This window comes from Panthera leo, chromosome F2, assembly GCF_018350215.1.
Source record: "Panthera leo isolate Ple1 chromosome F2, P.leo_Ple1_pat1.1, whole genome shotgun sequence".
In the NCBI taxonomy this organism is placed as follows: Eukaryota; Metazoa; Chordata; class Mammalia; order Carnivora; family Felidae; genus Panthera; species Panthera leo.
The window spans coordinates 81,967,143-82,086,403 of NC_056695.1; the positions used below are offsets into that span (position 1 = coordinate 81,967,143).

The following is a 119,261-nucleotide window of genomic DNA, read 5'->3' on the forward strand; positions in this document are numbered from 1 at the left end:
CCGGGGCGGTCGGGCGGAGGGGGCGTCTGGGCCGCTGGGCTGAGCGTGAAAGCCCACGCCCCCTCCCCGCCGCCCAGAAACTCGCCTCCTCGTAAATCCCATCCCCCCCCCCCCCCAAGAGAAAACTGCAGCCGTGGCCTCTGAGGCTCGGGTCTGAGTGCCCTAGAAATCCAGGTTCTCGGCCCGCCCAGGGGCCCCGGGAATGTGCATTTTAGCAGGATCCGGCAGCAGTGCACACGGGAGCAGGTGGAGGAGGGAGAGAAGCGGGGAGGAAGAGGAGGAAGCAAGGGGGATGTGGGTGAACAGGGAGCCGAGAGGGCGGAGGGGGCGGACCAGTGAGGTGCGGCCCGCGGGGCGGGAGGCCTGGCTGAGCCCGGGGACGCCGGGCGGGTCCGGGATTCCCAGGCCCGCCCCTTGCCCCGGCCCCGCCCCCGGTCCCCGTCGGCTCTCCGCCGCCGCAGGCTAATCGGCTGTGACAGCTGGAGCCCGCGGCAGCTGAGCGGTGTCACTGCGAATTAGGCAGGCGCTGAGCCCGCCAACGGCAAATTACTCGTCACTGCTCCGCTGGTGCAGGGGCCGCGAGCGCGCGCGTGTGCGTGTGCGCGCAGGATGGGCGTCCGTGCACAGCCCCCTCGTCCCGTCTTTCCGGACAGGTGTGAAAAGCTCCCAGCCTTTCGCACCTCCCTGCGGACCTCCGCCCTCGCCCGTCCCAGCAGAGGGGACACCGAGCCTCTCCCTGACCTCCACGTCCAGCCTCCCTCCTCTGGCCCTGCCCGCTCCCCAGCCCTCCGGAGCCGTCCCTCAGGGAAGTGTCCCGGGACCCTGGGGCCCAGGCCAGCACCCCTCCTGAGGGAGCGCCGGCTCTAAGCACCCTCTCTAAGCGGAGGGGAGGGGACGCGGCCCTGCTCCTCCACCAGCCAGGCTGCTCCCTACAGCTCACACGCCCCCCTGCCCCTTCCCTGCTCAGAGCCACCGCCGCCCCTCTGGGCCCCAGTCAGCGTCCAGCCCGTTCTTCTCTTCTTAACCACCCTCGCCAGGTCCCTCCACCTGTTCCTGCCGGGTCGGGGCTGGGTCTCTGCCACCGGCCCTTTCCTCAGCTGCCTCCCTGCAGCCTCCGCCCTGGGGCCCAGCTGGCTGCCGCCCTCCAGGATGGGCCGCATCGGAGGCTCCCGACCGACAAATTCCCAGTCTCTTCCTGCCTCCTGGAACAGGCACACCGTAGGCGCCTAATCAATAGTTTTGTGTGAATGAATGAGCCCTCCTCCCACTGTCATGGCCAACAGATTTCTCGAGGCCAGCGTTCCTGGGGCAGCGGGGTGCAGGTGTCCCCGTGGGCGCCGGCCTGGGCCGGGAGAGGAGAGGCTGGGCTCCGTGGCTCGGTAACTGCTGAGCGTGCAGCCAGGCCCAGGGAGGTGACAGAGCGGGTCCAGAGCAGCAGGCGGGGCTGGGGGCCTTTCCCTGTCCGCCCGCCGTCCGTCCCCTCAAGTGCTGGGGACAACCCAGCTTGTCCCACCTCCGCGGCTGGCTCAAAGCCTCCCGGAGCAGCTAGAGGGGAGGAACCCCAGGCTCCACTGGGCTCTGGGGACAGGCTAGCTTCCTTCTAATGCCCACAGCGCTCCCAAGTCCCCAGACCCTGGGCCAGAGGGTCCCACGCATGGCCACAGACTAGGGGTGGTTTGACCTTCCTTGAGACCCAGGAGGGGCCACCAGCCCCAGGCTCCAGGTCCTGGCCGGTAGGCAGGTCACACAGCCCTGGCCCCTGCCCATTCCCCATCTGCAGGCAGGCCTCTGAGCCCTTCCAGGCTGCCGCGTGGGCCCGGCCCAGGGCTGCACCCGGTACCCACTGAGTGGGTGAGCCCTGGACACACGGCCTCCAGTCAGCGCAACGGGTGATGGTCCCAACGGAGGCGGGGCTGGGCTGGGCTTTGTGGCACATCCATCCCCAGGGGTTGGGCGAGCCTAGGGAGGGCCTCTGCTCTTGGAGCCCGGCGGCGAGGAACAGGGCCTCTCTCCTGAAGGGTGTCTGGGCCCGCGCTGGTGGCTCTGAGGAGGCGGGCTGGGCCAGAGGCAGCAGAGCCCAGGGCAGGTGGGGAGGGCTGCGGGGTCCCGGGGTCAGGGGCAACCAAGCCGGTGGTGGCTGAGGGCGACTCCTCCCTGGGTGGCTGGAGTCAGAGCCCACGAGGCCACGTGGCCAGGATATGGGGTGAAGGGACCAGGACAGACAAAATCCACGGGGCCCGTGTGTGCAGGTCATGAGTGAGCACGTGTGTATTCCTGGGCACGTGTGGCCATGTGTGTGTGCGTGTGCATGCGCGTGTGTGTGTGGCGAGGGGAGGGGTGTCTAGGTCTGTGCATTTGCCTACACACATGGCCACGTCTGCACGCACATACGTGTCTGTTTCTGTCGCCCAGATCTCTGCACGCCTGCCTGTGTGTGCCCGTCCTCAAGGGGGAACACTGGGGAAGAGGCCACCCTTGGAGCCAGCTATAAATAGGAAACCAGACAGGGGCCCTCGGACGGCACCGGCTGCAACAGGCAGGACTCGTGTGGCCATGGAGAGAGGCTGCAGGGTGCGGACAGAAGTGGGGGGCCCCCAGTACAGAGCAGACCTGGGGCCCACCGAGGGCCAGCAGCTGGCATCTGGGGCCGGGGCTGGGCTCAGTCATCTCAGACCTAGAGATTTCCCCGGAGTCCTCAGCCAGCTGGAGGACCAGGGGCAAGTGCGCTGTGTGTGTGCGTTTGGGGTGTAGGTGCCCTGCAGACGTGCAGAGGATGAAACTCTGGGTGGGGGTGGGGGGCCTGGGATAACGCTGCCCCCAGAGGCTGCTGGGCAGGGGCACTGCCAGGGCGAGTGGGTGGTCTCAGCTCAGGCAGCTCCCTGGCTCCTGGCGGGGTGGCTGTGGCCCAGCATGGGGAGGGTGGTCCCCCCATGGGGGGTGGCACCAGGTTCCACTGGGTCCTGAGCACAGCTGCCCCAGGTAAGGGTGTGGCAGAGGGACCTCCGGTGGGGCAGCCGGGCAGGGGACCAGTTTACAAGTGGTGACCACACGTGGCACCGAGCCTATGCACGTGGAGTCCGTGTTCGTGACGGGGGCAAGCATGGACTCCCCCAGCCCTCCCCCCCCCACTCAGGTCTGCACCCGCGGTCCCTCTCGCACCTCCCTGTGGCCTGAGGGTTCGCTGGGAACGGAATCCTCCTGTCACCCTCTAGGTGGCCTGGATGTGCCCAGACGTCCCAGCCCATGGCTTTGATTGGCAGACCCACAGCCCCCCTCCTCCCTTTGGCAGGCGCTCCAGTCTGACCCACTCACGTGCCCAGGAGTCTCCCTCTGAAGCTCTGGGCCGGGCTGTCATCTGGGTCCCTGCCGTGGTCCCTGCAGGGCCTGGCCCAGAGAAGGGACTCTCGACAGAATGAAGTGACACAGGAGTAAATGAATGAGTGCCCCCTAAGCGGCGGGGGGGAAGGGGGTGGGGCGCGGGGGAGGAGGGCAGGGTGCCTGGAGGCCGCAAGGCCAAGATGTTCCCATTCCACCCGAGAGAGGGTTCCTGGGGCCTCCTCTGGGAGGGCAGAGGACGGACAGGGTGAGCTGAGTGGCTGAGGCCAGGGTGCCACTAGGGCCCCCTTCCACATCCACACAGAGGGTGCCGGTCACCCCTCTCGGGGGGGGGGCGCCGGGCCCTGGGTGCTGAGTGGAGGCTTGTCCCGGAGCCTGGGCACCGCTGTCACTCCTGCTCCTGGCCCAGGCCCCCTGGCTGCCCTGCTTCCTCTCACACCTCTGGCCCAGCGGCTCGAGCGACCACTGCCCCCCTCCCCTGTCGCCTGCAGGCTCCTCACAGATGCACCGTCACACCCAGGACCCCCCAAGGGGGGCAGAGTTGTGAGGCCTCTGATTCTCACCGTTCCGGACCCTCTCCGGTGCCCGCCAGGCCCCCAGTCCAGCCCCTCCCGAGAGGCCTGGCCTGCTGGGGCCCCAGCACCGGTCAGCCCTGCACTCCCGCCGAGTGGGCACAGGACAGCTCCGCGGCCAGAGGGCTTTCCCCAAATAGGCTGTTTGCCCAGGAAAGGATCTGTCTCTAAACACAAAAATAAGCACACCTCCTGCCTCCCGCAATGGTTTCCCTGTTCTCCAGCCGCGTTTTATCCTGGGGCAAAACCGGAAAGAAGGAAGGGGGGTCGCGTGGGGGAGGAAGGAATGAAAGAGAAATGGAGAGGATGGGGGGAGGAAGAAAAGAGAAGAAGAAAGAGAAACGAGGCCAGTGGCGCCGTGACCCAGGACGGCATGTGCGGACGGCCCTCTTCTCCCCGGGGCCCGGAGCCCGATCCAGGCTCTCAGGTGCTGGGATCCGGGAGGGAGGCCGGGGTGCCGCGGGGAGAGCGCGGAGCGCAGCTCCCTGCCTGCCACTACCTCCTGGAAAAGACAGTTCCTGAGCCAGGCTTCCCGTCTGGTCCTCGATCCTTTCTCTGCCGGAGGAAAACTCGCTCTTCTGGCAGCAACAGCGGAAACTAAGGTGTCCTCGGCGAGAACCGGCCAGCAGACCCGCCCGTGCGGGAAGGGACACCCCCGGCCACTGGCGGTCCTCTTGAGTCCTTGGGGTCCCCGTCCTGAAGCGGGCTGGGCCGTGGGGTGCTGGTGGCCCCCCCCCCCGCGTGCTGCGGCCTCCTCCGCGCCTGGTCCTTGAGTTCATTCCTGCGCCCCCACATTTCCACTCGTCTCCGCATCACTAGACATCGTGCTCCCCTCCTGAGGGCTCCAGATCTCAGCCGCGGGGTGGGGGGATTTTGCTCACACCCCCCACAGACACCCAACCTTCTTGCTACAAGTTTTATTCTAAGGCAGACGGGAGGAGACGGCACCTTCCGATGGAGACAAGAGGACCCTGCGCCCCGCACGGAACTGCAGCCGCCCCGACCCGGGAGGGCCTTCGCGGTCTCCAACAGGGGAGCCTCGCCGCGCACCCGGGGCGCCCTGCTGAGGGTGGCCGCCCGAGAGCTCGTCCTTCTAAACATGCGGACCACAGACGTTCACCTGCCTCGGTCCCATTGCAGAGGCTGGGGGTAGTCAACGAGGTCCGGCGGCTGCCCGGGACCCTTTAGGGTGACGTTTCCGGAGGTCCTGCTCCTCCCGGGTGCCCCCACGGTCCAGGCCTTGCTTGCCCTTTAGAAGACAGAGGCCAGGCCACCCCTCGGACGGGAGACTGGGGGCTCGGAAGAACTGGGGACGAACGAGCACTTGCCACCAGCATGCAATGGCGCCGCGCGTGGAGTCACCACCGAGGCCGGCCCCGGGCCCCGCTCCCTCAATCCCGCCTCAGTGGGAGCCTTGCTCCCTGCGGGGCAGCCCCAGAGGGTGAGGGGGCGGCCGCCTTCAGGGCCCAGCGGCTGACAGCAGCCTCGGCCACCACTCTGCTCGGCTTCTCCGCTCGGCCCAGGCGGGTGGCCCAGAGCTAAGGCAGGGCCCTGTCCAGGGACCCCCTTTTCTTTCCATTCAGGGAGAAATATGGCAAAAATGAAAGCCACAGAAAAACCAACCAGGCTCTAGTGACTTTTGGATCTAAACGGATTTATTTTGTGTGTTTTTTCCCCCCTTTCCTCAGCTTCGTAGCAAATGAAAAAAATGATCCAACAAAACCCAACAACACAAGAAAACTTTGAACGACTTACGGCGTCTCTGCTCAGAGCGCCGGGCGGGAGCAGGCCCCGGGGGGAGCGCAGGCCTCGCGGGTGCCCAGGGGCCTGGCGGTCTGCAGGGCTCACATCGCCAGTGGCCACGCTACCTCCTCTCCGCGGGCTAGTCCAAAAAGCCACTGGGGCTTTTCAAAAGATTCCACAAACAAAACGAAACACAATTTAAATTAAAATAAAAACACTTTCTTCACTCGCCCCCATGCCGGGAGGTTCAGGCTGAAACCTCCTCTTAAAAAAAAATTTTTTTTTTTTGCTAGAAATACTGTGCATTACTTTTTTTTTTTTTTCTTCTCTTTCACTTCTCTTGAAGATTAAAATAAGATATATTTCCCCAGGAGTCATAAATACGATCTGGTGCATAGAGAAATATCAGCAGGGGGTCCGGGCCAGCCCCCACCCGCAGAGCGCGGCGACCCCCCACCCCCCTCCCCCCCCCGTGAGTACTGTAGGGCAGCAGGACTGAACACGGCATAGGTAATACTCCTTGGCTTCAATCTCTAGGGGACGCCGGTGGCAGGGTGGGGGGCAGGCGGGCAGGAGGGCAGGCAGGGACCGGGCCCCTCCGAGCGAGCGACACATGCTGGGACACGCGGACGTCCGAGGGCGGACCCCGGCCGGGAACGAGGGGGCTTCCTCCGGGGTTTTCTTTCCTAATCACCGAGCAAAATAAATAGAGATACTTCGAAAATAAGATCGCTTTAAAAAGGAGTAGTAAAAAAGGGCAAGAAGGTGGGGCGGCAAAGACAGGCGGGGGGGGGGGGGGGAGGGGTCGCGCGGGGCGGCGTCCGGCGGGGAACCGCGCTCGGCGTATGTACAAACGGACGCCTGGAAGGAAGTTCGATCCGGCTCAACTTTCCTGGGAAGCCCCGCGCCCCGCGCGCACAGCGGCCGCGGCCACGTCCGGACGGCGAGCCGGGAAGGCAGGGGGCGCCGCGCGGCGAGACGGGGGGGTGGGGGTGGGGGCGGTGGGGGGGCTCCGGTCCGGCGCCTGCGGACGCGGCGGCGGGGCGCGCGGGGCCTGCCCGAGCGCGGAGTCCGAGCCTCTGGCCGGCGGCGGCGGCGGCGGCGGCGGCGCGGGCTCGGGCCCGGCGCTCACAGGAAGAAGTCGGGGGCGCCCTTGGCCGCGCCCGGCCCGGCCTGCGGCGGCGAGGACTCCCGCGGGAAGCCGGCCCCGCCCGCGCCCCCGGGGCCACCCCGGCCCGCCAGCTTCTCGTATTTCTCCTTGTACAGGTCCCGCTCCTTGGCCAGGCGCCCCACCTCCAGCTTCAGCTGCTCCACCTGGCTCTGGAGCTGGCACTTCTCGCTCTCCAGAATGTGCCGCTGCTGCACCCGCTTGAAGCGGCAGGACTGCGCGTAGCCGCGGTTTTTGAGCGTGCGCCGCTTCTGCTTCAGCCGGATGACCTCCTCCTTACTGAAGCCGCGCAGCTGCCGGTTCAGCTCGCGCACCGACATGGACACCAGCTGGTCGTCGGAGAAGCGCTCCTCCAGGCGCACGTGGTGGCCCGCGCCGCCGCCGCCGCCGCCGCCGCCGTGGCCCGCGCCGGAGTGGTGGCCCGCGCCGGCGTGGTGGTGGTGGTGGTGGTGGTGGTGGTGCGCGGCGTGGTGGTGGTGCGCGGCGTGATGCGCGCCGTGGTGGTGGCCGGCGCCCATGTCGTCCGCGCCGCCGCCGCCGCAGCCGCCGCCCGCGAAGCCCTGGCCCCGGAAAGCCTCGTAGGCCGCGGCGGCCGCCGGGTGGTGCGCGCCGTGGTGCCCGGCGTGGTGGCCGCTGCCGATGAGCGCCTCCACCGCGTCCTCGGGCGTCAGGTTGAGCGCCTCGGGGTTGAGGTGGTGCTGGTAGCCGCTCATCCAGTACAGATCCTCCAGCGCCGGCTTCCCCGAGGCGCCCCCGACGGCGCCCGGGCCCCCGCTCGTCGGCCCCGGGGCGGTCCCGGCCTGCGCCGCGCCGCCGCCGCCGCCGCCCCCCGCGCCGCCGCCGCCGCCGCCGCCGGTGCCCGGGCTGGGCGCGCAGAAGCTGGGCGAGGAGGGCACGGAGGAGCAAGGCGTGCTGAGCGGCGTCGAGGACAGCGAGCCGGGCGGCAGGCGGTGGCAGAAGCGCTCGGCCTCGGGCGGCTCCTTCTTCACCTCGAACTTCATCAGGTCGAAGTCGTTGACGTATTCGATGGCCAGCGGGCTGCTGGGCAGCTCGGCGCCCATCGCCAGCTCCGCGGCCATCGCCCGGGGCCCCGGCCCCGCCGCCGCCGCGCCCGGCTGCGCCCCGACGGGAGGCCGGGCGGCGGGGGGGGGGGGGGGGAGGGAGCCGAGGGCCTCTCCCCCCCCTTCACTCCCACGGGCGGCGGGTCTCGGCGGGGGTGGCGCCCAGGCGCGCGGGGGAAAAGTTTCGCGCGGCCAACTTAGGGGCGGCCGCTGGGGACGCCGCCGGGCAGGGTTCTCGGGCGGCCCCGGCCGCACCCCGGGGCGGGGTGGCGCCGGCCGGCCGCGCTCTTCGTGCCCGCGTTAGCGGCCGGGCGGGCGGCCGGGAGGGTGGCGGTGCGGCCGCCGCCTCGGGCTGCTCGGGCTCCCCGCGCTCCGCCCGCGTACAACCGGCCCCGCCTCCACGGCTGAGCGCCGCGCCGCGCGCTCCCCTTTATAGAGCAGGGCATTCGGTCCCGCCTCTCTGGGCGGGGCGCGAGCCCCCAGGCCAATCGGAGCCCCGGACCCGCCGCCCTCATTTGCCTATCCCCATGGCAACCCGGAGCCCAGCTGTCAATCTCCTGCGGGGAACAGCTGTGGGAAGGGGGTGCTGACTGGCCGCCGGCGAGAGGAGGGGGCAGGGCCCTCTGGTGGCCACCGGGGGGCACTGCACGCGCAGAGGGCGCGGGGCAGAGGGGTGCGGAGAACGCGGAGCGCGGGCGGCGCGGGGCCCGGTCTGCGGCCTCCAGGGCCTCGCACCCGCGACGGGGAGGCCGGAGAGTCTCGGGGAGCAGACGAGGCCCCTCGGTGCCTCGGTCTCCCCGCCGCCCCGCGGGCCGTGACCCCGCAGCCCCGATAGCGTGGCGGCGCCTGGACCTTCTGGCCTGCCGACACCGGTGCCACTGGGCGGCCGGGTCGGGCGCGGCGAGGGGAGTGCCGGCTATTTTTAGCCCCGCGGTTCGGGCGGGTTCAGGAATTTAGTCAACAAAGTTGCTGGCATCTCCGTTCGGCGGCTCCATCGCGGGACACCCGGCTCGGAGGGTGCGCGGCGCAGGTGGGGAAGAGGAGCGCGTGCCGGCGGGGGCGGGGCGCCGGGCCGAGGACCGGGGCCCGCGGCGCGGGTGCGTCCGGCTGCCCCAGGCTGTGGGGCTGTGCGCGCCCCCAAAGCGGAGAGCGGTCCTTGGCACACGCACCGTGCTGCGACGTGACCGAGAGCGCTCTGTCCCCTCCACCCCCCAACTGCTATACTGCTGTTATAGGACTTTTACAATTAACAAATTCAATCTTAAATATTAACATCTGTGCGTAGAAAGAAAATTCTGGAAGGACCTGGGCAGGAAGTCCCCAGGGCAGCTTGCTTTTTAGGTTGTTGCAGGCATAAATGCGTGTTAGTTTATAGTAACAAAAATTCGTACAATTGAGAGTGAAACCCCACTTCCTAAGATGTCATGGGGTGGCCCATCCCCACTGTGCCCCAAGGACACCACTCACCCCTTCCTCTTGCTCCCATCGTCCTCCAGGGAGGGCTCGCTGGGCTCTGCTGGGCAGGCAGGGCCACGCAGACCGTGAGGGTCCTCCCACCGCTGCAGGGATGGTTCAGCCAGTGGCTGGGAGCTTGGGCTCTGGGTTATACGGGTTGCCAGAGGCATTGCAGGGTTTGGGCCTCCCTTTAAAGTCCCCCGGTGTTCAGAGGGAGGCCCACACTCAGCCATCACCAAGTCCAGCTAAGCGGGGACAGTTTTCCCCACATCCAGCCCCCAAATGTGATATTCAAGGATGCTGGGCCCTTGAACACGGACCAGACCCCTTCACGAGGCGTGCGGCTCTCGGTCACTCCTGCCCCCACTCATTCACTCACTGCCCCGGGGGAGAGGCTCCTGGGGCCAAGCAGGGCACCTATGTCCCTGACTGGCTTAGGCACTGGGCAAGCTCCCCAGCCCTGGATTTGGCCTTGGGGTCAGACTAGCTTTCTAGAAGTCCTTTGGGCCAGCAGGCTTGCCCTCAGCTCTTGCCCGCTCCTGGGGCCCTTACCACCTTCTCGGTCTGCTCCCTGACCTCTGTGTGGCCTCAGCAGAGCCCTCTTCCCGCTGGTTAGTCACAGTCAGGCTGGGTGGGGAAGTGACCCAGAGTCCCTGCACACAGGCTTTGAAGGGCTCACGCCTGCAGGTGCCGCGCAGAATGGGCGTGATGGGCTCCTCAGCCCGGGGAAGGTGCTGGCCTTTGCTGCTCAGGTAGCAAGCAGCCTCCAAGCTTGCTGCTCCCCCCTCAGGACCGGGAGGGCACTCACAGCCGGGGCTGGGGGCCGAGTCCCTGAGGACCCAGGCCCGCCCTCCCACCTGTCACAGAGAAAGCGGACGGGCGTGCCTTCCTCTCGGCCCCTTCAACGGCCCGTCTGCAGCCGGCAGGGAGACACCGGTTCCGTGTGGCTCCTGAAAAGGCTCTTTCTCTGCCCGTGTGTCACCTCCGTGCCCTCTCAGGGCCTCACACCCACCCGACAATCAGTGCTTGAAGCAACGGACTTCCGTGGGGACCACCGCGTGGCTCATCGTGAAATGCACCCCAGGGGCGCCTGGGTGGCTCAGTCAGTTAAGTGACTTTTCACTTCAGCGTAGGTCACGATCTCGCGGTTTGTGGGATCGAGCCCTGCCTCAGGCTCTTAGGATTCTCTCTCTCCCTCTCTCTCTGCCCCTCCCATGTTCTCTCTTTCTCTCAAAATAAATAAATAAACTCAAACAAATAAATGCTACCCTACAACTCCTTGAGTACCTGCTGTATGGCCCCGGGGGCATCTTCCATCGGGAAGGTGGCCCAGAGATCTCTGGTTGAAAGCAAGCCCGCTGGAGCGTGACGACACAAGGCAGGTTCTCACCACATTCGTGGGCTGTGTTGCCTGGGTTTGTCCCAGGCGTGAGAGGGCTGGTCTCTGACCCCGGCGGCTGGGAGGACACGAAAGCAGGGGGTGAGGGGACAGCTGCTGGCCGGAGCCACCGGCAGCATCTTTGGGCTCACGCCTGGCAGGGCGGGGCGGCCTCGGCTGGCTCGGCTCCCGCGGGGTCGCCACACGGTCGCCCAGTGGGCTGGTTGGGCTTCCTCGAAGCGAGGAGGCTGGTTCCCCGAGGGCCCGAGAGAGCCGGGGGGATGTGCCGGGCGATTTTGTGAGTCCCTCACTGCACGGTTGGTGGAGGCGTGGCGGCGGCCTGTCCACATCCGAGGGGAGGGACAGACGCCACGACCGTCCGGCAGACCGTGTAGAGAACTCTACCGTCACAGTGTCCTCGCAGGCAGCGAGCAGAAAACTAGCCACACGGTAACACGCTAGGGAATTACAGCATGTCAGTGTTTCCTGCTGTTAGGAACAGTCACTCCACGTCTAGCCACTCAGCCCACGTGTCTTCTGTGTCTGTGCTCGGGTCCCGCAGAGCCCAGGTGGGGTCACGTGCAGTCCCTCCCTCCGTGGACGGACCCCTGCAGCTCAGTGGGTGGTCAGCAGGGCCATTTCCTGGAGTCTGAGGAACGGAGGCCCCGGCTTCTCGCTGCCCAGGGGGCTGGCGGACGCCCTCGGCTCCCCCGACCCCAAAGCTGCTCCCACTCGGCCAAAGGAGGAGAGCCCCGGGAGACTTACAGCATCAGGGGACAAGTCAGCTGGGTTCTGGGGTGGGAAGCATGTCCCCGTCTGCCCCTCAGGGGGAGGGGCCAGGCCAGGCGAGAGCAGGTTTGAGGTCAGCAGGGAGCCCAGCTGCGGTGGTGGTGGTGGTGGTGGTGTGGGGGGAGGGGGGGCGGGCCTGCCTGAAGCCCTGCCCCACGCACCTCATCTCCCGGCAGGAAGCCACCCTTCCACCCTTGCCTGTGCTGTGCCACGTGGAGCCACTGGGTCCTTGATGTCTGACCCCACAGAGAATGTCAGCTGGATGGGTCATTTCTGTCCTGCCCCTGCTGCTCAGCCCGGGACAGGGTCTCATCCACTCCCGTTTCTTCCAGGGCTCAGTGACAGCAGGGTCCAGGGTCATGCCCTGTCCACTTAGGGGGCTCATTTGTACTTTAAACGAGGAGCCTGCTGTGTGCCAGGCACACTGGGCGGGGGTGGGGGGGGGCACGCTCAGCAGGGTGGCAGGTGCCTCCTTGGGGTGGGGCTCCGGGCTGGGATGCCCATCCAACCAGGGGCGCTCCCCCAGTTCTCAGGTGAGGCCAGGCCCACCCTGCCCCAGTCCACGCCTCTTCGGCGGTGCTCCCACTTCAGGCACCTACCTCACCACACCCTGACACTGAAACCCCAGACAGACAGATGTCCAGAGACCCCCCCCACCCCCGCCAGCTCAGAGCTTAGACGTGGCCCATGGCTCTGACCTCCAAAGCCCACCTCTCTGGGGCCCAGCCCGACACCTCCAGCTCAGAGGGCCAGTGGAGTGTCTCCTCCCCGCCCTGCTCCACGGTCTGAGCTGGTCCACCGGCCCGTGCCACCGCTGGCCACAGGGCTCCAGGGCTCCCCCCAACAGCCATCTCTGCCCCGGCCACCAGCAAGCGGCAGGACAGCCAGAGCGAGGGGCACAGGGCCGGGGGGCAGGCGGCCCTCGTGGGGCGGATCTCCGAGAGGGAGGCCGAGTGCCCCGCTGCACCAGGGCAGTCCCTGGGAGGGCGTGGGCCCGGGGCAAGGATGATAAGGGTCCAGGAGAGAGGCGGCCCTTCCCAGGTGTGCAGGAGTCCGTGCTGTGCCCTCAGCTGGCATCTTACTTTGTCTGGCTTGGTGCGGGCAGTGACCGGCAGGCACTCAGGTCCAAGGAACTGCCCCCTCGCCCGGCGCAGGAGCAGGGACTCTGACCAGGCAGAGGCTGAGGCTGACCAGGTCCCCACATGGGTCACAGGGAGTGTGTGGGGAGGTGGCCTCGGCCCAGAAGAGGGCAGCCGCTGGCCCGGCATCTCCTGCTTCCTGGAGTGCCCAGCCCTTCCGGAGCCTTCCACACTGGCCCTCGTCAGACCAGCTGCACGGTGGGGCAGTGGGGCCTGGGTGGGAGCCACTGTCACACTGGCTTTACCAGCGGGCAGTGCTGGGGTGAGCGTGGGGCCGCCCGGTGGGCTGGGGGAGCCCCAGCCTGGGGGGCCTGTGTCGCCCTTGTTTACTGAGAAGGGAAGTGCAGGGAGGAGGCGAGGGTCTGAGGCGGCCACCGCTCAGATCGGGCTGGACCAACAACCCTGTGTCCATCTGTCTGGGAAAGGAGGCAGGATTACTCCCCAGGCCCCTCCCCTCACCAAAAGTTCAACCTTTGTGGGGAGGTCATGGTGGGTGCCAAGAGGGAGCCCCGAGGGGGAGGGGGCAGGAAGCCCCCTTCGCTGTGCTGTGCTCGTGCCGTGCTGGCCGAGAGCCCCCGGGACCGCCACGGTCCCAGGCCGGCGCCCCCGGTTCTGCGGTCTCCCCACTGTCGGTACCGAGCCCGGACTCTGGCCCCCACTGCGTCATCCGCCCCGCTCCTGCGAGGGCCCGGGCCGAGGCTGACACGGATGGACCCCAAGGGGTGGCTGGGGCGGAGGGCCGGCCCGCAGTGGGGACTCCGCCGTTTGCTGATGGGGAGTCGCTTGCTTTCCGGCCGGTGTGACCCCAGAGTCCACCATCCGGCTGCATGGGCCGCAGCAGGGCCCAGGAGCCCCAGGGACGCCCACGTGGGGTCCCAAGGACGTCAAACTCTTGTTCTGTCCGACCGACCAGGTGCCTTGCCCTGAACAGCCCTGGTCCTCCTCACCTCTGGGGCTGGCACACCTCACAGACGGGGACTGGCGGAGAGCAGGAGCCCCCCCACTCCGATCCTCACCGCCACCTCGTGGGTGCTCCAGGCCGAGGCCACTGGGGCAGCAGCGACTGAGGGAGGAGCGTGGCGGCCAGCCCCGGAGCGGCCGGGGAAACACCCTGAATGGCTCTGTGCCCCTCGATCCTTGTCAGACCAGACTCCATCCCAGGGCCTTGAGCTGAGGCTACGACCCCCCGCCAGGAGGCCCCGACTCCCTCCAGAAGCACAGACACTTCTGGCATGGGCGGGGTGAGCCTGGACAAGCTGCTTCATGGCTCAGGCCGCCCCGGCCTGCCCTCCAGCCCCTGCCTCGGCCCAGCCACTGTCCTGAGACACCCAGGGGAGGGGCCGGGGGGGGGCTGGGGGGCTTGGGGGACCCTGGCCCCAGCCTGTTGCATCCAACACGTCCCCAGGGCTCCCTCCAGGGCCTCTCCTCACCACAAATCACGCTGGCTTGGCCGCAGGGGAGAGGCTGTCCCCGACCCTGTGAGCCACTTCAGGGAGCCATTTCAGGGACTGGGGAGGAGGGCAGGCATTCCTGCCCACAGGCCCCGTAGCTGCCAGGAGTCTGTGGCCAGCCCCTCAAAATCCGGCCCCCAGGGCCCAATGCCGTCCATCTGCGCTGGTGCGCGGCAAGGCCGGGTGGCGGTGTGACACGTGACAGCAGCCAGAACAGGCAAGCAGACACAGGACGGGACCTTTATTGCTGAACACAAAACACCCACCGGGGAGTCCCGGGGGGAGGGCTAGGGCGTGTGCCGCGCGGCGGCTGCCGCACCCACAGCAGGCACAGGCCCCGCGGCGAGCCCTGCCCGGCACCCCTCTGGGCTGGGGGTCGGGGTCCAACCCGGGTGCAAGGCTGAGGGCCCAGGGGTGGGAAGGTGAGTGTGCGGAGGGGTGGCAGGACAGGGCCCCGCCCAGGGGAGAAGGTGAGCCCCTGGGCACACACTGGTCACAGAAGGCCGGGAGCCAGGCAGGCAGAGCGGCGACCCCGGGGCCCCAGGGTGGGGCTCGGTGGCAGGTGGCCCCTCCTCTGGGGCGGTGGCAGGCGGAGCCTCCTTCCTCTCCAGGAACGAGGGGCTGAGGTAGGCGCGGGCTGGCCCCCTGGGCCCTCACAGGCGGGGTTTGATGTGCAGAGTTTTCCCTGTTCCGAGAAGGGCAAAGGTCAGGTGCCAGGATCCCCCCACTCCCACCCCCCGCAGCCGGGGAGGAATGCCCCTCCCGCCAAAGCTTCTGGGTCAGGAGGGGGGTGACTCCATCAAGCCCCGGCCTGCACAGCAAGGAGGGCAAGCGGCTCCGGTCAGGCGGCCGTCCGGCCCCGCCCACCCTGGGGTCCGGCGGCCCCGCCCACCCTGGGGTCCGGCAGCCTCGCGGTGCGCAGGCCGGGTCCCAGGCAGGAGCCACAGCGATCTGCCGGCTGAGCTATAAATACCAGGTGCACGCGGCCTGCGCCAGACTCCGAGACCCACGGCTCCCCTCCCACCTGCAACACGGCTGCCAGACGCACACGTGGAGGCTGAGCTGTGCCTTCAACCTCAAAAGTCACACGTGTGAGCAGGGGGGAAGGGACCTGGGTCCCCGGTGCGGTGACAGGGCCTGGGGGCAGGAGGGCCAGGGAGGGAGAGGCCGCGGTCTGGTGGGCAGGGAGGTCTTCCCCCAGCACAGCAGGGGCCTGGGGGCAGACGGTCAGGTCACGTCCGCGGGGGTCCCTACCCTGTGTGCCCCGCGCTCCCTGGGAGTCAGTGCCCGCCCTCTGCTATGAGAGCTCCAGGCCCCGGCTCAGGCTGGCATCGCCCCCCCCCCACGGGCGCCTCCATGTGGCTGCCCACAGGCACCGCACTCTCTATGTGCCCCTGGGAGCCCGCCTCTCCTCCTGGGCCCCCACTCAGGGCTGAGGACTCCAGTCACCGGCTGGGCCGAGCCAGAGCCCAGAAGCCAGGCCCGCCCAGCCGGGGCTCCAGGCCTGCACACTGCACTGGCCTCTGCCCACAGGCCTCACCCCTACCGGGTGACTGCTTGAGTAGGTGCAGCCAGCCAGCCTGGGCCTGCCTCCGCCTGCCCCTCTAGCTCCGGCCCCGGCCAGGGTGGGGGAGGCCCGGGCAGGAAATGAAGGCTGATGGGGCCTCCGAGGCCAGCGGGAGCCTCTGTGGCCTCTCCCGGGCCAGCCTCCACTGGCACTGGGCTTGGCTGCCTCAGGGCCCCCATCCGCCCCCTCCCCACCCCAGGGAAGCCCACCCGGATGGAAGGTGCTGGTGCCCTGGTCCCAGACGGGCAGGTGGAGCGGCCCCGAGGCGGGGGCTGTACACAGGCACCGCGGGTCCCGGCCCCTCGGAGGCAGGCGTTTGAGCGTGCTCAGCGGGGCCGTTAGGGAAGGCTGCGGCAAGCATCTTCCATTAACGTTACGACCGTGAAATATGACAATAAAATGATGGCCGTATGGTCGCAAATTTGCAGCCCGCCGAGCTGCGTGGGGTTTATCGTCACTCAAACGCGCGGAGAGCTGTAAAATGTTTACAGAAAGGGTCGTTTGCAGCCATAAAATCCTCTTTTCTCTCCTAAACAAGGCTGAGTGGAGCCATTTACCAAGCCCCAAACGTTCATCGGGGGAGAGGGAACATCTGTTCTCTCCAGGAGTGTGCGGTGATCTTCCAGAACAAATTAACAGAAATGGGCGCTTTCTAATTAAATCAGCCCTCGGCTGGGGTGGCCTGTGCGGGCGGCCGCTGCTGCGCTCACACCTTGGCCAGCTCTGTCCCCGTGGGCCCGAGGCGCGCCCCTGCCAGCGTGGGAGTGGGGGGGGGGGGCCACGGACGCGGCACCATCAGCGCCCGGCCCATGCGGGGCGCTCACGAACCATCCGGGCCCCACCTGGGAGTCCTGACCCAGTGGGGCTGTGGGGAGCACTGAAAAAGAGCCCCCGGCCGTGCCACGCCGGGCTTCAAGGGGCCAAGCTGCCTACCTGAGTCCTTAGTTGGGGGGCTCCTGGGGGTCCGGGCCCTGGGCTGGCCTCCTGGGCTCGGCGAGGACTGCAGGGAGATGAAGGAAGGCAGCTTGGGGAGGCTGCTGGAGCTCGTCGCCGCAGAGGCAGCCTCCTCCCGGAGAGACAGCTCCTCTTGGTCCAAGGACAGGGAGGGGGAGGGAGGGGTGGGGGAGGAGGGGGAGAGGAGGGAGGAAGAGGAGGGGGTGGAGGAAGGGGAGGGGGAGGAGGGCGGCTTTGCTGACAGGGGAGAGCCCGAGGCTGCAGCTAACACCCTTGGGGAGGAGGGAGGGGAGGCTGAGCCAGCAGCCACAGAGGTGGGGGAGCTGGGCGTCTGTCTGGTGGGGCGCTGGGCAGCCGAGGACTTCCTGTGGGAAAGGAAGGGGAGCAGAAGTGTGAGGGTGGGTGGCCGCCCGGCAGGGCTGGAGTCCGGAGGGCACCAGCCGACCAGCTATGCGGCACCTGTCCCAGCAGCCACCGGGCATCGCCATTCAGGTCTGAGGCCAGCCCTCGGCCCCGGAGGACAGGCCGGTGACGACAAGGGGCCTCTGGCCTGAGGCAGCTGGGGTGAGCCTGGCCGGTGAGCCCCAGTTCCCACTGACCCTGCCCTCACCTGCCACAGTCCACTCACGGGACAGGTGAGCACGTGGGGCCCCAGCCACGAGTATCACCCAGAATCTTCCCTTTCCTGGGGAGTGGGAGTGGGTAGCTGAGAAGCCCCCACCTTCCTCCATGGGACAGGGACTGGGCATTCCCACATAGGCTGGTCCAGGCCACGGATGTCCTTGGCTCTGTCCAGCCTGGAGGTGTAGGGTGGGGCACCTCTGGAGGTCACTGGATCCTCAACTTTGAACTGAGGTTTTTTTTGGGTCTGAAGCTCTAAGAGCTGGGATGGGGTGTAGGGTCTCCCCGGGAGGATGGTCTCCCAGCGTGGGGAGGGACTGCTTCCGGAACCCCCCTCCCCGCCCCCCCCCCCCCCCCCCCCCACTGTCCCAAGCTTACACACATAGCACCCACTGGCCCCGTCACCTGGGTCCGTGGCTGGAGGCGGCCTTGCTCTTGGGTGACGCGCTGCTGGGCTCCGGGGCCGGGGCTGAGGCCGCCCGCCGGCCAGGGCGCTTCTGGTTACGGTGCAGCAGCTGGCACTGGGCGCCCCGGGGGCAGACGCCCCTGCGAGAGAAGTCGGGGCACAGCAGCGTGTGCTTCTTCTTGCACTGCGGGGGGGAAGAGGGCAGCCGGGTGAGCAGGTCAAGGCCTCTGCACCAGGCGGGGCGGCCCTGCCTGCTCAGTCCCCCGGGGCCTGAGGGCCAGAGACTTCCTGTTGGAAGGCTGAAAGCCCCAGGCCAGAGCAGCCTGCGCCCCCACCCGCCCGTGCCCCCTGGGTGATCAGAAGGGCCCTGGGCTGGACTGACGGCAGGGACCGGGCTGGCCCAGGGGTCTCCTAGGCTGGTATAGGAATTCTCAGGCCACTAATCCCCTCTCTGGACCGCAGCACCCCATCCTGGCTGAAGATGGAGACGTGGGGGGAGGCTCAATGCGTGGAGGGCCCTATGCATGGGGTTTAGGCTCCAAGCCCAGGGGTGCCCAGGTCGGCCGAGGCCAGCCGCACACCCGATCCACCCCACCTGTCACGGCGGCTAATTATACCCGGCTTGGGACGCGCCATCCAGCAGGTGCTCTGTGCAGCACGGGGCCTCAGCTCCACCCACCAGGCCCACAGGGAGCCAGGAAGCCCCTGCCCATGGCCAGTCTTAGGGGGCACAATGTGGGGGGGGTGTGTGTGTGGAATGTAGCAAGTGTCCCTCGTGTTGGACCAGCCACCGGGAGAGACACTGTCCTGACAGGACCCACTGCAGGGGCCCCGCCAATCCGTCCAGAGCCGAGTTTCAAGCAGCCAGGCCGCAGTGCTCACACCCAGTCCGGGAGGCTGTGTGCTGGCTGAACCACTTGGAAATATGTGGCAACAGCTCTGAAACCTGCCTCTTGGAAGCCCGTCCCCGGAGCCCTGGACCTGGGCCCTGCTCCCAGCACCCAGGACAAAGAGCCTGGCTGAGGACCCCGCGGAGTGCGTGCCCGTTCTCTGAGCACAATCTGGGCACTGGCCCCATTCAGGCCCCACACCTGCCCCTCGGCTGCCACCGATGGACTGGAAGCCCCTCACGCTCATGCCAGGGGGCCGGAGCTGGTGGGGCCATCTGGGCAGCAGGACCCCCAAACGCACACTTGCACCCCCCTCCCAGCTAGCCCCCCCTGCCCCCGAGAGAAGGCTGATGTGTGCTCGCTTGCTTTCAGGACACGGGGTCCTGAAACGCAGGGGCCCCGCCGCCGTGGGTTCCGCTCTAAGACCAGGAGAGTGCAGGGCACTGGTGTACCAGGGCAAGGGCGGGCGGCGGGCCCTTCTGCAGGGGAGTGGTGGGTGGAGACAGCCTGGCACCGGACAAGAGGTGACCCGGATGCCGAGTGCATATCGGGGGGCGGCCGGCGGGTGGCTGGGCCCACGCTGTCCCGTGTGGAGCCCACGAGCCACGCGGAGGCTCCGAGCCACGGCGGTGCCGCGGGCTCGGCAGACAAGGACGAACGTAAAAGGCCACACCGATGTTTCCTCCGTGACTGTGCGGTGGAAGGTGTGACGGGTCAGGTTAATACAATTCATTTCACCTGCTCTGCTTTACTCTTCTAAGGTGGCCACAAGAAAACTCAGAATCTCACGTGTGGCTCACATCTGGCCTACTGGATGGTGCTGGTCTGAGCTGGCCCCCTCCCTGGGACAGCCACACGTCGAGGGTCGAAGGTACAGAATGTTCCCAAACCATCCACAGGCCGTCAAGAAAGGAAAATGATGGACAAAAAGCGACTCAGAAATATACTGGACACAAACGGAGTCTCCAATTTCAAAGGCCGGACGTCTTCGTCCAGACCAAGCCCACAGATGCGGGAGCAAAGCCAAACAACCACGCAGGAGCCCCAGAAAACCCCCCAAAGGCCTGGAAATGAAGAAACACGCTACTGAATTCTCCACGGGTCAAACACGAAATCACGGAAATGAGGTAACGGTGAGAACTGGGCGCCAGTACTGAGCCACGCGTCAGGAGCAGCTCCCGCGCCGGGAGACAGGTCGCAGCCTGCAGGCTTCTGTCAGCAGAGAGGCTCCTGCTCGACACGCGGGGACAGCAGAATGGCCCAAACCCAGCAGAGGGAAGGAAACAGAAGGTAAAAACAGAAAGAAAAGAAATACCAAAAGGGGAGCAAACCCGAGAGAGCCGAGAGTTGGTTCTGAAGAAACGAATCGATTTGTCCAACAAGACGGACTGGGAGACGAAGAGGCCAGCACAGAACACGAGGAAGGACAAACGGGCCGTAGCTGGTGACCCTGCTGAACAACAAAACGCTACCGATACAACATCAAGAAGAAACTTTACACGAGTGAACTTGAAAACACAGATGAAACTGACAAATTCCAGAAAAACTGTCAAGAAAAAAATAAAACCTGGACAAATACTCCTATGGCCATAAAGGCATGTGAACCAGTAGTTAAAAAATAAAGCAAGTTCCAGCCCAGGGTTTTCCTGGAAGTTCTACCAATATTCAGTGTACTACCCAACCCTGCAGGAACTGGTCCACAGAACAGGGATGAGAGGACACTCCTCAACCCGGTGACAGGGCTGGGGCACTCCTAAAAATAAAACCTGACCGATGAGATCACAAACAGAGGCCATTTGCACTCATGCCTGAGGGTTCAAAGGTCACACACACATTATAAACAAATGGGAGTCCTGCCGTGTATCCCGACTAACAGACCAGGACTAAGACGAGTGCGCCTCAAGGATGCAAGTTAGTTTCACATTAGAAAATCAACAAGCAGAATTTCGCACATTAACAGACTCAACACATGGGATCATATGATCACCTCAACAGCTACAAAAAGTATTTAATAAATCCAGCATGAATTCAAAGTTTAACAGATTACTGATTGGATGGTACTTTCTTAGCTTAACATAAAGGGTTTCTGAGAAGAATGTTCCAAAAGCATCACTTGTCATGGGGAAAGGGTGGAAGCCCACTCCCATCACTGGTACACTGTGCTGGGGTCATAGCCAGAGTAGAGACAAGAAAAAGAAAGAAAAGACGTTTGAACTCAAAGGAGGGAAGAAATGGCCATTATTTGCCGAAGATACATTTCTTTAGGAAAACCCAAAAGAATCTATGGATAAATTATAACAATCACTAATACAGTTCAGCAAGGTTCCTGGAAACAAAATGAATATAACGAATTCCACGTCTAGATACCCATGAACGTTCAGAAAACAAGAATTTTTATTTTGTTATTTATAAAAATAATAAAAGTGACAAATAAATCTAACAAAGGTACAGAACTTCAGTAAAAGGCAGCACACGAGTGGCCTACATAAGAGCCAGATGCCCGGCTCACTCACGGGCGGGCAGACAAGGGCCAATTCTCACCAAACCGAGACAGAGATTCAGGACAATCTCCATAAAAATTCCAACTTTTTATTTTATTTTTTTAACTTACATTGGATCTACAATATATTTCTGGGAGGATAAAGGGCAAGGAGAGTGAAAACAGCTGTGGAGAAGGACAAGGTGAAAGAATCTATGACCAGGAATTACCGCGAAGTTCAAGTAATCCCAGAGCACCAGCCGGCTCAAGGGGACATAAGGAACAGGGCAGGGAGCCCGCCTCGCCGCGCTGCCTGCAGACCCCGGGGACAGGGACAGACGGCCCTGGGCCCGACCCTACAGCACAGCTGTCCCGGGCGGGACTAAAGGGGCCGGGCCCACATGTGAAAGGCCGGCCTAGGGGCTCGGGGAAGGAGGAGGATTTCTCCGGCAAGACACAGATGTGCAAACCTTCACCACCGATAAAGTCATTTCCATTATAATTAAGAACTTTTGTTCTTCAAAATAACACCACGAAAAAGGAAAAAAATTAATTACAAAGAAGATAACTGCCATTTATATGACTGACAAAAGATTAACGCCCAGAATGTTTCATATTTATGTATTTTTATGTTCATATTTAGATTTCATAAATTTCCTGTGAATCCACAAGAGGAAACCAACCCAGAGGAAAAATGTCCCCACCCTCACTTAAAAAAAAACCAGGAGGCGCCTGGGTGGCTCAGTCGGTTGAGCGTCTGACTTCGGCTCAGGTCATGATCTCGCAGTCTGTGAGTTCGAGCCCCACATCGGGCTCTGTGCTGACAGCTCGGAGCCCGGAGCCTGCTTCGGATTCTGTGTCTCCTTCTCTCTCTGCCCCTCCCCTGTTTGTGCTCTCCCTCTCTCTCTCAAAAAATAAAATAGACATTTAAAGAGAAATTAAAAATTTAAAAAAACCCAACAAAACCCCACCTAGTTTTCAGAAAGGGAGGCAAAAAGGTTCAAACATAGGGAAGGCATTTTGCCTCATCAAATCCAGTAAAGGCAAATTAAAAAATGCAATGAGGTAACCTTTTGTCCTTCAAACGGTCAAAAAGAAAAACAGAGGTTGAACGTCACCAAGTGCGGGCAAGAAAACTGGTCTACGAGTGTGAACGGGCAGAAGCCGCCGGGAAGCCATCTCAGTTGTCCACCACAGCAGACCAGTGTCCTCCAGACCCGGGCCGGGGCCTTGCCTGTGACGCGCTACAGCCCCGATCCCCGCGGCCCGGAGGCGGAGCCTGCGTCACGCCAGGCTGCCTTCGGTGAAGCACATTCCATTTCACAGGGGTGAGGCCGTGAGAGGCCAGGACCGAGACCGCACTGCCCACCTGTGCTTGCCCCCACAGTCACCGAGGGGCTCCCAGGGTCCCTGCTCCCTTCCCAGGCCCCGGCCCCACCGGCTGCCTGCTCCAGGCCGGACAGGACCGCAGAAGAGCTGGTGCGGGAGGGACAGGACTCGGGTGGGCTGTCTAGGCCCAAATCTGCCACCTAGCTCGTCCACGGCGGCCACCAGCCTTCCCACCCCTCCTGGGTCGTGCCAGCCCATCTCCATCCTCAGACTGCCACCCCCACTCTCCAGGGGGCCGGGTCCCACCTCCACCGCCAGCAACGCCAGAGAACCGGCTCATCAGTCCTGTCCCCAGTGACTCACCGGCTTCCCTCCCACCCTCCAGAACCAAAGCCACCCCTTCCCCACCTTGGAGACAGTCCCACACTCCCCTCCCTCTCCACCCCTCCTTCTCGCTGTACCCAACCATCTCCCTTCTGAACAGCTCTCGAAGGCATCTACCTCATCCATTCCCTGGCTATTTAGGTTAAGGTCTGCCTCATTCACTCAGTCATTCACCCCCAAATTGGTGACCAAATCCAATGTGATATCCTAGAACAGAAAATGGAAATTGTGGAAGACCGGGTAACGTGCGATCAGAGCCTGGACTCAAGCCGGGAGCAATACGCCCAGTGTTACTTCTCTAGTTTTGATGGTTGGGTGCTGGTTGTGGTGAAGGTTCAGAGCAGGGGGCCGGGGGAAGGGCGTGTGGGGATTCTGCACCATCTCTGCAGCTTTTGGGTACATCCACAATTATTACAAATGACAAGTTTATTAAACACGGTAAATGACTGTGCTGGGCTCTGACGTCTACACACGTGACAAGGACAGGAAGACTCTGAAGGTGGACAGAGGGCTGTTGGGGGCCCACGGACCCTCGGATCCAGGATTTCCTTCCTGCCTTGCTGGGGTGGGGCCAGAGTAGGCCCTGAAGAATCAGGGCTGCGGGGCCCTTTCCCCTCCCAGGGGAGGTCGAGCGGGGAACGTGGGTTTCCATCTGTACTTGGCGGGGGTGCGTCACCACCTCCACTCCCATCCCACCCCTGGTGTCGCAGGAAGCCAGCTGAAACAGAGGTTTGAACAAGATCCAGACCCCTGTAACAGCCAACATGTCCGGGTTTCAACAGAAAATGACTCAGCATACTGGAAAAAGGTGAGACCTCAGACTGAATGGGATTGCGATTGCAGACAATCAGCGCCTGTCGGCAGGAGACTGCAGAGGTGTTGGGCTTATCTGACGAAGAGTTTAAAGGAGCATGATAAATGTGTTTCTTTTCTTTTTTTTATTTTTAAGATTTTAAGTAATCCGTACATCCAACGTGGGGCTCGAACTCACGACCCCAAGATCGAGAGTCACACGCTCCACCGACTGACCCCGCCGGGCACCCTCATAAACGTGTTTCAACAAGCAATTAAAGACGTGCTGGAAACGATGACAATATAGAAAGCCTCAACTAAGAAAAAGAAGATGTAAGATAGGACCAAATGAAATTTTAGAACTGAAAAGCACAATAACCGAAATAAAAAAGACTCCTGTATGGGCTCAACAGCAGAAGGGAGACACAGAGGAAAGAGTCAGTGAATCAGAAGACAGAGCAACAGAAATTAACCAATCTGAGTGACACAGAGCAGACTTTAAAGCATGGATGGTGCCTCAAGGGCCTGTGGGAACACAACTCTCATGCATCCAGAGCTGTGGAAGGGAAGAAGAAAGAACTCAAGAGTAATGGCTGAAAACGTCCCAAACGTGGCAAAAACCGTAAGCCTACAGATTCAGAAAGCTGAGCGAACCCCAATCAGTAAAAAGCAAAGAAATCCACGAAACCCTGCATCATAGTCAAACTTGTAAAAGCTATAAAGAATCCTCCAAGCAGCCAGAGAGAAATGGCACTTCTTCACCTGCGCAGGAAAGTTCAAATGACAGTGGATTTCTCCTAAAGCACCATGGAGGCCAGAGGAGGTGGTATAACATTTGCAAGAGCTGAAGGGGCAGAACTATCAGCTCAGAAGCTCATATTCAGCAGAAATAGCCTTCAAGAATGTGGGGGAAATCCAGACATTCTCAGATGAAGGAAAACCCAGAGAATCTGTCACCAGCAGATCTGCCCTAAACATGACTATAGACGTTCTGTAAACAGAAAGGAGACGATAAAAGACAAGCCTTGGAGCGACGGGAAGGCAGGCCAAGATAACCAAACCACGGGTAAACATACCAGACTTTCCTCGAGTCTCCTGAATTGTGTTTGACTACGGAAGCAAAAATTACCAGTGTCTGTTGTGGTTCTAAATGTCTGTAGAGGGCATATGTAAGGTGGTTATAGACGGGAAGGGTAAAGGGACATACAGGAAGGTGAGGTTTCTACACCAGTAGACTGTGATAAGTTATGGATACTCAACACAATGCCTAGTGCAGCCACTAAAAAAGCTACAGAAAGATGTACACACTTGAAAGCACTACAGATAAATCAAAACAAAATTCTAAAATTGTTCCAGTAACCCACAAAAAGACAGAAATGACAAGTAGAACAAAAAACAGAAACCAACAGAAGTCAAATTGCAGACTGAAGCCCTACCACAGCAATAATCACATTAAGTGTAAATGGCCTAAATATACAAATTAAAAGACTGGCAGAGGAAATTTTAAAACATGACCCAATTATCTGCTGTCTATAAGAAAGTTACTTCAAATACAATACTATCGGTAAGCTTAAGGTAAAAGAATGGAAAAAGATATATCATGCAAACATGGATCAAAAGATAGCAGGAGTGGCCACATGAATACCACCTGAAGCAGACTTTAGAGTAAAGAAAATCAGAGAGAGACATGTTTTTATGCCATGTCCAATGTGGGGCTTGAACTCAATAACCCTGAGATCGAGAGTCGACCCTGAGATCAATGGTCGGCTCTGAGATCAAGAGTCACATGTTCTACCGACTGAGCCAGTCACCCCAGAGAGACACATTTTATACTGATAAAAGGATCAATCCAACAAGAAGACATAGCAATCCTAAATTTACACGCACCAAATAAAAGAGCTATAAGATACATTTTTTGTTGTTGTTAAAACCCTCAGAAAGTTTTACATTTTATTTTATTTATTTATTTATTTTTTTGAGAAAGCGAGACAGAGCACAAGTTGGAGAGGGGCAGTGAAAGACGGAGACAGAGAATCCAAGGCAGGCTCCAGACTCTGAGCTGTCAGCACAGAGCCCGACGTGGGGCTCGAACTCACAAACCGCGAGATCATGACCTGAGCTGAAGTCGGACGCTTAACCGACTGAGCCACCCCAGGCGCCCCTATAAAATACATTTAATAAAAACTGATAGATATGAAAGGAGAGACAAATCCAAAATGACAGATGGTGACTTCAACATCAGTCTTCCAACAATTAATGAAAGTCAGCAAGGACATAGAAGAACTCAAAAGTGCCTTTCACCAGCAAAATCTAATCGCCATTTATAAAACTCTCCACTTCACTCAACAAGACTGGAATACATATTCTTTTCAAGTGCTCACAGAATATATACTAAGATAAAGCATATCCTGGGCCATACAACAAGGCCCAAGAAACTTAAAAGAATTAAAATCATACACAGTGTATTCTTTACCACTACAGACTCAAATTAAAACTCAATGACAGAGGGGCACCTGGGTGGCTCAGTCAGTTAAGCAGCCAACTCTTGATTTGGGCTCAGGTCATGATGTCACGGTTCGTGAGTTCAAGCCCTGCTTTGGGCTCTGCACTGTGTCAATGCAGAGCCTCCTTGGAAGCTTCTCTCCCTCTCTCTCTCTCTGCCCCTACCCCACGTGCTTTCTCTCTCTCTCTGTCTCTTTCCCTCTCAAAATAGATAAATAAACTTAAAAAAAAACCAAAAAACAATGACAGAAAGATATTAGGAAAATCTCCAAACACTTGGAAATAAAACAATAATCTGTGGATCAAAAAGAAAGTCTCGAGGTGGCGGCGGCAGCGGTGGTGGGGTGCAGTGGACAAAAACGAAAAAAACAACAAACAAGAAACAACCAGAACTAAATGAAAATACATCTCAAAACTGGTAGGATTCAGCTAGCTAAATTCATATACAAGAGGAAAAATTCCAGGGGCACCTGGGCAGCTCAGTTGGTTAAGTATCTGACTTCAGCTCAGGTCATGATCTCATGGTTCGTGAGTTTGAGCCCGTGTTGGGCTCTGCGCTTTCAGTGCAGAGCCTGCTTCATATCCTCTGTCTCCCTCTCTCTCTGCCCCACCCCTGCTCTTTTCTCTCTCAAAAATCAACAAACATAAAAAAAAAGGAAAAATTTCAAATCAATAGTCTAACTCCCACCGTCAGACCCTAGGGGGGGAAAAAGAGCAAAATAGAACCAAAGCAACAGAAAGAAACAGTAATGATAAGAACAGAAGTCAATAAAACCAAAAAGAAAAAAAAAAAAAACAATAAGAGAAAAATCAATGAAACAAAGAGCTGGCTCTTTAAAAAGATCAATAATATTGACAAACCTCTGGCAAAGCAAAGAAAAAAGATAAAAGTCACAAATTTCCAATATCAGGAATTAACAGGGATCACTACAGACCCTGCAGACATCAGAAGGATAATTAGGGCATACTTCGAACAACCCTACACACGTAATTTTCACAACTTAGATGAGATGGACCAATTCCTAGAAATACACAATCACCAAAACTGACTCAAGAAGAAAAAGAAAATCTGACTAGCTCTATATATAGTAAGGAGATCGAATCAGTAATCAAAACCCTCCCAATAAAGAGAAGCCCAAGACCAGAGGGCTTCCCTGGTGAATTCTACTAAACATGTGAAGAAGAACCAACACTTACTTTTCTCAAATTCTTCCAAAAAACGGAAGAGTAAGGAATTCTTCCTAACAACAAACAGCCAAACAATCTGTGAAGCTAGCTTTACCCTGATACCACAACCAGACAAAAATACCACAAGAAAGAAAGCCACAGATCAATGCTCGTCACAAATACAGATACAAAAATCGTCAACAAAATACTAGAAAGCTGAATTCAGCAGTGGGATGCTCAACATACAAAAACCAGCCAATGTAACTATGATTAGAGGTGGTCGGTATGCCTGATTGGCCACTTTGGTAGAATTTAGGAAGAAGAAAACCGCATGATCATCTCAATTGATTCAAAAAATATCCAACAAGATTCAACACCTTTTATAATAAAAACATCAAATAAACTAGGACTAGAAAAGGAACCTCCTCAACAGGATAAGAATCGTACCCGAAAGCCCACAGCTACCATCGTACTAACTGCTGAAAGACTGAAAGCTTTTCCTTTAAGATGAAGAACAAGACAGGGATGCCCCCTTTTGCCATGTTTATCTAACACAGTGCTAGAAATTCTAGCCAGAGCAATTAGGCTAAATAAATTTTTTTTTAGTTTTTTTTTTTTAACATTTATTTATTTTTGAGACAGAGAGAGACAGAGCATGAACGGGGGAGGGTCAGAGAGAGGGAGACACAGAATCCGAAACAGGCTCCAGGCTCTGAGCTGTCAGCACAGAGCCCGACGCGGGGCTCGAACCCACAGACCGTGAGATCATGACCTGAGCCGAAGTCCGCCGCTTAACCGACTGAGCCACCCAGGCGCCCCGTAGGCTAAATAAATATTAAAAACATAGGGATGCCTGGGTGGTTCAGTCGGTTAAGCATCCAACTTTTGATTTTGGCTTGGATCATGCATGATCTCATGGTTCATGGGACTGAGCCCCGCACTGGGCTCTGTGCTGATGGCACAGAGCCTGCTTGGGATTCTCTCTCTCTTTCTCTCTCTGTTTCTCTCTCTCTGTTTCTCTCTGTCTCTTTTCTTGCTATCTCTCTCCCTCTCCTTTTCTCTCTGCCCCACCCCTCATGCACTCTTTCTCTCTCTCATGCACTCTCTCTGCTCATGCACTCTTTCTCTCTCTCTCTCAAAATAAATAAAAATTAAAGAAAACACACATACACGTGTATGTATATACATATCAAACCTAAATTTAAAAGGAAGAAAATTATCTCTGTTAGCAGATGACATGATCTTATGTATAGAAAACGCTAAACAATCCACAAAAAATTGTAAGAGCTAATATATGCATTCAACAAAACTCTGGAATATAAAATCAACACACACATAAAATCAACGTATCACTACCCACTTATAATGAACAATCTAAAAAAAGGAAATTAAAAAATCAATTTTCCATTTACAGTAACATCAAAAAATGTAAGATCCTTAGGAATAAATTTAACCAAGGAGGCAAGAGATACACTAAGAAAACACTGCTGAAAGAAATTAATGAAGGTCTAAGTTAAGGGAAAGACATCCCATGTTCATAGATTGGAAGACTTCCTACTGCCCAGATGACAACACCACCCAGAGTGATCTACAGATACAATGCAATCCCTACCAAACTCCCAAAGGCCTTTTATAAAATTTATTTATTTAATGTTTTATTTATTTCTGAGAGAGAGAGTGAGCAGGGGAGGGGCAGAGAAAGAGGGGGACAGAGGATCTGAAGTTGGGCTCTGCGCTGACATCAGTAAGCCCGACCTGGGGCTCAAACTCATGAACTGTGAGATTGTGATGTGAACCAAAGTTGGACGCTCGACTGACTGAGCCCTCCGAGCGTCCCCCAAAGGTCTTTAAAAAACAAATAGAAAAGTCCATCCTAAAATTCATATGGAATCTCAAATGACCCCAAAAGGTCAAAATAATCTTGGGAAAGAAGAACAAAATCGAGAAATTTACATTTCCTGGCTTCGAAAATCACTATAAAGCTACGGTAATCAAAATACTTGCTTCAGGACAGACACCGAGACCAATGGAACAGGACCCAGCACCCAGAAACGAGCCACCACGTATGTGATGAGCTGAATGTCAACAAGGGTGCCAGGACCACTCAAAGGGGAAGGTGCACGGCTGTCCACAAGCGGAAGACCGATGTTGGGCCCTCATCTCACACTACACACAAAAATGGACTCAAAATGGTCAAAGACCTGAATTTCAGGACTAAAACTATTAAACTCGTATTAAAAAACCACAACCACAACCACAACATGGGGAGAGGCTTCAGTGACATCAGGTTGACAAGTATTTGTCGGATATGACATCAAAAGCATAGGCAATAGGAAGAAAATAAAGTGTTCTCAATCAAGGAGAAACTTTTGTGCCTCACAGTATACTGTCAAGAGAATAAAAAGACAGAATGGGAGAAAACAGTCATAAATCCTCTCCTGGTAAGGGTTTGATTTCCAGAACATAAAAGAAGTCCACAGCAACAGCGAAATACCCCAAACAACCCCATTCACAAGTGGGCAAAGGAGCCGAACGGACATTTCTGCAAAGAAGATGTACCAACGGTCAGCAAGCTGACAAGACGCCCCCATCATCAGTTGCCAGGGGAAAGCAGACACTCACGAAGGTGGCTTTTAGGAAAAGGGGTGAGGCCAACAAAGCCTTGGTGAGGATGCGAAGAAACGAGAACCCTACACACTGCTGGCAGGACACAAAACAGCACAACCAGTATGGCGGTTCCTCAAGAGGCTAAACACACAACTGCCACGTAACCCTGCAGCTCCCCTCCTGGGTGTCCGCTCAACGGAAGCGAAAGCAGGCGTCTGAATGGACGTTACGTGACAACATTCGCGGCGGCGGCAGCGACGGTATCCAAAAGCCACAACCCAAGTGTCCATCCCAAGACGGATGGACAGAGGAGTGGCCCAGGCGTCCCGAGGATGTTACTCGGCCACGAAAAGGAGGGAAGCACCGACAGACCGCACTGTGCGTGAATGTTGACAACATTACGTGAAGTGAAAGAAACCAGACACAAAAGGACACACACCGTACGACTCCACTTACATCGGTATCTGAGAACAGGAGGATTCACGGAGACAAAACGTAAATTAGTCAGTGCCCAAGGCCCAGAGGGAGTAATGGGGGGGTCACCCCTGAACGTTTACAGTTTCTGTTTGGGGTGACGGAGAAGGTCTGGGAACAGACAGTGGTGAGGGCTGGACAATACTGTGAATGTGATTAATGCCACTGAATCATACAGACAGAAACGGCAAATTTTATGTTATCTTTATTTTACTGCAATCAAAAAAAATGAATGACGTAACATACTGAAACCCACTGCACTGTAACTTAAATAGGTGAATTGTATGCTCTGCGAATCAGATGTCAAAGCTGTTGGAGACCAGACGGAGGGGCGGCTGATGCGTCTAGCATCACGCGCCGTCAAGAAAACGCAAAATGCAACCACGGTGAGAAGCCACCTCCCGCCATCAGCAAAGCCGAAGCCGCAGGACAGGTAGGGACGGGTGGTGGCCAGGACGTGACAGAAGGAAGCCCTCATCCGCTCCTGGTCGGAACGTGGACTGCCGTGGCCACGTTCGCGGGAAGTCCAACCCGCAGTCGCCAGTCCACCCCCGGTGTCTACCCAAGAGACACCTGTGCACACCTTTCACAGCTGGACGGTTCCAAACGGCCCCCGGCTGGACACAACCCAAATGTCCACCCACTGACCGATGAAAGCCGCGGCGTGGTCCGAGCACAATGGAGCGGCTTTCAGCCACAAAAAGAACACAGGCCTGATCTAGCCCACAATGCGACAACCCTCAAAACCATGTTAAAAGAGGGGCGCCATGAGGGGCGCCGGGGTGGCTCGGGTGGTTGAGCGTCTGACTCTTGGTTTCGGCTCGGGTCATGATCCCAGGGTCGTGGGATAGAGCCCTGTGTCAGGCTCTGCGCTGACAGTGTGAAGTCTGCTTGGAATCCTCTCTTTCTCCCTCCCTCTCTGCCCCTTCTCCACTCACTCCCTTTCTCAAAATAAATAAACGTTAAAAGAAGTTTACAAAAAATTTTTTTTAATTAAACCTCCCCCCCCCCCCCCGCCCCACACACACAGAAAACAAAAATGTAAAAGAAGCCAGGGGCACCTGGGTGGCTCAGTTAAGCATCAGGTCATGATGCCAGGGTCGTGAGATCAAGCCCCGTGTTGGGCTCCGTGCTGAGTGTAGAGCCTGCTTGAGATTCTCTGTCCCTCTCTCTCTCCCCTTCTCCCCTGCTCTCTCTCTCTCTCAAAAAACAAACAAACAAACAAACAAACAAACAAACAAACAAAACAAAAAAGGAAAGAAAGAAGCTGGACAACAGAGTCTATGTGTTTGCAGATTTCAATATATGAAATGCCCAGGAACACACGAGTTTGCGGAGAAAGGAGGTAGGTTCCTCGTGCCTGGCAGGAGAGGGGCGCGGGTGGGACCGACTACGGACGGCAGAAGGGCTGCTGGGCGACGGACACGTGCGTCCTAAACCTGGATTCTGGCAAGCAGACTGTGTACTTGCAGCGGGTGAACCAGGTCATGTGTGCACTGGGCCTCAATAAAGCTGGGCTTCAATACGTTTTTCTTAACGTTTATTTAGTTTTGAAGGGGGCGGGGTGCAGAGAGAGAGGGAGACACGGAATGCGACGCAGGCTCCGGGCTCCGAGCCGTCAGCACAGAAAGCTGAGTGGAGACGGGTGGTTTCACGGGTGGTTTTGGGGGACAGGACCCCCCGTGTGGAAGAAAACTAAGTGACGTCCCACCTCACACCACAGCCAAGTCAGCGACACCTGCTCTTGCCCCAGGCCTACTCGGAAGGGGGCAGATGGGGCCTTAATCACCACAGTCCCCCAGACCCTCGAGACCCTCATTAGCCCAATCTTGCCGAACAGGAAACGGAGGCCCTGCAGGATGAAGAGGGGGGGGGGTGTGCGGGGAGGGGGGCCAGGGCCTGAGCCCCTGCCCCAGGGCCTCCCTCAGGCCTCCCACACTGTGGCCTCAAAGCTGCACCCAGGAGGAGGATGGAGAGGGTCCCAGTGGCCCTGGGAGGGGGCAGGTCCTGGAACAGGACGGCAGGGGGATGGTGGAAGGACTGTGACCCACACACACCGGACAGATTTCAGCCTAAGCAACGGTACCCCAGCAGAGTCAATCGCTGATGACAGCCATGCAAACTCAGCCTGTGACTCTGGAGCCAGAGGACACGAGAGCTTCTGTGAGGCAGGGCACATCAGGAGACAGGAGGGGCCGTGGTGGGAGTGTCCCCAGCAACTCGGCTGATTGCCAGGAGCCCCACAAGCAGGCCGGGCACCCCACGCAGGCCGGGCCCTGACACACAGGCTGGGCAATGACGCACAGGCCGAGCACTGACACACCGGCTGGGCACCCCATGCAGGCCGGGCACTCACTCACACACACACACACACACACACACACACACACACACACACGTTACCCAGAGAGGGGACAAGCAGGGCACCTTGGCTGATGCCAGGTCGAGCGGCCGTGGGGACCCACCACTGGGACCGTGGAGAGACAACCCACTGCGACCCCATGTCGTCTGGCTAGTGCGTCCTGAGCGAAGGCAAGGGGTCAGACCAAGGGCCCGGTGGGCGGGGCGGAGGCTGACCTCTGAGCTGTCCAGAGCGGCGGTGTGGCCCCCGAAAAGGGAAGGGAGCAGAGATTTACTCCCGGCCTAAATTATTCACAAGAAAAGGGAGCGCGCCTCTTTAACAAGCCGTGGCTTTATGAAGCAAGGTTAACAATTTCACTTGATTCAGTGGAATATTATAAACTCTCTGGGGCCCATTTGAGGACTTGTACTTCAGGCACAAGGCGACGACTCAGCACTTTTTATATTATTTAGAGAATAAAATTAACCCTCACCAGCCCAGGCTGCTGCCGCTCCTGCCGCTGGATCTGGCCTGCTCAGCGCTTTCCCCCATATATAATTACAAGCTGCTATCCATCATGTGGCAGCCACGGCACCGACACGCCGAAAGGGACACGGTAAGCACTTCCACCAGCGGCAGCAGAACTTAAATATCACTTTGATACTTTCATTTAAATGGGAATATCTTACAGTAATCGCGCACAGCCTCCGCGGGGGTCCTGCCACCGCACCCCAACCCGCCCTGGTCTGAGCCGCTCCCAGGCCCCGCCCCATGGGGCGGGGCCTCTCCGCCAGGGTCCTGGGCGTCCTTCAGGGTGACCCACCAGCTGCGGGTCGGGTCCCCAGGTTTGCCAAGCCCGGCCCGGCCTGGGCCCTGGCCTGGCGGCAGGAGGGAGAGGACGCAGGGAGGGAAGGGGCACGGGCGCCACGGTGTGAAACGCACTGACGCGCGCTCCCCTTGCCCAGGCCCAGTCCTGCTGCCCTGCCCACCGGCGGTCCCCAGGAAGTCCCAGCTCCGGTCCCCCCACAGTCCAGACTGCAGGTCTCAGCACTGGCGAGGAGGCTCCCTCTCGGGGCACCAGGGGCTAGAGAGGCCTGTCCTGGGGTTCCCAGCCCAGGGCACTGCTGCCCTGGCAGGCCCGGGCCACAGAGATGAGGAGGGGCCCCTTCTGGAGAGCAGGACGGAGCCGGGGTGCTCAGCTGCCGGGGAGCCCCAGCACAGCAGCCCCTCGCCGACAGGTGAGGGCAGCAGCAGTGATGGGCCCGAACACAGGGGGCAAAGCAGGCGCTAGCCTGCGGGTGGCCCTTGCGACCCAGTTCCCTAATCCCTTCACACTGGCCCCTTCTACCCTCGCCACCCTGGGGTTCCATGCGCTCCAAGGAAGGCTCGGAGGAGCGTGGCTGGTCCACCGCTGGGGGCTCGGGGCTGCCGGCCACCCACCCGCGCCCCTCACCTTTGCGCCCAGCGGGCAGTAGCCTTTGAGAAAGTCCGTGCAGACCTCCGCCTTCCGGGACACGTAGACGTGGCTGTACGGGCAGTTGCTGTTACTGCAGATCCCCTTCAGAAAGTACGAGCACACGGGCATCTGTGGGGGCAAGGGAGCAGGTGGTGAGGACCCGCAGCCCCCTGCAGCGCCCCTGGGCGCATGGGCCCCGTCTGCCCGGTACTACCACAGCCCCCGTCCAGCCCTCCATCAGGCACCTGCCCCCCCTTTACAGGTAAGGCAGCGGGTCCCCCCTGAAGGACCGACCGCCTGGGGCTGGAGACCCGCACCCCCAAGGGAGAAATGGACGCGCAGTGCTGGCCAGCACCTGAGGCCAGGCCAGGTGGGGGCTGCCAGCCCTAAAGGCAGACAGACCCCTGGCTTCCCCAGAAGGCAAGGCCGCCGGGGCAGGGCACAGGCGAGGATATCCAGGCGGGGCTGGCCCCAGGCCTGCAGGACGGCTCGGGCCCAGATGTGCTGTCACCTGAGCCTGTCACCTGCTCTGAGACGGCCCCAGTTTCCAGGCAGTGGGGCCGTGGTGGGATAGGCGCCTAAAAGCGCAGGGGCTGGAGGGTCAGGGGGAGACAGAGCACGGGGGCTCTAGGTAGAGCGGCGGCCGACAAGGCCCGGAAGGTCCAGCAGATTTCCCCACTGCTTGGGCACCTGGCAGCATCTGTGGGCCGGAGGCCTGACTCCACCCAGGGAAGCCTGTGGAGGGACTCTGGGGAGGCAGGCAGGTGCCCCGGAGCAGCCTGGGCTGCGCTGACCACAGGCTGACGCCGCGGAGGCCTGGCAAGGGGCCTGGCTCCAGTGCCCCGGAAACCAGCAGGTGAGCCCAGGGGGGCCCGGGGCGGGTACGGAGTGGGCAGCCTGGGCAGACCCGTGTGGCCCAGCACCCCCCGGCCCCTGGGACACAGAGAGGCGGCCCACTTTCTCCCCACAGGGGGAAACTGAAGCCTGAGGGCCAGCAAGGAGGGGTCTCTGATCTTGCCCACCCTGACCTCTGCAGTTGCCAGGCAACTCTTCTCTGGGGCCCCTCCCCGGGCCACCTCCTGGGCCGTCTGGTCACCTCCTAGGGGGTCTCCCCACCTTCGGCAGGCCTGTTGACCCTCTGGGGGGTCTCTCTGGGACCTCCCCTCCCCTCCCCTCCTCTCCCCTCCCCTCCCCTCCCCTCCCCTCTCCTGTCGGACCCGCCCCTCACGCACCCCACCGCAGCCCCCGGCCCCCAGTGGGTCTCCACCAGCTGGCACTCCGGGGTCTGGCGCCGGCCTGCCAGGGGCCCCACACAGGAGCCTCGGGGGGTGGGGGGCAGAGGGGAGGCCAGTGAGGGAATGAGGGAGAAAGCAAAGAAACAAAGGGTGATTTAACGTGCAAGAGTTTATTTTTAATTGTCTTTTAACTGCAGCGCACGGGGGAGAAGGGCCGGCCCGTTTGGGGCTGCTGGTGGTGCGGCTGCAGACAATTCCCTTAATGTGGCTTTTGATATAGAGCCCAAATTAGCTCTAATAAAAAGGGATAATAAAGCCAACTCTCACAGCCAACGGAGCCCCTCCTAGCTGTCAGCACGGCCGTTACCGAGAGGAAGCTGCATCCTCGTTTCAATTAACCTTGTTTGCACCCACCACGTCCACACAAATAACAATAACATTAATTCAGGGCGCTCGTGCGGGCGCCCACATCAGACAGCTCGGAATGTGCACCAGCTTCGGAGCCGGAGCTAATGAACCTGAAACTCGACGTGAATTTCCAAATTGCTCACAACAGAGTTTCGAAGCTCTATTAGGGAGAAAAATGCTGATTCTCTTCAAGTTCCTCAAGGGGAAAAGCTGTTGTAGCGGCAGCAGCCTCGGCCCGACCCCGCCTCCCCTAACCTTGCCGCGGCCCCAGAGCAGGGTGGGGGGCTGAGAGGGGTTCCCCGCGCTCACCGAGGCCGAGGGGAGGGGCCCGGGACGGAGGGGCCCAGTGGTGCACCTGCCTGTCCTCCTCTGCCCTTCCTTCCGGCACACCCTGCCTCAGCCCGCTGCCGGGCGCCCACCCCGGGGGGCAGCTGGAGGCCGCTGCTCCTGGGCACGTGGCAGCGGTGGCCACACAGCCGGCTCCCGAGCCGAGAACCGTGGGGCAGTGCCTGCGGGGGGCGCGGGGGGGGGGGGCGCTCACCTTCTCCTTGGACACGTGGTGGGAGAAGGGGCACGTCCCGTCTGTCTTCTTGCACGTGCCCCGGAGAAACCTGTGCAAATGAGAGGAACAGCGTCAGAGGGGCTGGCGTGGGCAGGGACCCCCGCGGCCCCCGCCCCAGAGGCTCACCTGGTGCACACGGCCACCTTGTCGGGGTCGTGGATGTAGGGACAGTGCTCGCCGTGGTTGCACCTGCCGAAGCGGTTGTAGTACATGCAGTATTCCTGCTGCTGCTTCCGCCGCCGCTGCCTCGCCTGCCGGACGATGGCCAGGCTGCGCTGCACGGCCCGGCTGTGGACAGGGCGGAGGTGCGTGAGCCCGGGGGACCCCTCCGCCCCCATCCCATGAGCCCCGAGCCCAACCCTGAGGGACGTACCTGGCCAGGGAGCGGCTGCAGCTGCTGGCAGGGTCCAACCGGCCTGTGGGGCAAGAGGCCGGGTCACGTCAGGCCCGCGGGCAGCTGGCTCTCCTGCTCCCCACCAACCTGCTGGGCACAGCTCCCCCCTGGGCCCCGCTCTCGGCTCAGGCACTGCTGCCCCCCAGGGGAGACTGCCTGCCCCTCCTGGGACACTGCCGGACCAACGCCCACCTGTGCGGCGGGGGGGGGGGGGGGGGGGGGGGGCGGGGCGGCCCGTACAGGGACCAGATCTGGCAGCACGGCTCCCGGCGACACTGGCTACTGAGCAGCGGCCTCACCTCAAGTCAGGTGGTCCCAGGAGAGCCTAGGTGCTGGGGGCCTCCCTACTACCTTCCTCTGCCGGGGGCAGGGCCTGGGGCTAGGAGACCTGAGTGACGATTCTTATGAATTTAAAGGGTTAAATGAAAATATAATAGTAAGTACGTGGCCACAAAGCTTGACGTCCTCACTCCCAGGCTCTACAGGGACGTACGTGCCGACCTGGGCCTACACAGGCCCCGGACAAGCACATCCGGCCCGGAGGCCTTCGTGGGCCATGGCGGGTGCCCACTCCCCCAAACCCTAAGTGCAAAGACCCGTCAAGTCCTCTCTGAGGTCACTGACTGTGGCCCAAAGGGGAGCTGTTCATGAAGTGAACGGTGGTGATGAGAAGGGAGCAGGTGACAGGATGCTCAAAGCCAGGGGACAAGGGGCAGGTGGGCAATGTCTGTCCTGTGCAGGCAGGGGGCAGGAGTGCAGACTGACGTACAGCCCCCTGCTTCCCTTTTGTGGATGAGGTCACTGCCCCCCAGGACCAGGGTGGGCCGGGCAGGGCCCAAGACTGCCCAGATGTTCCTCAAACACACATGTGAACCTTCCCAGACCAGATTCCATTTCCCACAGGCAGCTGCTGAAATGGATCCGGTGGCGAGAGGCAGAAGTGACATCACTCAGAAATTCTAGGGACCTGAGGCAATGACAAAGCATCCCAGGCTTAAAAAGGGATGTCCCCAAGCTGCCTGGCTCTGAGCCGCCCCCATCGGAGCCGCATGGGAGGCCTGGGCAGGTGGCCCTCCAGCCACCCAGAGGCCCCTCCCTCGGCCTCCCCAGGACGATCTGTGCCAGGACCCGCTCGGCTCAGTCCCGTCCAGAGTTCCAGACCCGGTCACGCAAGCATTCTGACACCGCATGTGGCCCGCGGGCTGGACCTTCAGGCACCCCCTTCCACGTCTAGCCTGCGCCAAGCCCTAACCACTCAGTGGACACTCCACACAAACACTCCATGTGCCCTCTCTGGGCCACCGTCCCCTGACCGGTGTCTGCCCCTCTCTGAGCCTCGGTCCCCTCAAGCTGAAGCGGGGTGGCTCCAGGGCTGCGTGGTGAGACCCCCACTGAGAAGGAACTGCTTGGCCCCGGGGCCCAGGCCCAGGGGCTGGCCGAGACGGGAACGGGGCCGGTTCCAGAGCGGGGAGCGGGCAGCAGGGCGGAGAGGAGCTGGGCGTCCCGGGCCACAGCGGAGTCCCGGCTCCCCGGCTGGGGATGCAGGTCCCGGGGTACCGGCTGGAGGCCGGTCCAGGTGGCACGGGGTGCTCACACACCTGCCCGCCCCGGGGATGACGGAGTGCAATCCGATCGCTGCTGGGAGCGCGGCTTCCCGGGCTGCCACCCAGGCTGCCGGTGCCTCTGTGGCGCCATCTGCTCCTGCCAGGGCCCACGGTCAACATGTGTCTGCCTGTCAGGCCTGGTGTCTGCGGGGGCGGGGCGGGGAAGGGACAGGTTTACTCCCCTTTCCGTGGTTTGCTCTTAAGAAGATACCAGTGTGGGGCTCGCAGCGGGAGGCACTGTTCAAACCCCGAGCGGTGCTAAAACACGCACATAAAGCAGCTGCCGGAAAAGAGGCCGCGAGGTGCTGCGGGCGCTGCAGGGTTCGGCCGAAAACCTTGGCAACCGCGGAGCAGGCGGTGCCCAGCCTTCCGAGAGCTGCGCTGCCCGGGGATCTTCCCAAAATAGACCCGGCGAGCTTGGCATCGCGGCCCCACCCCTGCCAGCCCCCACCGGGCAGCGCCTCACCCTTCACAGGCCAGCGAGCCCAGGCAGGGGCTCTGGGGTCAGAGGGAGCGGCCGGGCAGCACAGCCAGCTTCCGCAGCCCCGCGGCGCCCCGGCTGGCCCGGCCATTCCCAGGAAATCGCGGCCCTCGGCGGAGGGGGCCCCAGGAAGAGGCATCCGGAAGGGAGGCAGGCAGCGGGGTGGGGCCTTGGGTGCGTGGCTCCCAGCCCTCTCTTGTGCCCTCTCAGCACAGGGCGGGGTCAGCAGGTCACAGATGACTGGATAACCTGCCCAGGGGTGTGTGGTGGCCGACGAGCAGCAGGGAGCCTACTCCAGTCTGCCTCCCTCGGGGAGCTGGGGGCCGGCCCCGCAGCCTAGGCCGGGGGAGGTGGCTCTGGCAGACACACTTGGGGCCTCTGCTCCACGGCAGGGACCAGCGGGCTCTTGGGTCCGCGACGTACGCCAGGCCTGGTGGAGCACGAGCCGCAGCCCACGCCCGGGTGCACCCAGGTCGGGGGGCCAAACCACACAAGGAGAGGCCCCCGGGGCTGGGCCCTGCGGGTGGGCAGGCCTGAGAAGCGGGAGGGAAGTCCGTGGTCACTGGGCTCGGGGGGAGGAGGGTGCCCTCCACCTTCCCCGTGGCTCGGGGGACCCCAACCAGGGGCCAACACTGTCCCAGAGAGGCCCAGCGGCCGGGAGCCAGAGTCAGGACGGGGGCGGGCTACCTCCCTGCCGGGTCAGAGTTCTGCTGACAGAAAAGGAGAGATTTCTTTCTTTCATTATTATTCGTCCAAGCAGGCCGCTGGCCAGTGGGGGCTCCTGCAGCTGGGGGTGGCCTACCTTCTCCACAGCAAGCGGTCGGGGGTCCGGGTGGCCGGAGCTGGAGGCGGCGGGGGCGGGGGGGGGGGGTGGTCCTCGGTGGGTTCTGGCTCCAGCTCTGCCTCACACCCGGGACACGCCACCCAGCGGTCTGCGTTCCAAGTCCCACCTCCGGCCCCCGCCTGCCCTGAAGTTGGGTGGGGGTGGGGGCTGCCGGGACCCTGCCTGCACCCTGAGGCCTGCGTCCTCTCTTTATGGCCCGAGGCCAGGCGGCCGGGACACCGGGCGCGGTGAGGCCGTAGCTCTGTCCCGCTCTGTGTCCCGAGGAGACTGGAATGCTGTGCGGCTGTGCACCTGCGGGGGCGTGGGCTCGGCGAGGCGCCTTCCGCGGTGAGACGACGCAGGACAGCCGTCTGCTCAGGTGTGGTGCGGCCTATGCCGGGAAGGGAGGGGGAGCCCCACAGCCCCTTCTGCTCTCTGCTCTCCCACCCCAAGGCGGCGGGCGGCCCGGGGTCTCCCGGGAGCTCTGGCTCGCCTCTCTTGTTCCCTCCCTCAAGCGGCCGCCACGCGGCACAGACCCGCCTCTTCCTCTCTGCCTCCAGGTGCCCCTCCTCCCAGCATGGACTCGAGGGGCCGGGTGGTGGGTGCGGCCCCACCCCCAAAGGCCCAACCAGCCCGCCTGAGGTCAGGGCCCACGTGGAGCGGCCCACACGCAGCCTCAAACCACAACCCACTTCGGGTCCCTGCTGTAGACAGTGTGAATGCCAGGATGGCCAATGATGATGTCTGGCCGGGCCAGGGGGGAGTCCCTCACACCCGGTGTGAATAAGCAGCCCCCGGCATCACCAGGGCCGACAGGAGGTGAGGGTGCTGAGGAAATGTCAGCAGAACGGGCCTTATTGCTCGGGCCCAACCAGAATATCACTCCGCAGAAAGGCTGCCCAGCAGCCCTCTGTGGCTCCGTCCACCCCACACAGCAGCCCGGGTAGGGACAGCCCAGAGAAGGACCGGCGGCCACGTGTGGGGCCTCACAGACCATGAGCACGGATGCCATGGGCTGGCTGAGGGGGAGGGGGCTGTCCGCTCACCCATAGTGGCATGCCCTGGGGCCTGAGTCCCCAAAGGAGGCCCAGCCAAGGCTCTGTACCTGCTCCTCCACTGGGCAGCTAGCTGAGGCCAAGGTGGAAAGGCCCTCAGATCACACAGCCCAATCCCTTGAGAAAGGGATGGGGAAACTGAGGCAGAGAGACAGCACAGAGCCGTGGCCTTCGGGCCCCCCAGTGCCTCTCCTGGGCAGCCCAGTGCACCTCGCCGCCCACCCCCTAGACCCACGTACAGAGGCCCTGGGGACACAGCTGGGCAGGGCTTCCGGGAAGGGCCCCCAAGCTACAGATGGTCCCAACGCCCGCCTCGCCCCTGGTCCAGGCCTCTTTGGGGGGTGGGGGCCGGGAGCAGCTGGGTCTCTGCAGGCCCCACACTGCCTGCAACCTCACCCTTTTTTTCTTGACAGAAAAGGATGGGGGTAAAATTGGACTGAAACCAAAATATTTTCTAGTTAATTTGTATAATAAGCGAATCCAAAGCATTTCCTTCTCCTCGGCCTGTTTCCCCAGGCCGCGGGGGCATGCGTGGTGGCGGCGGCGGCTGCCTCCAGACACAGCGGGAGGCATTGCCAATGAGATTACGGGGCGCCGTGGCCCCAGGTGTTCGCCCGCCAGGACCGTGTTCACCATACCTGGCTCATCTCCTTTGTCCAGGAGCAAAACGTGGAAAATCAGGGCCCGCTCGGCCGAGCGAGAGGCAGCGCACGCGGGGGCTTCCCCAGGGGACGTGGGGGCTGAGAGGCCTCCCCATCCGTGCCCGGGCTGCTCCGGCTGCCCCGTCGGCTCCGACAGGGACGGCTATGGGGGCCCGGCAAGCACTGAAGGGGAAAATGAACTCCCGGCCTGGGCCGTGGCCCATTTGGGAAGCGCTCACGGGGATCGGCTCCCTGGGAGCGTGGGGTCACGGGCGAGCCGCAGCAGCCGCCCACGATGGACGACGCGCGGTGGGGGGTCAGGAGCCAGGCCCAAAGGCTTCCTGGTCCCCACCTCCGAGGAGCCTCACCTGTGCGCTGGAGGGGCCTGGTGGCGCCATCGCCGCCAGGCCGGCCGGAGGTCTTGGAGAGCTTGTTGGCCGACACCTTGTAAAGGACCCCTCCGATGCAGCGGTAGCCTTTGTTCCTCCACCGAGGGGGGCTGGCCTGTGCTTTCCCACCCCCGGCGGTGGGGCGCAGGCGATTCAGCACCAGAGACCTGCAGAGACAGAAAAATGCCCAGTCGGTCAGGCCCCAGCCGCCCGCAGTCCGTCACCCACTGTCCCCAACCCCACTCAGCCAGGCTGAAAGGGCACAGGTGGGGGACAAGTCTCCCCCTCCATCATGTACAGCGCTGCACGTGACTGTCCAGGCCCTGGCCTTCTGACAGTGTCTCTCGAGGGAGGTCCACTGCGGGGGGAAGGCTCCTGAGGTCCACACCAAGACTGGTGGCCGTCACCACTGCCTGGGAACATCTTCCCCCAGACGCTGCTCCAGCCCACGTCAGCCTGGCCTTTGGGACAGCAGGTGCTTTGGGGCCAGCAGGCCCCACGGCCAGTCCTGCCCCGCCCCTCTATCCACCACACGAGAGCCCAGCATCGAGACCCTCACAGACCCCCACGCAGGCAAGCCATGTGGGGGAAAGACTGGAGATGCTGGAAGGGGTGTGGGACGGCCTGCGGGACTCGCTGAGTGGATGACCCGGGCAGGGAAGGCAGACCAGGGCCTGGATGGCCCTGGCGGCCACCTGCCCACTCCTTCCCTCCAAACTCTCCTCCCACGGGGTCCTGGGCCCCGTCCTGCCAGAAACCGGCACCCCCCGGGGAAGCCAAGGGCGGAGTGGATCGGGAGGAGGCCCTGGATGCCCCCACTTAGAGAGACATTTCCCTGCAGACACCACAGCTGTGGTGGGCGGCGGCCGCAGGCCCCCAGGCTGTTCTGGCCCACCCGCTCCCCGCCCCCCCAGGGGTCACATGGGCAGGCTGCCACCCAAATGAGGGGACAAGGGCCTCCTACCCAGGGCGCCCGGCATGGAGACCAGCCAGCTTCATGACTCCAGAAGGGTGTGGGGCCTTTCCCCCTCAGGACACATTTCAGCAGCAATTTGTTTATGCAAATTGACCTTAATTCCATATTAGCTCAGACTCTGCTCATAATGTTATTACCACCGAGCGTCCACACTGCGCCCCACTGGCAAATCTGGGGCTGTGAGTGCCGGTGCCTGCCAGCAGCAGGAGGGCAGGGCGTGAGGAGGGTGGGCCTGGCCGCGGGCACCACCACCACCGGCAGCGGGGACCTGGTGAGCAGGCCCAGAGCAGCGCCATGGCGCCTTCCCTTCGGGTTCTCCAACGTCCTCACGCCGCCGCGCACCCCACAGCCCTGCAGCTCCCTTTCCGGGCGGGGCAGGGCGGGGCGGGGTGGGGCCTCCCGGCGGCACCCAGGCTGGTGGAGGGGTGGGGGCATCGTGGCTGGGGGGTTGACGCCACCCTCACCACGTGGCCCCCTGGGCCTTGGTCTCTTTGCAACTCGGGGGTGATTCTCGCCAGCCAAAGCCTCTGAGGACACGTTAGACGGATCCTGTGCGCAAGCGAGCCGAGCTCAGGAGACCCACAGCTTCAGTGTGAGGACAGGCCAGGCAGCGAGGGCCGAGGACACCGCAGCCCGACGGCACTTAACCCAGTTTCCCTTAATTAAAACTCAAGTTCACAGACACCAATCTTGGGGAAAAGTCCTGCCAAGGGACCGCGGCCGGCCTGGCTCGTGCCATGCGTGCCCTACAGGCCCCAGCTGTCCCTGCACAGGGTACATCTTGGCAGAAAGAGGGCAGGGTGGGGGGGTGTCCTCTGGGGGAGAAGACAGACCTCCAGGCTTTCCTCAGACCCTGGGGCCCCAGCTCTACCCACCCTGGTCTCGGGGTATCTATGTGTCCGGTGAGTACCTGCCTGTCCCCTTGGCCAGCTCAGAGGCCAGGCTGAGGTATGAGGAGGGTGGGGCCGGGCAGGCCCATCCCGTGTGCCCGCACCCGCTGCAGAACGCCGTGAGCTCAGAGGTGGCTCCGGACCCTCCGCGGGCGCCGGGGTCATTGTGCACAGGGCACAGCTTGGCCTGAGTCCTAACCCCACGACTGAGAGCTGAGCCCAGGGCGAGTGGCCACCACAGCTGGCTCAGCCACAGGCCAACGGGCCGCCAACAGCCCTGGCCCCCAGCCCCACGACGTCCAGAACCCTCAGCGGTGTCACCACTGGGAGGGGCAGCTGGGGAGCCTCTGCTCTGCAGCCCCGCGGCTCGAGCGCGCCGGCAGTAAGCCCAGCCCGCGCACACAGCACACTCAGCCCTCAGGGCCAGACCCCAGACGGCCCGGCAGGCTGCGCAGCGAGATGGCACAGATGTCGCTTACCGGAATAAGGCACCGCTCGCAGCTGCCTCTTGCCTCGGGGCACAGACCCTCCTCTCCTGGGCCGCCACCATACCTGCACCCCATCCACACCACAGGACGCCACAAATCATGAGGGACAGGTGGGCAGGCAGACACGTGCCCCACCCCCTTCCCTGGGCCCGGCACCTCAGGATCCGGCCCCCTGCCCGGATGCCCCAGAAACCCAGCCCTTCGAGGGGTGAGGGAGCTCACCCCCCGGCACGTGCCCCTGGCCGAGGCCGGACAGGGACAACCCACCACTCCTTGGGGCAGTCACACAGGTGAAGCCGCAGACAGGGACCAGGCCCAGGCAGGGACCTGAGGAGGTGGAGGCTTGGCAGGCTCTCAGTTTAGAAGGAGCTAGAAGCTTCAGGATAGACTGCGTTCCGGCCCCGAGGGTGGTCCCATCCAGGCCCATCCCACAGCTCTGTACACAGAAGAGCCTCAGTCTGGGGGTTAACGGCTCCCCCTGAGAGCGGGACCCAGGGACACGCTCCTGGCTCCTCGGCTAGGCACTGGACACACCCAACGCCCTGCTTGGAAGAAGTGCCCTCCGTGGTTTTTCTTGGCTACAAGGCATAGCTCACACATCGCTGATTATTCCCACACTTATTCTTATGGAGGACCAAGACTGAGAGATCGGTCTCCTCTCCCCCCAAAAAACTACGCCCCTGGGTCTGAATGGCAATTATGGGACGACCACGGGCCACCTGGCAGGGCTGCAGGCCTAGCAGCTCGGCTCTCACGCCCTGGCTCAGAGTGGATGGTCTACGCACAGGTGGGCACACGGCCCAGGGTGCGGGGCTACCCCCACGAACAGCCCCGGGGCGCACCGTCTCCAGGGGCCCACGCAGGAGCCCCATGGTGCCGCAGGACTGTTTGGAGGAGGTGGATGCAGCCACAGAACTCGGGGAGGGCTGGCCTGGGCTGGGGAAGGCCCACCCGCCCGCACACAGCCCAGCCTGCAGCTGCACAGGACCCCCTCCCTCACCCCGGCTGGTTCCACTCGCTGACTTGGGACCTGTGGCCAGGCAGGCGCCGGGCGGGCAGGGGCTGCCTTGTAGCTGTTCAGTGCCTGGGTGTCACGGCACTCCAGTAAATTGTTACCCTAATGGAGAGGACAGCCTTTGGAAACCAACTGTATTGAGAAGAGGGGATAAAATTAATGAGATAATAGCCGGGCCAAGGACCCGGAGAACGCGCCTGCCCTCGCGGCACGGGCCCTGTAATTCCTTTTCTACAACAGGAGCCTCAGATCTAAAGGCTTCTCCCATCCGTCCGGCAGGCCCATGCCGCCAGGAAATTTCATTAACGCTGGAAAATAGGAAAGGTATTAAGCGTGGATAATGAAGGCCAGGGAGGGAACCGTGCCTTAAGATAGTCCTCTTTCTCGCCTTTGTAATGGGAGGCATGAACTTTCCCTTCAAATCCATTTCTAATCCATTTGAAATACTACAGCAAATTATCTTTCCTTCAGCCCGAAAGCGGCCAGCCAATTTACTCCGAATAGAAGTGACAATGCCCCAGGATTTATCACCATAACCTTGACTACACCAGGGTGAGGGCTGGGCCCCTCGCCCCCCCCCCCGGGGGGGGGGCACGAGGAACGGGTGGGGGGAGATAACATTTTAAATGAAAAGCAGTGGTAATGGGGAGACAGACACACACACCACAGAAGTAGGTTTAAAAAGAAAACTGTCCACGTGTCTGCTGCCTGGGGAGCAGCTGGCAAGTTCCAGCCTGAGGCCACGGAGGCCACCCCCCGGGGGCGCCCGAGAGGAGGGACGGCAGGGTCTGGGCTAGACAGAGGGCCGCTCTCCCGAGAAGCCAGGGAGGACGGTGCTCGCCCATCTCCTGACCCTGGACGCCACACTCCCCACCCTCTGGGCATCTCCTGTGGCCACTGCCTACAGCGGGTCCACGCAGCCCCCAACACCGTATGCGGGCGCCCCTGCCCGCTGGGTCTGCGGAGACGGGCCCACTCACGGTGTCTTCCAGCGAGCGCGTGCACATGAGGGGCGGACAGGCACACAGGCTCCCAAACACGTGAGCACAAGGACCCTGCCCGCCCTCCTGAGGCCCCGGCGCACCCGGCTCCCCCGCCCCCAGACCCGGGGCTGAGGACACAGCCGGTGAGGCCACGGAGGCCAGGGGCAGGCTCAGGTGCAAGTGGATGAGGGGCAGGGCTGGGGTGGTCCCAACCTCCAAGAAGCCCGGGACAGCGCACGTCCCAAACTAGGAGCCTCCCCACCAGGCCCAAAGGCACCTTTCAACAAATACCATCTCAGGCTCCCGGCAGTCCTCAGGTTTCCCCAAGGAAACCACACGTCACGGCCCACGTGGGCCCACCAGACTGGGGGACAGGGCCGGGCCAGCGGGCCACACAAAGGCTGGGCACAGATCTGTGTGCAGGACCGGAGGCCACGCACCTGGATGGAAAGTCACTGGCGGGAACTGGTGGCCACCTGCCCCCAGTGAACGCTGTCAGGCCCGCGGAGGCATTTTTGCCGGTGGGTTCTTCCCGCCTCCCTCAGCGAGGGCTCCTGGAGTCGGGATGGCCCCACAGACTGCTCCCCACCTTCCACACAGACCCCTCCCCTCCCTGGGCACCCTCACCCGGCCAGTGACCGCAGTCACCGAGGGACCCGCCTCACCTGGGCTGGCCCGCTCTCTCACCCCCCAGATGCAGGCCGGGTCCCCACCCTGACTCAGAGCTCCCTGTTTGGGTCCCTGCACCCCCCTGTCCCGCCAGCTGGTTTGAAAACAGCATGTTTGACCAAGTCCTGCCCCCGCTCCCCTGACCCGCTGCAGCAGCCCCCGCTCTCCTCATGGGCAGCTCCGTCAGGAGACCCTGCCGGCTGGGCTCGCAGACCACCCCTCCCCCGCCCCCGGCCAGGACTCCAGACACACCGGACACTTCTGCTTCCTGGCAGGCACTGTGGCCCCTCCTTGCATGGGCCTCTAGGCCTGTTCTCCGGGCCATCCCTGAGACCGAGCTCAGAGGTCAGGACCTCAGGGAGCCCGTCCGATCCCCCGCGGCCTGCTGTCACGGGCCGCCAGCCCCATACAGCGCTCTATCACAGCTTGGCACACCGGGCCCTGCTCACCACGGTGCCCCTGACCTGGGCACAGGTACGCCAGGAGGGAGGGGCTGGGTGCCGCCTGGGGTCCCCCGCACCGTGGCCCTCTTGGGGTCGGTTCAGGTAAGAGTCGGGCAGGGAGAACGGGCAGCAGGGGCTCCCCGAGAACAAAGGGGCCCGAACGCACAGGCGGTGCTGCTGGGGGCGGGGGCGGGGCGGGAGCACACGGGAGCGCGGACCCTTGGAGAGACCATCAGGCGTGAGCACGGCGGGTGGGTGCAGTGCAGGAGGCTGTGGCCACTGTCCGGGGCCGGCTGGGCAGAGCTGGGGGAGGCAGAGGGCCGAGGTGACCACACACAGGAGTGTGGGCGCGGGTGCCAGCGGAGGGGCTCCGCCAGGCCCCTGGCCGGAACTCAACCTCCGACCCCCGCTGGCTGGGGCAGGGTCAGTGCGTGGCCGAGGACCCGGCGGCCTCTCTAGGTCAGGCCTTCCGAGCCAGTGGTGACCAAGCAGGAGGCGGGCAGGCGGACTGGGGAGCAGAGAAAACAACCGGGGAAGCATTTTTCAGGAAATGGAGCACGGTTCTGCGAAGCTTCGAGGCGAGCAGGGAGTGCGCCGTCAGCAGAAGCAGTGCCCGGGGGAGGCGGCTCTGCACAGCGAATCCCAAGTAGGTCAGGCTCAGCCGCCACCGTGACAGGCTGCAAAGTGCTTAAGTGGGCTTTCCACGGAAACGCTGACGGGCGCCACCTCAGCTCGGCTCGGGGGGCTTGAGTGCGCCCACACGGGCCTGCAAGGGGCCTGCCCCCCGCCCGGCCGCGGCCCACTCTGCCCCCAGAGCAGCACCCGGCGCCCCGCCCACACGTGTGCCCGGCCCGGAGCCAGGGCAGGGGGCGGGGGGGCCGCCAATGCTGGGCGGTCTATGGGGAGACTTCTGAGGGGGAGGGGGACAGTGTCTCAGGTGAGGGGCCCAGGCAGGACCGGCAGGGTGGGAGGTGAGAGGCTGGGCCCAAGTGCAGGCCAGAGGCAGGAGTCTCAGAAACAGGGCTCAGTGCCAGGGACCTGGCAGATGGCACAGGCCTCATGACCACTGTGGCAACCTTGGTCTCCTAAGATCCTCCTCCAGCCACACAATGGGCCCCCCCAGGGCGATGTGGCCCACGGCCCGCTCCAGGGACCCCCAATCCCGGTGAGTCAGGGCTGGGGCTCCGTGCCTAGCCGGGGGCTCTGCGCGCTGACCTCCTTACACGTCCTCGGGCCACTGTGGGGCGGAGGCAGGCCGACGGCTTGGCCTTCCGGGACACATCCCGCAGCAGACAAGGGGCCAGGGGCCTGGGTGGGAGCCGGGGGGGGGGGGGGGGGGGGGGGGGGGGGGAGGCGGCGCTATGTGACCTGGGGCGGGGGAGCGGCACCTTGTCCGGTGGGGAGGGGCTGGTCCGGGGTGGGGGCTGAGGCCTGGGTGGAATCGGAGGGTGGGTGGGGGTACGGGCAGGGGGCTGACCTGAGGGCTTCATCACTGAGGTGCTGCTGCTCTGAGGAACCCCCCGTCCGTGTCTCCCCAGTAACGGACGGCAGTGATTCAGGGCGCCCCTGGCCAGCGGCGTGCTGGTGGGCAGTGCTAATTGTGCTGCCTCCGTTACAAATGCCGCGGCTCCATTACGAGGGGCCGGGACTGTTTTATGCGCTCACATCTATTCAATTGGTATTTCGATCAATGGATGCATTACAAGCTTTCCCTTTAAGAGCCTAATAAACAACAAGATGGAAAGTAAAATTCTCCATAAAATGACACTTTTAAAAATCCATTTCAGCTGAAGCTATTGGCGTTTTGTACGTTAGCTACAAAAACCAGGTATTGGGCCTCAGTGGCCCTATTCTGGAGCAGAGTCCAGCTCCGGGGGCAGAGGGCGGGCGCCCAGGCTGGGGGCGGGGGCAGGGCCCTGGACCGGCGAGGTCGTCAGCCCAGGCCCGCCTTGGCCCGTGACAGCGGGTGAGGGGCAGGGCCGGCCCTTTCTCTGTTCCCTTGTCTACCCCCCGCACCTCTCCCTCCACCTGCCCCTTCACCGTCTCTCTCTTGCCCCCCTGCCCCCCGCCCTGTTCACTGGGCATGTGCAGTTCAGGCTGACCATTCCCCCAGCCCCCAGAACTGCATCGGGCAGACACCTCCATGCTAGGGGCAAGCCAACGGAGGGCGACTCGGGCAGCAGAACACCCACCGGACCTCCTGCCCAGGACTCTCTGAGAAGACGTCAGGAGGTCAAGACCCCACCTGGCTCACTGGCTCCTTGGCTGACAGCTCCTAAGGGAACCCGGCCTGAGCCGCCTGGCCCGTCTTGTCCACCACCCTCCTGACCGCGGTGCAGGACTGAGGACACCCACAGGGACAGTCACGTCCAGGCTGAACCCCTACCCGTGCTCCACATCCCCCCTGCAAGCTCCACCCCCAAGCCTGTGCCCCACCTGGAACAGCACTCCCTCCTCACCCCTGGTCTCACACATGAGCCACCCCCGCCCCTCGCGGGTGGCCCCCTAGGGCATTCACGCTGGCACGGGTCATCAAGGGGCCCTAGCATCTGGACACAGCTGGGCTCAGGGATGCCGGGGGCAGCCCACGCCAGAGGCACGTGACAAAGTGAAAACCTAGCGAGACCCACACAGAATGCCAGGAGCCCTGACCGTCGTGGAGCCCTCGTGTCCACCTGAGGGGACTCATGGACTGAGGGGGTGGAAGAGCCAGGTGCCTCCCCCCGACCCGCCCCAACCAGAGGGGATCACAGAGCAAGTGCAGCCTGGCTCCCCTGGAAAGGGGCCGGTGTCTTCAGCGGGCCACGCAGACACCACACAAACATCAGGAAAAGGCACACGAGCTCAACAGCCAACGCTCGACAGCCAGAAGGCGAATAGGGAGTTGCCTTCGGGGGGGACGGAGAGGCACAGCCTTCCAAGACCCCCGCAAGAGCAGGCTGGCGCATATGAAAGAAAGCAACACACTTAAACATGAGGGCAACCCCAGCAGGTGTGCCCAGCGGCGGTGCAGAAGCCCTAGAACGTGGCACCCGCAACACTTCGAACAGGTGGGATGAGCAAGCAGCCCAGCGGCCAGGGGTCCCCGCCAGTGGGCGGGGTTCCTGCACGGTGGGTGGGCTAGGAGAATGAAATGCAGGGCACCCTGCCGGCAGTGGGCAGCCCTTTTCGGATCCCCTCTATCCCTCTCTGTCTTGCCTCTCCCACGTGTGTGCTCACTCTGTCTCTCGCAAAAATAAATAAGCAAAAAAATGTCAAAAACGAGAAGTTTATTTATTTATTTTGGGTGGGGAGGAAGAGAGAATTAGGGGGAGAGAGAAAGAAATCTCAAGCAGGGTCCACACTGTGAGAGAAGAGCCCGATGTGGGGCTGGGACTCACAAACCGTGAGATCATGACCTGAGCCGAAGTCGGATGCTTGAGCAACTGAGCCACCCAGGTGCCCCAATAAATAAATAAACCTAGAAACAAATTAAATGCAACTCTGCTGCTTTGGAGGCTGATTGGCTGGGGAAGGCTGAGAAACTGAGCTTAGGTTTCTCAAGTTCATCTGGAGGAACAAACATTTAGCAGTGATGAAGGCTAGGAAGGTTAGTTGTTAGGACGCGGAGTCCAGAGACGGCACGGTCTCCGGTCCCCCGGACTCTGGCACAGCCGAGGGCTCATTTCAGTAAATACGTCTCTGTGGGGACACAAAGGAGCCGTGACCCCTACCTCAGATCACGAGTAGAAGTTACTTCAAGAATCACAGGTAAACTAGTCACACTTCTGGAAGAAAACATGGCGTTGGGTAGGCAAATATTTCTTACACAGAACACAAGACCACTGCTCATAAAAGAACAAGACTGATAAATCAGACACGGTTAAAACACAAGCCCCAGACCATGAGAAGATCTGAGAAACGATCCATAATGTGTAAAGAACTTCAGCAGATCAATAAAAAGGGGCACAAAGGGCTCCAAGGGACACTTCACAAAGGGGCACGACAGCGGACATTAAGGTGGGACGGACGCTCGACGCTGTAAGTCACCGGACACACGAATTAAGACTTCCGTGAGAGACAGGCACGGTCCACCAGCGTGGCCACAAAGGGGAGGACAGGGCCCAGGAGGTGCTGGTGAGGCTGGGGTGCTCCTGTGCCGACCAGGACAGCCCCTGCAGGGCAGCGGCCTTACTACGACCGCACAGCACCCCCACCCTCTGAGGCAGCAAGTCCGAGGAAATGAGGGTTCCGAGCTATTCGGCGACACGCCCAGCAAGGCTAGAACGACCCACTGAAAGCACAGTGACCGCACCGTGGTGCGTCCACACGCCTGGACGGAGAACAAGCTACTGCTACCCACGGGGACGCGGCTGGGCCCGGGAACGACGGGGTCTCAAGCCACAGACGGGGCGGCGTACGCCACAGAAATCGATTTCCTCTCAGTTCTTTTCTTACGGTCCAAGATCAAGGAGCCAGCGTGGTTGGCTGCTGACAGGCCACCTTGTCCCCAAGTCCTCTGTAAGTCTGCAGGGAGAGCCCGGTGGCTCTTCCTCTCCTGAGAAGGACGCCAATCCTGTCAAATGAGAGTCCCGCCCCATTGACTTCATTTAACCTCAATGACCTCTGTAAGGCCCCAGCTCCACACACAGCCACACGTGGGGTCACTCAGGCCATAACAAACATGAGCAAATGCGGCCGGACACCAAGCAGCATGTACTGTGTGACTCCGTTCCCCCGGGGCTCGAGAACTCGGAGGCAGGGCTAGCGTGGCCTGACAACGGCCGAGGGGGCGGGAGGGGGTACCGTGTGGGCCGGGGTGGGAGACCTGACCTGAGTGGTGGGTACACAGGACAGAAGTCCACAGAACTGACCACCGAACAAACAAACCACGAACGTTTTACAAGGGAAAATTAAAGACAGAGATCTGTGCAGAAAGCCAAGTTTAGGAACAAGCATTTCCACACAATAAAGGCGTCATTTTTAAATAACAGGAAAGTTTGATATTTAATGGTCCTGAGACAACCAGATAGCCATTAAACACAATTAAATTTGAACCTTAATCTTACAGCATATTCCCGAATAAATTCCAGGTAGGTTAAAGCTTTAAATGTAAAATCTGAAACCCTAGCACTAGAAGAAAATATAACTGAACTTGTATAATCTTAGGTGGGGAAGGCTGTTCTACACAAATCAACAGGCTAAGTCTTAAGAGACCGGCAGATTTAAGTACACGGAAAAGCAAAAAGATCTGTTAAAAATCCTCATGAACAAAACTGGAGGGCAGAATTCAAACTGAGAAACGACGGACCGTCTATGATAAAACAGGGGTGACAGCCTGAGCACTTAAAGAGTCTTGCAAACCTGTTAGAAACAGGCCAGAGGCAAATGAACGGTAAACATCTGAAATGTTGAACTTGACAAAGAATACAAATAAAACTGAAATTAACATCGGACAGCTTTCTCGTCCAGTACAGTCCAAAAGCCTCTGGCAGCGGGTGGGCGCTCGGGCAGAGAAGGGTGGGAGAAGGCCCGTGGGGGCGCTGCAGGGCCCCCCCCCCCCACCAGCCTAAGCCTGGCGGGCAGAAGAACAACGACAGCAGGAATTGCAGCTGCCAGGCCTGAAGGGTGCCCAGCTGGTGATCCAGGTGTGTCCACCTAGCCAGCAAGACAAACGTCCACTCCTCCAAGTAGCCTTCCAGTCTGCAGACCAGAGGGCAAAGGCCACGTGTCGCAGGGAGGACGTCGAGGCAGCGGGGGTCGTGAGTCAGGTGGGAGCTGAGTCTGGCACCAGCCCGAGTCGCGCCCACTCCCTGTGCTAGCACTGTGTGGATGACAGGCGCTAGCACCTGGCGGTACGGCCTTAGATAGAGGACGTTCCAGGTGGAAAGCACTTGGCCAGGCCCGAACCGAAGTAGGAGCTGGGGACAGGGGAGGGGGAGGGGTGTGCGTGTGTGCAAGGTGCGGAACGCTTCAGAGCACCCGCGGGGGGCGGGGGGGGGCAAAGGGGGCGCTAAGCCTTCGGGCCCGGCCCCGCCCACCGCAGTCGGGGTGGGGAGGGGGAGGCGGGGGGCGGGGCCGGCGGGGCGGGGCCGGGCGAGACCCACCGGCTCTCGGCCTGCCCCGCCCCCAGAAGAGAGAGGCCCGCCTAGGGGACAGAGCTGGGGCCATAATTTATGCTCCCCCGCCTATGCTTTATGGCTTTCTTAATTCGGCTCCTGCTACTATTAATGTAGTTAATGCTGAGATTATATCTATTTTCTGGCGTCAGGCGGTGATTTATTCAAGCCATTTTTCCGGTGGAGGCTCCCACGCTGTTAAATCAAGTGCCTTGCCAATTAAGTGCTGACTTGGGAAGTGGACGCAATCTTAACAGACATCTAACCGCAAATTAAACCGGGGCTCCTTACTCTGGGGAGTGGGCGGGGCAGCCAGGGAAACCTTGCTGACTTCGAGGAAAGTCAGAGGAAAATAAAACCACCCTGCACCTGCCCGCTGGCTCTCAGATAGGGGCACCAGAGGTGCGGGCCCTGAGCCAGGCTCAGCACAAGCTGGGGTCAGGGCTCCCCCTGGCCATGGTGGCCACCCTGCCGGGGGGGGGGGTGCGCAGCTGGAGAAAGGGCCCGCAGGGGTCACTGCGCCTGTCCCAGCACAAGGAGGTCTCTGCGGCTGCGGCCCCCATCCACCCAAACAGAACACCTCTCAGACATCCCCAGGACCCCTGAGCCGTTCCCAGTCTGCACGTGTGGTGGCAGAGAGACCCTCGGACAGCCTTAAGAGGGTGCCAGGTGGGAGGGGAGGAGGGGATGGGCGATGGATGGGCTGTATCTTGCCTCAGCAACGCAGACCCTGGTCCTAGCCCAGAAGGGCGAGGGAAGGCCCCCGAAGGAAGGGCAGTAGAGGAGGGGCTCACGGAGTCCCCTGCCTAAGGACAATGCCCCATGCCACTGGTGGGGGTGGGGGAGGGAAGTGGGGGAGGTAGGTGGGGAGCAGGGAGGCAGAGGTGAGGCTAACTGCCAGAGCCCTGGCACGGGTAAGACACCTGGCCCTGTCCTGCACCCCACAGGAGCCTCCCCCCAGAGAACCTGTGGGTGCCACAGTGCGGCCCTGGAATGCGGTGGCAGCCGGGCCGCCTAGGCCAGCACGTGCTTATAGGAGCTCTTTGGCCGTGGTCCTCAGTGGCTGTGAGCCCCGACACCTCGGCTGACACAGGAACCCGCTCTCCTGTGCCCCCCAGCCCCCGGAGCAGTGTCTCCCTCACCGTCTCCACAGGCCCTGGCCCAGCCCCGAGAGGGGAGCCATATTTTGGGGTAAGAGCAGGCTGAAGAGTTGATATATGCGAAGAGTTGAATAGGATATTGATTATGCGAGTGATGCTTTGCTACTACCTCTAAAACCAGGCTGAAAGTGGTATTTAAAACGGTGTTTGACTATGTAAGGCACCCAGGTACCACTGGATGACAAGAACGTTTTATTTCTTCCTGTCAGAGGCAGTATTTTCAGCTTCCTCTGCTCCTCATCTGCAGGGACATCAGGGGTCACCAGTGCTGTCACGTGAGGGCCCGAGGTGCTGGCAAGACGTGGCCGAGGGGCCCACGCACAACCTGAGGACAATCTTCCCCAGGTTCCATGGGGAGATACCTGCCAGGACCTTCTTAGGCTCCCCTCCCAACGGTCCTGCTGTTTTCAGAATGAAGCTTCCCTCCGGCAGACCAAGGGACGGTCTCATGTTGTCATGAAACACGCCTGGCCGACGCGGTTACTGCTGGCCCACGGGAGGCCACAGCATGGCCTGTGGGCTAGCCATGGCAGCAGCAGCTCTTAGAGGGTCCTGTCCTCCTCAGGGTTTGCTCCCAAGGGGGCGAGGCGCCTGCGGCCCAGCCCCTTTCCTGCCGTTTCCCCCAGAGCTGCTGGCAGGACTCGGCCACTCAAGCCAGTCTCCAGAGAGGAAAGCAGCCACGTGTGCGTCACACGGATCAAGACCCGGTGCGTGCGCTACAGCAGGCAACACGGGCCGACCCCGGCGAGGGGGAGTGAGCCTGCCAACAGGGCCACCCAGGGGCAGATGGCCCAGGGCCCATGCACGTCGGGGTGGGAGACAGCTGGAGAGAGTGCGGACCCGTCAGGGCTGGCGCGGCGATGGGGAGGCAGGAGGGCCACCAGAGGGGCTGGAACCCGCCTCACAGCCACGGCCAAGCCCCGTGCGCACGCAGGCCGGAAATCCCCGCACACCTACTCGTCCTGGCTTCCCTCCTTCACTGGGAAGCCCACCTTCCCTGTTTCTGGAACCCACGGCATGGCCAAGGTACCAGGATGCAGCTCCCCACGGTAAGAGTCTAAGAGTGCCAGGCAGTGGGAGCAAGACGGGGACAAATGCGCTGCGGAGAAGCAGGGACAGAGAGGAGGGATGGGAGGGACGCAGCCACGTGGAGGCGATGACAGGGGAAGGGCAGAGACCAAAGACAGAGTGGCCAAAGACCAGAGACACACTCACACACGTGAGACCAGCAGGACCGGGGGGGCCGGCGATGACAGAGGCCGTGCTGGTATGAGTGCCCCACTGCCCCGACCGTGGCCCCAGCTCCACCAGGGCTTCCTACCCAGCAGCATGGCCCTCTGGGACACAGATACCAGGGACCAGCTCACCACAGGCCCAGAGGAGGTGACCAGCCCTGCATGATGGGCAGGTCCCAGCCTGAGACAGAGCAGATGGGGGGAGGGGTGCGGGGGGCCATGGTGTCTGCCACCCTCCTATCCCACGAGGCCTCTGCATCAGGCCTGGTCTGGGGCCCCTCCCCGCCCACGCCATCCACAGACAGAGCCCGGGAGCCACCTCTGACGTGGTCTCACCACAAATACTTTTTACGATGTCTGTGACCCAGGCCGGACCCCAGCGATCCCCAAGGCTAGCGATGCCCCAAGTGGTGACACAAACACCGGAGGGGGCGGGGGGGAGACGGGGGGGGGGGGAACGGGAGATCGGTCATAGGGGCCACGTGACCACTAAGGAGACCGGGCAGAGGCTCAGACTGACAGGGATATGGCAGCTCAGCCCCACCCCGGCCCCACCCCACGTGAACATCCTCCAGCCGATGCCAATACCCCCCTAACCCCCGTGCCAACCCCCGACGGAGCCAAGGAGGAAGCAGCCCGGAATAGGGCCGGGGCGCCCCTGCCGGGGGGCACAGGGGCCACGGGGCACTGTGCTGGCCCAGCCGAGCGCAGCCTCTCCCGGGGGCTGCAGATCCGGACTCCTGACCCTCTCACTGTCCTCCAGCACCACATGGGGCCATCTTAGAGGCAGGGACAGGGACCAAACGTGTGAACAGATCCCAGACCCAGGGCGACCAGCTGGCCTGTGCTGGTGTCCTGAGGGCCTGATGCCACGGGGGCTCCGGGGAGGCTTCGACGTGCTGTCCGACACTGGGCGGGTATTCGACCGCGAGCACAGGCTGCAGGAAGGCACCCAGACGCCGTCTCCTCACCCCTCGGGGTCCTGCGTCCCAGGCCCAGCTCTGCAGCGAGGGGCTGGGCACCAGTGTCACTGGGAAAAGGTCCCCTCCTCTAGATGAGCTTCCAGAGGGAGATGAGGTGTCCCTTGACGGTGTCCCGGCCTCAGCGCCCATCCGGGCCAACCCCACATCCCCACCCCCGCCCCACCCCCCCACCCCCGCCCCCGGCCCCACACTGTGCCGAGGGGCACAGGCAGGTGTCCCGGCCTCCGGAGGACGCGCTCAGCCCTGCTGCCACGGGGCTGCTGACAGCTGAAAGGCCTGCGTGCTTCAAACAGACAGAGAAATAAATAAATAACCGAGGCGCGCTTTGAACCGACTTCCAAATTAAGAGTTGCATCCGCGCTGTCAGGCCCCCGCCAGCGGTTTCTGCAGCACCTCCCGAGCAGAAGCACACCTCAGCCCATTTATTAGAATGATGAAGGCAGAGGGACCTACAATTGCACTCCTTCCTTAATGAGCAGCCGAAGGGATCGGTAAGCATAATTTCAGAGGCCAGTAATATTTTATATAATCGCCGAGTGGTTTAAATTGAAAACCCCCAACTGAATCAATATTTACTGCATTGAAACGAAATGAATAGTAATAAGTCACTAAGCTCCCTGTCCTGTTTCATAAAATAAAAAATTATAAAAATGAGCACAGGCGCAGGGAGGCCATCACATTAACTTTTACGGTACTTGGGGAGCCGTAACCGCCTGTTCTCATAAAATAAAATTCTAAAAAACCTGCCGGAGGAGGCCTGCTTCAGCACGGCATGGGGAAGCGGGCGGGGCCCGGGGGTCACCCCCAAGGCTCCCTCCCAGAGCCCTGCCCTGGGGCCCACGGGAGGCCCTGCCCTGGTCTCTGGCCAGAGCCTCAGCGCCTGTCATCCCCAGGCCAAACTTCCCGCTCTCATTTCTTCGCCTGGCAGTGGGACAGGCGGTGGTGGACGGGTGTCCCCGTGCGTGGAAGAAAGGCTGTGCTCTGACCAGGCCGGGGCCCCGGGCTGGAGAGGGACGTGTGTGAGGGCCGAGGGTGCGGTCCAGCAAAGGTGCCCTGTGCGCTGGGGCGCCTGGGTGGCTCAGTCAGTTAAGCCTCCGGCTTCGGCTCGGGTCATGATCTCGCAGTCTGTGAGTTCCGGCCCCGCGTCGGGCTCTGTGCTGACAGCTCAGGGCCTGGAGCCTGCTTCGGATTCTGTGTCTCCTTCTCTCTCTGCCCCTCCGCCTCTCATGCTCGCTCTCTCTCTGTCTCTCTCTCTCTCAAAAATAAACAAACATTAAAAAATTAAAAAAACAAAAAGGTGCCCTGTGCGCCAGCACCGTGCGGGAGCCCACCCTCCCCTGTGTGGGGCCCTGAGAGGCCGGGCTTTCCCTGGGGAGCTCCAGGTCCCCCAGGGAGACCGCAGCCTCCAGGGTTCCTGGAAGCTCCTGGAATCGGGGCACAGCCATGCTGACAGAGACCAGGGCCGGGTGAGAGCCCCCGGGGGGAGGTGTCCCTAACTCTGCACACTGAACTCGGGGCTGAGACCGGCAGCACGGGAGCCACAGGGGCACAACCCCCAGAGGACCGAGGGCCCCCCTACCACCCACCACCAGACTCCAGGACAGGAGACAAGGCCACATTCAACCAGGGAAGCCTGAACTGGCAGGGAAGACACACAGCCGGAAACAAATGTGCTCCCGTAGCTCAAGAACAAAGGACAAACCAACTTAAAAATGGGCCAAGGAGCCCAAACGGCCGTAGGTAAGCCCACAAGTAAGTGCTCAACATCATGGGAAGTCAGGGAAATGTAAATTAAACCACAACCAGATGCTGCCACGGAAAATGTGAAAATCAGAAAGACCGTAACACCGCGTGCCGTAACGGGGACAGAAAGGACACCTCCCTCTGGGGAAGGCTTGGCGGTTTCACGTGGACTCAAACACACCCTCCCGTGTCCCCGCAGCCCCACTCCCAGGCGCGCACTGAGGGGAGACGGGAACACGGGTCTACGCAGAGCCGGGGGAGAAGAGTCGGCTGCCTTGGTTCCCGTCCCGAAGTGGGAATAACTCACTCATCCACCGGGAGGAGCACAGACGAGCAGGGGTGGGAGCAACGGGAGGGCCTGGGCCACAAGCTGTGTGGTGCTCATGCCAGGGTCGGAGGCCGGAGCGCTCCAGATCCAGCCTCGAGAGTCTGCAAATCCACGGTGCGGACAGGCGGGACGGGCTTCCTGGGTGTGGGTTGCCGACGGGGACAGCGCGGAAGCACTCTGGGCGACAGAACACCCCGACGTCGACGGAGGGCCGAGCCGCACAGGGGCGGCGTTTGCCAAAGCTCAGAGCCGGACACTTAGCCTCGTGCGCCACCCCGGGCGTCCATGTCAGCCGAGAAGAACTAGACACAAACGTCGAGCTCTACTGAGCAGGTGTCCCCCATGGGGGACAGTCACAGATATGCCCCAGGGGAAGGCAGAAGGAAGCGTGCTCAGCCGGAACTGGCAGTATGGCATGAATTCCGGGTGCTGGGTCCGCACACGCACTCAACGGGGCCGGGGGGCAAAGACATACACCCCGAGCCGGGACGGCCCTGCTATGTGCCCCTGTCACCCCAGGCCCACGAGACCCTTGGCTGTGGGGCACTGAGGGCAGCCAAGAGCCACTGCACCACGAGGAGCCAGGTTCTGTGACAGGCGGCTGGTTCCGAGCTGGCAGAGCGAAAGTCCCGTGGGGCGCCCCGTGTGGAAAGGACCCGGGCCACAGAAGGGGCCCCGAAGCCCAGGCTGGCACAGACTGAGGGCCGGACGAGTCATGACGGTGACAGGTTACAGCCTATCAGATACAGTACGAATCCGATGCCACACTAGCATGAACAGATGAACAAATACATAAAGCAACGGGGGATAAGGGACAGCGGTTCCTGGTAGGATGCCACGCAGCCAGGACAAAAGGACACAGGGTTAAAGTCACGAAGGGTCTAGGATGCATGGGTGAAGCCCAGCAGAGAACAGGGTGCTGTACGCAGGGCCAACGGCTCCCCCCGGACGCCTGAGGACCCACACGGGCCGCCAGCCAGGCAGTCAGGTCACCCAGCCCCCCCCCCCCCCCCCCTCCGGCACCAGGCAGCCAGACGCCAGGTCCTCCAGGCCACCCAGCACTTCCGTGACATTGCTGCTGAAATGGCAGATCTGAGTCTCCTCACAAGGAGGCGTCCGAGCCTGGGGACGCTGCACAAAGCACCTGGCCTCCGCTCCCCAAAACATCAGCATCAGGAAAGACGGAGCGAGGCTGAGGGCCGGGTCCAGCCTCAAGGATGCTGAAGAGATGCCACCCCCAACCGCCATGGGGCTGCACACCAGCTCTGCCTCCAGGCAGCCCTCCCGGATCTCAGGGACCACACTGCAGCGCCCGGTCAAGGGGCACCAGGTCTGCAAATTCCACCCAAATGGTCATATATGAACACAGAGGGGAAATATGATACAGCCGATGGGGCAAAGCATAAGCAGTCAGTGAACTGAGGCAAACAATACAAGGTCTGCAACTTCTCTGTACGTGCAAAAGTATATCAAAATGACATACCCCAAAATTTTTCACCCAAAGTGTTTACCCCCAAAAATTAGATGGCGAGAAACCTGTGAGGACGCTGTGACTATCCTCTCCCTACCTCCCTCTCCGACAGCCCCAGACCCACCCTGACCCTCCCCAACATAACGACCCCCACGGCGGCCCCTGGAATTCACCGTCTGGGCTTCAATGGGTGGTCAGTGGCAACAGGCGCCATCCAGGCAACGTACTGGGCATGACGTGGGAGGGGGGCAGTACACGGCCCACTCAGGCCACAAGCCACAGAGCACATCCGCAGGGCTGGGCAGAGGCAGATGCAGTCAGCAAGTCCAGACGCCCTGGAGCAGGAGCCCAGCACCGCCAAGTCTAGGCTGCCCAGTGGGCTCCAGAGTATGGCACCCACTATCCCAGGCTAGGCCCTGGGGCCTCGTCAAGCCTCTGCACTTGAACCTGTTCTGCCTGTTCAGGCTTCTCGGGGTCTCCTCCATGCTGTGCATGCCGCGGGAGACCCCTTCCGTGCCTGGCCACATCCCTCTCACCACAGCCAGGCCTGGCTGAGATGCACGGCTACAGACAGGCCCAGGAGAGCCCACCGCCCGGGCCTGCCGGACCTCCGGGCATGCTGGCCCAGGACACTTCTGCGACTTACCAGCTCAGGATCTGTCCTCTCCTGGGCCACAGCTTCCAGACAGGCAGGGTGACCCCATCCAGGGCAGCCGCCACAGACCTCGGACAGCGGGCGGACAAGGCAAAGGGCTGGGAGGGGCCGCTACAGCCACCTCCTGGGGGCCTCCGCCTGTTCTGCCAGGGCCCGACCCGAACCGCGACACCCAGGAGCCAAGGTACCGCCCAGCTGAGAGCCGCAACCCACCCCTCCCCAGCTCCAGCCTGGGCGGGGGGCTGTCTTCGGCAGCACGCAGCGCTCGGAAGCCCCCATCAGAGCCATCGGGAGCCCCGGGCTCGCGGTGTCACTACGTAGTCAGAGCTCCTGACCTGGATGTCAACACAGCCAACTGTGCGTCTCACGCCAGGTTGTGCGGCTCACCTCACTTTCCCTACTGCCCTTCGAGGGGACCGCCAACACAGAGGTGAGCGACAGGGACCAGGAGGGCTGGTGTGGCACCAGTCGCCCCGGCAGGACCAGCCCCGGGCCTGGGCCCAACGCCCCCCCGACCTTGGGCCCTCGCGGCAGCTCCCCACCTCACGCAGGTCTGGCCACCCCAGTCAGTACTGGGAACCCCAAGTGTGGACGGTGATGCCCCCGCCCCGTTCTCCCTGGCTGGAGAGGGTCAGGGGCCCGTGAGCAAGCTGCCGTGGGCTCTCCTGTCACCGTCGAGCGGAAGAGTGGACGGCAGCCGTTCCCCAGGGCCCACAGGACAGGCCATTCCCGGGGGTCACACACACGAAGCCCAAGCCGCCACACGCAGGCGCACACCCGCCGTTGAGTCCAGCAAGGAAAGCCCTGTGTGGGGCAGAGGGCAGTCCCCGCAGCGCACGCCGAGGCTCCTCCCCACCTGCTGTCTCCCGGCAGAAGAGGTGCCCTCCCTTCCCCGGGCACACCAGATGGGCGGAACCGCAGACGCTCGCAGGCCAGGCCCCCCCTGCATCTGACAGGAGACCAGGAGCGCCGACTGCCCGTCGCACAGAGCGGGCCGGGGCCCGGATAGGCATCCATGCGAAACCAGCCGGATATCTCTCTTCGCTCGAAGTAGACACTGTTGTTCGTACCAGAACCAACTCAAACTCCTGCTGCGTTGGCCACGGTCACTCAGCGCTTTCGTGGGCAGTGGGAGCCGTGCCTGGCCTGGCACCTTCTCAGGCTGTCGGTACAGGCTGTGCACAGACAGAGCCCACACGGCGCGGCTGGGGCACGGGGGAGACGGAATGTCAGAGAGCGGGTGGGGGTGCAGGCAGGCATGCCCGGGAGCATGGCAGCCAAGTCAAGAGAAGGTTGGCCGCGGCACACGCCCTGGGCCCGAACCCAGTGGTCACAGCCAGGAAGGGGTTCGGCAGGAGGAAGGGCCGCAGCCCCCCTGCCGTACCCCCACACCCCTGCCGGCCCAGGAGCAGGGACCCCTCCCCAGGCCCACGGGAAAGGCCCTGGCAACACGGCCCACACTGACCACGCCTGCCCCACCCCGAGACCGGCCTTCTCTGGGCTCCCTGAGCACCCGTCTGTCCCGGGTACACTGTCGGCGCTTCACCACAGTCACGACCCTGTGGGGGCTCCCGCCTCACTTCTCCGCTCGCCTCCTGATGGGAGGAGAGCGCCGTGAGCAGAGCGGGCACCCGGCCCAGGACAGGGCGCCCAGTTTTCTCTACTAGTCCCGTCACGGGTCCTGGCCTGGGCTGAGCGGGAGCGGCCTGTGTGCACACGGCCGAGCAGGGCCCTCACTAGACACGTGAGGGCCTGGGGCGTGGCCATGACACGGAGGAGGCACCCACCTCACGTGGGGGCTCCCTCACAGCAGATGCTCCCTGGATGGACCGAACGCTGTGCCCCCCAAATCCCTATGTTGAAACCCTCATCCCAATGGGCTGGCGCGCGGAGGTGGGCCTCTGGGAGGTGCTTAGGGTTGGACAAAGTCACGAGGGCAGGGCCCCCCGACAGGACTGGCGCCCTCAGAAAGCGGACTGTCCCGCCACACGAGGACACGCCGAGGAAGCAGCTGCCTGCAGCGTGGACAGGGCGCCGGCACCCTCACCTCAGACGGCCAGCCTCCAGAACGGAGAGAGAGAGGCAGAGCCTGCCGCGTCAGTGGCCTGAGGGCCGGGGCCGGGCCCCGCTGCCTCTAGAGAGATCCTGGGCTTCCGGGGAGGGTGGGGGGGGTGGCCGGGCATGAGGGAGAAGCACACGGGACCCCACAGCCCCCCCCCCCCGGGGGGGGTGCTGCCCAACCCATCCTCAGGCTGAATTCCTCTTTAATGAGACGTCACTTTGGAGACGCATTTCAGAGCCTTCAAAATCGCAGCCCGAGCCTCGTCAAACCAGCCAGAGATTACTTAAGATTTACCGCACGGGCGCTAAAATAAAATAAAATAAAGTAAGGCGGGCCTGCGCGCGGCAGCCCCTGTGACAGCACCATTTGTAGTCGGGACGGAGCGGCCTCCAGACTCATCTGCTTGAGCTCAGCGGCTTCTGTTTACCCCGCACTTTCACGTCAAATGAGTTTGGAAGGAGTGAAAAGTGACAGGCGGTTTAGGGATATAAGTCACGTTTCAGCCGCAGTTCAGATTAATGAACTTGCTGGAAGCCGCCGAGGGCACAGGCAAATCCACAAACCTGAGAACAAACACGTTAAACCCTCGCTTGGCGGGAGCCTCCACCGACCCCCAAGACACCCCACACCCCAGGGCCGGTCTGGGCAGCAGCGGCGTGCGGTCCTCGGGGCCCAGCCGTACATCCTGCGGGTCCCATAGCAATCCCACCCGCAGCCCCTGGGGCCACCAGCCACTGCCAGGAGGGGCCTGCACCCCATAGTCCCAGGCAGTCGGGAAGCGCGGCCCCATCTGCCTGGAGCAAGAGTGGCAGCGGCCCTGCTGCCCCCATGCTCGCTCTGACGCCAGGCCCCTTGTGGCACAGGACCGAGTGCGGCAACCCCTCGCCACAACGAGGGGTGTCATCCCTCCGGACGGGGAGGGCACGGACCTGCCACGACCACTGGCCATCTATCTAGCTGATAAGCCAGGTTCCGCCCCGGCCCTGCTCAGGACACCTGGCCACTCCGTGAGGCAGCCCCAGGGGCCTCTGGGAGCTCCGCCCCCCAGCCTTCCCGCTCGCTCAGGGTCACACGGCGTGTGTTCCCCAGCGGCGCTCCCCAGGCTCCCCCATGACGGCAGCATTTCCACACACACATATACACAGCTTTCTCTCCACGGCGGGTGTCTGCAGGAGGGTGGGATCCAGGGCCACCCATGCCAACACCGGCACTCTCGGCCACCGGGTCACCTGACTTACTTCCCGCCTGTGTCTCCCAGTCCCCAACACTGCCGACTGAGACTTCCAGGACTGTCGGGGCCTGCCTGCCACACCCCCCAGGGGTGTTCCCCTCTGAGGTGCGTCCGGATCAGGAGGGCCAAGGAGAGCTCACGGGCCTTGGGCTCAGGCTGGCCACCCGGCGGGAAGCCCTGCTTTCTCACCCCTGAGCCCTCAGACCACACTGGCCTGGGCCCAGCCACCGGCTCAACCCCTCCTCATGCCCAGGGAAAAGTTGAAGAGCCTGCAGATGCACAGGGTGGAGGTCAAGGCCACAGGCCAGGCCAGTCGGCCAGAGCCTCCCTGGACCCACTGACCTCACACAGGCAGCCCCCAGCTCTGACGGAGCTGAAAGTAGCAGGTGAGTGGGCACCAGACTGGCCACCGGCCCTGGAGACAGGCCCTTTCCGCTGCCTCAACAAGACAAGCCCAGGCGGGCGCAGCCGACAGGCCGGGAGGCTGGCGGGCGGCCACTCTGCTGAGAAGGAAGCCCACCCCCCACCAGGGTCCAGCTGACCTTGGGCAAAGGAAGCCCAGTCCGCTGGCAGCCACGTTTCCCAGGACCTGAGCCGCTCAGCCCTCGGCCTCCACCACACCCTACTCCGCAGGCCCGCGAAGCCCGGGGGCCTGGCCCCCAAGAACCTAGGACTCTGTGCTCAGGGTGTGTCCCGGAGCCCTGGCAATGGGTAACACAGACCTGGAGTAAAGCGGTCAGGTGGAGGGAGACCCCACTAAGCAAAGCCTCCACACGTGGCCTCAGATTACGTGTATCCGTCCTGGGGGAGTAGGGCCCAGCCACGCCTGCGCACACAGGGAGCGCTGGAAGCCTCGAGCACCCGCAAAGCTGACCTGAGCCCGCAGCCATCGCGCACGAGTCAGGGCCACAGGACCTGAGCCGTCTGACACCAGCACGGCCTGGCAGAGGGCGTCACAGAGCCAACCAGAGCGGCGTCCTCACCCATAGCCGGGCCCCTGTGCTGGGGCACCCACACGGCCATGGCCCTCCCTGCAAGGCAGCCGGCCCGGGGGGAGCCGTGGCCAAGCAGGGTGGGCAGCTGGGTCCGGGCCTGTCCGTTCTGAGCCGGGCCTACGGCGCCCACAGCACGAGGCCCGCCTCCCCTCACGGCCCATCCCACCCACCTGAGCCGGGAGGTCAGACCTCGCAGACCTGCCCACACGGCATATGGACAAGCGCCCTCTCCACCCCCACCTGCTCAACTCCCACACTGAGGCGCAGGCAAGTATTCTCTGTCCTGCTGCCGACTGGGCTGCTCCCCACCTAATGGACTTGACGTTCTGCCTGGTTATGAGGCGGCTACGGCCCAGGGGGGGTGCACCCAGCCACCCCCCCCAGTAGGCCTCGCCCCACTGGGCCTGGCAGCCCTTTCTGGTCAGTGACCCCCACAGGGCCGCCCCAGCCCCCAGCCACGCCCCCTGGGGGAGGCGGGACCGGAATTCGGACCGCGGGAGGGGAGGCGCGAGCAAGATCAATAAATCTGAACCTCATTCACGATGATCTGGGGCTCTTATTAAGTAAATTAATTTAAGTTAATTTAGCTCGATCATGACTCCCGATCACAGTGATTTAGTGAGGGGGAAATTGCATTAGGAAAGGCCATGCTCACTAGATAGGAGAACGGAAGAAAATTAGACCCACTTAGCACTGTGAATTAATATGGAAATAGCAGGTGTAAATTTAACCTTATCGAGAGAGTGAAAATTATCTTCATAAATTTGTAGAAATAGCCCCCAAGATACTTATAAATCTATTTAAAACAAAAATATTACAAAAAGTGCAGTAAAATTAATTTAAAATATACTTGCAGCTATTGCCTCCAGAAAAACCAGCAGCAGGGCCAAGTTCAGTGCGGCCTCGCGGTAACGGAGGAGGGAGTGGGTGCCGCGGCCTGGGTGGGCCGATCGCCCTGCCACAGGCCAGCGGGCCAGCACCTCCTCTCACAGCCCCAGAGCCAGGGAGCCACTGGCCAGCAGGTGGGGGGGCTCCTGGTGGGCTAGCAGGATGGCCCCTGCCCAAGATTCTGTGTAGTCCAGTCCCGTGGGGCACAACGGTCCCTTGTCCACAGCCCTCGGCCAGAGTGCCCACCGCACCCGGGTGGAGGCCGACGTTGGATGAGGGAGCTCCCACTCTGCTCCCCTAGGAAGAGGCTCCCAGAGGGCGCCCCGTTCCCACTCACCCACCAGAGCTGCCGCCCCACCCCCCACCTCAGCAAAGGAAGGGGCCATGCCCCCCACGACAGGCCTCCTGAGGCCCCAGGGCTCAGCAGGCTCACAACAGGGGTCCCCGACTTCTATCCCCTGAAGCTGCTGCCCCAACAGAGCCCTCCCACTTCTGGGCCAGGGCACCCAGAAAATAAGTGGAACCGTCCCCACTCTGTACGCCCTCAGCCAGGAGCGGCCCAGAGCAAGGCTGCAGCACTGGGGGGTGGGGTGCAGGCAGCACCCACTGGGGGGGACATGGAGAGGGCCGTAGCCCCGTGTGCCGAAGGAAAGATGGGCCACATCTCCCAGAGGGCAGCTCAGGCCCTACCTCTAACCAGAAGTTTCTCCATGAAGTGGAACAAAGCCCGGTGTGGCCTCAACTGTCCAGATGGTGGCTTCCCCCACGGACGTCCCCTGCCAGCTAACAGCCTACAGACAGCGGTGGAGGGCATGCGTGTCTGTGCACGCGTGTCCGTGAGTGCACGCGTGCGTCCGTGAGTGCACGCGGCATGCGCAGGCTGGCCGCAGGTCTGCTGCAGAAACTGCTACACAGAAAAATTAGCCTGTTCCACGGCCGGCAAACTGTAGACCAAGCGCTTCTGCGTGGCCAGCTCGGTCCCCTACAGGCCCCAGGCCCACGGCAGCCCAGATGAGGGCGTCCTACCTGGACAGCGAGAGCCGCCGTGACCGCCAAGAGGGCAGGGACAGAGGAGACTGGGGGGCGCTGAGAGGAGACACGGGCGTCTTCTTGACAATGCGGTAGCGGGTCTTGATCACTTTGCTGGTGGGAGGCGTCCGCAGGGTGTGCACGCTGGATGCTGCGGAGAAAACGCACACAGAGGGGGTCAGTGGAGGTCAGCAGGGGGCCTCTCGACTCACTCCAGCCCCGCCCCACACAGCCCCAGAGCACCCAGGGGCCCGAGGCTCCAGAGAGCTGGGCACAGGCCTGGAGTCCTGAGACACAGGGCACTGGGGATGCCGAGTGACACGTGGGCGGGGGGGGGCGGGGCGGCAGAAGCGCCCCGGGGCCAGCTGACTAGGGCGGCACCATGGGCTGGTGCCCCTCAGCAGGCAGCCCCCAGACTCAGGACCCCCACTCTGGCCCCAACTCCCCAGAGCCTCCAGGAGTAGCGCGGAGGGGGCCGCAGGAGGGCGCAGGAGGCCGGGGTGCAGACTGCTCGCCTCCCTCTCTGGGCACCCCCAGCACATGCTCACGCAGATTTATGTATTTAATCACCAATGTTTTCATAACATCTTGCGGGGGATGTATGTACACCACAGCTTCTCTTTTGCTGAATGGTTCATGCAATTAACAGGATCTGTTTTGCCCGAGTTCCCCTCCACTTGATAGCCGGCAATTTCTCCACAGCTTCGAGGAACGTACCTAATTGCCCGGCTCGCATAATATACAGCTCTAACTGCCCAGATAATTAAAGCGAACGCAGCGCGGGACGGGGGCGCCGAAGCCTCTCGTGACCCAGCCCACGGCCGGCAGCCTCTCCGGAAGCTCCCCTCTCGGACCGGCGCCGGGACCCAGGCTCCCTGTGGGCCCCTCCTCGTCCCATCCAGCCTGCCTGCACAGCACCCCAGCATGGGTAGCTTCCTGGGGCTCCCACTCACAGAGACGCTATGCCGGGTCAGGCCGTTGGGCAGTGGCGGGGGCGGGCGGGGGGGGGGGGGGGGGGAGGGGCGGCGTGCGTGCCAGGCGAGGCCCCCAGGAAAACGCACAGGGTCTCACTGCCGGAGCATCAGCACCAGAGCACACCCGTGACCCTTCAGCCAAAGGCTGCCAGGGCCCCAGGTGGCCCGGAGGGCGCAGTGCACGGGGCGGCACCAAACCCCCACGTCCCCTCGCTAGTCCCGCTCGGTGCCAGTCCTTTGGCTCCTCCGACAGCGCGGACCAACGCTCCATGACCCGGGCCTGCTCCGCTAGACCCTCCCAGAACCCACAGATCCCGAACCAGACTGGGAACCTCCCCGTTGCCGGCCTGCAAGGAGCTGTTACGAATCACAGACTGCGTCTAAAACCCATCTTTCAGAGCCCTAGACCCAACAGACTCCAGCCCACAGCCAGGCCCCCGAACCAGCTCCTGACTCCACACACCTCCTCTCCAGGCTTGCCCGGCCCGCCAGAACCCACTACACCCAGGGGGACACCTGGCCGGGAATAAGCAGGACAAGCCTGGTATCTGGCACTGTGCCCCTTGCCCGGATGTCGGAAGAGCCCCTACTCCAGGGGTCCCCTCACCCTCTGCCAGGGTACCCATCAACCCACACGGCAAGGCCAGGACACGGCATGGGTCAGAGCCCTCCCGAGTGCCCCGGACTAGAGGGTCCACGCCTGCTGCCAGACCAAGGAGACTGTGCAGGGCCCTTTCACCTGTCAGAGGTGGACGTGGGCTTCAAGGCCCAAAGAGTGCCAGGGGCAGGGCACAGCTCTGGTCACCAGACTGGCGCAGGGACGCACAGCAGCTGCCCACCAAAGGGAGCCACGACACATCCAGGTGAGGCCAGGACAGACACCCCGGCAACAGGGGAGACCCCCCCCTTCTCCCCTCACCCCTTCTGTCTGTCTCTGTCTCTCCTCGGTTCTCCCTCCCTCCAAGAGCAGCAGCTCCAGGGAGTTGGGGAGAAAACAGAAGGTCAGCAAAACCAAAGGGCGACATGGCATCACCAGGGACACCTGATCTTGCTGAGTGACCAAAGTGAGTAGATCCTTAGCTCTGAGCACCCCACACGCTCTTGGGACGCAGGGGAGAGCCTCGCACACAGTGGGCATCGATAGATAAATGTTTGCTGAATTGAATTTTCAAGGTCTTACAAGCAAGGATGGACCACAGAAAATCAATAACAGCTTGTTCCAACTAAGAGCCTTCCTCTAAGTCATCCGGGCCCCAAGCTACCCTCACAGCCGCCCTGCTCCCTCGGCCCTTGCATCCGGACAGCACGCCTGACCCCAGGCCTCCCAGGCAGCGGCCGCTGGCTGCTCTGGGATGGGAGGTGCCACACAGCCCTGGCACGGCTGGAGCCACACAGCCCTGGCTCTGCAGCTGGACTCCTGCCCGGGAGCCCTGCTGACTCACCAGCCCCACCCCCTTCGTCCTGAGCATAGGGAACCCAGGCCTGGCCCAGCCCCACTCCCCTCTTCCGGATGTGAGCACTGCCACCTCTAAGAAGCCCCCTCCTCCGCCCCCACGCCCAAAGGCCTGGACTCTGCATTCAAGTTAACAGGCAACTGTATTCAGGATGCACTCCTGCAAAGCGCAGGCCTGTTGTAAAATCAACTTTTTGCTTGATTTACTGCATTTTACTTATTAGTGCCCAATGACCACTTCTGGGAGACACAAAGTAACAAGGCAGATCTCCTCTTAAACAGGCAGCCTGGTGTCCTTTGCTTCACACGGTCATCTGTGAGGCCCCACCCCCCGTGGTCCTGAGCAACAAGGGGAGGGGAGGGCACAGCAAGGCACACCCTGCCCCACGGCGGGGCTGTGACCCCTACAGCCTGGCCTGCTGGTCACTCCTGGCCCCCATCTTTCCTCAATGGGCAGTTTAGGCACAGGCAGTGGAAGGGTTCACGGCACTGACCCCGGAGAGACCGCCTAGGGCGCCCATGCCAAGAACACACAGGTGGGTGTGTGCCCCCATGGCCAACAGGCGCAGGGATCCTAACACTGTGCCTGCACACGGGGACCAGGAAGCTGGGGTGGGAGGCGGCAAGGCCCGCCCCAGGGCGAAGGTGGCACACGCCCACCCTGCTCCCCGTGGCTCGGGAGCCCAGGCCTCGCCCCGACCCCGCGGCTGGGAAGGCAGCCCAGCAGCCGGCCATTCCCCCCGGCTGGCGGAGGGTTTGTGTAGATAATCATGTTATTTAGATAGGATGTGGGTTTAATTCCCTTCATTACAGACTCCCAGGGTTGTAATTTTTTTTCTCCGCATGATGTATTCCCTGTGGCACATTTCACTCAAATCAAACCCTTCGCGCCTTTATTGCCAACGAGGCCCGGGCGCCGCGTTATCAGGCCCACACACACAGCCCTCTCCGCCCTGCCGTGCAGAGGTCACTTCTAATGACTAATCGATCTCATTAGCTTTCCTAATTAAAAACTTTACTACCGCAATGGAAGACGAACTACAGAAAACTGCTGGCATCATATTTGAGTGGGATATGAGCCCATCTATCAGCGGAGCCCTCGCGCCTGCACAGTCGGCCCGGGGGCCGGCCTCCCCCGCGTGCCCGTGCTCGGGGGCCCCAGACGGAGTGGGGGGACTAGGCTGCACCCAGGAGCCCCCCTGAGCACCGAGCACGGGCACGCGGGGCAGGCGTGGTGGCAGGGAGGGAGGCCACTGAGGCCCAGGGAGGCGGGACACCCATCCAGCGGCGGAGCCGAGCCAGCCTGGCTCCTGCCCCCAGCACGTCCTGCCCTCCGTGATCCAGCTGTGGAAGCGGGGCACACACCAGCCCCTCCCAGGGCCCCAGAGCACTGGGCAGATGGCAGGAAAGGGAGGGCCCTGCCCCATCCCGGCTCCCCCAGTCCCCCTCCTGACCAGCCACCAGACGGGAGAGCCTATCAGACGGAGGTCACAGCTCTCTCTGTTTTAGTGCAGAGCAGGAGTTGAGACGGAGTTCAGATTTTTATGGAACTTCAAAGGGCAATAACTAGGTAGAAAATGAGCTGCTAATTTCACAACTGTTTAATGAATAAGGAGAAGACAAGACTGTGCAAAGGGCTGCCTGAGGCTGCTCCCCATACAGGCGGGCAGACTCAGGGCTGAGCGAGTGTCCCCAGCAGCACCCCACTGTCCGGCGCCCTAGGGAGAGGCCTGGGGGGGGGGGGGCGGGGCGGGGACCACGCGCCCCTGGCTCCGTGGCCTCCCATCCACCAGCCTCTGGCCTTCGCCCAGCAGCGGCCCATAGACAGGGGCACTGGGGCCTCCAGAGACAGGCCCCATGAAGATGACAGACCTGTCCACAGCTGGCTTCCCACCCCGTTCCAGAAGCCTCTTCCCTGAGCCTCTGGCCTCATGAAGAGGCAGCGGGGGTGTTGCTGGTGGAGGCACAGACTAAGGGCAGGGCTGTCTCCAGCGCTTCTTCCCTGCTGGGGGACAGGACAGCTGAGCAAAAGCGAGTGACTGGTACCTAAGCACAAACTTCACCTGTGCCAGTGGAACAGGACTGGACAGAGCCCGCAGACGGGATCCAGCCTGCCTGTCGTGCACCCTCCAAACCAAGCCATGCTCCTGGAAGACGGGCCCCAGACCCCTGGCCTCTCGGGACTGCGGCAGCATGGGGCGGGGGGGGGGGGGGGGGGGGAGACCCCTCTGGCTGAGGGTGGGGAGCCCGGCTGGTGGGGTGGCCATGGGGCCAAGGGCTTCTGCTGGCCCGGGCTCTCCAGTTCCCAGTCCAGGGAGATTCAACTCCCTCTGCCTGATCCGCTTTTCATCAACACCTACCCTGATGCGTCAGTATCTGCGAACAGGCTGCAGACAGCTCTAAAAGGCCGTGCTGCGGCTCAGCATTTCAGAAGTCACAGGGATTTCTGCTCTTCTGCCACAGAAGCCATTGTCCACTCTCAGCCGGCTCAGGTCCCAGCTGGTCACCCTGCTGTAGGCTGGTAGTGCCCCCACCCACCCGCACCTGCCTCCCGTCAGGCCACCCACAGCCCCCAACCGAAATGGGCACAGGGCCCCCACCTGACCAGGGCCCGTGGGAGCCAACTACCGGCAAGCTGTGTGCACCCAAACTCACTCCGAAAGGTCTTCCTTCCAGCCTTAACCGGAGTTTTTGATGAGGTGCCAACTCGACCCGGCCCCGGGCCTGGCACTGGGTGAGGGAGGCCTGGCCTAAGGCAGACAAGAGGGGCCAGAGCAGGGAGGGGGCCGCGCCACGGAAACCAGCCTGGCCCCCTCCTTGGCACAGATGTGGGACAGCACCTGGCAGTGGGGTCGCTGATGTGCCCGAGAGAGAGGGTGGGAGGCCCCTGTGAGCACCTGGGCACCTACATGCCCACAAACCCGTCCCCTGTGGGGCCTCTTCCCTGGGCAGTTCCTGAGAACCACGGCCTTTGGGGCAGGCCCCGGACACAATCCTGCTCTCCAGCAAGAGCAAGGCTCTCAGATCAGCGGCCAGCATATGGTTGTGACCGCAGCTGATGGTGGTCAGGGGTGCAAAGAGGTGCACACGGCAGGCAGGACCTGTCACGAGTGCCCCCAGCAGTGACACCGCTGGAAGGACCGGGAGGGGCCTGAGTGGGGTCCAAACAGAAGGGACAGCACAGCCACAGGCCCCAGGCAGTGAAAAGCAGGGAACAGCTCTAGGCAAGCAGGGTGCTGGCTTCTCCTGGAGGAAGCGGGGAGGTGCCCTGGGGGCTCCCGGGGGACGAAGGAGCAGCCGGCTAGCACGGGGCCCGGGCCTCCCCACACCGCCTCCAGGTTGGCAAAAGGCTCATACCTGCGGCCAAGGCCTCACCTCGCCCTCAGACTCTGTACCACCCCAGGGGCGGTGACAGGGGCAGAAGTGAGGGCCAAGCAAGCCAGGTGGGTCTGGAGAGTGCGCAGGCAACAAGGAGCCCACAGAGAGCCAACGGGAGGACTGGGCCCAGGCAGGCTCCCCGCACCCAGCTCGAGGTGCATCACCCAGCCCTCCAGGGCCTTACCCTACCTCCCTGACCCGAGACCAGCCGCTCGACAGACCGTGGGTGCAGGGGGCAGGGGCAGGTGAGGTGCAGGTCAGCCCAGAGGCGCCTGGTCTTCTCGGCAGCGGGAGGTGCCGCAGGGGCGGGCCACTTTCCCCGCTGGTGGCAGGTGGGCTGCACAGTGGCCACAAACGCACATGTCACAGCAACCCTGCAGGACCCCAGCAGAGCCCGGCTCCGTCCTAACGGCGGGTGTGCCGCACTCCTGGCAAAACGGCCACGGCAACGTACGCAGACCAGCAGGCGCACCGGCTGAGAAGCCTTCAACGTGCCACGGCGTCCTCACGTCTGAAACCCCGCGGGGCACCCGAGCTGCTTGCGGAGCCCTGGGCCTGGCAGGACGGGCAGTGCTCGAGAGGACCAGGGCGAACGGCAGCAACACGTCCTGTCTGCCTGGGGCAGGGCCGGGGGTTGGGGCCCGGAGAAGGGCTGTGGGGTGGGCCCCAAGCCCCACTCGGCCTCAGAAGGGACAGTGAGGTGTGCCCGCTCTCTCTAGACACCGCCCGTCCACCAGGGCATTTCTGAAGGTCAACGTCATCTGAGCTGACCCCTCAGTGACCCCCACGGTCCTGGAGACGGTGGAACCGGGGCCGCATTTGGGGGTGAAAAGGGCCCCACTCCTAGGAGGGGCGAGCCGACCCCAGAGGCCACCAGGAAAGGTCCGTGGATGCACACCATCTGCAGGAAGCAGCCAGAAGGAAGGCCTGTGGGGTCCGGGCTCTGGTCGTCGGGTGCCGCCGAAGGGGGTCCCAGGCCTGCTCTCCCCTCCCCTCCCCACTCAGCCTCAGGCCGGTTGCTCCCCAGTGTCCGCAGTAGCTGCCAAGGGAACGCTGGCCCGAACTCCGCCCTGGCGACTCTGTGCCCCCGGCTCTGACCGCAGTCCCGCCGCACGGCCCGGCCCACACGCCCGAGGCTCCGCACGGGGGCCGGCACAGATGTATGCACACCGTGTGCGGTCATTTCCTGAGCATGTGGCCCGCCTGCCAGCCCCTCTGAGACCCACCAGGGCTTTTGCAGCACAAGCCCAGACCCTTCAGTTACGCGCTTAACCAGGAAGGATGTGTCCAGACACAGGGCTGGTCCACACCCCCCCCCCCACCCCGTCTCAGATGGGCCCCCATCTCTGTGCTACTGGGAGATCAGCACCCGGAATGGGATCCAGCCCTGGGATCTGGGGCGAGGACACCGACGCCCCAGTTTCTACTGACGCCGGTGCCCCCTGGCTGGGGGCGAGCCTCAGGGTTCCTCCAGGACACCGAGGAACAACCTGGCCATCTCTCCACACTGGGCTGGACTGCCCTTCTCCCCCCCCCCCGCCCCCCCCCCCCAGGCCCACCACATGGGAAAGACTCAGCCAAGGGCCCCGGGCAACAGGGCGGGCCGCTCTACCCAGGAAGCCGCTGGGCCTGCTCCCAGCTGGAACCACGGGCAGAACCCACCAAGCCGGGTCCCATTCGGATGGCGGTGCTACCGCTGTGGGCAGCGTTGGCTTCAGCTCAGCCTTTCTAGTCTGATGATCTCTGCCTTCTAATTGAGTTCGCGGGTCAGCGCGTTTAGGGCAGTAAGCGGACACCTTGCCACACCTGTGTCGGAGCGCTCGGGGCTGCCGGGGGCGGGGGGCGTCTGGGCCTCCCAGGCCTGCAGACCGGGGGCCCCTCCGCCTGAGCGCCAGCGGGGCCCCGTGCCGGCTTCCCCCAGCCCCGTCTGCAGACTAGTCTCTGGTGAGCCTAGAAGCACGCGTCCTTTCTGGTCAACAGCCCCGACCTCCTCCCTGATCCCCCGCCCGTCCGTCTAGGCCCCTCAGCAGCCGAGCTCAGCTGCAGCGTCCGCCAGACCGCCCCACGAACGCACACCCCCTGCCCGGACGCCGGGATGCTCAGGGAACCTCCGGCGCCCCCTACCCGCCGCTGCCTCAGACACAGCGGCTTAGAAAGTGCCACCGGCTTCCCCCGCCAGGCCCCGCGCCAGGCTGTTCCCAGCTGCTCTGTCAGCGGCACCCCACCTGCGGCAGGAGGCGAGGGTCGGCAGCACGGCCCCTCGGGGCGGCGAGGGGCGCGGGAGATTAGCGCTGCTGGGCACCACTTCCCGCCGGCCAAGCGAGAAGCCAGCTCCCTGCGGGTGGCCACATGGAGCGGAGGTGGGCACCGGCAGGCTGCGAGCCAGGAGGCAGACGGAAGCGGTTCCCCCCGCCCCACCGGCCCCCAGGCCCCTCCACTGTGTGCAGGGGATTCCCGGGTTCCCCCACGAGGCTCCCAGCCTCTCTCCCTGCACCCCCCCACATGCTCCCAGGCCCCTAGGCCCCTCCACTGTGTGCAGGGGATTGAGTCCCAGGTTCCCCGACAAGGCTCCCAGCCTCTCTCCCCGCCCCCCCCCCCCCACCGGCCCCCAGGCCCCTTCACTGTGTGCGGGGCATTGATTCCCAGGCAGGGTTGGCTCTGGCCGGCTCTAGTGGAACATCTTCAGCAGAAGGGGGAGCCTCCGTTCCCTCCTGCCCTCCACATAGGACACACAAAGCCCGACGAACAGCACAGCTGACGGGGCACATTGGCCCCTCGGGGTACAGATGTAGGGAGGAGCCCCGCTGGGGCAGGTCGGCGCTAGGCCAAGGGGCCTCTGCCCAGGGCCCCTCAGGAAGGACAGGAGAGGAGCTCGATTCCACTGATGCCAGCCTGGAAAACAGCGGCCAGGAGGCAGACGTCATCCTGCCCCGTAAAGACCGCTATAAACATGCCCACAGACCTCCACCTGTACCGTCGCACAGGTGCCCTGCTGTCCACCCAGGCCCCGCAGGTACAGGAAGCACACAGGTGACGGGACCTGGCCGCCGTGTTCCCACCCGAGAGAGCACAGCCGTACCGTGACAGAGCCCCCACCCTGCGAACACTTATTCGTGTGCTTGCAGGGGCCCGTCCACTTCTCCAAATGAGGCGTGACAGCAGCCCAGGCAGAAGGCAGTGCGCGCCCCGCCCAGCGCTCACCCGCCAGGAGCTGCCAGGGACTGAGCTCTAACAAGCTTCAGTGGTGGGATGACTGGAATCACAAAGTATGAATTTTTATGAGTCTAATAAATCACTCCACTTTTCCTGTGTTTGATGGTTCCCAGCACTTCCAGTGCTGGAAGAGCCCCGCTGCCATCAGATGGTCTGGCCCTCGTCTCTGCCGGTGGCCGGGGACAAGGAGCCAGGGCAGCTGGAGACCCTCCCGGGCACCCTGGGGCCATCGGAGGCCAGCGCGTCCACAGACCCCCGCGGAAGTTCTCAGGCCGGCTCTGCTCCCTCTGCTCAGAGGCCAGCCCGTGGAAAGGGCGCCCTGGCCAAATCAGCACGGACCCGAGCACACACCCCTCTGTGACAGAGCCATAGGGACCCCAGGGCCCGGGAAGGGGGGTCTGAGGGGCAGCAGTCCATCCAGCCCCACTGATTTCCCACGTGCACCCCGCGGCCTGCAGGCGCTCGCCGCCAGCCTTCCGCCGCACCGTCATCCAAGCCGGGGACCGGCCGCTGACAAACGGTTAGCGATGATCAAATCACAGAGGCAGCCCGACAGGCCATACGTCACCGAGCAGCCATCGGCCCTGCAGCCTGAAGAGCGTGGGCGGCTCGGTGATGACAAACAAGGGCTGTCAGCTGCCTGTCCCCCAGCGGGCCGTGTTCGCTGTCGTCCCACACTACCTGGTGTTTAATGACGACACTGTCAGCCCAAGACGCAGCGCCAACGCCGCCACGGACTGTCAGGGCCCTATTAGAGGAAAGATTGAGACCCTACTCTTCTTAAACTCACTCAAGCAACACAAGCCGCTAGTTCCTATAATTATTGTGCGTGAGCCATCGATCGTGCCGACACCTGACCCGTCTGTATGAGATGGGAGTAGTTTGCTCCGTGACAGTCGCTATAGATTACGGGGGTGGGTCGTCCCTCCCCTCTTAACCACGGTGCTACCTACCAGAGCAAGGGGGAGACTGAGCACCTCTCACCGATCCCCCAGCCGCAGGCATGGGCACGGGGGGCAGGGAGGCCCAGCACCTCCTGGGAGGTCAGGAGGCACCCCCACACACTGGGAAGGCCACGGGGGCACCGTGGCGGGCAGCTAAGGAATCCAGGCAGGGAGAGGACATTCCAGGCAGGGCACGACTCTGGCTCAGCACGCCCTGCAGGACCCCGGCACCCCAGGACAGCACGCGGGGAGCACCAGCGCCTCAGGCAAGCACACATGCGTCAGGGAGTGGCCGGCGCCCCCGGAGGGCGCCGGAGTCTGTCCATGGTGCGTGGCGGGTCCGGGGGCTCAGCTCCAGCTTCAGGAAGGCAGAGCTCGTGGCCAGGGGGCCCACTCTGGTCCCTTCCTCCCCTGGCCCCAGGTCACAGGACAGGCCTGTGCCCTCCTGTGCTCAGAGCCCAGTTCTGGCCTTGGCAACCCTGGGGACCCCTCAGCCCTTCTGAGGCCAACCGGTGCTCGTGCTCGCGTGCAGGCCTCTGGATCCCAAGTCGCGGAGCCCCCAGAACACAAGGCCCGGCCCCCAGGCCCACGCTGACAGCCATGATACTCGGGGTCCGTCGTCCACAGCCAGGCACCGAGCTGGGCGAGCCCATCTCACAGCCCCAGGATTAGGTGGCCTGAGGTCCATCTACCACTTCCGTGGAATCACGCAGCCAAGGACAACAGGAAAGTTTAAGACGCGAACAGTGAAAACAGCGTTTGGAAAGCAACTGCAGAGCAGAGCAGAGGCCTGAGAAGGAAGCGGACTCCACGCGGGGCACGCTGCCACAGGGGTGCGACTCCGGCCCCAGCTCCTCGCACAGGCCAGGCTCTGATGGAAGGCAGCACCGACACCGCTGTGTCCCCTGCAGGAGGTTCTGGCAGGAACTGGCTCATTCGCTCTTTCAACGCATTTTTGGCAAGACCTGTCGTGCACTGGGAAGAAGCAGGGAGCTCAGCGAGCCCCTCAAGGTCCTCTCCTGGCAGGTGGGCACCCCCCAGCCTTCCCCCCCGCCCCCCGCCGAGCCCACCCCGCCCCCAGGAAAGGAGGGACCCTGCCCCCAGGGAACACGTCAGGGGAGGGGAGGCAGTGGCAGCACTTGCTGCCCCCCCAACCTGGAGCGCCGCGGGGTCCCTGCCAGGGCCCAGCCTGCGCGAGGCCTTCCCACCCGGAGCTGCAGGGACTCCGGGGCCCGCGCCACAGGAAATGCCTGAACTCCTCTCCAGGTAGCCCATCCTGTGCCTGACACAGAGCCTAGATGACCCTGCGGTCCTGCCGGCCTAATGCCAACTGCTCTCCCTCGACCCCAGCGCAGCCTCGCTGCCCGGCAGGGCCCGGTGCCGGCGGCCCGTCCTCCCTGCGACGACGCACAGAGTGGGGGCCGCCTGCTGGAGCCCCTGTGTTGGTAAACACGGAGCTGAGCCCAGCGCCGCTTCCCCCCCACTAACACCTGCCAGGGGACGGGACTTGAAGCCAGCCCAGCAGGAGAGGCCCGGGAGCGGGCCACAGTCTCCTGCCAAGGCGTCTCACCTATGCCACTGCTAGGGCTCACGTGCCCAGTGCAGCGGCCTGAGGCCACAGCCCCCACCACCCAGGCAGGACCGGTGCCCGCCAACACCTTCCCCCGCACCGGGCCTGCTAGCGTGCGGTCTCCGGCCTCACAAACGTCCGGTGCTCTGTCATCTCGAAGCCCCTTCCATCTGGGGGCCTGGCCAGACAGGGACGGGAAGGCCAGCCTACCAGGTACAAAGGCGTTCGCTTCCACAGCCAGGCTGAAACCCCAGAAGACCAGAGGCTCTGGGCAGCAATGTGGGGGCTCCCAAGTCCACCAGGGACAGGTGAAGGGCCACATCCACTCTTCACCAACAGCACCGGGGCCCACATTCAAGCAGGGCCAGTCCAGCCAAGGGGGCAGAGCCTGGCCCATGAAACGAAGGCCCATCTACCCCGCCTGGTAGCTGCTGCTGGGGGGGACTTCTGGGTGGGCAAGAAAGTGATGGGAAGGGCCCACCGCTCCCAGATGGACAGACACCCCACATTCTGAGCCATGAGAGACGGGGAAGAGCCCAGCTCCCTGTCCCGGGTGCAGGTCTGACACGCAATGATGCTGGTGTGGGGGAAGGCAAGGCTCAGAGCGCGCCCTGTCCTCCCTGTGGACGCTGACGGCAATCCCAACAGCAGAGCCAATGCAGCCATACCGCCCACGGGGGAGGAAGGGCACGCAGAGCCTGCCTCCTCCCTAGTGACCCCCTGTTCTCGCCCACAGGGATGGGAGCACCAGGAGGGGAGTCCCCCTAGCAGACACAGCAGCCCCAGCCCCCAGGGAACCGCAGCTTCATGAGGGCCACCCGCCCAGGCCCGGGGGCCCTTCCACCAGCCTGACCTCACAGGGGCCGCGGTCCCAGCTCCCCACAGAGCCCGGGCCTGGGGGCTCTTGCAAGGGCACAGCGTCCCGCTCACCACAGCTGCACCTTCTCTCAGGGTCCCTCCCCTGCTTCCTCTGTGTTGGGGCTAAAGAGAGATGCTTGCCAGGGAGGCTGCAAAGAACACCTCTAGAAAGAGCAGCTGTCACTCACAGAAAACCATGTGTCCCCCTCACAAAACCCAGACTGCCGGGACCCTCTCCTGACATTCCCTGGTTTCCCTATGGGCCACTGCCTTTCTGGTGGCCACAGTGACAGGGCTATGGTGCAAGGGCAGCGAGCGGGCCACAGAGGCGAGCACCCGGGCAGTGGGTGTGTCCCGGCCTCACGCACCCCGAGTCCTGCTTGGGGGTCCATCGTGGCTGCCACAGGGCCAGAGACAGCTCGCCACGGCAGCCAGAGACAGCAGTGTGGGAGCCACACGTCCAGGGGGCCCTAGCTCCATTACTGCACAGGGAGGCCTGTACAAACTGGCTCGTGCTTCGCACATGCAGAGAGAACTGCCCAGCAGAGCCACATGGGCCTGGCCGGGGAGGGGACCGCAGGGAGGAGCTGGGGACACGGCCGGCTTTAGCGGGACCTGCACTGCCCATACCAGCCCGGCAGGTGGCACCCCACCGTGCTCGGCCCACCTCTCTGCCCAGGGCCCTCCAGCCCCAGCACAGGGTGCAGCCACCAGGCCAGCAGCAGCACGGGCCTCAGTGATGGCCCCGTGGCCACATGGGCCACACACGTGGGAGGCTCCGCAGGAGGCAACGTAAGGCCAGAGGGCAGCTTTAGGGGGGCTCCCCCTACAGATACAGGCCTCGGGGCTCTGTGAGTGGGAAGGAGAGGAGCGCTGGGGAGGGCGTAAGGAGGAGAGAAGGGAGGGACAAGGGAGAGAGGGGCAGGCGGGGACACAGCACAGAGGCCCAGTGGCCCACAGGGGCTGCTCTCAGACCGCTCCGTCTCACAGGCGGCTGCGGGGACAGGCTGGCGGACGCACCACGGCACACCGGCCCCCAAACAGGCCCCTGACGGCTGCCGGACATCTGCACGGCCTTCTCGCAGGGACCAGGGCCTGCAGCCTCCCACGGGTGACGCCACCCCACTGAGACACGCACGCACATACCCGGAGGCCAGGCTGAGGAGAAGGCAGCCACGAGCAAGCAGTGAAGAGAACCAAGAGAAGGAACCAGGGGCGTCTCCTAGAGGGGCACGGGACACAGGCGGCCTCGCTCAGCGTCGCCTCCCCACTGCTCCGCGGCCAGAATGCTGGGGCAGAACAGGTCCCAAGAGCCACGGGGGCGCCCCAGCAGTCCGGCCTGCCCCCATGTCAGCATTCCAGAGCTGCACAAGCTGCAGACTCAGCAGCGACGGGAACACGTGGCATCGGTGACTTTCTGGACAGCCACAGGCTTCAGCAGGGCTCGCCCCAGCACGTGGGGGCTTGGTGGGGCCCAGGGCCTGTCCCGGCTTCCCCACACCTCCCAACACAAGCAACGCTCTGGCACAGAGCACGGTTCCCTTCCTCATCCTTCCCCAGATTCTGAGGTGGGGGCTGCGGCTGGGGAGCTCACGTTTTCCCACAAGGCCCCAAGCCTGTCTTTCCAGAAGCAGCGGGGTCAGCCCCACCCCCCAGACACACCAGGCTCCACCGGCCGACACTGTGCCCCCGGGGACCCCCCGGGGATGCGGATGGGGAGGCAGCAGGCCCCTGCCCAGCTGAATCTGGCGGGTCTTTGGCCTCCCGTGGGTGGGGATCCAGGGGCACAGGGCAGCTTTCCCAGCCCCCGTGGAGCCTGCTCGGCCCTCACCTCAGCCTCCCCGCCTTCATCCTCTGAGCTTGGATTCCCCTCCTGAGACACGAGGACGTGGCCCCACCCCCCAGCCAGAGAGAGGAGGCAGCTGGCCAGCCACCAGGTTCACTGCCCAGCTGTCCCCTACATGCGCACACAGGTCCCACGGGGCGCGAGCCCGGAGAGGGGAGCACAACAGGGGGGCGGCAGGCTCACCAGTGACAGCACAGGCACCGTGGTTCTGAGCTGTGGTCACAGGTCCCGGCTGGGGGGGGGGGGGAACTTCTAGGAAGGGGTCGGCCACGGGCCCCTAAGGTTCCTCCAGTGCTGACTGCGGGAGCTGCCCCCCCTCCCAGCCAGCCTTTGCTTAGAGCAGGGGAGGGAGAGGGACAGAAACAGCACTGGAAACCCTGAAATAAAGCCCAAGACCTCTGTCTCAGCAGAGCCCAATCTCCGCAAGTGTCTTGAGTGCTCAGGGCACGCGGCGCCTCGGGGGACCCACAGGGGCTTCTCTCTGACTAAAGGCCTGTTTCCTTCAGTTGGCTGAAAACTTGCCGGCCCTTGATCTCGGCAAGAGCCTGTCACTCAGCAGGGCCCCAACTAGCGTGTCTCTAGGGACAAGGCCACACCACAGCCTGCAGGCAGACTGCACTCGGGCAGGAACCCTGGTCCCTTCAGTTCCGGGCACCGTGGGGGGCAGGCCTGGCAGCGGGAGGGGGGTACTCTTCCCTCGGGTTTGTGCCCTGCTCACGGGCGACCTAGGACCAGGCCTCCCCAGAGCTGGCCGGCAGCAGGGCCCTGCAGGAGGCCCTCGAGAACGCCCGGCCAGGGGACCGGCAACCAGGCCACCCGGTGACCCCAGCATCTCCCCACACGGGCGGACGAAGCCAGAGGCCCGGCCCGCCATCCATCTAGCACATCTCCACCCGCCAGGACAGCGCGGGCCCGGCCAGCAGCTTCCCCGCACACCGGTCGCTGGCCGGCCGGGAAGCACCTCTGACACGGGCCGTCCCTCGTTCGGCGAGAGGTCTCGGCCCAAGAGGCACACGCTCTCCGGGGGGGCCCCGTCGGGAAGGTGGTTTCCGACCCGCACGGAGGAGGCTTCACTGGCCCCCCTCACCGCCCCGCCCCGCTGCCGCGGGCACCGCCCTCCCCGAAGCCGCCCCGTGGCCACCGGGCAGCCGGGGGCGGGGCTGCGGGGCAGTGGCCGCGGGCACGGCTTTCGCACCGCTGAGCGCGCTCTCTAAGGCTGCTGCACCCCGCCGCGCTCAGGCTCGCACCCCGCCACTTAATCGCTCCGCCGCTGATGCGGAAAGGGCAATTAGGAGAAAAGCTGCCAGAGCCCATCACAGATCCGTGCGGCTCGGAAGACACTGTGAAAGGAAACACAACAGCTCCAGAATTAATTTAGAAAGCGCAGAGCCCCGCAGAATGACAACAAACGGGCCACTGAGCGCTGGGGGGGCGGGGGGCGGGTCCACGGCGGCCAGGGTGTGGCCCCGCACACCTGCCCGGGAACGGGAGCCAGCCTCCGGGCTCCGGCCGTTCCAGACGGAGGCACCCAGGGCACCGGGCAGCCGAGGTGCGCGGCAGTCTCCCCATGCACAGACCAAATAACGGACGCTTAATGACGAGAGACTGGGATTTACGGTCAGTGTGTGCGTGCGGCTACAGATTTCCTTCGCAAATCCCACCAATTCTGTCCATTCAGACCAAATCTCATCATTGGAAGGCTGCGTGGATGAGCACGGAGAGCCCCAGGTCACAAGCGTGGCCCCGGGTGGCTCCAGAAAAGGCCCGGCAGTGGTGCTACCTCAGGCTCCTCCCGGCCAGGGCTCCACCCGCCACCACTCCCCAGGAGATCCTAGCTGCCCGTCTGGGAGCAAGGGTCCCTACCGGTAAACAGGTCATTGTCAAGAGGCCTTAGGGAGGCCACTACCACCTCCCATGGACCCAAGACGGGGGACAAGAAAGCAGGAGGGTCATAAGGAGCAGAGGACCCCCACGGACACAGGCACCATCTGGAAGCCCCGACAGCTGTAGAGGCACGGAGGGCCACGTGACCCTGCCCTTTCCAGGGCCACTGAGGGATCCCTCCCTTGGCAGAGCAGCACAAAGGGTTCCAGCTCGGATCCCAGGGGCGTGGGGAGGCCTGTCCCGGTACCCATCCCAAGAGGCTCCATCTGTCCCGGCGTGGTCCTGTGAGGACACGGCAGCAGGGTGGACTGCAGGGACACAGCCCGGGGGGCTGCAAGGACAGCACCGCCACCTGCCCGCCCGCCCACCCACCGGCTCCTGGCAAAGAGCCTTTTTCCCACCTTTGTGTCCCAGAGGCTCCCGCAAGGAGAAGTGGGGCCTCGGGTGCACAGAGGTGATGGGCCCAGGATCCCCAGACCCCGGTCTCCTAGCCGCCGGCAGCTCTGGCCCAGCACAGGTTATGAGAGCGGGGCCGAGTTCTCAGGAACCCCAAGACCCACCCTAGCCCCCATGTCCCTCAGGGGAGAAGCCCCCCACCCTCCTGGTCCTCTCATGCCAACAGAGCCGTCCCCTGCGCTCAGGGGGGCCCCACCCACCCAGGCCAAGGAGAGTGTCCCCAAAGGCAGTCAACTTTTGTCAGGACCTGGGTTAGAACCAGAGACCCTGCCCTGCTCCCTGAGGCAGGCTGGGCACTGGGGCCATTCCCCCAGGGGCCACCCTTGGAAGTCCAAGACTCTCCCTGGTTGTCCCCAGGGGGCCTGCCTGCATGGGCACCACCTTCCCAGTTGTCACTCAACCCCATTCAGCAGCTCAGTGCCCACCCCTGGGCAGCGTGCCCCCCCAGGCCCCTCACCCAGCCTCCACTGCCCCCACTTTACGCCAGGCCTGCCCAGCTCTGCCACTCAGGCTCCGCATCCTCACTGAGCATGGCTACTGGAGGTCCCTCTCAGGACCTGGAACTGGGGCAGGGAGACGCCTGCAGGCACAAGGCCACCGTCCAGGAGGCCCACAGGCTGCCCTGTCGACACTACACCCCAGAGACTTCTCAGAGGCCACAGGTGAGTGAGCCGCTCCTGTCCCCAACACACAGGTCACTGGATACTCTGAGCCACCCATCCTCCCCACCCAGCCACACACTGGGCGTGGGACGGGCACTCCAGCGCCCCCATCCTGCAGACAGGAAAGTGGGCCACCAGATGCAGGGATGGGCTGTGTGGTCTCCCGGTGCCCCACCTTTACCCCTCCTCCTGTACAGACCCTGCTCTGCCAGACCAGCCTGCTGGGGCATTGTACCCCTGGAGCACCCCCCACCCCACCAACACTGCCCTTAACTCTGCAGGCCTACCTCCCCGAGGGCCCCATATCCCGTCTGGGAGAAGAAACATCATCCATCCTTGAATTATCTCCATAACTCCGTCCACAATGCCCACCACTCAACACAAAATAACCAGACAGGGGCGCCTGGTGGGCTTGGTCTGCACAGCAGGTGGCTCTTGATCTCAGGGACATGAGTCTGAGCCCCATGGTTGGGTGTAGAGATTGCATAAATAAACTCCAAAACTAACAAGCAAAACCAAAACAGGGGCGCCTGGGTAGCTCAGTTAGTCGAGCGTCCGACTCCTGACTTCAACTCTTCACGGTTCGTGGGTTTGAGCCCTGTGTCAGGCTCTGTGCCGACCGCTCAGAGCTGGCTTCAGATGCTCCGCCCCCTTGCTCTCTGCACCCTGCTGCCCTGCTCGCGCGTGCTCTCTCTCAAAAATGAATAAACTTAAAAACAAAAAAGAAACAAAAAAATCCAAAAACAAAAACAAAATCACGGACACACGAGCAGATCACACATGACCCAGAACTAAGAATTTTAGGGGCGCCTGGGTAGCTCAGTCAGTTAAGCATCTGACTCTTGATTTTGGCTCAGGTCGTGATCTCAGGGTTTGTGGGTTCGAGCCCCACATTGGGCTCTGTGCTGACAGCATAGAGCCTACTTGGGGTTCTCTGTCTCCCTCTCTCTGCCCCTCCCCTGCTCATGCTCTCTCTCTTTCTCTCAGAAACAAATATTTAAAAAAACAATATTTAAAAAAATCTGTTCAGACAATGGACTGAACAGATGACTGACTGATCAAACATGGACTTTAGAGGGCTCCTGGCAGGCTCAGTCCGTGGAGCATGTGACTCCTGATCTCAAGGTCATGAGTTCAAGCCCAACATTGGGTGCAAAAATTACTTTATAAAAAAAAATTTTAATGGACTTTAAATACTACTGATGTATTCAAGGGCTTAAAGACAAGTTTGCAAATTTTGGCACAGACCTAGATACTATTTGAAAAGATAAATGGAAGTTTTGGAATTTAAAAATAACTGAAGCCCCCCAATCCTCCCCAGACGGTGCAACAGATTATACAGAGCTGGACAGACAACAAGCAACCGAGAAAATGAGTCAGAAGAAACTGTCCAGATTTAAGCATAGAAAAACAAATATGGCAGATACAGAAAAGAGCACAGGAAACACACAGAATGTGGTGAAAGGCTTTAATGTAAATGTAGCTGAGACCCCAAAAGCAAAAAAGAGTGGAGCGAAGGCCATACCAAAGGCAGGAGGGCTGAAAACTTTCACAAGTGAAAACTGTCAAGCTGCAGTGTCCGGAAATACCCCCGACCCCGGCAGAATAAGCAGAAGCACACTAACATCCCACAGCAGCTGCCGCAAGCCAGACGGAGGAGGCCTGTGGCACAGCCAGAGGGAAGAGCCCGGTTGCCGGTGAAAAAAAGCAGCCAGCTTCCCCCACGCCACCGCTGGCGTCAGAAGGCAACGGAAGACCCTTCCCCGGCGCCATAGAAAATGCCTGCCACCCTCACACGCTTCACATGGCAAAAACCCTTCGGAGACGGAGGCAGAAACAAACATTGTTCGCATAAACGTCTATCGAGAGGCACGGTCCTCAGCAGACCTGCAGGTGTTCAAGGAAACGTTAAGAGGTGTTCTTCAAACAGGAGAAAGAACAGAGAAAAGGTGAAAAATAAACACGCAGGTAAATCTGAATGCGTAGAATGTTTTGTGAAATCTAAAATACGAAGAGAATTAAAATCATGATAGCTCTAGAACAGAAGATGGGAGAGAGGGAAATAGAGTTTAAGGACTCCACGCTGCTTCTGCTGCCTGGGAAGCAATCACACGACACATCTCGAAGTATTGATATCACTAAGTAAAAAGTACACATTATAGGAAAGCCTGGGGAGCTCAGTCGGTTAAGCGTCCGACTCCTGATTTTGGCTCAGGTCATGATATGGTCATGAGATCAAGCCCTGCATTGGGCTCTGTGCTGACAGCACGAAGCCTACTTGGGATTCTCTCTCTCCCTCTGCCCCTCTCCCGTACTCACATTTCTCTCTCAAAAAATAAAAATAAATTAAAAAAAATACAATTTCAGGGGCGCCTGGGTGGCTCAATAGGTTAAGTGTCTGATTTCCGCTCAGGTCATGATCTCACGGTCTGTGAGTTCAAGCCCTGCGTCGGGCTCTGTGCTGACAGCTCGGAGCCTGGAACCTGCTTTGGATGCTGTGTCTCCCTCTCTCTCTGCCCCTCCTCCACTACTCTCACTCTCTCTCTCTCTCTCTCTCTCTCTCTCTCAACAATAAACATTTAAAAAAATTTTTAAAAAAGACAATCTCAGACTGAAGTTAAAACCCAGCTATTTGCTGGATACAAAAACTCTCTAATTGTGATACACAGGAAGCTGAACGTAAACACATGTATGCATGGCACACGTACGATATTTGTGCACGCACACGTGCACGTAGGCACGTGCATTTTACAATACCATCTAAAAGAAATCAGGCGCGGCTACACTTGCATCAGAGAACGCAGACTTTAAGGCAAGAAGTGTCACCGTAAACAAGAAAGAACATCTCGTAACCGTCCAAGATCCAGGGAGATACGGCGATTCCCAACTGGTTTGCGCTCAGTGAGATGGCCTCAAAACACTTCATGTAAAGCTGACAACTAGAGAAATGGGCAGATTCACAACCACAGGTGCCACAGGGGCTGGGCGGAGAAGGCGCCCGCCCCTCCCTGTGGCCTCATCGGTGAGCACGGAAGCCGCGAGCACGGTGGGTACGCGACGCCCCACAGCCCCACAGCCGGCGACCGGGGCTCCCTTCTCAAGAGCTTTACCAAAACTGACCGTAAGCTGGACCATAAAACAAGTCTCAGCAAACTCAAAAGAACTTGAACTCACACGCTGCACACAGGCGGGACTGAGCCAGAAGCGGTAACTACAAAGAACTTCAAAGCCCTCATAAGTTTGGAAATGAAGGAACACCCTTCCAAATAACCTATGGCTCAAAGAAAAATTAGAAAAACAATTTGGAGAAAACATGAATAATCAACTTGCAGGATACAGCTACGCTCAGGAGGAATTTATAACACGTGCCTATTTTAAAAAAGAGACCTAAGGCCACTGGCACCGTGTCCCGGCACTGCGTCCGAGCTCAGGCCCACCGTGGCCTGTGTGGGCAGTTGGCACCCGGAACAGGAGCCCCTGCCTCCAGCCTCTGCTCCCCAGCTCCCCACCCGCTGCCCCTCAGAGGCAAAGGCACAGGGCCCAGAGTCAAGGACGTACACAGCAGCCAGCTCCAGTGCCCAGGACGGCCTGAGACGCGGTGGGTCCACTCCCCCATCCTTCACAAGCCAAGGGGACAACGCCGTGCGGGGGAAGCGGCCCGAGCCAGGTCCAGACAACGAACCCCACACGGCACCTTGCCCCCTTTACAACACGAGGAGCGAGGAGAGCCAGGCTGCGGAGGGCTCCAGAGGAAAAACACGCTTCCACATTTCCTCCGTGGGGTGCCCACCTGCCCCTCCGAGCCCCACACCAAGCAGAGGAACCACAAAGGGCAGCTCGGGTCTGACTCGGGGCCACACCGCCTGCTCTCAAGAGTCCCACGGTATGCCGCTGCCGGGTGGACACAGGGCCGGCCGAGGTATGCCGGGGAGGGGACTCTCTGTGCGGGTTCCTCGGGAGCGATCGACGGCAGCCTCGCCCTGCTGCCCCCGATGGGGCCAGACACACAACCATCAGGAAGCTGAGCCCACAGAAGGGGACACACCACAGGACTGCTGTCCCCTACTAAATTCAGCTCCAATCCCTCTCCAGAGGCCTAGACCAGAAGGTCCAGCCTGGGGACACCGTGTCCCACCCCCCACGTGTCCTGTTCCGTCACCCAGCTGCCTTTAGCAGGAAAGAACCCCACCCCCAACACCAGGCCTCTGGGGCACGTCCTCCCAGGCAGCTCCCAGCGCCTGTCCCTGGGGGTGAGCGCCTGTCCCTGGGGCGAGCGTCCCTGAGCAAGAGCCTGGCTGTTGCTCTGCTCTGTATCTCAGGAGCCCAGGGGCGGGGGGCGGTGCTCCACTGGGAGAGCTCCTGGGGAGCTTCCAAATCACACACCTGCCCTTCCTCTGTGAGGCAAAACCTTTGGGCCAGGACGTGCCAAGGGGACAGCTGGGGCACACGCCCCCAGCCCACTGCCCTGGCTCCAGCCCCAAATGCCACAGGGGGCAACAGACAGCAGGCGGGGTCCACAGCCCCCAGCCCTCCCAGGGCCAAGGTATGAGCCTCCAGTCAAGACAGGTCTACCTCAGCCCTGGTACCCACGGGACAAAAGGGGCACTGAGAGGCCAACCTGCTGAGGCCGTTGCCAACTACCAACTGGATGCCCAGGCCTCTCGGGGCCACCCACAGTCCGGGGGCCACCCAGCCTGAGGATCTCTGCGTCCTCCGTCTGCCTGCGCCTACAAGGAGTTTGCCGGCTTCGCTCCCGGACGCTGCGCTAGGATCTGGCACTCAGGACGCATTCACGGCGGCCAGCCTGGCCATCAGCCCGCACCAGATTCCTACCACAGACCCAGGGCAGGGCTTGGGGACAAGAGCAGGGCTCTCCCGGCCCACCTCCTCGCCTGCTGGACTTCTCTGGTCACACAGCAGCCCCCGTGCCTGCCACCATACCCGGGGCCATTAGCTTCCCCCCAGCCCAGGGCCCACCCCCGTAGGGACACCCAGCACTCGCTCTGCAGCTGGCACGCAGCCCAGAGGGTTGGCACACTCCGAGGCGTGACTCCGCGGGCCACAGAAGTGGGCACAGGCCCACAGTCAGGTGCAGACTGCTGCCCACAGAGGGAAGGCCCAGCGCACCCCCACCCCCGGCCTCACTTTCTGCCTCCGGGAGCTGGGTCACCCCGAGCTCCGTCTGCACAGCAGTCGCTCAGTAAACTTAGCTCTCTCCTCTCCTCTGGCAGCCTCCCCGAGAGCCCAGCGCCAGGACGGCTCAGGAGACCGGCAGCCTGTCGGCAGAGGTGGAACAGGAAGACGTTCCCAGCACTCCGCTGATGAAGCAGCGGGAGGAACTGACGGAGTCCCCCTGGGGCCGGGAGAGGCAGGCGGCAGAGGACTGCAGGCCCCCTGCCGCTGTAGGCGTCCCGCGCCCTCTGTCCCCCTGTTCCAGGCAATCCCAGATGAAGAAAGCCGAGGCTGGGCTCTCTCTGCTCAGAGCGCCCCCATGGCGTCCTGGGCCCCTCTCCGCCCTCTGGCCCTTGGAAGCCCTGCCCAGCCAGGCACCCCCTCCCTGCCTCTCTGCCAGCTGGCCAGTCTCTCTCTCTGTCTTCTCTCTGCCACCAGGAGTCACATCTGGGCTGTCGGCCCCTCCTTTTCACCCCCTGCTGTTGGGGCCTTGCCAGGCCGCATGTCTAGCCCAGCTTAGGGCTCAGAGACACTCAGTGACGTTCGCTTCCTGGGGGCAGAGAGAGAGGAGAAAGTGGCAAGAAGACACAGGGCCCCACGGGCAGGGGCAGGAGGCGCTGGCTGAGCTGTCTCCTCTCCCAGAGACCTCCTCTTCCCCGGCCCCCTGCCCTTGCCATGACGGCCCAGCACCGTGCGGGGGCACCAAAGGAAACCGGCGCCTCCTTCCCGCCAGGACCTCACCCCGGCACGCCAGTGGACACCCAGCACGGGACACTGCTGGTCGGGGGGAACGCGGGGGCCCCCTGACGAGGACCCACATCCGTGTGGAGCTCTGGCCACCCGTGGCCCTGCCTGGCCCGAGCACACTGAGGACCTGGTGCTACCGCGGGTGTCCATGGCGAGGGTACCGTGGGGGGACAGAGGCATGGGGGGGGGGGGGTGCCCCAGGGCCCCAGGGGGAGGAACAAGACCCCAGGCCTGAGAGAGGGTGTGCCCAACAATATCCTGACAGCTGTGGAGAGGTGTCGACTTCCAGAGACCTGGAAGGTCATGCCCCACCTCCAGGAAGTGAACGAACCCCCACCCTTGCACCAGAAGGCCCCCGCTGAAGCTGGCCCCCTTTCCTAGGGGTGAGAGGGGTTGGACCCAGGAAAGGTGGCAGGACAGGGGGGTGGAAGAGCCTTCGCCCGCACCCCAGTGCCCGCTGACAGGTGGGCACCCGCGAGCCCACCAGGCTGGGAGCGCTGGGCGAGGAGGCCCGCAGCGTGTCCGACCACCAGACACAGAGCCCCAGGCCCACGGGAGGGGTGTCCCGCTCCCCAGGGACACAAGCTCCGCCGCCCTGAGGACGCCACTCCTCCTGCCCCAGCCAGACAGGCTTCATGGCATCACTCGGGAGCCCCCCAGCTCTGTGGTGGTCACGGCTTCCCTCGGCTTCCCTCGGGGCTCCGAAGCTGCCCAGGAGCCAGGCAAACGCGCGCGCGCGCGCGCGCACACACACACGCGCGCGCGCACGCGCGCACTCCCACGCCAGTCCTTGCGGAGCAATTCATTAGCACGGCCGCGACAAACTGAAATCCAGGCCTCCGATGCGCCTGATAATTTATGCAAGGCTCCAGGATCGCTGCCGCTGCTGCCTCTCGCAGCGCCTAATTCAGCACTTTCTCTTTTCCTTAGGAAAGCAGGACTCCGGATTTAACTGCTCTTTACGGCATCTACCCTGGTAAAACCGAACAAGACAACCACGCACCAGCGAGCGCCAGCCACGGCAGACCCCTCCGCGGCAGCCATCCCGGCCAGCCCCCACCAAGCCCCGCCCAGCCCCCTGACCTCCCGGCTCCTTCAACCAGCAGGGCAGCAACCCCCCACACGACCCTTGGCCCCATCCCAGGTGTGGAAGGCTCCCAACCCCTGGGCTGGCTTCCCAGCACCCTGCGACACAGGAGGGACACGCCTCCTTAAAGTCACCCAGCCCGGGCCCTCCCTGGCCCCCCTCCCTCCCCTGCCGCGACACAGGAAGCCCTCCCTCCTCCCCCTCGGCTGGGGGGGGGGGGGGTGGGGCAGGAGCCAGGGCCCTCCTGAGGCTGGGGCCAGAAGTGCCAAGTCCCTGACCACGGCACAGGGCCTGGGGCCCGAGAGAGGTGCCCCTGGTGTCGACGGCAAGATTCCCATGCCCCAAGGCTGGAACGGGCAGCCTCGGGCTAGCTCAGTAGAGGAGAGCTAGCCAACCACCACAAAAGGCCCATGTCACGTCCAGGAGGCTAGCCCTGGGCGGGCAGTGACGCCCCTGCCCCCAGCTTCTTTGCTCCTCAGGCACCGTGCCCTAGAGTCTGGGCACTACCCGACAGCCTCCCAGGGAGGCCACCCAGTTCGGAGGGCCCACCCCGCCGCCTGACCGCACCCCCTCTAAGCTGGCCAGACCCTCCGCTCCCCACCCTCCCAACGGCCATCGGCACCAGTGGTGAGAACAAGCCTCCTCCCCGTGGGGGCCCAGGGCGACATCCGGGACTTCCCTCTGCTCCCCCTGCCCACCGACCCGCCCGCAGCCGTAATGCCGGCACACGCTACACACGGGCCTGCCCGGCACCGAGCGGGCCTGGGGCTGCCTCCCAAGAGGGACGCTGCAGTGCTACTGCCTGCCCCACGGCACCCCGTCCCGGTCACTGGGTACCCTGGCCAGAGGGGGGCCCTGTCTGCCCAGCCCTGGCCTCTTCCATGCACAGGGAGCCACAGGCCTTCCGAGAAGGACGCAAAGGGAGAACTGCGTTAGAGAACTCCCCGGGCCACTGCTCAAGCGGCTGCTGGAGGAGCGGGCCGGCAACGGGTGGGCCCCCTGAAGGCACAGCCCGAGTGCCCCAAGTTGGCGCCCGCTCAACGGGAACCCCGCAGACGTCTCTGCACAAACTGGGCACACCCAGATAGTCTGAGAGGGCCTGCTCTGACCTCTCCAGGAACCACGGGACAGCCCTTCAAGCCCCAGGACAGCGGGCCAGGTGCACTTGCCTGAGGAGCCAGGAGAGGAAGGGCAACAGGCATGACAGCCTGCAGCGTCTCCAGCCAGGGGCGGGGGGGTAGGGAGGTCCACCACTGAGCATGCATCGGGTCCCTGCTCCGGGGCCAGGAGGAAGGTAGAACGGCCACCCAAGGGGCTTGCTGAGGCGCCCAGGTCCTGGGGGAAGGGTGGGTGCAGGGCCCGAGAGAGCTCTCGTGGGGAGACACGCCCTGAGCCCTTCCTCGGAGAAACCTGGACACGGAATAGGTGCCCCACCTCTGGCTGGGGTCACAGGGTGGTCCCCCCCAGCACCGGGCAGGCCCAGCCAGAGATCCCCCTTGCTGCATACCAGCTCCAGGGGACTGTCACGGGCTGCATGCTGAAGACCCGGCAAGACCCGCACAAGGGTCCGAGACCACAGCTGCCTTTTCTGCCAGTGACCTAAGGCGAGCGGACACCCCACTTTCATCTGCAACAGGGGACGGCAGTTTCTCCAGACCACGCGGCCCACACGGCGGACAGAGGTTTGGGGGCAAAGTGGCAGGGTGAGGCCTGGCTTCTGGGAAAGCCTTGGTCTGTCCCTGAGGCCGCCGTGAGAACTAGGCTCTTCCCGCCAGCTGCATCCCTGCCCCCGCAGCCCCGCGTGACCGCCAAACCCTCACCCTCACCCTCACCCACCACAGCAGCCCCTCCTCTGTGTGGTCCGGGGCGTCCTGCACAAGGCGCCAGGCTTGTGAAGCAGGGGAGGGAGAGGAGGGCAGAATACCGTCATCCTGAGCAGGGGAGGCACAGGGCCCTCCCACCCAAGCGGCTTCTGGGAGGTGACACCACCACCCACCCACCTGCCCACCCACCCATGGCTTTTCCTTGGCACACGACAGCAAACGTTTCCAAGTGGCTGGCAGGGACCCCATGCCCTGCGGCCACTTTGAAGCCCCCTGGCCCAGGGCACGGGTGCGAGTGGGCTGGGAAATACCCACTCTATACAAGCCACGCTCCAGGCGCACACCAAGCCTGCCGCCTCAGGGTGGCCCAAGTCACGGCCTTGGGCCCAGCGTGGACAGAGACCAGCCGAGCTGGCCCAGACACCCGGACCCTGCAACGGAGCGGGGGCCAACGTGAGCCATGTGCGCTGTGGACACCACAAGCTGGAACCACCAACTGCCACAATTACATGGGTGGTAAATCGGAACCCGTTCTTGAGGTCTATGAGAGGTTTTCTTGTCTCTGCTTTCTCCACTGTTTGGACGCCCTGAGACGGATCAAGCAGGGTCTCTGTGCAGCTAAAATGTGGCAGACCCCACCAATCCTCAGCAAATGGAGCTCCCCTGGGCCCCTCCTCAAGTGTCACCTCCTGATACCCCAGCTGCCAACAGACTCATCCCCAGAAGAAAAGTGGAGGAAGGAAGGCGAGAGGCAGAGAGGTGGGGAGCACAGGAAGGGGGGGGTCACACGGTGTCCCCAAGGGGCCACCTGGCCCACCCCCCCCACCAAAGTCTGACTCGGGGTGAACCGGGCAGGAGGGTCGGAGGGCAGGGGAGCCCGGGAGGGGAGGCCGAGGGAAAGGCAGAGGGGAGACAGCAGGAGGAGGAGTCGGGCAAGATCTTCATAATGCTCAGTCCCCAAGGCCCAAGGCACCAGCGGCCACACGGCTGCTGAACAATGCAGTTTTGAATTCAATTAAAGCGATTATCTGTTGTGCCAAATAAATTGTGTACAGCATATAGCCTGCGGCACTTACACCTCCGGGCTCATTATTCCCTAACTGTTTCCTCCTGTTTATGCGCTCTCAAATTAAATTGCTGATAATATGCGCCAAAATAAAAAATGAGCACACCTTGTCCCAGGAAAATTGATTCTCCCTTTTCCTGAACTGGCGATTGCCAGGTTTTATACACTCTGTTCCTGGTGATCATTAGTAATTCAATTTTCTTTTTATTAGCCCCCTTATCTGCTGAGCAATATAGTGGCAGAGCTGACCTCTTTCGCACGGGTAAATGTTTAAAATCTTTTCCCTGATTAATTTTGCCAGTTAAGAAAAAGAGGAGAAATGGCCCGGCTCTTAGCCATCACAATGAATAAAGCTTAATGTTGATTGTGATGGAATTTCTAATGCCAGGGAAATTGATTGAACGCGGCAATTACACTGCAATAGTAACTCAAGGGAGATGGGATCGCTTTCTCCTGGCCGTAGCCTTTTGGTTATTTAAAACAATCCAATTTGCAAGGATAATTATGTATTAGTGTTTTATCTGCCACTTGAAATGAACAGGGGAGTTTCGATACTGGCCTAGCATTAGCAGGTTATTGCTGCAAATTACTTGATATCTGCTTTCTTTCACATAAAGAGGAAATTAGGCAATCAATTACCAGAAAAAGGTGGACGGACGAATAAGAGGGGCAAGGACGCCCTCTGCTGGCCACCAGGCCGTTCGGCAGGGCTGAAGAAGGGACCTTGGTGGGGGCGGGCAGTTTCAGGAAGCCTGACCCTTGTCCTCACTCCGTTCCCGCACTCCCCCGCACCCCCCCCCCCCCCCGCACTCGGCAGGAGCCCACAGGGGCTCAGGTCCCTCCCCTACACTGCTCCAAGGAAGTCTGGACCTGAGCCAATGGTCTGTGTGGGGAAACGGGGAAGGGAACCCTCAAAGCGGCCTGTCCACCACAGGAAGGCATGGCCGGAGGGCTCCGAGCCCGAGCCCGAGCCCGAGCCCAGGGTCTGCACTCCAAATGCCCACGGCAGTAAACGGAAACTTGTGTGTGAGGCAGCTCGCAGTTGGCCTGGGGACAGGCAGGTGCAGCAGGGGAAGGAGGGACACAAGAGAGGGAAGCCTGTGGACCCTACAGAAGAAGGTGCTTGGGGGAGTCACCCACTGACTCCCTGGTAGTCCTCCAACCAGGGGAATGCTCGTCCCCACTCCTGGTCCCACCACAACCTCCTCGGCCAGTCTCCAGGTCGCAGGGTGGCATGTCTGGAGCCACGTGCCCAGCGTTTTAGGCCCGTGCACCAGCATCTTCCCTGAGCTTCCTGCCCACTTCTGAGAATGAGGACCCCACTCCTTGACGTGGCCACAGGCTCTTCCCGGCTCACTGACCCTCCAGGCCTGCCGGACACTCCCCCAACACAGCCACCTCGCATCCCCGAGCATCTTCATGCAGGTCCCATGGAGGTCCCATGTCACCGCCCCCTGCCTTACGGAGGCCTGCCCCACCCGCCCATCATCAGGTCCCGCCTTCCCTCTGGCCTCGGCCCCTCCCACCCTCACGGAAGCCGGCCACACAGGACCCCTCTCTGCTCCTGCAGCACGGCAGAGCTCATTCCCACCCGTGCCCGTCACCCGCGGACAGGCACAGCATTTACGCCTCTCTTCTCCTCACGCCGGTCTGTCTGGATGTCCCCTCCTCAGAGACGCCAACCGCTTGGCTAAAGCTGACCACCCACCCCTCCCAACGGCTCTCCACCACCTTATCCCACGTTTCCCTTTCCTCTGAGCGCTTGTACCACCTGAGAGGAGCTTTTCAGCTAGTTTACGACACCCAGTAGCTGTCCGTCTTCACGACAACGATGCGGCTCCGGCACGTCAGGGCCCACGGGAGCCAGCACGCTGCCCTGCACAGAGGCCCTCGATGCACGCTCGCCGGATGGTTGGGGTGATGGTGAGGCGTAAGCGGGGAGACGCAGGATGGTGGAGGACACGTGAATGGAGGATGGCGGCTGGAGGACGGACGGGGGGATAAGAGGGTGCGCGGATAAACGGATAAACAGGTTGAGGGAATAGCGGATGGAAGGTGGATGGATGGATAGGCGGATGGACGAATGGACGGACAGACAGTTGGATGGATGGGGAGAGGATGGAGGGAGGGGATGGATAAGTGGATGAGTGAGCGGAAGCTTCTCCAAGCCCCTCCCCCAACAGGCCTCTCCCCCCCACCCCCCACCCCCCACCCCGCCAACCCCTGCACTTTCCGGCCAGGGCAGTGGGGATGGAGGGTTCTCCTCTAACTACAAACTTATCCGTCCGCCCCCTAGTGGAGAGAAGTGTAAAGGCAGGGACTGTGTCAGCCCCCTCCCCCCAACCCCATCTTGCCCAAAGCCTTTCTCCTCCTCTCACATCCCAGGCCCCATAAGCAAGGTACGCAAGCATGTGGGCCTGAGCCTGCGGGCACCGCTCCAGGGTGACCCACAGACCCTCCCCGCCCATAAACCCGCAGACCCAGCACCCCCGTCAGCCCCTCACTCCTCCAGGCCATTGTCCACCCGGCAGCCACAGTTGAGTGTCCTAGAACATACTGGCCTGGGTCGCTCTGTGAGGGTGCCAGCTCCAGGCCATGGCCCCAGGACGCGGCCGACGTGGCCAGTGTCCTCTCCCCAGAGGCCCCTCAGCCAGCAGCTCCGGTAGCAGGCCCACTGCCCGCCGGTCCATCCAGTCCGCGCCCACGGCAGCCCCCGCCCCAGCCCCCAGCCGCACAGAGTCCTCCTGCTGGGAGCAGGGAAGGGCACACGGCACACCTGACCACCTGCCTGGCAGGAAGGCTCAGCTTTGTTTGGTGGCCCCAGAGTCGTCCGCCCCCTGCCCCGTCCGGAGAGGGGTCCGCGGCTGCAGGCCCTCAGTAACAAGACGGGAGAAGTATTCGTACGAATAGCGCTCCTTCCTCTGGGGTGCCTGCTATGGGGAATGGCAACGGTCTGGCTCAGGCCTGTCTGCCCCCACCCCAGGCTCCTTGGGGACACGGACAGCAGAGGCCTGGCCAGGCCACAGTCAAGGCCAGCCCCACCGGACTCCTGGGAGGGCGGCCAAGCTACACCAAGAGTACAGGCTGAAGAGGTCGAGTGTGCGCACCTGGGATGCCCTGCAAACCCCCTCGGCGCCCACCCCTCCATTAGGACACCCTGCACCTGGGACACAAGAAGGGTATGGAGGGGCCCAGGCCGCGGTCTGTGTAACCCTGCCCCACTCAACACCTGGCTCGGCAACTCCACGAACACTTGTTTCCAGGCCCAGCAAAGGGGGGGTGACGCCCGGCGGATGCTCACCGGCGTTCCGGGAACCCAGCTCTGCGGAGCACTCTGGCCCCCAAGAAGGCAGGGCAGGAAGCAGGGAGCTCCCAGGCCAGCCAGAGGCAGAAACCCCAGCTTGGGTGCCGGCGGGTCTGAGAGCAGCAGGCCAGGGCGGCCCTTCCGGAGGGGCGGATCTGGGGCCCGGATCACACTGTCTGCTCGCTCTCCGACCCGCTAAGGAAGGGGAGCTTGCACACGGAGGACCCAGAAAGCTGGGACCAGCTGGGCCCACTTGGGTCACAGTCAGCCACCAGGCACCAGAGCCACAGTCCCCGATTCCCCTCAGCCTCCGTTCAGAGCAAGAATCTGCAATAGCCGTGGCCACTCAACACACTGCCGCCTGTGACGGGAACATCCTTCCCCAAGGTGCCTCACGCGACACCCCTGGTACTCAAGTTTCACTGAAATATCACCATCTTGAGGCGCCTGGCCCAGCCACCCAATCTCCACTTGCCCCGACCCACCCTCCTTGGGGCAAGTCACTACGGAAACGTCTTGGTGCCCGTGGGCTAGGATGCAGGCGGCAGGAGAGTGGAAGGGACCGCCCCGCCCCATGCCTCCGAGACCCCCAGCACCCGGAGCAGGACGCGAAGGGGCCTGTGGACACGGCCAGCCCTGAGCAGCGTCCCGGTGTGACGGCTCATCTGTGGGGACAGACGTCCATCCGGACCGCCCCTCCACTCCGGCCCGAGCCACCCGCCGCCCCCCAGGCTGAGCGTCCTCGGGACGGGGAAGGTGGCTCGTAACAGGCGAGCGGAGCCGGCGCTGCAGGAGATGACCCCCTCCCCCCGGGCCTACCTTCCTTGGTGGGGGGGTGGGCCCGGCCAGGAGGCAGGCAGCACAGCCGGTGCCTGGTGACCTGCGCCAGGCCCTTGTTGGGGTTCTTCTTCAGCACGGGGCTGCTCTTCCCCCGGGGGCCCTGCCTCCGCCGCAGGCTCAGCTGGCTCTTGGCGGTGGTGGCAGGCGGGGCGCCATTCTTCTTGTCGCAGGGAAGGCTGCAGAGACAAAGAGCAGGCAGGTCCCAATGGGCTCCCCCAGCAGGGCGGCTCTCCCCATCTACCCCTGCCCATCCAGACCCCAGCACCGTGGAATCACCCCGGGAGGTCCCAGCCTGCCCGCCTTCTCAGCAGCGGCCCGTGCGCTCCTCCCCCACTTGAGAGCCCGGAGCCGGGGCAGAGGGAGAGCGGCTCCCGACCCTTGACCCCCACCCGGTGTATCTGCACCAGGTCCCCTCGGTGTCCCTAGGCCGGATGAACTCTCCAGTGGGGCTGGGGGCTGGGGGCAGCGCTAAGGAGCCACCGCAGGGGAGGGGCCGCCACCAGCTGCCCCCAGCCACCTCTGCAGGAGAGGCCACTGCTCACAGCTCCCCTGTCCACATCAGCCGAGACAGGACGGCTGTCCTGAAAAGGCAGGGGACTTTTTAACTGTCTGGGAGAGCAGGGCCAAGGACCAAGGTCAGACAGCAGGAAGGACCTCCAAAGGGGACTCTCAGTGAGAGTGACTCTGCCCTCGCAGTTACCAGCTGCCGTGATGAAGTCCGAACCCCAGACCAAACCTGAGCCACAACGCCATTTTTTAGCCTCTGCACGATCCTTGCAGGTGGAGGGCCAGGGAAACGACCCGTATTCAGTGAAACAGTGACTCCCCTGGTCACCTGGCTGCCAAGGAGGCAGACTTCCCGGTGCGCCCTGGGTTTGCGCACCTAGTGCGTAGCTGGGTATAAAGCATCATCCGCAAACCCAGTGGACCCGGAACAGAAGCTGCCCCAGCAGCCTCTGGTCTGTCACCAACAGGAGATGGGAGGGCTCCCCCTGTCGTCACTGGCTGAGCCCCGGTTACCCCAGTAACCCCAGCCTCATTTGCACTGGGTACAGTAACGCCGCCAGCCATGCTCGGCTGGACCCGTGGCCGGTGATGCTTCATCGCCTCCTCCCACGGCCCCGCAGGTGAGCCCTCCCACACGCTCCGCACGCCCAGCAGGGAGCTGCCAGGCCCAGGCCTGCCCCCCTGCCTGCCCAGACAGGACCCTGGGGTGCTGGCAGGGGCACCTACCTAGCGCCGCCCCGCCTCCGGATGATCTTGGTGCGGCTCTTCACTTTGTAAGCCGAGAGTGTGGTCTCACTGAAGAGGGGCTTCAAGCCGCTGGGTCCCACTGCCGGTCTGTCCCCTGGGGGGAACCTGGATGGGAGCTGGGAGGCATGGTCCTTGCTGCCAGCTTCCGACTGCCAACGAAAGGAGGAGGATGAGGAGGCCGAGGGGCTGGACGCCTTCCACTTGTATTTGCTGGGGGAGGCCCCGAGCGTGGAGGACGCGGACGACCTCCTGGGCTTGGCATCCGGATCAGCTCTGAGCTGTGGCTTCTCCCCCTGTGCCGCTGTGCCAAAGGGGGCCCTGCACACGGTCTCCGAGGCTGCTCTGGGACTGAGGGCCCTGCGAGTGGCCCGGGGGCTCTTGGCTGAAGCAGCCACCCACTTGTAGTTGTTCTTCCGGAACTTGCTGGTTCGACAGGACACGAGCAGTGAGGCCTCCCGGGCCTGCCTGGGTCCAGAAGCTGCTCTGGCTGGGCCTGCCACCGAGCCGGAGGAAGCCGGCTGATCCGGGTGGCCAGCATTCACTCTCCCATCTCCAAGGTGCTGGGCGACACAGCTGGCCACAGAGTGTGAGCCCACCTTCCGGCCCGGAGCCGCGCCACTGCGCTGGGGCAGGGTGGGGGACAGGAAGCGTGCCTTGGCCGCAACCGCACTCTCGCTGACAGTCCGCCGGGGCTCGGAGGGGCTGTCACTCACGCTGCTCACAGACTTTACCACCCGAGGCTTGCCAGGCTCCTTCTGGCAGACCAGAAGGGGGTCCTCTGTACCGCAGCTCCCCTTGGCTCTTCCCGGCCTCGAGGGTTGCTGCTGCCCACCAGGGGGCTCGCCCTCGCCCTCCTGAGGCCTGTGGTGGCTCCAGGAGGGGTCCTCACATCCTTCCAAGGAACCCCGAGAGACCCCTGCAGCGCTAGCTGAGCCCGGTTTTGATGGTGGCTTGATTTTGATAACCATGTTCTGATCTGGACTCAGCTGGACCTGCCTCTCCAGGACATACTGCGCGGGGTCAGGACCCCGGCTGCCCCCAGCCCTGAGAGGTGGCTGTGCGGCACAGTCACCGGGCGGGTCTGAGGCTCCTGGGGGCCGATTCACCAGGGAGTATTTCTTGCGCCATGCAGGCCCGTGGCTCAGGGAGAAGCCCCTCCGGCCAGGACGAGGGTAGCTGGCACCGAAGGCCCTGCTGCTGTTGTAAGCAGGTGGCTGCCAGCGGGCAGCGGCCGACGTGCCCGGGGCAGGGGCGTTGCCATGGAGGTTTTTGTAGTCATCGATCAGACCTGAGAAGGCAGAATCACGGGCTCAATTAACCAGAGGCTGACAGTAAACTCAGCCAACAGCCCAGTCCCCCGGAGGCGCATCAGCCGACAAGACACCCCACAGACCCCACCTCCCTCGTGAGCCCCCGCCTGGCCCCAGGACAGTTCAGCCCGAATTCCCTCCGCCCATCTTTCCCATGAGCCTTTCCCATCAGTCTGCTTCCATCCTAGTCGCTTACACTGAAAACACACCCCTGTGGCTTCATGTTCCTAATCTGTCGGGAGTATTATACCGGGGCCACAATGCTTTGAGGTGAAATGTCACTTGATATGAAGAGACCAGCAAGGCCCCATGCTCTAATGCCCAACAAGGGGGCCGGTCAGCCACGGAGGCCCTCTGGCTTGCCCACGGATGCAAAGGAGGCAGGAGTACTCCTTAATAATCCCCCCTGCCTGGCGCACGGGACAATGAGCGTAAGACAAGTGACACAGGGGTCGGCACTCCACAGTTGATGGGAATGTCACACCGTCCTCCTCTAAGGGGAGAAGAGCCCTGATTGTCTGGAGGCCCGACAGGGGATAGCGATCCCGGGGCCGGAGGGGTACAGGTTCAGCTGGAACACCCCAGGGAGTTAGGCCTCAACCGGCAAACCAGTAGCTAAGTCCTCCGTGCCAACGCTGCCCACCACAAGTCCCGTCCCCAGACCCAAGAAAAGCCATGTCCAGACCTGGTGACACGCCAGGACAGCTGTGACAGAAGCCTCTGGCAGGCTGGACCAGCCCGCCTGGACTCTCCCCCATACACATTTTCCAAATCCTTAAGTCTTCTCTTCATGGGAAAACTTTAAACGGGGAAATTTTTCAGAACAGAAACCTCAACTTGGGTGTAAAAACTGAAAAGATGAGAAACTGAGGCCTGGCGAGTGGGGGCCTTGGAATATCAAGAGGACTGTGACTGTGTGAAGGGAAGGAGCCAAGACGAGGCGTCCAGGGGCTTTGCCACGCGACACCAGGTCAAGCTCTCCACCCTACTGGTGGCACCGAGAGCGACAGGGCGCCGAGGAAGTGCCCGCCCGTGGGGGTTGGGGGGGGATGCCTCCCGCCGGTTACTAAGCGACGGCCCCGCCGCCACCCGCTGCAGCGCCTGAAGGACACGCACTACCCGTCCGGAGAAACGGGCAAGGGGCTGACCCCGGCCGGCCCGGATGCCCTTCGGGGTTCCCCACCGCCTCCCCGACCCTACCCACGCCCCCACCCGACCCGACCTGGCCGTCCAGACCGAGGGCGCGGAGCGACCCCCTTCGGGGAGGCGGGCAGCGGCCCTTCGTGAGGTAAGGAAGGGTAAAGAAAGGGACGCGCGACCCGGGCCCGGCCCGGCCCGACCCGACCCGACCCACCCTGCAGGAGACGGATCTGTCGCCGTAATTGCTCCTTTTCCTCCATCTCCGGAGTCCGCGACGCCCGGCCAGGCCCCCGAGACGTCATCGCCGCGCGACTGTTTCCCCGCCGGCGGGGCGGGGCCCACGGAAGCTCCGAGCCTGCGCACTGCAGCTGGGCCAGGGCGTTGGCCGGGCTGCGAGGAACGCGCCGTCGTCCTGGCAACGCCGGCGGAAAGGTGGGTCACGCACGCACAGCCCAAGGGGCGGCGCGCCGGCCAGGGGCGCGAGCGCACGGGCCCGGAGACGGCCGAAGGCGGGTGGTTTCGGACCTGGTGCGGCGGCAGCTGGCTCCGGTGCTACGGGCTCTCGTTCCCTGTGGGACCAGGCGAGGAGCCGAAGTCCGGACCCGTCTTCGGCCGCAGCGCAGCTCCTTCTCCGCGTAGAATTACGCTGTGGAGGCTCTGCGGGGGGACCTGGTGGCACGAGCGCCGGAGAGGCTCTCTGTTCACGCTGCCCCGTGGGCCAGGGCAGGAGAGGAAACTCCGGAACGAGGGGTCCCTGGGCGGGGAAGCTCTGAAAACATGAAAGATTTCGGTTTATCAGCGGGAACGAGTGCAAAACAGATGTACAAACGTTGTACGCTGCTGGGGGGTGCAAAATGGTGCAGCTGCTGGGGAAAACAATCTGGAGGTTCTTCAAAAGGTCAAAACTAGAATTATCATATGACCCAGCAGTTCCACCTTGCGTGTGCACCCACGAGGAGTGAGAGCGGGGACTCACGCCGCTGCTCCATGAAGCGCTATTCACAATGGTCCGTGGAACGGCTCAGCTGTCCCCGAGGATAAATGGATGGACAATGTGGTCTGTCCAGAAAGTGGACTATGATTTAGCCTCGGAGAGGAATGTACTGCTTCTCGATCCCCGTTGTGACAACGGTGGACCTCAAAATCACTTTGCTAAGTAAAATAAACGGGTCACAAAAGGACGTATGTTGTATGACTCCGCTTCTGTGAAATATCTAGACTAGGCAAATTTTTAGAGACAGTAGATTAGAGGTAACCAAGGGCTGTGGGAAGGAGGAATGGAGAGTTAAAACGTTGTGGGTACAGGGTTCTGTTTGGAACGATGAAGAAGTTTTGGAAAGAAATGATGACTGCACAATACTGTGAAAGTACTTAATGCCGCTGAATGGGACACTTAGAAATAGCTGTGTGACAGCTTGTATGTTGTAATTTTTTTTTTTTTACCACATGAAATGGGCAACGTGTTTGCCACAGGCCTGTGCAATAGCAAATGTTGAAGGAAATTCTTCAGGCTGAAGGGAAATGATAGGACGTGGAAACATCTGTGTGAAGAAAGAGAACAGGAAATGGAAAATTTGCTAGTAAATTGTAATTCTCACTTCTTATTTGCTTTAAAAGAAGTAGTTAGAGGGGCGCCTGGGTGGCTCAGTCGGTTGAGCGTCCAGCTTCGGCTCAGGTCACGATCTCACAGTTGATGGGTTTGAGCCCCGCGTCTGGCTCTGTGCTGACAGCTCGGAGCCTGGAGCCTGCTTCGGATTCTGTGTCTCCCTCTTTCTCTGCACCCCCCCCCCCCCCGCTCACGCTCCCTCGAAAATAAACCTTAAAAAAAAGTATGAAAACAAGCAGTTGCGATAAAAATATAAATAATGATGCTAATAACGTGCCTGGCCGAGGAGACCAGCCTGCGTTGGCTGCCTCTGCGCTCAGGCTGCAGAACCCCACTGGGAATCCCTCCCAACCCAGATGTCTTCGAGAAGTAGAATCTATCTGGAACCATCTTTGCTTCCTGGGCCTTTTCTGGCCCCTTTCCAAGCGCCGCCCAGCCCTGTCCATGCTCTGTCTTACCCTCCTCCGCTCCCACCGCCACTGTCCTTGCCGAACTCTAACTGGAGCTCACCTCTCCCTCTCCCACAAGGCAGCCAGAGGCACCCCAGGGGAGCGGCCATGGAGACAGGCTCAGGGTGACTTACGTACTGGGACTGGTGTAAGATCCTGAGGCCTTGGCAAAATGAGGGCAGGGGAGGGGAGTGCTTGAAGATTGAGATGGAATCCCCCTTCGGGAGCTTGGGGAACACTCTTGGACTTGCCCTGTGTTGTTTCTCTTGAGGATCCTACAACTGTCACCTTGTGAATGAGTCAGGGCTGGCCTGATGCAGGATGGACAGCACAAAATGTCAAATCTGTCCTGCCTGAGCCGCTCCCTCCTTCCACCGACCCAGCCAGCACCCCCACCCCTCTGGGGGTCTCCCTTCCCTGCCTCCTCCTTCCCTCCAGATCTGCAGGCGGGTGGGAGTCAGGTGACCCCACTCAGGTGGGAACAGGTGGTTGGCAGGCTGGGACTGCTACCCCATGGATGCCCCCAAGCCTTTCGTCCCAGAGGGAAGAGAGCAGAAAGTTAGTGTGGAAGACAGCTGCCCTCGAGGACCCTGTGGACCCCTGCTGCACGCCGGCATCACTAGCCCTCACTGAACAGCACGACCCTCATACTCTCTGAGCCAGATTCTTCTGGGAGGAGAGTGTTTGGTCTACTGTTCCCTAAATGGCAGCATCTCCACCAGGCTCTCCGGGACCAGGATGGATGAACCTCACCAGACAAACCTCCCAGTGCCGGGCACTGAGCAAACAGCCCATAATCCCCCCTCCTGCCCCAGCAATGCCCAGGTTCCAGCTGTGCGGAAAGGCTAGTCCTGGCCAGGGCAGAGGGGAGTGAGGCTCAAAATACAAAAAGCGAGAGCAAGGGGGCTGCTTCCTCCTGCAGAGGCCCAGTGGGGTGGGAGACGGTTCTGTGCCCCCGCCGCCAGCAGGCAGAAAGCTCAGGGGGCCAGACAGGTTGCAGCCGGGGACTCCAAAAGGAAGCAGCCGTTGTGCAGTGCCTTCCTGCCGCCCACGCCCCCGGAGCCGCCCTTGAACCCAGTCGCCCTGCTCTGGGGCTGCCCAGGCGGCCCGGCGACCCTCCGAACGCTGCCTGAGCGCCTGCCGGGCGGAGCCTGCTGACCAGGCCACTGCGGGCACGCCCCAGCGTCCAGAGCTAGTGACGGGGTGGCCCAGGCGGCCAGCGGGAGGGATGCCCCGCGGGTCACCCAGTCCCTCCAAAGCTGGGACTGTCGGGACTTGCTGTCAGCGTTGGCGCTCTCTGGGCCGGGCGGGTCCCGAATGCTGACCACTGCCGCTCTTCCGGGCCAGGGCTCCCAGGGGCCCCGAGGGCGGGACACAAACACTGCAAGGGGTGACGCCCGAGGAGGGGGAGCGGGGCCGCTGGGGGGCGGGGTGCCGCGGAGGGCGTGGGCGCCCGGAGTGTCCCGGGAGGGTCGGGTGGGACCGGCCTGAGCGGCTCCCGCTGGGGGCGCTGCACCGGCCCGCCGACGACCCCCCCCCCCCCTCCACCCGCCCCCGGGAACCTGGCGCCCTCCAGCCGCCCCGCCGCCCCGTGGGGCCTGCCGGCCACCCCAGTGCCTGGAATGCAGCTGCCTCCGGACTCCCGTCCCTAAGCCCCGGCTCCCGCTCCCTCCTCCACCTCCACCCAGCCCTCAGGGTTGTCTCTGGAATCTTAGCAACCTGCCTCGTCTTGGCCAGGGGCCGGACACCCCCAGGGCAGGGCACCCCCAGGGCAGGGTCTGCGCTGGATTGCCCACTGCCACCCCTGCACCGGCCCCTTCCCCTGGATGGGGTACCTGGTGGCAGCGAGCGCCCTCCACCTTCCTGCACCTTAGCGGCCCCCCCAGGCCCAGCCTCCCCGACCCGTCCAGGCACGAAGGCTCCCAGTCCCTGGTCACCGCACGCTGTCAGGGACACAGTGTCCGCCCTAGCTGCGGACCCCAGGGCTCGCCCACCCCTAGGCCACGGCAGGCTTTATCTCCCTCAGTGTGACCTAGAGGGGGCTGGAGGAGGACATAATGGCACCCCAGACTTCCTTGGCCCTCAGAATGTCCTGGGGGCCACCCCTTTCCTCTGGAATGGGACCCGGGGAGGGGATAGGCTGCGGGCCACCCCCTCCCACCCTTTCCACCTTTCCTCCCCACAGGCTCACCCCCGCCCTCTCAGGCTGACTTCTGTCCTCTCTAGAGTCAGGAGCCCAGGTCATGGCGCTAGGCTTGACATCGGCCTCCTGTTTTGGTTATTGCTGAAGAGCTGAAAATGTGGACCCGCAATTGTGGTGACCTCGCCCCGCCCCGCCTCACCCCACCTCGCCCCGCCCTGCCTCACCCCACCTCGCCCCACCTGAGGCGGTGGCCCCGGAAGCCTCAGGGCAGCCGGGCTCACAGTGGGCCGCCCTTGGTGGTGGCCCTGGGCAGTGTGGCACTGCTCCCCTCGCCCGCCCGTGGATGGCCCCTGCCTGGGTCCTCTGCCCCAGACCCCGTGCCCTGGGGTGGGGGGCGGGGGGACTGCCTGCAGGAATAGGGAGAGACACAGGCAGGGCTGCAGGAGAGAGAGCCCCCACGTAGGAGCCGTGGGCCTCGCAGCCCCCAACACACAAACGCACACAACACATGCAAACATGTACAGACACAAATACAAATGTACAAGTGATGAGGTTTGGGGGTGACGGTGGGGGGTCCGGAGCCCACCGCCAAGAAAGAATTCTCGAAGACGTCTTTGGTGCAAAAAGGTGATTTTATTAAAGCACGGGGCCAGGACCCGTGGGCAGGGAGAGCTGCCCTGGGGTCGTGAGGAGTGGCTCCTCATATGCTATGAAGTTGGGGGAGCAAGGTCAAATGCGAGGCGTCCAGAGGGCCATTGATTTGCTAAAGAGGACTCCTAAGATGCCTGAGGCCTGGCTATTGTCAAGCTGAGGTGGTTTTCCACCTAGTAAGACATTAACTTTAGGACAGAAGGGTTGTTCCTGGAGAAGCTGTACTCTGTACCTGCCGCGGCTTGCCTGTCGATGGGCTGCAGGTCACAAGGACGTTTAGTTTTACCTCCTATTTCCTTCTGCCTTTGTTCCCCACGTCACTACGGAGGGGTGATGTTGGGGCTCCAGGAAACCGAGTCTGTGGGTTTCTGGAGATGAGGTTACTGAGAAGACCGCCTTTTTCTTGCAATTTACTAAGACATTTGTAAACTGATGGAGACTCAGGTCCTGCAGGACTGGATCTCTGTCGGTTGGCCGCTTGTTCTCTGTCCTCTCCTTTGTCCTTGGGCAGCCGGGAGGGCCTGAGGAATGTCCCACGCGTGGGGGGCGGGGGTGCTAGCTTGCGCCGGCCCCAGCCTGCCCCCTGCTCCCTCATCACAAGCGCACACACGTGCACGCACAGGCACACATGGTGGACATGTGTACGTGTGAACACACGTGCGCACACTACGTGCACACGTGTGGAGACGCATACGCACACGCATGAGCACACGCGCACTCAGCCTTACCCAGGCTCTCGGAGCCTCCTACTGCTACCGGCAAGAACGCCCTGTCTATACCGGCAAATGGGCGCCAGGGGCTGGACTGGAGCTGGGAGCCCCACACCGAGCTGAAGATGTGCCCACGGCCCCAGGGGCCCTCAGCCGGCACAGCCCTCGGGCCCGCACCGCAGACTCCTGGCCCGGGGACAGACCCAGACAGGGACCCTGCCCCTCCCCCCACACCCCCCGGACGGAAGGCTCGTGGGTCAGTGAAGGAACGTGGCAGAGCCTTCAGGGTGAGTCTCAGGCCGACGGAGGAGCCCTGGTGTGGCCTCCAGGGTGGCACACGGCAAGAGCCCAGAGGCAGGATGTGATGGTGGAGGAAGGGCGTGGGGCTCCCGGCTGCCTTGCACGGGCTGTGATTCACACGTGACCCAGGACCGGAAGGGCACTGAGGAGTGCCCTTGTGACCGGTTGGATGTCCTTACTGGACTCCACATTTTCTCTATAACAGCGTATTGGGACATAATTCACATGCCACACAATTCACCCGTTTAAACTATAAAACTCCACGGGCGTTAGCATATTCGGAGCTGTGAAACCATCACCACGATTGATTTTGGAACCTCCCATCACGTCCAAAGAAACCATGTGCCTATCAGCTGTCCCTCCCCCTTGTCCACCCCCAGCCCCGGGCAGCCGGTCACCTGCTTTCTGTGTATGGCCTGGCTCGTCGTGGACGTGTCACGTCCGCACATCAGGGGATGTGTCTTCTCTGTCAGCTTCGTTCACCTTTCTGCGTGTCAGTACTTCCTTCCTTCTCACGGCCCGTGAGCACAATGTCACCTGTCGTCCTTTGTGTGGGTTTCCCCACGCGTGCACTCGTGCATCAGTTGCTGGACACCTGGGTTGTCTCCACGTGTGGGTGCTTGCGCACGGTCCTGCGTGAACGTTCGCGTGCAGGGTTTTGTACGCACGGGCGTTCTTATTGCCTCGGGGCGTCCACCTACGAGTGGAGTGGATGAGGGTTAGGCGAGTCCGTGGAACCCGTCCAAGCCCCGCCACACGGTCCCCCACGGGGGCTGCTCCAGCTCACAGCCCCCAGCAGCGTGTGGGGCTCCGATTTCAGAAGCTCCAGCCGTCCCCAGCTCGTGGATCCTGTCCCAGGGCTCCCGCTGGCCGTGAAGCGGCATCTCAGGTGTGGGTGGGAGGCCGGGCCCCGGCGCCAGGCTGAGACCGGGGCGAGCAACGTTCCCCGTTGACTCAGCCAACCCGGTGGCTCCCCCTCCCATTCATGTGGGAGGCCGGGCCCCGGCGCCAGGCTGAGACCGGGTCGAGCAACGGTTCCCCGTTGACTCAGCCAACCCGGTGGCTCCCCCTCCCATTCCCCCCCTCTCAAGGGCATACGAAAGCCTTGTCAAGGCTGAGAAAGTTAATTCCTGAAGCCTGTGGTCTGCGGGTGTTGGCAGTAATGCTCCTCCCTTTTTCTACCCCGAGTCAGATAGAAACAAACATGGGAATTGTGTTTTGCCAGCAATCTTATCAACAAGGTCTTGTTGTGACCCGTCTAGAAAATTCACAAGAAACACACAACTAAATGTTTTGGTTGGCAGCGATTATGTGAAACCCGTTTATTCTTAGAATGGCCTGACCCATAAGAGTCTGGATATAAAAGATTGCGTACGGCAACAATAAAGCCGTCACTTGGGCCGTCAGCCCAGGGGACCCTCCTGTTCCCAAACGTTCTCCTCTCTCTTTTTTCTTGCATTCCCCTACCCTCAGGACCCTGACCTCGGTGTTTGTCGCGCCGGTCGCGACAGGTGTGGTCTGATGCGCGGGCCTCTGGTGGCTGATGACGTGAGCAGCTTTTCAGTGCTTGGTGCCCGTTTGTACATTTTCCTTAGAGAAATGTCTAATGGAGACTTTGCCATCGCCCGAGTCGTAAGAAAGAAACCACGAGAGGTGTTGCCGGCTGGAGGGGGAGGCCGTGGGCTGCCACGTGGCCCCTGGCTTGCTCCACTCTGGGCGGGCAGAGGGGCCCCACGGGGTGTGTGCTGCCTGGGGCGTTTCCGGGAGCATCGGCCAGCCTCCCCAGGCCAGTTTCACTTTTGGGTCTGTGCACTTGCTCAGAAGCTTCCCGGCACAGCCCTGGTCTGCAGGGAGGCCTTGCTTCACGTCGTGGGCCCAGAGCCTGGGGTGACGGTCACGGTGAGCTGCGCCCCACACCCAGTGCCGTTCCTTGCTGGCTGGGCGGGGGCGTGGGGGTGGCTCACACCAGGGGCGGAGGACGTCGGCCCTTTTGGGAGGTGCTGGTCCCAGCACCCTCCAGGACTCCCCATGATCCCAGACCAGTTTGGGGAAGCCCGAGGCCTCTGGGAAGGCAGCGCCCTCGCCAGCCCATCTGGGTCTCCGGTCACCCTTTGGTCCGCTCCCGATTCAGACGGGCACTGAGGCTCAGAGGTTCCTACCGACGGGAGCTCCTCTGTCTGGGACCCAGGGCTCCTGGGTGCCGGGTCAGGTCTGCTTTGGCCTCTGACCCCTGAAGCCTCAGCCTTAGACTCTGGGCACAGAACAAGCCCTAGAGGGTTCACCTGGAAGCTGGAGACGCTCTGACTGGGCCTCGCTGTGGCCCCTGTGCCAAGTGCCCAGGAACTCGGTGGCTCCTGTTTCTTCCTCTGCCCCCTGAACACCTCAGCCAGGGAGACAGCTGCTGCGGCAGAGAGAGCACCGGCCTGGGGTTCACCCTGAGGCCCCCGCCCTGCCCTCCCTCGGTGGCTGCTTTTCAAGAGCGGCTCTAAGCGCTGTTGGGCTGACAACACGACGGAGGCCTCTGTGGGGAGCCAAGGGCGGCCCTGCCCCACCCCTCCCCAAGCACTGAGAGTCCCTGGGCTTTCTTGGGCGTCCTGCGGGCACTCTGGCCATGGTACAGATGGTGTGAATGGCCTGAGTCCCACTGAGGGCTGCGAATGCCGTCCCAGCCTAGGGGCACTCACCCACCCCATGGAGAGATGGTTCGAGTGGATGCCAGGGTAGGCGGTGCTGAGTAATGATCAGCGGCGGGAGCTTGCTGCCTGTTGGAGCATCTCAGGACTGGCCTGTGGAGGAAAAGAGCTCCCTGTCGTAGGAGGCATCCAAGTACCCACTTGGCCCCGTGCCCCCTCCCACTCTTCCAGCCCTGATCGCAGAACGCCTGAGCCATCTGTACCCCTCGGGAGCATGACGTCCACCTTCGAAAGGGTGGTCAAGAGCGTGGTCCGGGAGCTGGACCCCAAAGGAGACCTCATCCCCGTGGACAGCCTGCGGAGCTCCACCAGCTTCCGGCCCTACTGCCTGCTGGGCAGGAAGCTCTCCAGCTCATGGTTCTGGAAACCCCGCTACAAGTGTCTCAACCTGTCCATCAAGGACATTCTGGAGCCTGATGCCCCAGAACCAGGTACCCTGCTGGGCACTGAGTCGGGGGGCCTCGGGTGGGAGGGGAGCGAACAGGCCGGCCTGCTGCCTGCTCTGGGCGTGTGGGCTGCGTGCTTTCAAAAGACAAAGCACCACCTCTGCCGGGGGGGGGGTGGGGGGGGGACGGGGGGCAGCTGGCAGGATGGAGCCTCAGCTCTGGTCTGGCTCTAGCTGTGGAACGCGTCGCCTCCTTCCACATCGAAGACCTCGTGGACGGGATGGTGCAGGGCAACGTGGAGGTGAAAGCGCTGGGACAGGGCAAGTTTGTGAGCGGGGCAGCGGTGTCGGCCACAGCCAGCACCTCCATGGACGTGTGCATGCTGAAAGTGCCCCTCCACACCTGGGGGGCCATGAACAAAGAAAGGTGAGCCGGTGGCGGGGGGCCGGGGAGGCTCCAACCTTAAGCAACCGCTGGGTCACAGCCTTGGGGCATCAGGAGTCACAGGGTGTCGCTGCCAGGCCAAGGGGTCAGCACAGTCGGGGTGGGGGAGCCCCCAGGGGTTTGCCGAGCCCGCAGAGGTGACGGGGGGGGGGGGGGGGGGGGGGCGCCTCCTGAGGGTCAGGGTGGTCAGGCAGAGCCCAGGCCACTGGGGTGGAGCCGACAAGGGGGGGGCACCTCCAGGCGTCTGTGGGTGTCCACTTATCACCCCTGGATCCGGCCCCGCCCCCAAACACTGTTGGGAGGCCCCCGGGAAAGGAGCGACGGGGGTCCCGTGCCCGGGCCCCCGCAGAGCCCCCGCACTCCCGGGCCGTGTCAGCCCCCCACCGGCACGAAGGCTGAGGTCCCGGAGGGAGGCCCGACCCACGGCCCCGGGGGCCGGAGAGGGCAGGACGCGCCCCGGAGCTTCCAGACCTACCCCCCGCCGTAGGCGCCTGCGGCAGCCGGAGCACAAGATCCTGCAGCAGCTGCGGAGCTGCGGGAGCGACGTGTTCGTGGTGACGGAGGTGCTGCAGACGCAGGAGGAGGTGGAGGTCACCCGGGCCCAGAAGCAGGAGGGCTGTGGCCAATTCGCCCTGCCCGGAGTCCTACGCGTGCAGGTGCCTGCGTGGCGGGGGCCGTGGGCGGGCAGGGGTCGGGGAGGCAGGAGGGAGCGGCCGAGCCTGGGCGGCTGGGATCTAAGAAGGGAACGTTGGCGGCCCGGTCGAGAAGCAGCAAAGCGGGCCAAGAAAAGCCGGTCTCCTCTGAAGTCCACACCTTGCCCGTGGATCGTGTTCCCCGCTCTGTAAACGCTTAATCTGAGGTAGAAGAACCACCCCCTTCCTGTGACGTACACACTGCCCCCGTCACGTCGCCCCCCGCCCCCCCACCCCCGCCGCCCGCACGTCACTACCCTGATCGTCCCGATCCCCGATCCCCGACAGTTAATGAGCCTGCTTTCTTCCTGCTTTCGAAAGCACACGTTCCTTTCCCCTGCACCCTCGAGTTGTACTGATAAGACTCTCAATAAAAACTGGAGAAGAGGGACGCCTGGGTGGCTCAACCGGTTGAGCGTCCGACTTTGGCTCAGGTCACCATCTCCAGGTTTGTGAGTTAAAGCCCCGCCCCGGGCTCTGTGCTGACAGCTCGGAGCCTGGAGCCTGCTTCGGATTCTTGTGTCTCCCTCTCTCTCTGCCCCTCCCCCACTTGTGCCCTGTCTCTCTCTGCCTCTCAAAAATAAACAAAAAAACTGGAGAAGAGCTTTGCTTGGGGCCATCACCACCAGAGCCCTTGGCCCCCTGCCCTCTCCTTTCTCTGACTCAGGAGTCTGGAGTGATGTGTCCTCGGCCACCCCAGTGCCCCCAGGCAGACCCCCAGCACCCGCACCCAGCCCACCCAACCCCACAACACAGAGCTCACTCCTGAGCCCATGCCCATCCCTCAGGGCAAGGGCCAGGGCCACCTGAACCGGAAGAAGACAGTCACCATCCCCTCAGGCAGCGTCCTTGCATTCCAGACGGCCCTGCTGGTTATTGGCCCTGACTGGGGTGAGTGGGGACTGGGGTGACTTGGGGGGCCTGGGCTCCGTGGCAGAGAGGCAGGGAGGCCCAGGGATTGCCGCCGGCTGGCTGGGGTCTGGCTGCACAGCTTCCTGGCTGCGGTGGCTGAGGAATGCTCTGGCATGTGAGGGGTTGGGGCACACGGGGACAACTGTGCAGGGTGGTCCCGGTGGGTGATGGAGAGGCTGGGGTCACTGGCTGACCTGCCCCCCCCCCCCCCGCTCCACTCCCACTGGCGGCCAGAGATCCACCACCTCCAGCACAAGGACGAGAGGACCTTCAGGCTGCCCAAGACAGGTGAGGACCGGGGATCCCCCCACCCACGCGGGGCAGGCGACCAGCGGCTGAGGCCTTCCGCACAGCATGGCTCAGCCGGGGGCTCCCGAGGACTGGGCGCACGGGCACACACACGCGGGCACATGCACACGCACCCGCACACACACTCACGTGCACACACCCACACGCTCACATGTGCTCGTGCGCACGCATGTACATGCGCGCGTGTGCACATACGTACATACACTCACTCACGTGTACAACGCACATTCACATGCACTCACATGCACACACGTGCACACGGACTGTCACACATGCACACGCACACACACGTACACACAGTGCACTCACGCACACACGCACGGTTGCACACGTACAGACGCACCTATACACGTGTGCACGCTCACACAATGCTCTCGCACGTGCACATGCACGCTCACATGTGCACTCACACATGTACACGTGCACACACACTCACGGGCCGTAAAGCAACACCACACCAGACTCGGCCTGGCATACCCTCACTCCCTGCCCTGGGCGGCCAGTGCTGGGGCGGTGGTGAGGGACGACGGGGTCTGGGGAAGGCTTCAGCCCTGTCTGGCTCGGGGACCTGTACCCTGCACTGACCCACCCTGCCCCACCCAGGCCACAAGCCTACAAGCAGCACAGGTCTCCTGTCACAGATACCTCTCAGCTACTTCAAGATGAGGTTCCCATCTACACCCGTGGACATGGTGTCGGGTCAGTACCTTCTTGACGACCCTCAGAACCCTTGGTGGGCTCCCCTTTGCCCCCTGGGAGTCTGCCCTTCCTGACCAGGGCTCTCCAGGGTCCTGCGGGCGCCCGGGCAATTCCAGCCCTCTCCACACAGATGGGGACATTGAGGACCAGATGCCAGTCACTGAAGACTTTCAGGGCCTGAAGGTAGAGGTTAGTGTCCACGCCGACGGCCTGAAGGGCTTGTCCGGGGAACTGTGCGGGCAGATCCTGGCAGGCCTGATGAAGGTGTTGCGGGAGGAGCCGGCCTTGGAGAGCCTCCAGGAGGAGGTGAGCAGCCTGCTGGAGTGGGCAGGGTGGGTGGGACCTGCGCCCGGCCCGTCGGGCTCACCCGCCCCACCATATGTCCCCAGCTGGAACAGGGCCTGTGCTGTGGGTGGGTGGCGTCCCCCGATGCCCCGGGGGGTGCCATCCTGGAGTGCCTGGTGCAGTCCTCTGGAAAGGTAGAGGAAGAACTCGCCCGCCCCATCCTCTACCTCGTACAAGCACTGACTGGTGAGAGGCTCCTGGGGGGGGGGGGGCAGGTAGGGGGCAGGGAGATGGGCTTCTCCAGCTGGCTTTCTGGAACCCCCTCTTACCTGAAGTCTCTCCCCAGAGCTGAACGAAACCCAGCGTGCACTGCTCGCGGAGGCGCTGGAGACAGGGGACCTGTCCGGGCAGTCCAGGCTGGTGAGAGAGCGTGGGTGGCCGGGGCAGGGCTGGGCCTGTCGGGGGGGGGGGGGGGGCGCGTGCCGGATGCTGGGAGTGGAGTGGGCAGCGACGACCTCCCACACTGTCCTGCAGGTGCAGAGCGTCCTGGAGCAGAGCTCCCCCTGGAAGGAGCACAGGGCTGTGTCCCTGCCGCAGGAGCTCCTGGGGAGCAGCTGGGACTCAAAGGCACCTGCCTGGGTCCTGCTGGAGGAGTGCGGCCTGGAGCTGCGGGTGGACGTCCCCCAGGTGCACTGGCAGCCGGACGCGCAGGGCCGCACGAGCGCCCTCTACGCCTGCCTGGTGCTGCTGCCGCATCTGAGCCAGGACAGCGCTTAGGGCCGAGCCTGGCTCTCCCGCCGGGGCGCCTGGGCAGCGCTCCGGGCAGGGCGGGGCTCCTGCCCAGCTGGCGGCCAGCCCCGGGAAGGCGAGAGCCCGACCGGCCACGTGGCCGGTTCAGCGTGGGGCCAGGAGTCGGGGAAAGTCAATAAATGCGATGTGTAAAGGAAAGATGGGATCACTGAGGTTTTGAGGGGCCCCAGATCTGGGTAGGGAGCAGCGGCGGGGACTGGGCACAGGCGTCTGCCCCGTGGTCTCGCTGCTGGTGCGCTAGGGGGCTGAGGGGAGCCGCCCTGTGTTTGACCCTGGCCGCTCCGGAGCGAGCGCCGCATGGCTGGGCCCTGGCCCCTCCCCGCTGTGCTGGCCCCACGAAGAACAGGGCAGAGCGGTTTTACCAAGAGGGTCTGTATCTGCCTCAGGGACCTTGAGGGCGCCGCTGCCAGCCAGGAGGTAGTGGGGGCCGCCGTGGGGGGTAGGTGTGGCTGGCAAGCAGTCTGCCCCGGGGCTGCAGGGAGGCTCCAGGAGAAGCAATGCCCCACGTGAGACGCCAGAGAAACGGGCCTTCGGTCGGGCCTCCTCTGAACACGTCTGCTCCAAGGGAAGAGTCTCTCCCCGGAGAGGGGCCCGCAGCCCCCGAGCTGCTCATCCAGGGCCCTTGGCAGGCCTCCGGGCCCTCGCAGGCCCTGAGCTGCGCGTGGCAGATGCGGCCCCTCGTGCAGGGAGAGAGGGTACGTGATCCGGCCGGGAAGCTCTCCCCATCTCTGGGGAAATCTGCCTCTCCTCGGTGGGAACGCAGTCAACCGCCCTCGCGGTGGAAGGCAGAGGAAGGTACACGCCTTCTGACGCCCTCTATCCCGGCCACCGTTGACAGGCGGCTTCATGAGAAGGAGAAGGGACAGGAGGTCCGGCTGGGGCTGGGGCATTAACTGCAGAGAGTATCTGGCACCCAAGCCCGGCGGTAAAATGAATATCGGAACAGAAGGGACACTGCACGCCACACTTCCCAGATCCGGGCAACAACCTGAGGCTGCCCTCCCACACAGCCCAGTAAGAGGCTTCCGCCCCCAGGCCCGACGGTCTTCTCCAGGGCTTTGCTCCTCTTTAGAGAACCCTCCCTGGGGGCGCTTGAAAGGCCACCTGCAGTGCGCCAGCGGAACTGGAGCGGCCCGGGTCTCAGGAGCACCTGGGCAGGGGCCGAGGCGGGCCGTGGGTGTCCCACCAAGCCCCAGATGTGGGGTCCGATTGACGGTGCAGGCTCCAGGAGCAGCAGCGCGCCGAGAGCGTCTGAGCACCGCCACCGAGGCGGGAGGGCCTCGCACGGAAGGGAAGCGGGTCCGAGCCTAGAAACGCTGGCAAGTCGCTCGGGCCCTCTGCGGACAGACCTGAGGGACCCGGCCACCCCGCACACCCCGGGGCGGGAAGCACTCACCCGGCACGGGGCTGTGGTGCTGCCGCGGGGCAGCCCAGCAGAGCAGTCTCTGAGAAGGGTCACACTCCCGGGGGCGGCCACAGCCCGGCCTCCGGGCCACGCGGACTCGGCAGGACCTTACACCTGGCGGGCAGGTAGTGGAAGGGGGCTTCCCGGTAGGGGGCGGGGCGGACACGCGACCACGAGAGGCGGCCGCGTCCTTGGTCCTTCGGGAGACAGCCTGTGCTCCTGCTCTTGGGGCGGGGGTGGGGCCCCCAGGTGGGAGACGCCCAGGCACAGCCGAGGTGGGGTGACCCGGGACAGGGGGCTGCCTGCCTGAGCCTTCATCCGAGTCTGGGACCTCCTTTCCGGAGGGCATCGCTGTCCGGCCGCGCTGTGCTTGGCGAGAGGAACGGGCGCCGGACACCTACCCCACGTTCCGCCCTCCGGGCGACCGGCGAGGGGGGCATGAGGCTCCGTGCGGCCCCGCCCAGGGCCTGGGTCCAGCCAGGGGCTCTGAGGACGCTCCCCGCACACACCGGCTGCACGGAGGGGAAACTGAAGTGGGAGACCCGGCCCTGCCCCACACGCCGTCCTGCGAGCTGCGGTCCTTCCCCGCGGGTGGCCAGCTTGGGAGCTCCGAGGCCAGCACAGCCCGGCAGGACGCTCCCACCGACAAACTTTTCCTTCTCTCCTACCGTTCGCGGTGGTGGGAGGGCCTCCTGACCTGTCCAGAGCATCCGCCATACATTTCTTGTTTTGTCAAACCTTGGTCTGCGTGCAGATTTCGTTCCGGAAACACGCTTGTAAAGCAAAGCACTTGTATATCAAAGCGAATTTCCCCCTAAGAAATCATGGAAACTCAGATGATTCGTTCCACCCAAAAATATTCATATAAAAATGATTATAATACTGTAATATAATACAAAATAATAAAGAAAATAGGGAATATAAAGAAAAATAAACAAATTAACCTCCTTTCTTTTGAAAACCTTCGTGGCTGGTGTGAGGGAGACGAGAAAGGAGTGTTATTGTGTAGGACGACTTTCGCCATCACTAACGGAATCACTGCCACCTATTGGCTCAATGGGATCCTTTGCTCTTCATTCAACTTTATCCAATGACACCTGCTTTGGCCTCCTTTTGAGGATTTGGCGGAAGTGTGACGTTGCATTGTCGTTAAACAGATTCATCGCTCAGACTGCTGCAGCCTTGTTCGCGTGGTGCTTTTCTACAGAATGTTTCACCGTTTCCCACATCTTACACATCTCCCTAATCTCATTTGAAGTGAGGGATTCCTCGGCCTTTTTCTCCACCTCTGCAGACGAGATCTCCCCCATAACCTCAGCTCTCGCTCATGATGCAGACCCATCAGTTCGTCGGTGGTCGGCTCCTGGCCATGCTCCTCCACCAGCTCCTGAACGTCGTCCTTGTTCACCTCCAGTCCCCTGGTCTTCCCCAAGGACACAGTTTCGTCGACAACTGGTGGCTGCTGTTCATGAACGAGCCCCTCTAAGTCATGTCCAAGAACGCAATCGGACCACAGTTTTCTCCAAGCAGAATTGAAGGTTCTCTTGGTGACCCCATCCCAGGCTTTATCGATGATCTTGGGGCAGTTCATGGCGTGGAAATGATTTTTCCAAAACTTGGAGGGTGAGGTTTATCCTTCGTCACCTCGAAGCATCGCTGAAATCGGGCTTCGGTGTAAAGCCTTTTAAAGTTCTAAATGACCTGCTGCTCCATGGGCTGGAGGACTGGAGTGGCGTTGGGAGGAAGGAACCTGCCCTTAATGAACTCGAATTCCTCCAGTAAGTCGTCCTCAAAGCCTGGAGGCTCAGCAGGGGCATTACCCATAACCAGCAAGGCTTTGAGCGGCAAATTCTTCTCTAAAAGGTATTTCTTCGCTGCAGGACCGGAGGCCTCGTTGATCCACTCAACGAACAAGATACGAGTGACCCAAGCCTTGCTGATGGACCTCCACATAACGTTTAACTGGCTTCTCTACATCTTGCATTTCCTGAAGGCTCGTGGATTCTCAGAATGACACACGAGCAGGGGCTTGACTTTGAAACCCCTGCTCGCGTTAGCACAAAACGAGAGGGTGCGACGGTCTTTCACGGACTTGTGATGGGCACTGCGTTCTCTTCTTCTGTAACATACATTCTCTTTGGCATCCCCTTCCAAAAAACCTCATCTCATAGCAGTTGAAAATTTGCTAAAGCAGAGAGGGGCCAAGATGGCAGAACAGCATGGAAGTTCTCTGCTTCTCTCATACCTGAAACGCAGCTGGGTCAGCACCAAACCATTTTGCACACCTAGGAAACTGATCTGAGGATTAACACAACACTGTATAACTTGAGCCACAGAACTCAGCAGGGACGCGGCACAGAGAGGTGAACCGGGGGACAGAGAAGCCCTGGAGGGTAGGGAGCTGTATTTATGGAGAAAGGGCAGAAAAACGGGGGACAGTACAGGAAAAGCACTCCCTCCAAAAGTAGCTGGAGAGGAAGAGAAAGAGTGGAAACACCCACAAGTGACTGAAGAAGAAAGGGAGAAAGGAGAGGGTTTCAATACCATTAGGACTCCATAAACAGGGGAGAGCAGAGTCAGAAATTCCGCAGCTCAATACCTGAGGGTGCTCTGGTGGGAAGGGAGAATCCCCAGGAGCAGACAGCGAGGTCCTTGAGGTCCTTGGGGTCCTCGGGCCACACAGGAAGAAGAGGTTCCCCCTGCTGAGCGGGCACTTGGTAGAGGCCATACGGCCTCCCCACAGGCAAAGGTCCCAGTGGACCAGAGAACAGCCACCTTTACTGGTACTGGA

At 62.4% G+C, this 119,261-nt stretch overlaps 3 protein-coding genes and 1 long non-coding RNA gene across 5 annotated transcripts; 1 reads left to right on the forward strand and 3 right to left on the reverse strand.

Annotated features, from left to right (window-relative positions):
* Positions 1-6,779: 6,779 nt before the first annotated feature.
* On the reverse strand, positions 6,780-7,898 carry MAFA (MAF bZIP transcription factor A). The gene has a single exon (XM_042923845.1). It carries the CDS (start codon positions 7,896-7,898, stop codon positions 6,780-6,782), a length of 1,119 nt encoding a protein of 372 aa, XP_042779779.1.
* A 6,420-nt stretch (positions 7,899-14,318) lies between these two features.
* Positions 14,319-102,363, reverse strand: ZC3H3 (zinc finger CCCH-type containing 3). Of its 2 annotated transcripts, none has more exons than XM_042923281.1 (12): positions 102,191-102,362; positions 99,506-100,814; positions 98,252-98,448; positions 66,993-67,146; positions 41,633-41,820; positions 36,640-36,682; positions 36,393-36,554; positions 36,246-36,315; positions 34,059-34,190; positions 17,640-17,824; positions 16,593-16,659; positions 14,319-14,777 (listed from the first exon to the last, which is right to left on the reverse strand). In XM_042923281.1, the coding sequence occupies exons 1-12, from the start codon at positions 102,276-102,278 to the stop codon at positions 14,586-14,588; spliced, it is 2,787 nt and encodes a 928-aa protein (XP_042779215.1). In that variant the 5' UTR covers positions 102,279-102,362; the 3' UTR covers positions 14,319-14,585. The 2 variants fall into 2 exon arrangements, with proteins under 2 accessions (XP_042779215.1, XP_042779214.1); XM_042923280.1 differs by having other exon boundaries at positions 14,661-14,777; positions 16,593-16,978; positions 102,191-102,363.
* Positions 102,364-106,797: 4,434 nt separating this feature from the next.
* LOC122210908 lies at positions 106,798-111,877 on the reverse strand. Its single transcript, XR_006198367.1, has 3 exons — positions 111,834-111,877; positions 110,524-110,621; positions 106,798-108,532 (listed from the first exon to the last, which is right to left on the reverse strand). It is a non-coding gene; the product is annotated as an uncharacterized LOC122210908 (long non-coding RNA).
* On the forward strand, positions 109,647-115,203 carry GSDMD (gasdermin D). Its single transcript, XM_042923855.1, has 11 exons — positions 109,647-109,734; positions 110,700-110,959; positions 111,148-111,340; positions 111,846-112,014; positions 112,839-112,941; positions 113,197-113,250; positions 113,875-113,970; positions 114,101-114,276; positions 114,360-114,501; positions 114,602-114,675; positions 114,790-115,203. The coding sequence occupies exons 2-11, from the start codon at positions 110,743-110,745 to the stop codon at positions 115,030-115,032; spliced, it is 1,467 nt and encodes a 488-aa protein (XP_042779789.1). The 5' UTR covers positions 109,647-109,734; positions 110,700-110,742; the 3' UTR covers positions 115,033-115,203.
* The last annotated feature ends 4,058 nt before the right edge of the window (positions 115,204-119,261 follow it).

Excerpts from the sequence above, each read along its gene's own strand:
- MAFA (XM_042923845.1), bottom strand. The coding sequence starts at position 7,898 with ATGGCCGCGGAGCTGGCGATGGGCGCCGAGCTGCCCAGCAGCCCGCTG.
- ZC3H3 (XM_042923280.1), bottom strand. The coding sequence starts at position 102,278 with ATGACGTCTCGGGGGCCTGGCCGGGCGTCGCGGACTCCGGAGATGGAG. Across the intron at positions 36,316-36,392 it reads AAGGTGGCCGTGTGCACCAG|GTTTCTCCGGGGCACGTGCA; the intron begins GTGAGCCTCTGG and ends TCATTTGCACAG. Across the intron at positions 14,778-16,592 it reads CCCCCCAACTAAGGACTCAG|GGAAAACTCTGCACATCAAA; the intron begins GTAGGCAGCTTG and ends TTCTCGGAACAG.
- GSDMD (XM_042923855.1), top strand. The coding sequence starts at position 110,743 with ATGACGTCCACCTTCGAAAGGGTGGTCAAGAGCGTGGTCCGGGAGCTG. Across the intron at positions 110,960-111,147 it reads GCCTGATGCCCCAGAACCAG|CTGTGGAACGCGTCGCCTCC; the intron begins GTACCCTGCTGG and ends GTCTGGCTCTAG. Across the intron at positions 114,277-114,359 it reads TGGAGAGCCTCCAGGAGGAG|CTGGAACAGGGCCTGTGCTG; the intron begins GTGAGCAGCCTG and ends ATATGTCCCCAG.